Source organism: Macaca fascicularis, chromosome 12 (genome assembly GCF_037993035.2).
Source record: "Macaca fascicularis isolate 582-1 chromosome 12, T2T-MFA8v1.1".
Lineage (NCBI taxonomy): Eukaryota > Metazoa > Chordata > Mammalia > Primates > Cercopithecidae > Macaca > Macaca fascicularis.
Genome location: NC_088386.1, coordinates 35,480,613 through 35,624,791, shown reverse-complemented (window position 1 = coordinate 35,624,791; position 144,179 = coordinate 35,480,613). Strand labels below are relative to the sequence as shown.

Sequence of the window (144,179 nt, the reverse complement as noted above, 5' to 3'; positions counted from 1 at the left end):
TCTTATGTGAATAGGTAGTATGTGGTTGGAGATAGTTAAAAAGGGACAGAGGCGCTAGTCAAAAAGCCGTTCATGCTATATATGGTAGACAAAACAATAGGCTACTAAAGTGCCTGCATTCCAATCTCCAGAACCCTTAAATGTATTAGCTTATGAGGCAAACGCAACTTCACAGATATGACTAAGTTGAGAATCTTGAGTTGGGGATATCATACCGGATTATCTGGTTGGGCCCAATGTAATTAGAAGGGTTTATAAAAGGAAAAGGAAGGCAGGAGAGTCAGAATCAGAGAAGGAGGTGATGAGGGAAGAAGTCAGAGTGGAGAGGGATTTGAAGATGCTTCACCACTGGCTTTTAACATGGAGGAAGGCACTATGACTTTGGAAATGCAGGCAGCCTCGTGCAGCTAGAAAAGGCAAGGAGATGGATTTTCCCCTAGAGCTTCTGAGAGTAACGTAGCCCTGCTGACATCCTGATTTTACATTTTCTGACCTTAAGAAATGTAAGCTAATAAATATTAAGTTTGTTTTATTTTTAAGCTGCTGAGTTTTGGTAATTTGTGAAAGCAGAAATAGAAAATTATAACCCATATAAACATATTATTGATTTATATTTTATCCTAAGGTCAACAGAAAACTATTAGTATTTTATTTTAGTAAAGGAATCACACTATCAAGTATGCAACTTGGAAACAAAATCACAATTGCAATATAAAATGGTTGGATCGGGGATGAGCAACACTGTAGGAAAAGGAAATCAGATGGTAAAACTTCTCCCAGTCTAGACTCCAGGTAAAGAAGGTTGGGTAAAGGAACTTTTAAGCAGCAAAATCGGGTTTTATCAGCTCTGAAGCTTATGTAATCTATATATCTGTAGGAAAAAATATACAAAATTGTTAATGCAAAAGTAAGTGCAAAACTGAATGTTTATTTAGAATGAGAAACAAATCAGAACAAACTGTTTTATGAAGTGATAGATATTAGTACCGGAAACATAACCAAATTTTAGAAAAAGAATATAATGTTTTGATTAACTGCCTAACACAATTTATAATGCTATTTCCCTTACATTTTTGCAGTCTGATCCAAGGCCTTAGAAGAAACTGAGGAAATTAGGAGCCATAACGTTTAAGCTTCATTAGTTTAACAGTAAATCTTTCTCTGAATTGAATATATTGGCCTGGAGACTCACTGAGTAGAGGGGCAAAAACTACTTTAGAGATATGGTTTGAGTAGCTGAATGGATGTTGGTTCCCTGGATATAGCATTCACAGCACAATAATTCCGTTTCAGGTTTACATCTGTCTGGCTTAATAAACTGAATTCCTGGGGGATAGAGACTTGTATCCTACCTGGCACAGATTATCTGCTGTAGAGCAAGTTTTGAATGAATGTTTAAATATTACACAATATGCAGCTCAAACTGAAATTTACATAAACATGTCTGCATTTTAGAGAAATATTGTGTGATATGATTTGGCTGTGTCCCCACCCAAATCTCAATTTGAATTGTATCTCCCAGAATTTCCACATGTTGTGGGAGGGACACAGGGGGAGGTAATTGAATCATGGGGGATGGTCTTTCCTGTGCTATTCTCATGATAGTGAATAAGTCTCACGATATCTGATGGGTTTATCAGGGGTTTCTGTTTTGCTTCTTCCTCATTTTCTCTTGCTGTCACCATGTAAAAAATGCCTTTCACTTTCTGCCATGATTCTGAGGCGTCCCCAGCCATGGGGAACTGTAATTCCAATTAAACCTCTTTTTCTTTCCAGTCTCGCGTATGTCTTTATCAGCAGTGTGAAAATGAACTTATACAGTAAATTGATACCAGTAAGGTTGAGTGTTGCTGAAAAGATATCTGAAAATGTGGAAGCAACTTGGGAACTGGGTAACAGGTGGAGGATGGAATACTTTGGAGGACTCAGAAGAAGAAAGAAAAATGTGAGAAAGTTTGGAACTTCCTAGAGACTTGTTGAATGGCTTTGACCAAAAGCCTGATAGAGATATGGACAATAAGTTCCAGGCTGAGGTGATCTCAGATGGAGATGATGAATTTGTTAGGAACTGGAGCAAAGATGACTCTTGTTATGTTTTAGCAAAGAGACTCGTGGGATTCTGCCCCTGCCTTAGAGATTTGTGGAACTTTGAACTTGAGAGAGATGGTTTAGGGTATCTGGTGGAAGACATTTCTAAGTAGCAAAGCGTTCAAAATGTGATTCGGGTTCTGTTAAAAGCATTCCATTTTAAAAGGGAAACAGAGCATAAAACTTCAGAAAATTTGCAGCCCGATTATACAGTAGAAAAGAAAAGCTCATTTTCTGAGGAGAAATTCAAACTGGCTGCAGAAATTTGCATGAGTAACAAGGAGCCTAATGTTAATCCCCAAAACCATAGGGAATGCCTCCAGGCCATGTCAGAGACCTTCGTGGTAGCCTCTCCCATCACAGGCCTGTAGGCCCAGAAGGAAAAGTGGCTTTGTGGGCTCGTCCCAGGGTACCTGTGCTGTGTGCAGCTTAGAGACTTGGTACCCTGTGTCTCAGATGCTCCAGCTATGGCTGAAAGGGGTCAGCATAGAGCTCAGACTGTGGCTTCAGAGGGTGGACGCCCCAAACCTTTGTGGCTTCTATATGGTGTTGAGCGTGCATGTGTCCAGAAGTCAAGAATTGAGGATTGGGAACCTCTGCCTAGATTTCAGAAGATGTATGGAAATGCCTAGATGCCCAGGTAAAAGTTTTCTGCGGGGGATGGGGCCCTCAAGGAGAACCTCTGCTAGGGCAATGTAGAAGGGAAATGTGGGTTCAGAACCCCCACACAGAGTCCCTACTGTGGCACTGTGTAGTGGAGCTGTGAGAAGAGGGCCACTGTTCTCCAGACCCCAGAATAGTAGATATTGCACCATGCACCTGGAATGGTAGACAGCTTGCACCCTGTTCCTGGAAAAGCCACAGACACTCAACAACAGCCCATGAAAGCAGTCGGGAACGAGGCTGTACCCTGCAAACCACAGGCAACCATGACTCCAAAATCATTAGAACCTACCTCTTGAATTAGTGTGAGCTGGATGTGAGACCTGTAGTTAAAGAAGATCATTATGGAGCTTTAAAATTAGACTGCTCCGCTTGATTTCAGACCTGCATGGGCCCTATAACCCCTCTGTTTTGGCCAATATCTCCCATTTGGAGCAGCTTTATTTACCCAATACCTGTATCCGCATTGTATATAGAAAGTAACTCGCTTGCTTTTGATTTTACAGGCACATAGGCGGAAGGGATTTACCTTGTATAAGATGAGACTTTGGATGGTGGACTTTTGGGTTAATGCTGAAATAAGTTAAGAATTTGAGGAACTGTTGGGAAAGAATGATTGGTTTTGAAATGTGAGAACATGAGATTTAGAGGTCCGGGGGTGGTATGATATTGTTTGGCTGTGTCTCCACCCAAATCTCAACTTAGATTGTATCTCCCAGGAGTCCCATGTGTTGGAGGAGGGACCCAGGGGAGGTAATTGAATCACAGGGGCCAGTCTTTCCTATGCTATTCTCATAACAGTGAATAAGTCTCGAGATCTTCTGGGTTTGTAAGGGATTTCTGCTTTTGCTTCTTCCTCATTTTCTCTTGCTGCTGCTATGTAAGAAGTGCCTTTCACCTCCTACCATGATTCTGAGGCCCCCCTAGCCATGTGAAACTGTAAGTCCAATTAAACCTCTTTTTCTTCCCAGTCTTGTGTATGTCTTTATCAGCAACGTGAAAATGGACTAATACACTATGCACGTTATGTGGTAGCATTATATAAACTGAAACATCAGGGCAATTTTACTTAATGTAAAGAGTCTTTACCACGGTGTGCACTACAGGATATAATAGCTGTATAACTGTTTTAAAATTTCATTACATAAATTTTGTATTTGTTTGTTTTAGAGACAAGCCTCTGAAAATTTTAAAATAATTATTTTGGCCATAGAAAGTTATGGTTAGAAACTGACCACAGTGAGTTATAAAAGTCACCGTTCTTTTCTAAATATGTAAACTATGATATTGTTATGGTATGAAAAATAATTGATAACAAAAAATCAAACTTACTTTTAGCATCATAGATTAGGCAGCAAGCTACTTATAGTATCTACTTTGTCTTTAGTTGCATTGAGAATATATTAATTCCCAGTTTTACTTTGAAGAAATAATACATTTTTGGAGTGTAGAAACAAAGCATCACTCTATTGCAGTAACTTTATTACATCCAATCAAAATGCATTTAATCAATCAATGGTGACAACATGTACCTACAAAATATTTTCCCAAGAAAATAAACATTTGAATTAGGGATACTATCTAGAAAAAGTTCATGTCACAGTAATAATTATAGTTTATAGTATGTAGTATATAGTCAAGTACAAGTATGTAGTGTATAGTCAAGTACATTCTCGTAAGCCTTGAGAGCTAGCATAATGGACAGATATTGGATGTAAATTGGTATTTTCAGTACCATCTTTCTAAAGCAAACTCAGGTGAATAGATAAGAATTCTGATAATATATTTTGACCAAAGCCAGTAAGGCCATCTCGGATGTATGTGGTATATCATTGATGACTTTCATAAGAGGTAACAATGATTTATTTAATAACTTTATGTGTATATGTGTCAGGTATATGTACATAGAAGGAGAGAGGAAAAGGTAGGCACAATTTCAGACAACTGTGAAAAAATCTGTTTCTTCTACACTTACCACTTTACAGGTTCAAAAATCAAACCACACGCCAAATATCAGTTTGACTACTGATGTTTTCAAGCATTTCGTATGTACCCAGTATGTTTTATGACGATTGAGAAAATAAAATCTTGTCTTAAATTTCAACAAACTCTGATGTATAGATCCTATTTATTATACTCAAAATCAAATTAATACCTGGGAAATTACATAATTAAAAGAATGTCATATTTGTGCTTATATTTTTTGCATCAACAGCTTTTAGACCTGAGGCTCAATCCACTGAATATTCTTGTAGTTGGCAGATTTTCATTCTTTGAGAATGAATTTCTTTTTAAAAATAGCCAAAACCCACCTTGAATGACATCCAAATTGGTGAATAATGTGCCTAATCAAACTGTGTAACACTATTTTTGGTCAGAAACAATATAATTCTAAAAAATGAATCTGAATGTTTTTGTGGCTGGAAAATTAGATAAGAAAACTCGAAAATAATGTGATGATAGGCTCGTGAAAAATGTTCAATGCTTTTCAAGCAAATGATTTGAATGAGGTATCAAGATCTTGGATGTGTAAGCTAATTATTTAGAGGTGTTTATTACAATCTGTCATTTTTCTTTAGAATACTAACTCATTTAATTTTAATATAATATGTTATTTATATATAAATATCAAAAGCATGGAAACAATACCAACTTTACATTCTGCAAAGCATCTATTATATGTTATCTTGAGACCAGAATAACTTGATTTAATTCCAATTAGCAATTAAATAATTGAATTTTAATTACATCAAATGAGCTCCAGATACTGAGGAACTGCACAACTGATGTATAATTTATCCACATCAATTAGAGTTACATGATTATATTATGAGCATCACATAAATCCTATTCTAGAAAGAAGGTTAAACCAAAAAATACTAAACAGTAACCCAGGTAACGCTTGAGATGAAATTTAGAAGCGAATTTAAAAGTCAAAAAATTAAAAGATATAACTTAGTGTTCAAATAAAATTCTGCCAAGTTTAAAACTTTAAAATTACTCAGAGACAGAGATTTAATTCAATAAATAGAAAAGCAATTTATCTTCATATGCTATGTTGGTATGTTATATTTCTTGGTGTGGTGGATTAAAAATGGAGTGTGACTGACTTTCTACACTGATAATTGGAACGATTTCTGGTCTTTTGTTATATCTTGCCAAGCAATCACTGAAGTGCATTAAAGAACAATAGATCCAATCTCTCATTAAACACATGAAACAACAAAATCTGCCTAGGATTTTTGGAGAGTTTAGGGGAAGACCATATTAATTGCCACTAAATTGTTTTCAATGAATTGCATTTTAACTTATTTTAACTGAAGACCCACAGTATTTTAATAGTTTTGCAACTTAAAAGAACTCAGAACATAGAGTGCAATTTCTGAGAGGCACCTAAAAAGTTGTATTTTCTTCTGTGATATAAAAATCTTTACATTTATTTTCAGCTCTGTTTTACTATTGTTTTAACGATCAATTTACACTGATTGGAACAATGTAAAAATCTGTGTCATTGAAGAAGAAAATATTTGGAATAAAATATTGATTATCTTTATTCTACCTGGTGCTTTGTTGAGACGATAGCAAGTATCCATTTGCTGTTAAATATCATCTGATTGTTAAATTCCCCATCTACCGGAAAATAGGATCACACAGCAATTATGCCTCCTAGGTAAGACTGGATCAAAAGTGTTTTATTGGAAATTTGGCAACACTGTAATTTAGATTTCCTGTTGATACAAATCAATTGCTATAAAAATTGCCATCAATACTTAGTTCAAAACTCACTTTTTATTGAAAGAATGACTCATTCATGCTAATTGGAAAACACACACACACAAACAGTTCTTAAACTTTATTTTTAAAAGTTTATGATTTTAATTCACTTAAAAGATAATCAAAGCTGGGCACGGTGGCTCACGCCTGAAATCCCAGCACTTTGGGAGGCCGAGGAGGGCGGATCACTTGAGGCCGGGAGTTCAAGACCAGCCTTTTCAACATGGTGAAACTCCATCTCTACTTAAAAAAATAATAATAAAATAAAATAAAAATTAGCCAAGCATGGTGGTAGGTGCCTGTAATTCCAGTTGCTCAGGGGGTTCAGGGAGGAGAATCACTTGAACCTGGGAGGAGGAGGTTGCAGTGAGCTGAGATCATACCATTACACTCCAGCCTGGGGGACAGAGCAACACTCCATCTGAAAAATAAAATAAAATAAAATAAAACAAAACAAAATAAAATAAAATAAAAATAAAGATAATCAAGAAAGCTTTACCAACATTGAGTCCTCTTAATGCATAACACGCCAGTGGATTGGAGAAGGGAGTTAGCTCCGTGCCTCAGCATATCAATCTCTCTCTTTTCTACAGTGGGAGCTGCGTATTTCAGTAACCTTGACCAATGTATAGCTGCTAAATGTTAGTTATTTTTCTTCTATCCATAGATTCTCTCTTTCTGCCCTAGTTTTTGTTTGCTTATCACTTTTATCTCTCATTTTCAATATATATTTTCTGCTGCTGACCTTCTCTCTGAACTTTCAAGCTTTGTCTCTTTTTAAAAAAATTTTGAACTTTAAAGTAGGTAGTTCCAGATCAAAAGATTTCCAGAAGTTCCCTCTTTTTATTAATTGAAGAAAATCGGATGTGAATTGCTTGAATTGCCTGAACTTAAAATGGCATGTTTTAGGGACAGAAATGCTACATTTCTTCAAAATGTTTTGCAGAATCTAGGACACTCCAGGTGCTACGTTATCCACCTAAAGGACTCCTTTCTTAACTCATAAAAGGAACAGGCAAGTATTTATGAAGCTAATGCTGAAAGGCAGAATAAATCCTTAAATCCTTCTCAACTTAAGACTGTTGAGAAAATAGCTTACCGAGGACTTACAATCTTGTTTCTGAAACACAGCTCAATTTTCCCCAATGTATCGCTTTATTCATAATGTAAAATTTTAGTATCAAAATGTCAGATAAAGGGGAGAAAATTATTTCTAGAAAAGTAAGCACACAAGAGGGAATACAAATTTAAATTAAAGTACCAAGGGCTGAATTCTGCTTTTTTGCTTTCTAACAGACTAATTAAAAAATATGACAGGTATTTGCAACTTCAAATATGTATATACATGTACCCACAAAAACAGTTCAAAGTTACAATATAGTACCTACTGAAAATGAGTAGAGATGTAGATAGATAGATAGATAGATAGATAGATAGATAGATAGATAGATAGATAGCTGTGGGCAGAAAGAAAGAAATCTCAATCAGTCTTCTCTGTTTGACCCTATACATAATTCTCTTATTTGTTTATATTATAGAAAAGAAGGAAAAATGTAAACAAACTGCCTAAACTCATTGCATAACTTCAACAACTATCAATAATATCCCATTCTGGTTTCATCTAGTTCACCAGTTTATTCAGCTGTAATACTTTAAAGCAAACTCCATGTTTCACTTGGATCTATATATAAACATTCTGGTCTCTGTATGTTCTTGATGAGTAGACCTCTGGTAAAGGTGAAAACTGTCAAGACTAGACATATCTGATCATGATGTAAGAATCATGTAATCAATCATTGATAATAATCTTTTTATTAGGTTTATTGGTTTATGAAAACCCTAAGAAGTGAGGAGATAGTCTGTAAAATGACTATTAGCTTTGTTGAAATCAGGATGCAAAAGGTCAGGCTGGGGCCTGCAGGCCTACTCTGACCTTAACTGGTTCTCCTGAGTTTTCCATCCGTAAATCTCGTTTTCAGTGATTTCTCCATCAGATGGCACTTCAGAAAAATTGCACTGCCAGAAAGAAGACGTTATGAATATTGGTCAACTTTTTAAGCATACCAGTACTTTGAAGATAAGCAAAATACTTGTTTTTCCTATTATCTTTCAGTTCATATAAAACTTGCTTCAAATGAGCAACAGATCTGCAGCTCTTTAGTCCCTCTTCTTCATTTCCCTAATCTCATTCACTCCACCCCAGTTCCTTTCAGCTGTTTTTCCCTTCTGAATTTTCTCATTCACATCTCTATCCCAGGATTATGTCTAGGCCCAAGGCCTAGAAGTCATTATGTGATGCCTTACTCTTCCCTAGAAAGACACTTGAATTTTAGGAGAATGCTTGCATTTAAAAGATTATTTTTGTTGTGCTAATACTGACAAACTCATTGAAAAAATAAATATACCAATAGTCAGAGAAATGGATATTAAGCTTACAACTAGACTTTGCATTCAGCTATTGACCCAACAAATATTATATGAAGATCTAATAAAGACCTGTTATAAACGTGAAAATAATAACATCTTTTTGGCATTCTGGGTAGATATAGTAAAATTTCAAAATACTCATAACCTTTTACTGAAAAATTCTAAACACAGAAATCTAATTCATATGCATATTACCAATCCACAAGACCTACACATAGAACGTTTGCAGGAGTATTATCTACAGTAGCCAAAGCTAAAACACATGAATGTTTTACTGTTTTATTCAAATTTTTATTTTAGGTTCAGGGATACATATGTAGGTTTGCAATTTAGGTAAACGATGTGTCATGGATGTTTGGTGTACAGATTTTTTCATCCCTTTGGTAATAAACATAGTACCTGATAGGTAGTTTATTGATTATCTCCTTCCTCCCACCCTCCACCCTTAAATAGGCCTCCTCATCTTTTGTTCCCTTATTTGTATCGATGCATTCTCATTGTTCAGCTCCCATTTATAAGTATGAATATGCAGTATTTGATTTTGTTTATCTTTTCCTGCATTAGTTTGCTTAGGATAATGGCTTCCAACTCCATCCACGTTGCTGCAAAGGACATGATCTCATTCTTTTTTATGGCTGCATAGTATTCCATGTTGTATATATGTACCATATTTTCTTTATTCAGTCTACCATTGATTGGCATTTAGGTTGATTCAATGGGTCTTTGCTATTCACGCATGAATGTTTATTATTGGAGAATGGCTAAATAAATTGTGCTACTAGACTATTATATGAATTTGAATATATTAACAATATGCCAGTGGACTTAGAATAATTTCTAGGATGCATGGTAAAGTATAAAAAAGCAAGGTTTATAAAGTTATATATAATATAATTTCATTATGTAAAGCAACATAGAACTGTTTGTGTATACACACATGTAGCAGAAAATATAGAGGCGAGCAACAGGAATATTACAGTTTCAGTGCTGATGCAAGAGAAAGAATGAGGAAGAAGAGGGAAAGTCACCTTAAATTAATATAACATAAATAGTATAATTCTGTTTATGGAAAAGTATATATTTATAATTGCATAAATAGATGAATGAAAGGGTGACAATCAAAATGATAATAATGACTGTCTCAGCCTGTTGAGATTCCAGAAGTTTTTACTTCCTTATTTATAATTTTCTGCATTGTTATAGTGCATTATAGTGAAGATGTAGTAATCATTTAATTGGGAGACAAAAGGGGAAAGCAAAGGAAAGAAAAAGAGAGTGTGGAAGGCTGCCTGGAAGCATTGGTTGCCCATTTATGATTCATAGTTCTGTCCCTAAAGTGAGAGTAGTCAGCGTGTCCATGTGATTTGTTTTAACAAGATTTGAGCAAAAGGGTGTGGGTGAAAAGAAATTAAATGTTTAGGTTTCACACAGGCTCAGATTTTGCCAGACTTACATATGGAAGATGAGAAGTGCAAAGGAGTTAAGGACATTTGTAAGAAAGTGATCATAATGACGCACGTGAAATCTATTCTAGGCCAAGAATGAAATGTAGATGAATAATGATAGATAGTAAAAGAAAATAATCAACAATCAATGGTTTAGACATTTTTATGAGCAAAATGATAAGTTGACATGAGAATCTAGATTAAGTTGAAGGAATTATAAGAAATGTAAAAAATTGAAAAATATCTGTTAGTCAATGTATACCGAAGATTTAGAAAAGTTTTAAGACTAGAGATTTGTAGAATTGTTGACATTTTTGAAAGGTAAAATCTCATTCTAGTATCGTATGAATTTTGGAGAAAAAAGTCTCAACCTCTAGTGGATGTAAGAATCATCTAGTGTTCTTGTTAAAGTGCAGATTCTAATTCATGGGTTAGGAGTAGACTTCCCAGCGATGTAGTCAGTTGCTTGACCACACTTTGAATAGTAAGGACAGAAAATTGTTAGTAACTGAGATTGTACTTAATCTTCAGCAGGTGATTATTCAAAATGTTTTTAGAAAAATAGTAAAAAAAAAAAAAAAAACTTTTGAAGAGTTTTTAAAAAGTATTAGGTCTCAAGTTTTTTATAACAAATGCAAAATGTAATATTAATTTGGGGGAGATATTTTTGAAAAGAAGTTAGATAAGAAAAATTTTTCCACTTACTATTGGAGAAAATGAGGTCACAATGAAATATGAGAGGTGAATTGTTGCCTGTGAAAGTATACTGAAGAAAACTCCAAAAATGTGACACTTCAACTTTTGAGACCTCCTTACTCAAATATCACTAAAGTACATCCTGGTAATTATGTTATACTTATTTTATGACAAACTGTTTGTGCAAAACAATGCTGTATAATCAGATCAAGTAGAAATCATAACAGCTCTGGTGCCCCCTGGTTGTTCACCACTCATCCATTTAATGTTTCTCCTGCCATTTAAAAATGTGCATATACATTCAGAAATGTGAACATATATTGTCATATTGTATTCACTACTCTTCTAACTATTACACTTAACTATTTTTGTCTCTTACCTTATCTTTAAAATATATATAATGAGTGATGGTATTTCCTATTTGTAGATAAAAATCTTGTGAATTTAATGTTTACTTTTAGGTAACAGATTGTCATATCACTTTATTAAAAATAAATTAAAACTTTCTATTTATAAATTAAATGTGTAGAACAATCTTAACTAACACTTGGATATTCCACTGGTCAGGAGTTCGAGACTAGCCTGGCCAGCATGGTGAAACCCTGTCTCTACTAAAAATACAAAGAAAATTAGCTGAGCATGATGGTGGGTGCCTGTAATCCCAGCTACTTAGGAGGCTGAGGCAGGAGAATCACTTGAACCCAGGAGGCTGAGGTTACAGTGAGCTGAGATGGCATCACTGTACTCCAGCCTGGGTGGCAGAGTGAGATAGAAAGAAAGAAAGAAAGAGAGAGAGAGAGAGAAAGAAAGAAAGAAAGAAAGAAAGAAAGAAAGAAAGAAAGAAAGAAAGAAGGAAGGAAGGAAGGAAGGAAGGAAGGAAGGAAGGAAGGAAGGAAGGAAGGAAGGAGGGAAGGAAGGAAGGAAGGAAGGAAGGAAGGAAGGAAGGGAAGGAAGAGAAAGAAAGAAAGAAAGAAAGAAAGAAAGAAAGAAAGAAAGAAAGAAAGAAAGAAAGAAAGAAAGAAAGAAAGAAAGAAAGAAAGAAAGAAAGAAAGAAAGAAAGAAAGAAAGAAAGAAAGAAAGAAAGAAAGAAAGAAAGAAAGAAAGAAAGAAAGAAAGAAAGAAAGAAAGAGAGAAAGAAGGAAGGAAGGAAGGAAGGAAGGAAGGAAGGAAGGAAGGAAGGAAAGAAAGAAAGAAAGAAAGAAAGAAAGAAAGAAAGAAAGAAAGAAAGAGAAAGAAAGAAAGAAAAGAGAGAGAGAGAAAGAAAGAGGGAGGGAGGGAGGAGGGAAGGGAAGGGAAGGGAAGGGAGAAAGAAAGGAAGGAAGGAAAGAAGGAAGGAAGGAAGGAAGGAAGGAAGGAAGGAAGGAAGGAAGGAAGGAAGGAAGGATTATTTCCCCACTCTCTTCTCCAGCTAAAAGGCCTAGAGCTGGTGACTGCCTACTTCCAGAGAAGACATTAACTCCTGCTATTTCTCCACAACCTACTGTTCTCCCAATTGTGAGCTGCTTTTTCAGAATACTCATGACTGAAGAAAGGAAAAGAGAGAATCTATGTGGCTCTGACTCCTCAGCTATCACGTGGTTGAAGATGACTCTTTCTCTTTTGAGGTATGTTACTGAGATTTTTTGATAGCCTTCTTATATTATCTTACTTACTAGTTCTGGTTAGTGGATTACGGACAGAGACCTATGTGTTACCTCTCAGCCTGAGGAAAGCTCATTGCCTGCGTGAGGCATTCTAGGACTCTCTTCTGACTTGAAATATTCTATGGTAGAAATCCAGGTAGCCTGAATCACAAATGAGAACATGAGAAATTAAACCCACTTTTGGTCTCTCCAGTTCACTAACCACTCCTGCCATACCAACATAGATAGAATTGAGGTAAAAAATAAACATTGGTTGTTTTTAAGTTATTCAGATATTTTTGTTTTGTTTTATATTTAGTAACCACAATATAGATTCAGCGTTCTGCCTGATACAGGATACTTTGGAAGGCTCTTTGTGGGTTTCCATTGCTTCAGATCTCCTGGCTACAACCAGCTTGATGTGGACAATGCCTTCTATTTTTCTGCTGGTTTCTCAGCCTCTGGGCTCACCAATGATCTATCCTACATAGAATGTTTATTGGGGACTTCTCCTCCTTCAGGAAGGACTGAAAATGGCATTGGATTATTTCTCTCCCTCCAATGTGGCCCAACTCTAGTCTGTAGAAAACATTCATGTATTTTTTAGTCATCAAATCTCTGAGAAAATATGTGGGTCACCCTCAAAGTGACAGCCCTTTCCCAACTTCTTAATACCTTAGGCAGATCTGCCACTTTCGATGTTCCTGGAGGACTCCACAGTATCCCACCTGCAGATAATACATTTAAAGCTCTTAGAGTGGCTAGCTCAAAGCCTTTCATATAGTAGGCTCTGGATTAACAGATAGCTCCTCCCTAGCCCCTGTCTTTTGAAAGATATCATTTCTACAGCAGCCTGTCAATAGCAGCTCTCAACAATTCAACCTTTTTTTTACACACTCTAAACACATTTATCAACACAGATTCTGAGCAATTTATTAATTATCTTATTAGTAGGTATTGTATATTGGTGGGGGGAATTTTCACGTTCCCATTGTAGTATATGAATACAATTTAATTGATGTGTCAGTAGAAACTAAGACAGGATAAGTCCCATTTTAACATCTAGGCACATTCAAAATCTTGTGTTTACAACTAAGCAATATGTTGCGGATAGTTTTCCAGGTAAATACACATGTATTTACATCATTTGTATTAAGTATCACGTGGAATTCCATAGCATATATGCAAATGTTTTCCCTTTGAGTATAAAAATAATTTGGAAAAACTATATGCTCCCCACAAATATTTTAGGGTAGAAATCTAAAAATTTATTTTAATTTGGAGTATCTGCAAAAGAGATAGTCTCCACCATGATGTAATTATTGACATTTAAAAATAAAACTTGCTCTTTACTCTTTTAAATGTAGCTAATGAAATCTAAATACCATAATAATTTCACATTCAATCTAACCTATTTAAATACAAACAAATTAGGTCTTCGAGTGTGTGCCATTTTAGAATACTGTTTGTTTCCCCTTAAACTCCTACTTCTTTTTTTATGCTGTACATAGAATATCATTGCTATTAACCATAATTTTTAATGTTTGAAATTGTTTATTGGCTAATTTCTAACTTTACATATGTGTACACGTGTGTGACATAAGAGTATACATGTATGAAAATTATTTTTTCTTGTGATCCTAATAATTAAAATATTTCACTGCATTGAGTCATAACTATTATTATACAAATGGTAGTGTGTATATTTTAAATTTTGATTGTCAAGCAAAAGCAGTAGAATTTATGTCTTAATGACATTTCAGTGGCTTTTTTTTTTCAACTGATTTATGTACTAATGGATGAATTTAACTTTTTGCTAGCATGAGAGGTATCAAGAGCTATGTTATTTTTTTTTTCATAGATGTAAGCACTAAGAAATCTTGTTTACCTAAATAATTTGGTGAACACAGAAGGCATTTTGATGTAGAAGTGTTTGCTCCATTTTAAAAATTCCTTTGTAGGTTTTTGTCAAAACACAAGTCAGCAATAGATCACCAAAATTATTTTTAATGATCTATTAAGAGTCAACTCATTTAAATCCTCAAAAGATAGAAACTCTCTGATCTGCAAAAGAATTTACCTACTTATTAGCATCATTCACATTAGTTTTGGGAAGTAGCATGAAAAGTCTTTACAAAGACTTTATGACTGCTAATCATATTTGTTATTTAGAGATGAATCCATGTTTTCCGGGGAATAAAACTTATGCAAAATGGGGATTATATTTTTGAAAAAACACAAAGTCGTAAACACAAAATTATGTGTGAACATTATAATTTATTGAAGAAAAAATGAATAATAAATTATATGTTAAAGATGTTGACAAATGCTTCAAGTTTTACACAATACAAAAAAGTAGCATAATATTCAAATTAATTTACTGACACACATCTATAGTTCTTTTTTCTCTACATCTTTTGGCTATAAAACTTTTGATACCTGTTTATATCATAATAATTTTCTAAGAATACTTTCTATAAAGAGTTAAGAAGAATAATTTAATTATTACTCTAGCAGAGTTGATGAAAATTTCTTTGCCATTACTGATGATTTTGTGAAATTCTTCGCAGCATCTCAATGGTTATTTGGTAAAGTCATTAATTATTTAAGATTGGGGTCATAATGTGTGTAAATAACTAACCGACTTTGTTTCCTATTAAGTCTGTAAGATTTCAGCACAAGTGAATTTGTTTTTGAGGGTTGGGGGATTAGTGATTAATCTGATTATTCTTTGAATTAATTATACCTATTAACCATACCTTAGAGTTTTATCACTGTCACATTTGTTTTTTACATTGTTTTTGTGAAGAGAGCAATTTTGTAACTAGTTGCTTTGGATCTACTAGATTTAATCAGAACAGAATACATTTAGATACATTAAAATGTTATTCTGTATTTTGAGGTATATTTTAGTCCATTTGGGCTGCTATAAAATATCATAAATTCTGTAGTTTATAAACAACAGAGGAATCTTTCTCACAGTTCTGGAGGCTGAGAAATTTAAGATCAAGGCGCCAGCAGATTTAGTGTCTGGTGAGGGCTTGCTTTCTGATTCATAGATGGCATCTTCTCACTGTGTCCTCACATGGGGCAAATGTTGAACAATCTCTCTTTGACCTATTTATAAGGACACTAATCACATTTACGAGGGCTCCACCCTCATGACCTAATCACCTCCTAAATGTCTCACCTCATAATATTATCATGTGGAAGGTCAGGACTTCAACATACAAATTTTGGAGGGACAAACACATTTAGGGCATAGCATTTCACCTCCTAGTCTCCCCAAACTTACGTCCTTTTCACATGGAAAATCCATTAGTTTCATCCCAATAATCTTAAAACTCTTGACTCATTCCAGCATTGACTCAAAAGTCTAAATCCAAAGTATCATCTATATTAGACGTGGGTGAGACTCAAAATACAATTCATCCTGAGGCAAATTCCCCTCTAGCCATGAACCTGTAAAATCCAACATAATGTGCTCCCAAAATAAAATGGTGAGAAAGTATAGGATAGACAGTCTCATGTTTAAACTGAGAAATAAGAAAGAAAAAAAGGATACCTATGTCCTGAGCTAATTCACAACCTTAAGGCTTGACTTGAGGATCTGCCTTCAAGGACTAGTGGGGCAGAGTTCCCACCTTTTGGACACACTGGATCAGAGGGTGAGTCCCCAAGGCCTCAGAGATTCCTGCCTCCATGGCTTTGGGCAACTCCGTTCCCATGGCTTTGCTGGATACAGGTCACACTGCATGATATCAAACAAAGTGCAGGGAGTGGAGCCTGCAATGTGAGGCAGCACCTGGCAGTAGAAGCACATCCTTGCACTCTCAGCCTTTAATGGAAGGGTCAGCCCTGATAATCTCCAAAATGCCATTGGGGTTATTCTCTCATTGTTGTTCTTTTGCATTTTCCTAGTTGGGTAATAGGTCCTGGTTTCTGTTGAGATGGCTGATTAATACCAGTCTTCTTAACAAATGGCCACCCTCTTGTTCTCCTCTGAACATGGTTTCACTGTTTTTTCATTATGGATAGGCTGAGAATTTGAAAAAATTTTATATCTGCTTCCTGTTTTATTAACAATTCTGCATTTAAATTATTTATCTCTTCTCACTTTTTCTTTTCCAATAAGTACTCAAGAGAAACCAAGTTGTACCTTCAACTCTTTGCTTAGAAATTTCCTCAGCCAAATATCCAATTTCATTTCTCATAAGTTCTACCTTTCACAAAACACTAGAACATACACATAAGTCAGCGAGTTTCTTTGTTATTTTATAATAAGCATGGCTTTTACTCCATTGTCCAATAGTATTTTCCTCATTTCCATGTGAGCTCTCAAAAGAATGGCTTTTAGTGTCTATATTTCTACCATTCTGTTTATGACCACTTACCTATGCTCTAAGAAGATTGAAACTTTCTCTTTAGCTCTCCTCTTTTCTTTCTGGTCCCCTACCAGAATAGCCCTTAATGGTCTGTTCATGACATTGTAGACATTTTCTAGCATGGACCTCAAAACTCTAGCTTTTATCTATTACCCAGTTCCAAACCCTTTCTACGTTTTTAGTTATTTATTACAACAGCATCCCCACTTCTAGGCACTATCTTTCTGTCTTGGTATGTACAGGTTGCTGTAACAAAGTACCACAAAATGGGTGTCTTATAAGCAATGGAAATTTATTTCTCAGAGTTCTGGAGGCTGTGAAGTCAAGACTAAAGTGCTAGCAAATTCAGTGTTTAGCAAAGGGCTTACATTCTGGTTCCTACACGGCACTTTCTCGCTGTGTCCTCCCATTGTAGAAGGGACAAATGAGTTCCCTTTACCTCTTTTATAAGAAAACTAATCTCAATCATGATACTGTGCTTGCAAACATACTCTAATTTCAGTTTTTATCTACTAGAAACCTTATTCTAATTAAAATTTTTAAACATATTTATTGGTAGGCTGTGATTATTTATGCCATAATATTTGAACATTATTGATTATTTTGGAACTTGGGATATTTAAAATCAGGTATCATTTTCTACAAAGAGTTTTTCAGCATTCTTTCTGGACAAAATTGATTGTTCTTGTTTTTGTGACTCCTTTGTACCCAATGCACCTGTAATGCTTTCTTGAACTTATGTCTTATCACCTCTCTCTTTGGAGATCAAAGTTATTTTTTCTTTGAGTAAGTAAATGTTAATGTGATAGAGCATTTTTTTCTTTACTTTAAATAAATGATTGTATAGTTAATAATTTTTTAAAATTAAACTTTTATATATTTTTAGCTAACTCAATAAAATAATAGTAACACTTAACATTTATTGAATACTCACCATGGGCCTTGCACACTGTTAAACATTTAACTCTCAAATTATCCTCATTTTACATATAGGAACTCTGATGCACAGAATGAAAACCTTGCCCAAGACTGCAAGGTTAAAGATTGAGCTTGAATTTTGATCTCAAGAAATTGGATTGCAGATGTCTTGGTTTACCCTGCAAGGAAACAATAAAGCTATAATAGAAAGTTTTAAACTTGACAGGAAATGCATGTTCTGTAGAAATGATATTATGCAGTAGCAAAGAGCACAGGAGTGAATTCTAATAGTATTGTATTAGCATCCTGCTTCCAATATTTAATACTCATGAGAATTTGGGAAATGTGCTTAACCTCTCCAAGATTCATTTTCCTCATTTGTTAAAGAGCTAAGAAAAAAACTTGACACATTTATTGTGGATGTTTAATTAAATAAAGAATATGATATGCTTAACACAGCATATGCCACATAGCAAATGTTCTCTAAATAGCAGTTATATTTTGCTTCTTCTTACTTTGGTGACATAAAAGCACCCATAGCTGTGTGTCCATCAGTCACGTACCATGACTGAAAATTGATTGCAAAGAAAAGGAAAATAAATGACAATTTTGTAGCAATCCTAATTATAGTTTAAAGTGAACTTGATATTCTTTAAGTATAAATGGCATGTATTTTCTACTATATTTTATGTCTCTACAATATGAAGTACAATACTATATGCACAGTAGAAATTTACAAAATAATTACTGGGTTTGCATAATATCATTGCCAATATCCATTCCTTAGGATGCTGTGAAAGGAAAATAAATCTTGGGGCCCCGAAATCACTAAGCTAGAGGGAAAAGTGAAACTGGGAACTGCTATGAGGCAAACTTGCCTCTCATTCTACTCAAAACCACCACTGTGCTCACTGAGATAAATGCCTATCTTCTTGTCTCCTTTGAAGAGGAGATCAGAAACTCAAAAGAATGCAACCATTTGTCTCTTATTTACCTATGACCTGGAAGCGCCCTCCCAGCTTTGAGTTGTTCCACCTTTCCAGACCAAACCCATGTTTATCTTACTTATGTTGATTAATGTCTCATATCTCCCTGAAATGTATGAAGTCAAACTGTGTTCTGCCCACCTTGGAGGCCTGTCATCAGGACCTCCTGAGGCTGTGTCATGTGTGTGTGTCCTCAACCATGGCAAAAAATAAAAATATAAATAAATAAATAAATAAATAAATAAATAAATAAAACCATGGCAGAAACAAACAAAAAAAAGAAATCTCAGTTTCTAAATTAACTGTGATCTGTCTCATATTTTCGTTCACAATATCATGGACTTTATCAGATCTGAAATATTATTTTCATTGGTAAACAACACATTCAAGTCTTTAATTCACTCCTAACCCTTATTCGCTCCTGCATCAACTCTTTTTCTTTATTTTTCTATCTTTATTTTTCAGTTTTTATACAAAGACATACACATTTTTACATAGTCTTCACCACTGATAAATAGAAGATTTAAAAATGAGATAAATTTTTCAGTAAAAAGTTATACTGTGTTACATTAGTACTATGATAATACTACACTATCACTGGTTCTTTTGTCTTTCATTGTCCTTCCTCATTTAAGTGACTCAGACTTTAGAGACAATACTGAGCATATATCACATCTATGCTTCCTCTCTATTATTCTATTACTCCATTTTAATTTTATTATTATTATTATTATTCTCCCGACCCTTAAGAGAAAAAAATATTCAGTAGTTCTGGTAAAAATAAATGCATTTACTTTGCATTTCTTAAAAAAAAAATTAAAATTTCACAATTTCTACAAAGAGTTGATCAACTCTGGATAATGAAAACATGTCCTATATAGATAGAATTTATAGAATTCAGGGTTTTATGACATAGGATAAATAAAATTTATTTCTTAAACTTCTCTATGTAAAAACTTAATTAATAATTTTTCAATTATAAGCTACCCTGAATAGATAGATCTTAAAGAAAATAAACTACGTGTGACACGAGGAGTATATAATATGGTATTTTCATGCTCCAACACCTCCTTGCTCAGAATTATGTAGCTTTGGAAGTATATATATGCTTAAATCCTGCTGCTTTTGAAATTAACCACATTAAGTACTCATTGATGTGATTAATGCAACTCATCAGACTTTGGGGCTGCTGAATTAATGGATTTATCTGTTTCTGTTTTCTTTTGTGACAGTGATTTAGATTATTATGTTATTTAGGTATTCTTGAAAATTTTATCAAAATCGAACTGTCAACAGGTGGAGGAGAAAAATAATAAGTACAGGCACATATTATCTGAAAATACTGCCAATGCCTCACTCTCAGTTGGAGAAATTCACTGATATTTCCAGTGCACTGAATAGAAAAGCTGCAATCACAGTGGTATTCTGCCAAGAGCAATAGAACTGTTAGTTCTTTCAAATGAGTGAACCTAAAAAACAAGTTAAGTAAAATGATTACTTTCTTCTCTAGCTTGTCAAGAGTACCAAAGTGCTCATTTCCAATGACACTTGGTGGAATCTCATCCCACCCCCTTCAGAGGGGTCCAAATTCTATTGAAATGCTAATGAAACTAATTAGTTTATTTCTTTTTTGAACTTCTTTTTTCTTTGAGCTTAAACTCCTCCTATCTGAGATGCTGATTTCTTTTGCTTATTTATTGTTTGTCAAGTTTATATAGTGCTACATCCCCAGGGGAGAAATTAAGATAGAAAAAACATGTGAAATAATGTGCCTAGTTTCTTCAAAGTGATGAATCCCTTTCAGATTTTGATTCCACCTGGATGGCTGTGAATTTGTGTGCATCAGTATGTAAAGTCTAAACAAGTAACAGAAGGGCTGTCAAAGGATTATCATTTCAAAGTTAGATGTGGCAGAAGGCAACTCCTGCAGATTCTGGGAAATAGCGAGGCTGGGGCTATATTTAGGCAGTAGAACTAGCAAGTAAGCAGAAAGAGGCTTTGGATAAAGGTTAATTTTTCTATTTAGGAGAAATAATGTCATTTGAGACAGGTGAGATGTTTTTGTGTGATCATATTCAGTTCATTTCCCACTTTTTTTCTTTAATACAATTTAGTTTTTATACAGGCATAAACCCTACAAAGGACAGTAAAAAGTGTTAAAAGAAAAACTTCAGACAAGATAAATTTAACAGTTTATTTGAGCATTAAACAATTCATGATGCAGGCAGCATTTGAAACCAAAAGAGGTTCAGAGTACCCCATTTTAGCAGTGTGGACACAGGGCTTGCATAGGCTGGATGTAGAAGTGACGTAATTACTTGATTAGCTAGAGCTAGGCCTTTGCCTTATTTGAGTATGATCCAATTAAAAGTTCCCACTTAAAGGTGAATTAGCAGTTTCTGATTGGTTAAATTTATGTCTTTACACCCAGGCTTCAGTTTATTTGTAGGAATCCAAAGTGCCAGAGGCATCTCAGCCTGGGCTGAGTTAAAATTTTTAACAGGAAGACTAACTTGCAAGTAAGATTTCAGTCATCAGCAATCCAGGAGGTCTCTGTTATCACAGGTCTGTGCCTAGTTCCACACCAATCCTAGGTTTAGAATACTCAGGAGTGGAAGAAAATGATATTGCTTATTGGGAAGGTGACTTCTAGATCCAGGATCTTAGAACCCTAGGTTCTCTGTTGTAGGATATCAGCTCAGTATTTAATTCCGTCAGAAGCATATGAACCAGAGCAACTCCATCTTTAATGGGGGCTAGGTAAAATAAGGCTGAGACCTCTGGACCACATTTCCAGATGGTTAAGGCATTCTAATTTATAGGATGAGATAGGAGCTCAGCACAAGATACAGATCATAAAGATCTTGCTGATAAAACAGGTTGCAGTAAAGAAGCCTCTCAAATCCCACCAAAACCAAGACGGTGACGAGAATGACCTCTGGTCGTCCTCACTGATAAACTCCCACCAGTGTCATGACAGTTTAAGAATGCCATGGCAACATCAGGAAGTTACCCAATATGGTCTAGAAAGGGGAGGCATGAATAATCCACCCCTTGTTTAGCATATAATCAAGAAATAACCATAAAATAAAGGACAACCAGCAGCCCTCGGGACTACTCTGTCTCTGGAGTAGCCATTATTTTATTCCTTTTCTTTCCTTAAAAAACTTGCTTTCGCTTTACTCCAGACTCACCCTGAATTATTTCTTATGCCAGATCCGAGAACCCTCTCTTGGTGTCTGGATTTGGACCCCTTTCTTCTAACAATTCCAGGACATGTTTATAATATCATTAAATGTCATAATGTCATCAAAAAAGAGATCAAAGAAGAAACTATTAAAATTGAGATAATCTCATAAGCAGAGTGGATATGAGATAATTTTTTTTAAAAGCTGTGCTTTCACATGCCATATGCTGAAATATATATATGGAGAGAGAAAGAGAGAGGAGGAGTTTTTAAAGTATAGAATCTATTTAAAGAAAATAAAATATTTCTAATAAAATATTTTTTAAGTAGGTTAAATACAACATTTTATTTAAGAACCTACAACAATAAATGGAAAGAAGTCCTATGATGCTCCTGGATAGAAATCCACAAAGTTACTCATATTCTAGGACTTCTAAGAATTCTACTTAGACTGAAAAAAAATAAAATGTTGATAAACAGCACGGGTCATGGTATGGATAGATTGCTTCATATGTGTCTGATAGAGTTTAACTCATCTCAAGGTTTTTGAAAACGTGTTCAATAATAGTTGCTAAGAAAAATTTCATGATTGTTCATTCAAAAATTTTAGAGAAATCTGACCTAGAGAAATGAAAGCATCAAGTAGAATAATACTGAATATTATATGAATTGTGGTGGTAGTTTTTGTAACAACAGAAGCAATAAATTAATGTACATCACTAGGAATGTTTGAATAGATTATATCTACTTTAGTGAATGTGGGATAGCAAAAGGAACGCTCTACATGTTGCATCCTGGAAAAATGTGTGTATGCACATGTAGGTGTATATGTAAAATGTATATAAAAAAAGTTACAAACCATAAAGGAACATTTCTCCTTTTTACCATGCATAACCTCTTATGAGTTGGCTCAACGAGATTTAGCTGATATATGTAATAAAGATATAAAATTTCCATTTGTTTTGTGGGGAGGAATTTCTGCATTAGTGGAAAATTAAGCATTGTCTAGAACACGCATGGAATTGGTCATCCAATTCTAGCTTTATATTGCTTTTGAGCTGGTTATAGAACTCTAAATTATAGAGATTGGTAACAATACAAAATCCTATGTATAAATATGCAAATTCTGTGCTGTAAAAGTTCAGCTTAATTCTCCCTCCCAATGTAGAAGAAGCCACTTTGCCTCCTTTTGCACATTCACTTCCATATTCCTGATCTATGAATATTTGTATGTTTGGAACTCTCCTCTGAATGGGTTAACAAATCTTAACAGTTTTCTCATTAATAATGAGTTAAATAAGCTCTTTAGCATGTGTTACCATTATGAGAGTCAACTTTGTTTAAAAATTATTCTTTAATAGACTTTTTTCAGATTTTTAAAATGTGGGTAATAGAAGACATATACTTAATAATATGCACATATTTAATATATATAATTTATAGCATCCTAGAGAAAGGTCAATAATTTTATATGCCAAGTTGTCATGAGACAGGAGAAAGAAAAGTTTTGAAGTTTTCATTTTCACTTTTCGTGGTATTAATTTTTATATTGGACTTCTTGAATCTTTTTACATGTGGTATTTTTATATTGAAAAAATATAATAAATAATAATGAATCATACCATGGATAATACCTACTCAAGGAAGAGGTTTTATTTTATTTTATTTTATTTTATTTTATTTTATTTTATTTTATTTTATTTTATTTTTTTGAGACGAAGTCTCACTCTGTTGCCCGGACTGGAGTGTGGTGACGCAATCTTAGCTCACTGATGAGGTAGCTCACACCTGTAATCCCAGCACTTTGGGAGACCCAGGAAGGCAGATCACCTGAGGTCAGGAGTTCAAGACCAACCTGGCCAACATGGAGAAAGCCCATCTCCACTAAAAATACAAAAAATTAGCCAGGCATGGTGGCATGCACCTGTAATCCCAGATACTCGTGAGGCTGAGGCAGGAGAATCACTTGAACCTGGGAGGTGGAGGTTGCAGTGAACTGAGATCATGCCCCTGCACTCTAGCCTGGGTGACAGAGCAAGACTCCATCTCAAATTTTTTTTTTTATTCTTCTCAAAATCTAGTGAATAAAATGCATTGAACACTGTATTAAGTTTCTTAATAATAATGAAAACGTAAGAAGACAATGCACCAATGTTTAGCATCACTCACAGATAAGACGAACATAGTCTCAGTTTATATGAAACATTGCTTATCCACAATTCCCAGCTTGCTCAAAGCGAAGGCTGTAACAAGTACCCAAGTTTTGGTCTTATCTCTATAGCACAATCTCAAGCATTGGAAGGCAATGCATGCCTGTCAATATTTTCCAAATATCTTTATCTCTGCTATATTTTTGTGGTTCACAGTTACTCTGGAATGTTCAAATACAAAACTACGTTAATATTTTATTTCTTATATTGCAATTTTAGTTATAATAGGAAGTTGTCCTTTGCTTGGTACTTGTAAGGGCAATCTGAGAGTAAAGGTTGACAATTTATTTTGTTATTTGTAATACTACACCAAAGTTATACAAGTAGTGGTATCTCTGTTTGCAGGAAGGACGTTCCCATCCACTGAAATCCATACCCACATTTCTCCCCAACAATTTGCTCATTTATTCCTTTAATAATTCACATATTTATTTCTTAAACAAATTCATATTGAGCACTAGCTATGTATCAGGCATTAGTTGAGCCATTGGGATTCTGAGACAGACAACACAAGAGTCTTGTTCTTCTATTCCCATTGCAAAGCATAAGATTCAAGTTTCTTTCTAACCTATTACTTCTCCAATCTCAGTAACATTCTAGGGCCTTGAACTTTCTGGTTCTCTTGCTTGGAACACTTCCCCTCCGTATTATTAATGAGAATTTTCTTAGTTTCTTTTCTGTTCTCAATTTAAATGTGATCCCCTTAAAAAGTTAGCCCTTACCCGCCATCCTTGATACACCAACCCGTGGGCACTTTGTACAATGCCATTTTATTTTATCTTCTTGAATGCCTTATTATATCTTAATTATTTCATGGACATATTTCGTTTTCCATTTTACTTATTGACTTGTGGAGATTACATTTTGGTGGGGAAGATGGTTGAACTATCTCTATCTGTATATCTATTTTATCTAGCTAATGTATCTCTATCTTGATCATCCTTTCCATGGCTATAACTTTTAAGAAAGTAGTCAACTAAGGATGGCACTATAGCAGTGATTTGTAAAATGTTGTCCTGAACTAACTATGCCTAGGAACTCATACAAAATCAAAATTAGAACTCTGGAGCTGGGTCTCAGCCATTTGTGTGTTACAGTGCCTTCTAGGTGATTCTGGGGCATAATAAAGTTTGAGGACTACTGAAATAAAATCCTGCAAGTTGCAACAAATGAGCTGCACCTCATTGCTTGTGATGCATGTAATCCAGTTTTTTAGATTAACATTAGATGATTTAAGATTTTTTTTGTCCTCCCTGTGCTTTTTTCTACACCATAGTCCCTTCAGCCTGCATTAGCTGACAAGTCAGCAGTTTCTACCACAGAAGGCAGAAAAAGTAAGAGAAGAGATCTGAGAAGTCAAAAGACTTGCAGATTATCTGACTAGGACATTCTGTGGAGGACTTTGATACAAGTGGATTGATTTTTCAGTCTAGTGAGCTCTGTTCAGGTAAACCGGTTATTTTTACTTAGACCTTGAGGCCATTGTGTCAGAGATAAAAATAATCCTAGATACTTGACATTTTTATGTTTGAGTGATTTTGAGTATTTTTACACTTTATTTTATAAATGATCTTTTTAAGAGCTTAATGCCTAGTTGAAAATGATTTGATTAAAACTAACATTGAAACATCTTTTTCAGCACAGAAGCAACACATTTATAATAGAAAGCAAAAAAATAAAAAGTGCATAATACAATAAAGAAAAAATCTGCCATTAGCTGTATCACTAACTTTGAATAGATTACTTAAACTTTTGTCAGGGTGTCAGGGAAGTTTATTTATTTTCTTCTCTCTCTCTTTTTTTTTTTTTTTTTTTGAAAATAAAAGTGTTTTAGTTAGAGTAAAATGATCCCAAAACCTCTTTAGCCTTTCAGACAGATAGATATTTATCTAACTATATACATCTATGTAATTTTGCATATTAAGTATATTTTACATGTCTAGCACTGCACATAAAAGATAAATCTGAGCCGCGTACAGTGGCTCACGCCTATAATCCAAGCACTTTGTGAGGCCGAAATGAGTGGATCATTTGAGGTCAGGAGTTCAAGACCAGCTTGACCAACATGATGAAATCCCATCTCTACTAAATACAAAAAATATTAGCCAGATGTGGTAGCACATGTCTGTAATCCCAGCTACTTGGGAGGCTGAGTCAGGACAACTGTTCGAACCAAGGAGGCAGAGGTTGCAGTGAGCTGAGATTGCACCACTGCACCCCAGCCTGGGCAACAGAGTGAAACTCCATCTCAAAAAAAAAAAAAAAAAGAAAGAAAGAAAAGATAAATCTATATCACCATTTTAATTTTAAATTATAAAATTAAATAATTTTAAAATAAAATAATTCATTTGAAGTGAATAAATTATATAGCATTTTATGAATTTAACATACTTAATTAAACAAAAATTTGTTTCCAATTTTCTATAGAACAATAATTAGATGATGTCCAGTCAGTTCCGAACTGTTGAACTTACAGATTAAAATAATTTTTGATATTGATTACCTCATTTCTATTCAGAAATGTTACATCAATTTACCTTCCTACTGACTGTGTATAAGAAGCTTTTTTTAGCAATATTGAGTAGCATCATTGTTTTTACTGCATCAACAGAAAGATAAAAACAAAATGGCACTTCACTGGCTTAATGTTTACTACTCTAATAGAAAAATATAGTAAACTATTTTATTAGCATGACCCATTGCATCTCTTCTAAAATATTTCTTTTAATATTTTCTGCCCATTTACAAAATTAGGATGTCTGTCTTTATCTTAAAAATCTGTATATTCATGGCCTGGCATGGTGACTCATGCCAGCACTTTGGGAGGCTGAGGTGGGTGGATCACAAGGTCAAGAGATCGAGACTATCCTGGCCAACATGGTGAAACCTTGTCTCTACTAAAAAAACAAAAATCAGCTGGGCGTGGTGGCATGCATCTGTAGTCCCAGCTATTTGGGAGGCTGAGGCAGGAGAATTAGCTCGAATCCAGGAGGCAGAGGTTGCAGTAAGCCAAGATCGTGCCACTGCACTCCAGCCTGGCAACAGAGTGAGACTCTGTCAAAAAGAAAAACAAAACAAAAATCTGTATATTCGATTTATATATAATTATTTTTAAATCATATCTATTTTTAAAGTTTGGAGATTGTCTTTTAAAAAAAAACATTTTAATGATGTTTTCTAGTTTCTAGAAATTTTATAATGCAGTCAAATCTTTCGCTCTTATTCTTTATGACTCTTGAATTTGGCATCATTCTTAGATATGCTTCCTCAATCCACAAAGTTTAATATATTTGTGCATACACATATATGTGCATATGCACTTTATATATCTTTGCTTTATTTATATATTTACATTTCACCTGATATCTCAGCTGCATTTTATTATGGTGTTCCATTATAAGGTAGACATAAAAATATGTTTTTTCCCTGAATGTGTGACTTTATTTATTTATTTATTTATTTATTTATTTATTTATTATTATTATACTTTAAGTTCTAGGGTACATGTGCATAACGTGCAGGTTTGTTACATATGTATACTTGTGCCATGTTGCTGTGCTGCACCCATCAACTCGTCAGCACCCATCAACTCGTCATTTACATCAGGTATAATTCCCAATGCAATCCCTCCCCCCTCCCCCCTCCCCATGATAGGCCCCGGTGTGTGATGTCCCCCTTCCCGAGTCCAAGTGATCTCATTGTTCAGTTCCCACCTATGAGTGAAAACATGCGGTGTTTGGTTTTCTGTTCTTGTGATAGTTTGCTAATGATGATGGTTTCCAGCTGCATCCATGTCCCTACAAAGGAAACACACTCATCCTTTTTTATGGCTGCATTGTATTCCATGGTGTATATGTCCCACATTTTCTTCATCCAGTCTGTCACTGATGGACATTTGGGTTGATTCCAATTCTTTGCTATTGTGAATAGTGCTGCAATAAACATACGTGTGCATGTGTCTTTAGAGCAGCATGATTTATAACCCTTTGGGTATATACCCAGTAATGGGATGGCTGGATCATAAGGTACATCTAGTTCTAGATCCCTGAGGAATCGCCATACTGTTTTCCATAATGGTTGAACTAGTTTACAATCCCACCAACAGTGTAAAAGTGTTTCTATTTCTCCACATCCTCTCCAGCACCTGTTGTTTCCTGACTTTTTAATGATCGCCATTCTAACTGGTGTGAGATGGTATCTCATTGTGGTTTTGATTTGCATTTCTCTGATGGCCAGTGATGATGAGCATTTTTTCGTGTGTCTGTTGGCTGTATGAATGTCTTCTTTTGAGAAATGTCTGTTCATATCCTTTGCCCACTTTTTGATGGGGTTGTTTGTTTTTTTCTTGTAAATTTGTTTGAGTTCTTTGTAGGTTCTGGATATTAGCCCTTTGTCAGATGAGTAGATTGCAAAAATTTTCTCCCATTCTGTAGGTTGCCTGTTCACTCTGATGGTAGTTTCCTTTGCTATGCAGAAGCTCTTTAGTTTAATGAGATCCCATTTGTCAATTTTGGCTTTTGCTGCCGTTGCTTTTGGTGTTTTAGACATGAAGTCTTTGCCCATGCCTATGTCCTGAATGGTATTACCTAGGTTTTCCTCTAGGGTTTTTATGGTATTAGGTCTAACATTTAAGTCTCTAATCCATCTTGAATTAATTTTCGTATAAGGAGTAAGGAAAGGATCCAGTTTCAGCTTTCTACTTATGGCTAGCCAATTTTCCCAGCACCATTTATTAAATAGGGAATCCTTTCCCCATTTCTTGTTTCTCTCAGGTTTGTCAAAGATCAGATGGCTGTAGATGTGTGGTATTATTTCTGAGGACTCTATTCTGTTCCATTGGTCTATATCTCTGTTTTGGTACCAGTACCATGCTGTTTTGGTTACTGTAGCCTTGTAGTATAGTTTGAAGTCAGGTAGCGTGATGCCTCCAGCTTTGTTCTTTTGACTTAGGATTGTCTTGAAGATGCGGGCTCTTTTTTGGTTCCATATGAACTTTAAAGCAGTTTTTTCCAATTCTGTGAAGAAACTCATTGGTAGCTTGATGGGGATGGCATTGAATCTATAAATAACCTTGGGCAGTATGGCCATTTTCATGATATTGATTCTTCCTATCCATGAGCATGGTATGTTCTTCCATTTGTTTGTGTCCTCTTTTATTTCACTGAGCAGTGGTTTGTAGTTCTCCTTGAAGAGGTCCTTTACATCCCTTGTAAGTTGGATTCCTAGGTATTTTATTCTCTTTGAAGCAATTGTGAATGAAAGTTCATTCATAATTTGGCTCTCTGTTTGTCTGTTAGTGGTGTATAAGAATGCTTGTGATTTTTGCACATTAATTTTGTATCCTTAGATTTTGTTGAAGTTGCTTATCAGCTTAAGGAGATTTTGGGCTGAGACAATGGGGTTTTCTAAATATACAATCATGTCATCTGCAAACAGGGACAATTTGACTTCTTCTTTTCCTAACTGAATACCCTTGATTTCTTTCTCTTGCCTGATTGCTCTAGCCAGAACTTGCAACACTATGTTGAATAGGAGGGGTGAAAGAGGGCATCCCTGTCTTGTGCCAGTTTTCAAAGGGAATGTTTCCAGTTTTTGCCCATTCAGTATGATATTGGCTGTGGGTTTGTCATAAATAGCTCTTATTATTTTGAGGTACGTTCCATCAATACCGAATTTATTGAGCGTTTTTAGCATGAAGGGCTGTTGAATTTTGTCAAAGGTCTTTTCTGCATCTATTGAGATAATCATGCGGTTCTTGTCTTTGGTTCTGTTTATATGCTGGATTACCTTTATTGATTTGCGAATGTTGAACCAGCCTTGCATCCCAGGGATGAAGCCCACTTGATCATAGTGGATAAGCTTTTTGATGTGCTGCTGGATCCAGTTTGCCAGTATTTTATTGAGGATTTTTGCATCGATGTTCATCAGGGATATTGGTCTAAAATTCTCTTTTTTGTGTGTGTCTCTGCCAGGCTTTGGTATCAGGATGATGCTGGCCTCATAAAATGAGTTAGGGAGGATTCTCTCTCTTTCTATTGATTGGAATAGTTTCAGAAGGAATGGTAGCAGCTCATCCTTGTACCTCTGGTAGAATTCAGCTGTGAATCCATCTGGTCCTGGACTTTTTTTGGTTGGTAGGCTATTAATTATTGCCTCAATTTCAGAGCCTGCTATTGGTCTATTCAGGGATTCAACTTCTTCCTGGTTTAGTCTTGGAAGAGTGTACATGTCCAGGAAATTATCCATTTCTTCTAGATTTTCTAGTTTATTTACGTAGAGGTGTTTATAGTATTCTCTGATGGTAGTTTGTATTTCTGTGGGGTCGGTGGTGATATCCCCTTTATCATTTTTTATTGTTTCTCTTTGGTTATTCTGTCTTTTCTTCTTTATTAGTCTTGCTAGTGGTCTGTTAATTTTGTTGATCTTTTCAAAAAACCAACTCCTGGATTCATTGATTTTAGGAGGGTTTTTTGTGTCTCTATCTCCTTCAGTTCTGCCCTGATCTTAGTTATTTGTTGCCTTCTGCTAGCTTTTGAATGTGTTTGCTCTTGCTTCTCTAGTTCTTTTAATTGCGATGTTAGAGTGTCAATTTTAGATCTTTCCTGCTTTCTCTTGTGGGCATTTAGTGCTATAAGTTTCCCTCTACACACTGTTTTAATTGTGTCCCAGAGATTCTGGTATGTTGTATCTTTGTTCTCATTGGTTTCAAAGAACATCTTTATTTCTGCCTTCATTTCGTTATGTACCCAGTAGTCATTCAGAGCAGGTTGTTCAGTTTCCGTGTATTAGAGCGGTTTTGATTGAGTTTCTTAGTCCTGAGTTCTAGTTTGATTGCACTGTGGTCTGAGAGACAGTTTGTTATAATTTCTGTTCTTTTACATTTGCTGAGGAGTGCTTTACTTCCAATTATGTGGTCAATTTTGGAATAAGTGCGATGTGGTGCTGGGAAGAATGTATATTCTGTTGATTTGGGGTGGAGAGTTCTATAGATGTCTATTAGGTCTGCTTGCTGCAGAGATGAGTTCAATTCCTGGATATCCTTGTTAACTTTCTGTCTCGTTGATCTGTCTAATGTTGACAGTGGGGTGTTGAAGTCTCCCATTATTATTGTATGGGAGTTTAAGTCTCTTTGTAAGTGTCTAAGGACTTACTTTATGATTCTGGGTGCTTCTGTATTGGATGCATATATATTTAGGATAGTTAGCTCTTCCTGTTGAATTGATCCCTTTACCATTATGTAATGGCCTTCTTTGTCTCTTTTGATCTTTGATGGTTTAAAGTCTGTTTTATCAGAGACTAGTATTGCAACTCCTGCTTTTTTTGTTGCTGTTCTCCATTTGCTTAGTAGATCTTCCTCCATCCCTTTATTTTGAGCCTATGTATGTCTCTGCATGTGAGATGGGTTTCCTGAATACAGCAGACTGCTGGTTCTTGACTCTTTATCCAGTTTGCCACTCTGTGTCTTTTAATTGGAGCATTTATCCATTTACATTTAAGGTTAATATTGTTATGTGTGAACTTGATGCTGCCATTATGATATTAACTGGTTATTTTGCTCGTTAGTTGATGCAGTTTCTTCCTAGCCTCGATGGTCTTTACATTTTGGCATGTTTTTGCAATGGCTGGTACCGGTTGTTCCTTTCCATGTTTAGTGCTTCCTTCAGGGTCTCTTGTAAGGCAGGCCTAGTGGTGACAAAATCTCTAAGCATACGCTTATCTGTAAAGGATTTTATTTCTCCTTCACTTATGAAACTTAGTTTGGCTGGATATGAAATTCTGGGTTTAAAATTCTTTTCTTTAAGAATGTTGAATATTGGCCCCCACTCTCTTCTGGCTTATAGAGTTTCTGCCGAGAGATTAACTGTTAGTCTGATGGGCTTCCCTTTGTGGGTAACCCGACCTTTCTCTCTGGCTGCCCTTAAGATTTTTTCCTTCATTTCAACTTTGGTGAATCTGACAATTATGTGTCTTGGAGTTGCTCTTCTCGAGGAGTACCTTTGTGGCGTTCTCTGTATTTCCTGGATTTGAATGTTGGCCTGCCCTACCAGGTTGGGGAAGTTCTCCTGGATGATATCCTGAAGAGTGTTTTCCAACTTGGTTCCATTTTCCCCCTCACTTTCAGGCACCCCAATCAGACGTAGATTTGGTCTTTTTACATAATCCCATTCTTCTTGCAGGCTTTGTTCATTTCTTTTTTTTTTTTTTTTGAGACGGAGTCTCGCTCTGTCACCCGGGCTGGAGTGCAGTGGCCGGATCTCAGCTCACTGCAAGCTCCACCTCCCGGGTTCACGCCATTCTCCTGCCTCAGCCTCCCGAGTAGCTGGGACTACAGGCGCCTGCCACCTCGCCCGGCTAGTTTTTTGTATTTTTTAGTAGAGACGGGGTTTCACCGTGTTAGCCAGGATGGTCTCGATCTCCTGACCTTGTGATCCGCCCGTCTCAGCCTCCCAAAGTGCTGGGATTACAGGCTTGAGCCACCGCGCCCGGCTCATTTCTTTTTCTTCTTTTCTCTTTAGGTTTCTCTTCTGGCTTCATTTCATTCATTTGATCCTCAATCGCTGATACTCTTTCTTCCAGTTGATCGAGTCGGTTACTGAAGCTTGTGCATTTGTCACGTATTTCTCGTGTCATGGTTTTCATCTCTTTCATTTCGTTTAGGACCTTCTCTGCATTAATTACTCTAGCTATCAATTCTTCCACTATTTTTTCAAGATTTTTAGTTTCTTTGCGCTGGGTACGTAATTCCTCCTTTAGCTCTGAGAAGTTTGATTGACTGTAGCCTTCTTCTCTCATCTCATCAAAGTCATTCTCTGTCCAGCTTTGATCCGTTGCTAGCGATGAGCTGTGCTCCTTTGCTGGGGGAGATGTGCTCTTATTTTTTGAATGTCCAGCTTTTCTGCCCTGCTTTTTCCCCATCTTTGTGGTTTTATCTGCCTCTGGTCTTTGATAATGGTGACGTACTGATGGGGTTTTGGTGTAGGTGTCCTTCCTATTTGATAGTTTTCCTTCTAACAGTCGGAGCCCTCAGCTGTAGGTCTGTTGGAGATTGCTTGAGGTCCACTCCAGACCCTGTTTGCCTGGGTATCAGCAGCAGAGGATGCAGAAGATAGAATATTTCTGAACAGCGAGTGTACCTGTCTGATTCTTGCTTTGGAGGCTTCCTCCCAGGGGTGTATCCACCCTGTGAGGTGTGGGGTGTCAGACTGCCCCTAGTGGGGGATGTCTCCCAGTTAGGCTACTCAGGGGTCAGGGACCCACTTAAGCAGGCAGTCTGTCCCTTCTCAGATCTCAACCTTCGTGTTGGGAGATCCACTGCTCTCTTCTAAGCTGTCAGACAGAGTCGTTTGCGTCTGCAGAGGTTTCTGCTGCTTTTGTTGTTGTTTAGCTGTGCCCTGTCCCCAGAGGTGGAGTCTACAGAGACAGGCAGGTTTCCTTGAGTTGCTGTGAGCTCCACCCAGTTCGAGCTTCCCAGCGGCTTTGTTTACCTACTTAAGCCTCAGCAATGGCGGGCGCCCCTCCCCCAGCCTCGCTGCTGCCTTGCCGGTAGATCACAGACTGCTGTGCTAGCAATGAGGGAGGCTCCGTGGGCGTGGGACCCTCCCGGCCAGGTGTGGGATATAATCTCCTGGTGTGCCCGTTTGCTTTAAGTGCAGTATTGGGGTGGGAGTTACCCGATTTTCCAGGTGTTTTGTGTCTCATTTCCCCTGGCTAGGAAAAGTGATTCCCTTCCCCCTTGCGCTTCCCAGGTGAGGTGATGCCTCGCCCTGCTTCAGCTCTCACTGTTCGGGCTGCAGCAGCTGACCAGCTCCGATTGTCCGGCACTCCCTAGTGAGATTAACCCAGTACCTCAGTTGAAAATGCAGAAATCACTGGTCTCTGTGTCGCTCGTGCTGGGAGTTGGAGACTGGAGCTGTTCCTATTTGTCCATCTTGCTCCGCCCCTGAATGTGTGACTTTTTTAAAGAAATCATGAAATCATGTATTTATGTATGCAGCACTATTGAATATTTTCCCTGTTTCAAGGTCCAATCCAAGTATTGAAAAAGAGCAGTGGGAATGTCAGAGTAGGTGTCTAATCTAATGATAACTAGATTCTAAACAGGAATAAGAGAAAATAAATAGATTAATCAATCAAATTTTGAAAGATATGGCATGAAAGCTATTTTAAGTTAAGAATTTAACAGTGATTTTACTTCTGCAAAGCCAAAGAAACTATCAACAGAGTAAATAGAATAGACAACCTGCAGAATAGGAGAATATATTTGCAAACTATGTATCTAATCTTTAAGGAATTCAATCAAACAAATCAACAAGCAAAAAACAAACAACCCCATTAAAAGATGAGCAAACAACATGAACAGACACTTCTCAAAAGAAGACTTACGTGTGACCAACAAATGTACAAAACAATGCTCAATATCACTAATCATTAGGGAAATGCAAATCAAAACCACAATGAAATATCATCTCTCCTCAGTCAGAATGGCTATTATTAAAAAGTCAAAAGCTGACAGGTGCTGACAAGGTTGCAGAGAAAGAGGAATGTCTATACACTGCTGATAGAAACACAAATTAGTACAGCCATAGTGAAAAGCAGTCTGTCGGTTTCTCAAATAACTTAAAACAGAACTACCATTCAACTGATCAATACCATTATTAGGCATATACCCAAAAGAATGTAAACCGTTCTACCATAAAGACACAAGCACGCATATGTAACTCTCAGCACTATTCACAATAACAAAGACATGGAACTAAACTAGATGTCCATCAATGCTGGATTGGATAAAGAAAATATGGTACATATGCCCTATGGAACACTACACAACTATAAAGAAATGAAATAATGGCCTTGCAGCAACACAAATTGAGCTGGAGGCCATTTTCCAAAGTGAATTAATGCAGAAACAGAAAAATAAATACCACATGTTCTCATCACTTATAAGTAGGAGCTAAACATTAAGTACACAAGGACAAAGAAGATAAAATAGACAATGGGGCCTATTTGAGGATGGGAGGTGGGAGCAAGGTGAGGATGGAAAAACTATCCATTGAGTACTATGCTTATTACCTGGGTGACAAAAGAATCTGTATATTAAACCCCTGTGACATGTAATTTAACTATATAACAACTGCACAGTTATTCCTCAACCTAAAATAAAAGTCAGAAAGAAAATTTATAAATAAATACATAAAATAGATAGGGTATAAAATGAAATTCTAAGATGATCCCAAAAACTCCCACCCTCTGGTGCACAGGCATCTATAATTGCAAAGCTTTGAGTGTGGGCAAAGTTTTGAGTGTGAATGTGATTGGATACTTGCTTCCTCAGTTACATTTGGTTTTATAAGCCTCCATCTTAGCCAGCTGGAGAGATAGACTCCTAATGCCTTTGAAGAAGAATGCTTTCCTGTTGTAGGAGAGGCACATGGCTAGTGTCAGAGGGCAGTCTTTGGTTGCTGAGAGAACCATCTAGCCTGTCAGCAAAAACGAACCTCGGTACTTTAACAGCAACTGAGAAGATGATCTCAGCCGGGCGCAGTGATTCACGCCTGTAATCCCACCACTTTGGGAGGCCAAGGTGGATAAATCACTTGAAGTCAGGAGTTGGAGACCAGCCTGACCAACATGGTGAAACCCTGTCTCTACTAAAAATGCAAAAATTAGCCAGGTGTGATGGCGGGTGCCTGTAATCTCAGCTACTCAGGAGGCTGAGGCAAGAGAATTGCTAGAACCCGGGAGGTAGAGGCTGCAGTAAGCCAAGATCATGCCATTGCACTCCAGACAGGGCAACAAGAGCTAGACTATCTCCAAAAAAAAAAAAAAAAAAAAAAAGGTGGGGTGGGCAGTCCAAGATGGCCAAATAGTGACAGCTCCAGTCTACAGCTCCCAGTGTGAGTAAGGCAGAAGATGGGTGATTTCTGCATTTCCAACTGAGGTACTGGGTTCATTTCACTGGGGCTTGTTGGATAATGGGTGCAGGACAGTGAGTGCAGTGCACCAAGCATGAGTCAAAGCAGAACGAGGCATCACATCACCCAGGAAGTGCAAGGGGTCAGGGATTCCCTTTCCTAGCCAAGTAAAGCTGTGACAGATGGCACCTGGAAAATCAGGTCACTCCCACCCTAATACTGTGCTTTTCCAATGCCTTTAGCAAATGGCACACCAGGAGATTATATCCTGCACCTGGCTCGGAGGGTCCCACGCTCATGGAGCCTCGCTTATTGCTATCACAGCAGTCTGAGATCAAACTGCAAGGTGGCAGCAAGGCTGGGGGAGGGGCACCCGCCATTGCTGAGGCTTGAGGAGGTAAACAAAGCTGCCAGGAAGCTCGAACTGGGTGGAGCCCACCGCAGCTCAAGGAGGCCTGCCTGCCTCTGTAGACTTCACCTCTGGGGGCAGGGCATAGCCTAACAAAAGGCAGCAGAAACCTCTGCAGACTTAAATGTCCCTGTCTGACAGCTTTGAAGAGAGTAGTGGTTCTCCCAGTATGGAGTTTGAGATCTGAGAACTGACAAACTGCCTCCTCAAGTGGGTCCCTGACCCCTGAGTAGTCTAACTGGGAGGCACCTTCCAGTAGGGGCAGACTGACACCTCACACAGCCAGGTACCCCTCTGGGACACAACTTCCAGAGGAACAATCGGCAGCAACATTTGCTATTCAGCAATATTCGCTGTTCTGCAGCCTCCATTGCTGATACCCAGGCAAACAGGGTCTGGAGTGGACCTCCAGCAAACTCCAACAGAACTGCAGCTGAGGGTCCTGACTGTTAGAAGGAAAACTAACAAACAGAAAGGAACATCCACGCCAAAACCCCATCTATATGTTACCATCATCAAAGACCAAAGGTAGATAAAACCACAAAGATGGGGAAAAAACAAAGCAAAAAAGCTGAAAATTCTAAAAATCAGAGCACCTCTTCCCCTCCAAAGGAATGCAGCTCCTCAACAGCAACAGAACAAAGCTGGACAGAGAATGACTTTGACGAGTTGAGAGAAGGCTTTAGAGGATCATACTTCTCCGAGCTAAAGGCGAAAGTTTGAACCCATCACAAAGAAGCTAAAAACCTTGAAAAAAGATTAGACAAATGGTTAACTAGAATAACCAGTGTAGAGAAGTCTTTAAATGACCTGTTGGAACTGAAAACCATGGCATGAGAACTATGCGACAAATGCACAAGCTTCAGTAGCTGATTCAATCAACTGGAAGAAAAGGTGTCAGTGATTGAAGATCAGATGAATGAAATGAAGTGGGAAGAGAAGTTTAGAGAAAAAAGAGTAAAAAGAAATTAACAAAGCCTCTGAGAAATATGGAACTATGTGAAAAGACCAAATCTACATCTGTTTGGTCTACCTGAAAGTGATGGGGAGAATAGAACCAAGTTGGAAAACACTCTGCAAGATATTATCCTGGAGAACTTCCCCAACCTAGCAAGACAGACCAACATGCAAATTCAGGAAATACAGAGAATGCCACAAAGATACTCCTTGAGAAGAGCAACTTCAAGAAACATAATTGTCAGATTCACCAAAGTTGAAATAAAGGAAAAGATGTTAAGGGCATCCAGAGAGAAAGGTCAGGTTACCCACAAAGGGAAGCCCAACAGACTAACAGTGGATCTCTTGGCAGAAACTCTACAAGCCAGAAGAGACTGGCAGCCAATATTCAACATTCTTAAAGAAAATAATTTTCAACCCAGAATTTCATATCCAGCCAAACTAAACTTCATAAGTGAAGGAGAAATAGAATCCTTTACAGACAAGCAAATGTGGAGAGATTTTTTCACCACCATGCCTGCCCTACAAGAGATCCCGAAGGAAGCACTAAACATGGAAAGGAACAACCAGTACAAACCACTACAAAAACATACCAAATTGTAAAGACCATCCATGCTAGGAGGAAACTTCATCAACTAATGAGCAAAATAACCAGCTAACATCATAATGATAAGATCAAATTCACACATAACAATATTAACTTTAAATGTAAATGGGCTAAATGCTCCAATTAAAAGACACAGACTGGCAAATTGGATAGAGTCCAAACCCATCAGTTTGTTGTATTCAGGAGACCCATCTCACATGCAGAGACACACATAGGCTCAAAATAAAGGGATGGAGGAAGATCTCTGAACAAATGGAAAACCAAGCGAATGGAAAACAAAAAAAAAAGGCGGGGATTCCAATCTAGTCTCTGATAAAACAGACTTTAAACCAACAAAGATCAAAAGAGACAAGACCATGACATAATGGTAAAGGGATCAATTCAACAAGAAGAGTTTACTATCCTAAATATATATGCACCCAAAACAGGAGCACTCAGATTCATAAAGCAAGTCCTCAGAGACCTACAAAGAGACTTAGACTCCCACACAATAATAATGGGAGACTTTAACACCCCACTGTCAACATTAGACAGATCAACAAGACAGAAAGTTAAAAAGGATATCCAGGAATTGAACCCAGCTCTGCATCAAGAAGACCTAATAGACACCTAGAGAACTCTCCACTCCAAATCAACAGAATATACATTCTTCTCAGCACCACATTGCACTGATTCCAAAATTGACCACATAGTTCGAAGTAAAGCACTCCTCAGAAAATGTAAAAGAACAGACGTTATAAAAAACTGTCTCTCAGACCACAGTGCAATCAAATTAGAACTCAGGATTAAAAAACTCACTCAAAACCGCTCTAATACAAGGAAACTGAACAACCTGCTCCTGAATGACTACTGGGTACATAACGAAATAAAGACAGAAATAAAGATGTTCTTTGAAACCAATGAGAACAAAGACACAACATATCAGAATCTCTGGGACACATTTAAAGCAGTGTGTAGAGGGAAACTTATAGCACTAAATGCCCACAAGACAAAGCAGGAAATATCTAAAATTGACACCCTAACATCACAATTAAAAGAACTAGAGAAGCAAGAGCAAACACATTCAAAAGCTAGCAGAAGGTAAAAAGTAACTAAGATCAGAACAGAACTGAAGGAGACAGAGACACAAAAACTCTCCAAAAAAATCACTGAATCCAGGAACTGGTTTTTTGAAAAGATCAACAAAATTGATAGACTGCTAGCAAGACTAATAAAGAAGAAAAGACAGAAGAATCAAATAGATGCAATAAAAATGATAAAGGGGATATCACCACCAATCCCACAGAAATACAAACTACCATCAGACAATACTATAAACACCTCTATGCAAATAACCTAGAAAATCTAGAATAAATGGATAAATTCCTGGACACATACACTCTCCCAAGACTAAACCAGGAAGAAGTTGAATCACCAAATAGACCAATAACAGGCTCTGAAATTGAGGCAATAATTAATAACTTACCAACCAAAAAGAGTCCAGGGCCAGTTGTATTCACAGCTGAATTCTACCAGAGGTACAAGGAGGAGCTGATACCATTCCTTCTGAAACTATTCCAATCAATAGAAAGAGAGGGAATCCTCCTTAGCTCATTTTTGAGACCACCATCATCCTGATACTAAGGCCTGGCAGAGACACAACAAAAGAAGATAATTTCAGACCAATACCCCTGAACATCAATGCAAAAATCCTCGATAAAATCATTGCAAACAGAATCCAGCAGCACATCAAAAAGCTTATCCACCATGATCAAGTGGGCTTCATCCCTGGGATGCAAGGCTGGTTCAACATACACAAATCAGTAAACATAATCCAGTATATAAACAGAACCAAAGACAAAAACCACATGATTATCTCAATAGATGCAGAAAAGGCCTTTGACAAAATTCGACAGTGCTTCATGCTATAAACTCTCAATAAATTAGATATTGATGGGATGTATTTCAAAATAATAGGAGCTATTTATGACAAACCCACAGCCAATATCATACTGAATGGGCAAAAACTGGAAGCATTCCCTTTGAAAACTGGCACAAGACAGGAATGCTCTCTCTCACCACTCCTATTCAACGTAGTGTTGGAAGTTCTGGCCAGGGTAATCAGGCATGAATAGAAATAAAGGTTATTCAGTTAGGAAAAGAGGAAGTCAAATTGTCCCTGTTTGCAGATGACATGATTGTATATTTAGAAAACCCCATCGTCTCAGCCTAAAATCTCCTTAAGCTGATAAGCAACCTCAGCAAAGTCAATGGATAAAAAAATCAATGTGCAAAAATCACAAACATTCTTCTACACCAATAACATACAGAGAGATAAATCATGAGTGAACTCCCATTCACAATTGCTTCAAAGAGAATAAAATACCTAGGAATCCAACTTACAAAGGATGTGAAGGACCTCTTCAAGGAGAACTACAAACCACTGCTCAGTGAAATAAAAGAGGACACAAACAAATGGAAGAACATTCCATGCTCATGGATAGGAAGAATCAATATCATGAAAATGGCCACATGGCCCAAGGAAATTTATAGATTCAATGCCATCCCCATCAAACTACCAATGACTTTCCTCACAGAACTGGAAAAGGCTACTTTAAAGTTCATATGGAACCAAAAAAGTGCCCGTATTGCCAAGTCAATCCTAAGCCAAAAGAACAAAGCTGGAGGCATCACACTACCTGGCTTCAAACTATATTACAAAGCTACAGTAACCAAAACAGCATGGTACTGCTACCAAAACAGAGATATAGACCAATGTAACAGAACAGAGCCCTCAGAAAAAATACCACATATCTACAACCATCTGATATTTGACAAACCTGACAAAAACAAGAAATGTAGAAAGGATTCCCTATTTAATAAATGGTGCTGCGAAAACTGGTTAGCCACATGTAGAAAACTGAAACTGGATCCCTTCCTTATACCTTATACAAAAATTAATTCAGGATGGATTAAAGAGTTAAATGTTAGGCCTAAAACCATAAAAACCCTAGAAGAAAACCTAGGCAATACCATTCAGGACATAGGCATGGGCAGGGACTTCATGTCTAAAACACCAAAAGCAATGGCAACAAAGCCAAAATTGACAAATGGGATCTAATTAAACTAAAGAGCTTCTGCACAGCAAAAGAAACTACCATCAGAGTGAATGGGCAACCTACAGAATGGGGAAAAAATTTTGCAGTCTACTTATCTGACAAAGGGCTAATATCCAGAATCTATAAAGAACTTAAACTTATAAGAAAAAAACAAACAACCTCATCAAAAAGGGGGCAAAGGATATGAACAGACATTTCTCAAAAGAAGACATTTATACAGCCAACAGACACATGAAAAAATGCTCATCATCACTGGCCATCAGAGAAATGCAAATCACAACCACCATGAGATACCATCTCACACCAGTTAGAATGGCGATCATTAAAAAGTCAGGAAACAACAGATGCTCTAGAGGATGTGGAGAAATAGGAACACTTTTACACCATTGGTGGAATTGTAAACTAGTTCAACCATTGTGGAAGACAGTGTGGTGATTCCTCAAGGATCTAGAACTAGAAATACCATTTGACCCAGCCATCCCATTACTAGGTATATACCCAAAGGATTATAAATCATGCTGCTATAAAGACACATGCACACGTATGTTTATTGCAGCACTATTCACAATAGCAAAGACTTGGAACCAAACCAAATGTCCATCAATGATAGACTGGATTAAGAAAATGTGGCACATATACACCATGGAATACTATGCAGCTGTAAAAAAGGATGACTTCATGTCCTTTGTAGGGGCATGGATGCAGCTGGAAACCATCATTCTCAGCAAACTACCTCAAGGACAAAAAACCAAACACCGCATGTTCTCACTCATAGGTGGGAATTGAACAATGGGAACACTTGGACACAGTGTGGGGAACATCACACACCGGGGCCTGTTGGGTGGGGGGAGGGGGGGATAGCATTAGGAGATATACCTAATGTAAATGATGAGTTAATGGGCGCAGCACACCACCATGGCACATGTATAAATATGTAACAAACCTGCATGTTGTGCACATGTACCCTGAACTTAAAGTATAATAAAAAATAAAGAATAAAAAAATAAAAAAGATGATCTTAATTATTCCATCAAATAAATGGAAGTCCTATAACTCCTATAAGTTATTGATTTAAGCTAATAGATTTTATTCCCAAAGTAGGAAATATGTTGGACTTGGAAACAAAGTACATTAGTATTTAGTCTATTCTTTTTTTCTAAAGTTATTGATTTAAGCTAATATATCGTTTCAAGTATTGCTTTAGTTATATTACCTGAGATTTGATATGCAAGATTTTTATCATCACTAATTCCTAAATAAAATTGTATGTCTATTATGAGTTTTCCTTTTTCTGTCCTGAGTTGAGTTGTGTCTTAAAACCTATAAAACTTCCACGTTTTTTTAGTGTTCTTTTTGCTCTTGATTTCTAACAGTCAGAATGTAGTTAGGGAATTTGTCTTTCATGAGGAAAATTATTTGAAATTTCTTGGAGCTGGCTTTATAGCTTTATATCTGGCAGGAGAGTAAATGGTTCATACTATTCTTTCGTTGGGTGAACTATTAGATAAATGGCCATTAAATTAAACTTGCTAGTGTCTTAATCAAATCTTACAGATGCTTCCAGACTTTTTGCCTGTCAGATGTCTCAATTACTAAATAGATGTGTTAATAATCTCTAACCATGATAATGAATTTATTAGTTTCTACTTTAACTTTGTCAATATTTGCTTTATGTATTTTAAGTGTGTTTCTTGGAACATAAATTGAGAAACATTACTTTATTGCTGAAGTAAACTTTAACCTTATTTCTGGTAAGGTGCTTTATATTTAGTCTATTATATCTAATATAGCAATATGAGCTTTCTGTTGGTAAATATTTACCTAGTATACGTTGTTCTAGAATTTTATTGCAAAAACTTTTGTGTCCCCTTATTTTGTATTTTATGACTTTGCAAATTGGACATAGCTAGAATTGTTTTTAATTGATTCAGGTTATTATTGCTTTTTGAATTGGAGAGATTACTCTTTATACATTAGTTGTGATTACTGATATATTTGGTGTTTTTTGTTGTAATAACTCCAAACTGTACAATGATAGGTTAGTAAAATGAACTTACCTACTGGGATCCAATTCTTCATGAGTCTTTTGTGTTTCTGCCAATCGTCCAAGCAAAGGCACTAAACAAAGAGGTCTTTGTTCTGGAACATCTTTTAAAAGTCATTTCTATAGTAAACAGCTTTGGAAGCTAGAGATAGTGTCTCCCTCTGGAGCAAAGAGAAAATGTATTTACTGTTTACTATAATAAAGTTTTCTCCTTCTCAGGCAAAGGTAAGGTAAGCAAACAGTTGATCATAAAAGATTCATTTCCCTAAGCTCAAGATTCTTCTTCTGTAACACAATCTATTTCACTGGTGTAACCTGGCCCTTTTCATGTTGCCCTATGGAAATTGTGGATCAGGGAATTAGCACTGATACTCTGTTGCAATGACTGTGAATTATATAGTCTCATCTCTAATCATGAAATTTTGTCATCTTTTGTCAGTGTTCATGAAACTATGGCAAGCTAAGTTGTTAGTTTGGAAGTAGGATAAAATCTGAGGAACTTTGTGTTCTTTGCCTCTGCTACCCCTATAACAAGGCTTCAATAGTGATCACCTGATGACACAGTGTTTCCTATATACATCTATCTCCATCTACCTCCTATCCCAAGGTCATAACATATATCATTTCACACATAAGCATTTCAGTATGGGTCTTTAACGACTAAGCACTCTCTAAAGATTAAATAGCATGATTTCATCTAAAACAATTTATTTTTATTATCAAATATTCAGTCAGAGTCTACATTTCACAAATAGTTTAATATTTGTTATTTCTTATATTTGATATTTGAAACAGGATCTGATCAAAGTCCACACACTGCAACACTGTTTGGTAGTTCTCTTAAGTCTCTTTTAATCTATACATCATTGTTACCCTACCCTCCTACTTTGCTGCCCTTTGAAATCACCTGAGAATCTTCAAAACATACAAATGCCTGGTTTTCATCCTCATAAATTTAAATTCATTTAGTATGGGCTGTGATCTGGGTGTCAATCTTTTTAATAGAAAACCACTGCTATTGATAATGCTTCTCTCTTTCACACACCCACCCCTGCATCGCCCCCCACTTCTACTCTCTCCTTGTCCCTCTTTATTTCTGTCTTGTCTGGCAAGTTAGTTTTTGTCTGTAGAATTTTATCATTTTCTAGATTCTACTGATTGCATCCCTACTTGTCATATAGCATGTTCCCCCAACATCAGAATTTAATGTAAATCGGTAGTTAAATCTAGGAGTTTTATTAGAGTTAGATTTGACTGTTTGGTAAAGCATTTTTAAACATGGCATTCTGTATTATTATTATTAGGATTTCTGTACTATTTGATTATCTCTATTTGTGTGATACTAGTAACCATTGGTGAATATTGTCTACATCTTATTTTATCACTTTCTTCATTTATTATCTGAAATGCATGTATAAAGAAGTTGAATTTTTTCTCTATATCTCAGTTTTCAAAATAATAAGTTCCCTACCATCCTCCAAAAATTATAGATAGATTCCAAAGATGTAGATGCACACACATAAGCACACCTAAATATATTTCATTTTTAAGTAGTGTTAACTCATGGCTATAACAAAGTTTTGTCTTCCAGGAAACTATCCAATTTGGCTCATGTATGTATTTTATATGATCTTTTTTGTCTGTGGTAGCTTTTCTGCTTTACATAGTACAAGTTGATGCCGACTCACCATGTGCATTTCCTACCCTAAATTTGGAATCAGCCATTTCACTAGAAGCTTTGGTTTCTTTTTACAGCCTTTTAAAGAAAATAGTAAGGTATTAGAGAGAGCACAGCATGGTGTCCCATTTGCTTGATTCTGGACTTTTCAGTGGCTATGAGAGGCTCCTTCTAATTTTGTTTTTAGGGCCAAAGGATTGTATGCAACCTCATCAAAAAGGAGCATATTTCTCCTTTTTTCTATATTAAAAATACTGACCTTTAACATTACCAATACAATTTTGGATTTGTTCCATCCTGAAATACACATATAAAGTAGTCATGGACAGCAATACCAAGACTCCTTCAAAAGTGTGGTTATTAAAAACATGACCGGGTGGGGTGGCTCACCCCTGTAATCCCAGTACTTTGGGAGGCTGAGGTGGGTGGATCTCTTGAGGCCAGGAGTTCAAGAACAGCCTGGCCAACATAAAGAAACCCCATCTCTACCAAAAATACAAAGATTAGCCAAGCTTGGTGGCACATGCTTGTAATCCCAGCAACTCTGGTGGCTGAGGCAGGAGAATAGCTTGAACCCAGGAGGGAGCTTGCGATGAACCAAGATTGGGCCACTGCACTCTAGTCTGGGTGACAGAACAAGGCTCTGTCTCAAAAAAAACCTACCAACAAGCCAAACAAACAAACAACAAAAAAAGGAAAAAAAAAAAAAAAAAAAAAAGCAGTTTCAGCTTTGTTTTTTCAGTTCTTTTTACCCTTAGACTATATCCCACTAAATATATACAGACAAATTGCAGTATTTTGAGGTAACTTAAAGTAGTTCCTCCTGTGCAGTTATACTTAATAACTGGATAGACATTTATTCATTTGCTTATTTGTCTCATTTTGAATCAAATTTTCTAGGGGTTTCAACTGAGTTAATTTTGTTTTGTAATTATGCAAAATAATTTCATGGTTTCAAAATTATGAATTAAACAGGTATCTGCGGAAAATCCATCTTCTATCTTTCTCGTTTTCAATTTGTTTTCATCCTCACTTATACATATCTGTCTTAGACCACGTTCCATAGAAGCAGCTCCTAAGATAGAAATTTATGTGCTTGTAATTTAAGGAAGTATTTTAGGAGAAAGTGAGTGTGACATACAGAACAAGGGAAAGGAAGGCAAAAATATGGTTTCGCCTAGAATATACGTGTTGTCTTGGTGTAGGGAGCTCTCGAGAGAGAAATGCATCGTAATTAGCAGCACCTTGAAAGAAGGGTGGTAGCTCTTATACTCCAGAATCATTTATGGTGAGGTGCTTACTAAGGGGACAAAATTCCCCAGGCAGCAGGCTGCCATTTCACTTGGGTTTACTCTGTGGAAAAGAGAACTGTGAACTCTTAGCAGTCACAATTATAGCATCTGGATGCACCAGCCTTATACATGGAATCTGGTGCATCACAACAGAATTCACTGCAGTAATTTATTGAAGTGTGTCATTTGATTGTAAAGGCAAACCTTTTACTCACTTTACTTTTTTTTTTCTTTTTCACAAATTGAAGATTTGTGGTAACCCTGAGTCTAACAAGTCTATTAGGGCCATTTCTGCAAAAACACATGCTTACTTCATCTCTGTGTGACATTTGGCAATTCTCACAACATTTCAAACTTTTTCATTATTACAATATGTGTTATGGTGTGGTCTTTGATGTTGTTATTGTAATTGTTCAGGGGCACCATGAACCACGCTCATGTATGAACTGGCTACTCCCTGTCTGTCTCTTTTTGTTGGGACCACTCTATTTGTTGAGGCATAGCAATATTAAAATTAGGCCAATTAAGTGTTCTAGACAAAAATAGGGTCACACTTTGCCATTTTAAGTCAAAAGCTAGAAATGATAAGGCTTAATGAGGAAGGCATAGTCAAAGCTGAGATAAGTCAAAAGGTAGAGCTCTTGAACTAAAGAGTTTGCCAAGCTGTGAAGGCAAAGGAAAAGTTCTTGAAGAAAATTAAAAGTGCCACTCCAGTGAACATATGAATGATAAGAAAGTGAAACAGGCTTCTTGCCAATATAGAGAAAGTTCGACTGGCATAGATGGAAAATCAAACCAGCTACGATATTCTTTTAAGCCAAAGCCTAATGCAGACTAAGGAACTAATTCTCTTCAAATCTATGAAGTCTGAAAAGGGTAAGAAAACTGCAGTAGAAACGTTAATAGCTAGCAGAGGTTGTTCGTACGGTTTAAGAAAAGAAGTCATCGCCATAATATAAAAATGCATGGCAAAACAGTAAATGCTGATGGAGACGCTGTAGCGAGTTATCCAGGCGGTCTAGCTGAGACAACTGCGGAAAGTGGCTACACTAAACAACAACTTTTCAATGTAGTCAAAACAGCCTTATCTTGGAAGAGTGTAACAGGTAGAACTTTCATAGCTAGATTGTTGAAATGACAACAAAAGATTTAGAATATTCCATAAACTTAACTGATCAAGCGGTGGCAGGGCTTGAGGGTATTGACTCCAATTTTAAAAAGACTTCTGTGAGTTAAATACTATCAAATAGCATAGCATGCTACAGGAAAATCTTTTGTGAAAGAATCAACTGATGCAGCAAACTTGACCCTTGTTTTATTATAAGAAATTGCCACAGCCACCCAACTTCAGTCGTCACCACTCTGATCAGTCACATCAAGATGAAGGTAAGACCCTCTACCGGTAAAAATAGTATGATTTGTTAAAGGCTCAGATGATAGCATTTTTTAGCAATACAATATTTTAACTAATGTAAGTATATTTTTAGACAAAATGCTATTGCATACTTAATACACTACAGCCTTTTGTGTAAGTGAAACGGGGATAGTTGCCTTGACCCCTTTGCAGGACTCATGAAGGGGTGACTCCCTTACTCAGCCCATAGCTCTCAACCCCTTGCTGGAGGGAGAGCATGCAGATGAGCGGGTGCAGAGGGCAGGATGGGTGCTTCTGGGCAACTGGCAGGAACAGAACTCGACAGGCCTGAAGCAGCATCTACAGGTTGCCAGTTACTCCCAGAGCCCCAGAGGGCATGTGTTAGAGTGCTTCTTCTCTTCTCTCCTTCTCTGCTGCTCCACTGCTCTGCCGCTTTGCCGCCTGTGGAGCCTGGGGTTTTTATGGATACAGGTTGGGGGACTTGGCAGGCCAAGGTGGTTTTGGAAAAGGCAACATTCGGTGGGAAAACAGAAATGCTCTTTGGGCTGGGGGTCTAGGCTTGAGTGTGAGGCTTCACCAGGGACCCTCTCTTTTCTGCCTAGTATTTCCCTGCCTCCTATACAAATTATTTGCAAAACTTTTAAATGTACTAGGAAACAAAAATATGTGTGTCACTTTCTATTGCAATATTCATTTTATTGCAATAGTCTGGGATTGAACCAGCAGTATCTTCAAGGTATTCCTGTAACTTTCAATGTAAATGTTTTATAGTCACTCTATGGAGGATGGGAAGGACACACTCCCAATGGAATAGTTCGAATGTCACGAAGACTGATGACACCACATCCACTAACAGCATAGGGAAATATTTGTAACTCATGCCATAGGGTTTTCTAGAGTGAGCAGAGTTGGTACAGGCTGGTCCAGGTGGCAAGAGTAAATAAAGCAAGACTGGAAATAAGAATGTGGTTGAAAGGTGGGCCAGGGTGCACATTTCCACTTGACGGATGGGGTCTGCATGGTTAAAACTTCCCACTGACCTTAAGGTAAGGTCATGCCTGTTTATTTTATTTTAAATCAGATTCCCAAATGTGATGAAAAAGGGGGAGAGGTATTAGTTTGAAAGCTATCTTTACTCAAACACTGAAACTGAAGTCTTCCTCTTTAATACAAGGATTTGTGGCCAATACAGGTGATTTTAATTTAGTCTTGTGAAAGTTGTCAGAATTAAAATGGAGTCACTTGAGTTAAAAACCCTGACAAATCAAGCCTACGAATGCCATGAAGAGAAGGGTCTCATGCACAAATTCTTGATAACAAAAACTATCACAAAAGACTGCAAAAACCACAGCCTTGTACAAAGACCATCACAACCTTACACAAAATAATACTTCTGCAAGGACATCTGCTCAGCAGCTGTCTGTCCAGCTTCACACTGGCATCACCCTTGTTATTGATCCTTGTAGCCAAGGATAGTTATCTCAAAACAATTATGTAATCCTCTCTATATTTCCTCTAAAAACCTTTGTCTTCCTTTACCTTCTTGAATATGCACGTAGTTTATTACGGCACACATATTTCCCTTGCAATACCTCTTCCCTAATAAGTGTTATTTTCTTTTAGAGAGTCTTCCTCTCTGTTGTTTAAGTTGAAAGCCTGTAAACCTACTTGAAGACTGGCTTATAATTATAAATTCCCAGGATAGATATTTTTGCTCTTAATTCAGTACCAAAGTTGAAGGAAGTGAGTTTCTTTGGTGTCCCCTCTACATGACCTATTTATTTCTTTCTGCCTTACACAGATGGTATGACCTTTTGGGATTCCATCTTTATACATAAATCTTATGTATAAAGATATATGTATACACTGTTTTCCTAATGTGGGCCCTAAACTTTAACCCCAATGGCCCATTGGTACTCTGGGAAGCCAACCAAATATAAGCTCCAAGCCATCACTGGCCTATAGATACCTTCACTTCTACCCTAGGATTCCTACTTTAAGTTTATTTTGGCCTCTAAAAGTTCTGTATTTCCTTGTAGCTCTACTATGTATACATAATGTGTATGTCTGTGTGCATGTGTGTTTGTGTGAGTTTTAACACTTTTAATGTTTTCATTTTGTTCGTTTTGTTTTGTTTTTAGCAAAAGGACTATTCAGGGTGTCTTGATGGTCATTCTCAAAAAACAAAGTTTTGTTATCTTTTTGTACACTCTAAACTAATTTAAATAAAATGAAAATACATAAGTTCTTAATAACAGTAGAAGTCACCAATTAAACCATATGAACAATGTGGTTTTTGGTAATAGTTCCTAACTTAGTTCAATTTCTTCTTTCTCCAATTTGGTAGTTAGCATTTTTCTAAGACATTTTTTATTTAATTTTTGTTTTTCAGTTTTAAATATTATATAGTATTAAAATGTTAATATTCTGTATTTCTATGTAATTTATTTTAATTCCTGAAATTATGTGTACCTGTATATTTTTGTCCTGATTATATTTGCAAAAGCATTTTTGCTTTATTATTTTTATTTCATTACATTCTCCTTATATATTTTTCATATTTTAATGTAAAATGAAAAATCCCTATGAAATAACCTTGTTTTTTTTAATATCTAGTACTAAATTTCTATTGCTTTTATACCAAAAGTATTTTTTGGCTGGATATAGAAGATTTAAGACACAATCTTTACTATCACTCTCAAAACTGTAAAATTCTCAATCATCTTTTTTTTTTAGCATTTTGCATATTTGAGGAAGAAGAAATTTTGGAGACATTCTATCCTAAAACGGTAAAGAAGTAATTGACCTGTTGTAGTTTGTTAATTTCTTTTTTACTCAACATAAACTAGGTGAAATGTGTTATCGTAACAATAGACATATAGATTGAAAAGAAAGCAAAAGATCAGCACAGTTCCCAACAGGAGTTGAGTAGACCACCTACGGTAACACTGCAATGTCTATTGCCTTCCAAACTGCTGGATCACCCACTATTTTTCAAACGTAATACTATATTCGGTAAAGATCAAAATGAGATATGATATTTGCCCTTAATCAACTTGTATTTTAATTGCAATGTCAATTGCAATATGAAGACATGAGTGACTGAGAATGTAAAATAAACTGTCAAATTATTTGCTAATGAATGTGAAAGGATGTCAATTCATGGCTGAAAATATTTAAGTTTAGGATAAATCACAGTTTCTCCTTAAGTTGACAGAAAGGTTGCTAACACCTAGTAAAGTTGATTCTAATCTCATTCAGGGCTGTGTTCATTTTTCTGCTCTGTTCCTCTATTGAGGTCTGCATTTCTTGTCCATATGTGACTCTTAGAAAATTCATTTAAAAACTATTTCCAGGCCCACTTGGAAAGTCAAGAGAGTTTTGTCTGTTTTATAAATGTGTGATTAAATTTACTTCACATTAATAAAATACCATTTTCAGAGCTGGGATGTTCCCTGAGCTTCACAGAGTCAATGAATATACTTATAAGAGGAGATATCATCTTTATGAATTAAATTAAGTGATGAAAGATAGTTGCCTGTCCTGTTTTATTTCTAAATTATTTTCCTACTATTCAATTTCTTTTCTTGAATTATATTTATACTAGTAGCTTGGAAAATCATCATCCACTCACTACATACATTTCCGTGTAACTGTTATTATTACAAATCATTTATTTACTTTTTGATTCACTTTTCTTCCACGAAATGTATTAAAAACCAAATGAAGAGGAACTGTTAATAAGTAAGATAAATGAATTGAAAGGCCTTTGACTAAATTGAATAGAAAATCTTTTTTTCTGTCATTCTTGCCAAGATAATTTTTATATGCTGCTATCGAAACCAAAGACTGAAGTATGACTTTTTTTTTTAGAGAGTATTTTACCAAAGCCAAGTTACGTTTACAAGATTATTGCACATTGCATAGTACCTTCCTTGTCAGAGGAAATTCAATCTGTTGAAATCTAATGACATAAAAAACCAAGATGATTAATTTCTACCACCTCACTTTACTCAATTCGTAGAAGAATTAAAAAATTCAAGTTTTACCCTCTACCCAATCTGAGTAAATGCTTTGCCATTTGTAAGTCTTCTGATAAATCCAGCAAACTATCAAAGATGAACATCATCATTCAGTACTTTTTCAATCTTTTTTTTTCACTAGTACATGTAGATTACTATTTTTCTATTTTGAAATAAGAAATTGATGTGATGAAAATTTCATTTTTAAGTACTGGATGTTCTGTTAAGAGGTTTGGACCATATTTATATAAGTGTGTAAAACATTACTTAATGAGGAGTGAAATAACAGATTTTACTGTGCAAGTAGAACTCAATGACAAAGAGGGACAATAAAAGGTCTCTGGGATAGAATTCTTCTATATGTTCTATTCTGAGGTTACTGTAGTTCTCCAGTCATTACTTTAGGTGAAATAGATCAACCTGGGGAAGTTCTCAGCTTGTCAAATGATTTCGGAGAGTATAGCAAGGTTAAACTGAAGATCTGCTTAACCGATTCCCTGGCTTAGTTCCAGCATGTGCAATGATGCAGTTCTGAAGTGCAAAGTGCTTAATCATTAAGCTTACTCTGGAAGGAAAACACTTTACAAGTTTCACTACACAAGTATGATGTTGAATTCTCTTTGAATGCAAGGCTTTTCAACTCAAGGTGAATTTCCACTCTGTATTAATTTCTGGATGCTGGCTTTTGTAATTTTGCTGCCCATGTTATTAAATGTCCTTGAAGGATTTTGATGCACTTCTGAGCACCCACTATAGGCACTAAGAAACATACAAATAAGTAAGAGATTTCCAAAAGTCAAGGAGGAATGAGAGACTGCCAAAATCACATAAACAGCATATGAAAAATTCCATGTAAATTGTACAAAGAAAAAAAAAAACACAAAAAGTTTTAACAGAGAAATTTTATTATCAAGAGGCACCAAGAATTTCTTTATAGATGATATGAAATTTAAGATAATGACAGGAAATGGGGATAAGGAAGCAGAAAAGGTGAAAAGTAGGATATGTTCCTTGGAGAGATAAGACTGAGCAAAAATCAGGTAGGCAGAAAGCTTTAGAGCGCAAGTGACAAACTACAAGCAGTTCAATATGGTTAGATCATAGAGGACTTGTGGAATTACATTTGAAAAATAGTTATAGATAATTCATAAGTGATGTTGGATATTAGTTTTGGTTGATATGTGTTAACCACTGAAGCTTTTTAAACAGGGAGTATCAAGCCAGAATGTGGGTAAGCATTTACTTAGCTGAGTAGTAAGGATGAATTGAGTTGGGAAGAGTTAGAAACCAGATTTATTTGTGGTTTATAGAAATAGTAGTAGCCCAAATTTGTCTAATAGTAAAAAATGAATTGAAGTTTGTGGCTTTCTAAGACAATGCAGAAATTGAAATTGTACAAATATGGGAGACAGAAAAACAAAGAAGAGAAGATTTGTAGGATGCCGTGGTTTGAATGTTTGTTTCCTCAAAAACTCATGTGGAAATTTAATCATCATTGTAGCACTATTAAAAGGTGTGACATTTAAGGGGTTATTAGGTCATGAGGACTCCAGCCTCATGGGTGCATTCAATGCCTTAATAAGAGAGTTTTTAGTTATGGGCTCCCTTTCTTTTTTCCCTCTTTTGTTCTGTCATGTTTTGACATAACAAGAAGATCCTTGCAAGACACCAGCACCTTGATATTTGACTTCCAGTCTCCAGAACTGTGAGTTAATAAGTTTCTTTTTATTATAAACTACCAGTCTGTATCCTATTATAGCAGTAACATAAGGACTAAAATATATGGGAAGGTGGTAAGACTTTTGAACATGTTAAATTTTAAATAAAAGCAGGTGAACATACCCAGGAAATAAGAGAGAGAAAAAGTTTAGTTCATGAGGAAGTTGTCAGAGCAAGTAATAAATATTGAGGAGCAATTGACTGAGGACTAGCCGTTGAAGCCTTTGATTTTACATCAAAATGTGTTCTGCCCCTCCCATAACCTAAAGTAGATCCCCTTGTTAGTTTTTTTTTAGTTATTTTCTTTTCTGTTTTATTTTTTAAAATGCATGATTACATTTATTTTGGTGTCTATTTGTTTGACATCGGTCTCCACAAGGAGACTATGTAACAGTTAAAAAAACATGAACCTTTCAGGTGCAGTGGCTCATGTCTTTAATTCCAGTGCTTTGGGAGGCCAAGGCGGGCAGTTCACTTGTGGTCAAGAGTTCGAGACCAGACTGGCCAACATGGTATAACCCTCCCTCTACTAAAAATACAAAACAAAACAAAAAATAGCATGGCATGGTGGCAGACACCTGTAATCCCAGCTACTCAGGAGGCTGAGGAAGGAGAATTGGTTGAACCTGGGAGGCAGTAGTTTCAATGAGCTGAGATCGTGACACTGCACACCAGCCTGGGTAACAGAGTGAGACTCTGTCTCAAAACAAACAAACAAACAAACAAACAAACAAAAATGAACCACAGTTGATGTCTCAAATGAAAAAGATTTAATACAATAGTTTGTATTTGGGGGTGGGGTAAACAATAATGAAGTGACAACTTTATTTTAGCTGTCTTGATCCCTCTCATAACACCAGGAGACCATTGTCTCAGGTTCATTTTTTTTTTTAGAGACGCTCAGTGAACACTCCATAGATTTTTTCAATGTCTCCAAAAAACTTGCCTGCTTTGTCTTATTTTTTCACTCTCTCCTCATCTCTCACATCCCAATGCCCTTCAACTAAACTTGACTCTCCAGAGTGCCCAACGCGTGCCCTTCCTCACAGTCAGTTACTTTTCCCTAATGAAGTAATTTAATTAGTCTCCATCAACTTTTTCCAGTGAATTGCAAATTTAACATAAAGGACTAATCAAAGGGGTGTGTGTTGACATCCGGAACATATTGGTCTTCATCAACTTTTTCCAGTGAATTGCAAATTTAACATAAAGGACTAATCAAAGGGGTGTGTGTTGACATCCGGAACATATTGGTGTGTAGAGGTGAATGACCAGATAGTGGACATGGCTTACGTCATCTTTTGAGCTTGGGGAAAAAGATCCATTAACCAAGCCTCAGTTTTTATAAAAGCAACAAAGTATTAGAAAAAGTTCCAAGAGAAGAAGTGTTCCCAGGCTGGTGGGACTGAGAAGTAAGGCAGTTTTTCCTTGCCCAGCTATGCCTCTTGATTTCCATGTGGCAGAGAAGGGCTCCAGCTCCTTTTCTGCTGCTCCTGACTCCAGCAATCTCTGTGACTATCTGTGAATGATCCAGGGAAGAAAGATGAGCCCTTCTGCTCTTGGTGCTCTCCCTCTCTGAGTATTTAAATCTGTAATATTGTATTGTATTTTATGCTGAAATTTATTAGAGAATAGATATTACCACACATGAAAATGGTGACTATGGGCTGAGCACAATGACTCAGGCCTGTAATTCCAGCACTTTGGGAGGCTAAAGTGGGAGGATAGCATAAGGCCAGGAGTTCAAGGCCAGCCTGGACAATAAAGTGAGATCCATCTCTACAAAGAATAAATTGAAAAATTAGCCAGGCATGGTGGCATGTGCCTGTAGTCTTAGTTACTTGGGAGGCTGAGGCTGGAGGATCTCTTGAGCTTAGGAGTTTGAGATGGTAGCAAGCTATGATCACACCACCGCACTCCAGCCTAGGCAACAGAGAAACTCTGCCTCTAAAACAAAAAATGGTAAATATGGAAAGTGATGGTTCTGTTAATTTGTTTGACTGTAGTAATTATTTGTACTATCTATATGTCTACTGAAACAGCATTTTGTACACCTTAAATCTAGACAATTAAAAAATCTGAATCAGGTTTTTTACTCTTTAAAGACTAATTGTATTTATGGAAAATCTGCCCCCCTCGGTTTTTGACCTCAATGAGGAACTCATGTTTCTCTTTAAAAAACTTAGTTCTGTCTTGGGTTTTTATGTACCAATCTCTTACCTTAACATGCTAAGAGAGCAGCATTTCCTCTACCCTATCCACATGGACTTATATTATAAATCATTTTACTTTGATTCCTCAAGGTCAAGTTGCTGTCAAAATATAAGAGTGGTCAAAAGCCTCAGTTTTTTCTCTTTCTTTTTTTTTTTTTTTTTTTTGACAAGAGGAACCTGAACAGTCTGCTGAAGCACCTGATGTTTGGCCTTTCTGAATGTCATGGAACATGTGTGAGTATATTTCTTTTTTGTTTGTTTGTTTGAGAGTTTTGCTCTTGTTACCCAGGCTGGAGTGCAATGGCACAATCTTGGTTCATTGCAACTTCTGCCTCCCAGGTTCAAGCAATTCTCCCGCCTCAGCCTCCCAAGTAGCTGGGATTATAAACATGTGCCACCATGCCCAGCTATTTTTTTGGATTTAATAGTGATGGGGTTTTACCATGTTGGTCAGGCTGGTCTCGAACTCCTGATCTCAGGTGATTCATCTACCTTGGCCTCCCAAAGTTCTGGGATTACAGGCATAAGCCACCCTGACTGACCCTTGTTAGTGCATTTTTAAACAATTGTTACATTAGAGAAAAACACACTTGCAAAGTCTATGTGATATAAAATGATCTTAATTTTTGTAATTTGATGCAATATTTGAATAGGATTACTGCAGGTTAAGGAATATGGGTTTAAAAAAAAAAGGAGAATGAAGTGTGAAGTGAAGAAATATGTAAGAAAAAAAAGTTAGAAGAAAGAAGAGAGGTTTCAAAGGGAAGGCAACCACAAAGTCAGGGGAGAAGAGTAAAGCAAAAAAAAAAAAAGAGTAAAAAATTTTATTCAAAACCTATATGAGCTCAGCTTTTGTCAGGCTTTTGGGGCTCATTTACAAATTCTAACTGTAGACAAACCTTGCCTGATTCTCATGCCCCTCAAAACTCTGAATACCATTTCTCAAGAATATATCAATCCTCAAAGCCAAACAGAGTAGACAAGGAGGTAAACACAAGAAACTGGCACATAACATGTCTCCCAGGAGGTACAAGGCAGAATGGTGAGCCTGATTGAAAAGAAAATTGGCATCACATAAAGAAGAAAATAAAAATAGCAGCATCCCAGCATGTACAAATAATTCATGCAAAACTTTGGATGTCTGTGTAAATCAAAGCTGTACATTTTTGTCATAAATTAAATCATACTATGCCTGCTATTTGTCACTAATATTTATACTTAAAATATATTATGAGAAAAAATGAATGAAAAAGAAAAACGTACATATTAGATAGATAGATAGATAGATAGATAGATAGATAGATAGATAGATAGAGGTATATGAGTATCTTTCCATGCCAATAGATGTAGGATAGCATTAATTTATTAGTATCTTGTCTGGTTTAGGAAAATTTCAATAGATATTTGTTGAATACATTGATTTTAATAACCACTAAGAATTCCTCAAACAATATTATTTAACAAATTAATCATTGTTCGATATTTCAGTTTCATTTTTATTACTCATATCCCCTCTTATCTTCTTCCCCACCCTCCTTCCTTCTTCCATTTTTTCTTTCTTTCTTTCTTTTCTTTCTTTCTTTCTTTCTTTATTTTCTTTCTTTCTTTTTTCTTTCTTTCTTTCTTTCTTCTTTCTCTCTCTTTTCTTTCTTTTTCTTCCTTCCTTCCTTCCTTTCTCTCTCTTTTTCTTTCTTTCCTTCCAGTTTTTAAATAATTCCATTTTAATTCTGTACTAGAAATAAAATTGTTGAATAAGATGATATGCACATTTAAGTTTACTAGATTGGGCTTTAAAAAGTTTTTAATATTTTATATTCCATGTAAATTTATGAGACAACCCATTTGTCACCCTGGGCAGTATTTTTAATAATTTCTATATGTTACAATTTCAAGTATCAAAAATATTGTGTTGAAATTCTGTATTTCTTTGAGCCCAGTACTGGAACATTTTTTTGTTACTTTATTGGCTACTTGCATTTATTCCTTTATGAAATGCTGGTTTGTGTCCTTTGCAGAAAATGTGTAACTTTTGGTTGCCTGGCATTAATTTCTGTTTTCTGTAATCTTCCTGATTAACCTCTGTAGATTAGTCCTTTCTCTTATCAGGTAATAGTTTAATCAGCTGCTGAGCCCATTCCTATTCAAGGCTTAGACAAGTGAGTCAATCATAAACTCCTTGACTAAAATGTGAACCTGGAGCACACTAAAAAAGAGACCAATAAAATCATTGCAATTCATTCATTCTAGTCATGTCCTGCCCTCACTCTGCTTCTCTACCTCTTTCTCTTATTTCCACATCTGTGTAGATCCCAGGTATCTCCATTTCAAACCTAGGTGCCTGGCATTCCCTTAGATTACATGACTACTCACAGTTTCTAGCGGTTGCCATCAGAGATTAATGGTTCAAATTTCTATCTTTTTTTTTTTTTTTTTTTTTGACGGAGTCTGTCTCTGTCACCCAGACTGGAGTGCAGTGGCATATCTCTGCTCAATGCAAGCTCCGCCTCCTGGGTTCACGCCATTCTCCTGCCTCAGTCTCCCAAGCAGCTGGGACTACAGGGGCCTGCCACCACACCCGACTGATTTTTTTTTGTATTTTTAGTAGAGATGGGGTTTCACCATGTTGGCCGGGATGGTCTCAAACTCCTGACCTAGTGATCCACATGCCTCAGGCTCTCAAAGTGCTGGGATTACAGGTGTGAGCCACCGCACACAGCCAAAATTCTCTCTTTTATCCTATTAGGTTGTAGACCTTTAAAAATTATTGACTTATAAAGCTTATTTTATATTTAGACTTTTAAAGCTGTGGCACACATATTATTGAATATTGCTTTGCAATTTTTAATTTGTCCTTTATATTTTTAAGATTTCTGTCAAAAGAAAGTTATACAGTTTATATGTTTAAATATGCTAATCTCTTAAATTAGGAAACATTCCCTCCCAAAGATTACAAAATGTGTTAAAATAAATCTTTAAAGTATATTTTCGTGATTGCTCTAGAGTACTTATTGTTAGATATCCGAAGTGAAAAGACAGAAGTAATCTCTTGAAATATGGGTGATCCTGTGGAGCTTAAAATATAAACTTTTAGGGACATTGATCGATGCTATTATGCTATTTTCTTTAGTGTGTAAACATAGAAATGGAATTACTAATATTTTCTGAAATCCATTATAATGATCCCTCTGAGTGATTTTTTACGTAATCCAAATTGGGCCTGAAATAAGCCTTGTCTACTGGATGTTATCTTATTTTTCATATTTAAAAGTCAGTTTTTAAAATCTCATGTCTAGAGTAGAATATTCCAAATGGAAGAAAATAATCATCTGAATTTCTTATTAAATAAAAAGACTAGCCTGCCTCTTTTCTGAATATTATAATAATGTAATTCTGAGCTGTTGTCCTGGAATCAGCATATTTTTAAAAACTCTTTAGGAAAGTATTGGTTTCGTTATTCATCTGTCATCACTACCACAGCCCCTGTCGTAGGAGTCAGGTAGTGAAGAGGAGGAATGTGGCTTTCAAGACATTTTTTTACTTTCCAGAGCACAACCCAGTATTGGCCCTTTTTCTAGCATTTTTAGGTTGAAAACTGCAAATAACAGTCTCTAGTTTTTTGTTTTTGTTTTGTTTTCATCTTTTAGTAGCTTTGAGGATATACACAAACACAGTCTTAAAGGGCAGCAAGGGGAAAAGTGTTCTATTGCTCATTATAGAGATTCTTTAAGTGTGAAGCAAGATATTAAAATATTACCTGTTGGAATTTTTCTCTTTATTCTGCAATGGACCCTCCTTCCTGCCAGTGGCAACTCTGAAAGACATTATTCTTTGCCAAACAGAAAGACTTAGAAAAACATAATAACATCCTTGACTTTTGCTTTTCTTGACCTTTACAAGTTACAAGTTGATGGCGAACAGGCTGTAATCTCTCAGACGTGGAGCTTCGTCTCCCACTACCTTAACTAGTTGAAATTAACATAGCCTGGGGGAAGCTAAAAAGTATTAATAGAACCCAGAGTATTACATGTTAGTTGATGACTCTGAAAATAAACCTGTGTTCTCCTCCCAACTAGCATTCTGCTGGGAAGTGGTGGAAAACAGATTTCCTCAATGTGTCTGGATTTTCTAAGCATTAGAAAGATAGCTACTCATCATATGTGTGAAGCCCTTGGAAATCACTGAATGGGAAAGGTGGCAATGATGGCAGGTGGGCTTGGCATAACCTCAGAATTCCAGTGTAGTTATATGCTTCCTGTGGCATAAGAGCAGCAATGAGGAGCTAAAAGATACTGAAATCTGGTGATATATAGTTTTTATTTGTTGAAATAATATATATATTTTATTTGTTCTGACCTCTCTCTCTCTCTCTCTCTCCTCTCTCTCTCTCTCTCTCTCTCTCTCTCTCTCTCTCTATATATATATATATATATATATAGTCACTGTATATACAGGTAAATACACTGTAATTACCTACAAGGAACCACAATGATAGGATGGATGAAATTGAGTCTGTTCCAATGTGCACATCTTTGAGGAAGATCATGAATAAAATCAGGAACTTCCTCCCTCCAAAACCCACCAGACCAATACTTAAACCAATACATCCCAGGAAATATAGTCACATCCTCAAGCAGGAGGAAGAAGAGCCTTTAAATGAATGAAATTTCCCTGAACAGTTTCGAGTGAATTTTTCCTAATGGGTGGAATGAGAGACTTAAATAGATTTTTTTTTTCCAATTATAGAGCCATCAGAGAAAGTTATATTTCACCAAACTGCTAAAACTATAGTTAATTATAATATTAAATTTTCTTGGGTGGAAAACAGATGTCCTTATATGCTAAAGAAATTTGAAAGGAGAGGATTGCATATTAGAATAAATATGTTATGCTTTGAATCTAGCGAAGATTTTCTGTGGAGCTTGCCACTCCACATTTTAAAATTCAAAAAAGGAAAAGTTTTGGTGGCATGTGACATCCAGGTAATTCCGGTCCTCTAGGAAATCTTCCTCAAGTAGCCATTCTGCCAACTCCTGGAGCTAAAGCGGTACTTAAATAAGCATCAGAGAATAAATAAATGCAGGGCATTATATGCACTACATTTTGCTGGATGCATATTAGTTATTTTGCTTTACTTATTTGCTTACTTTGAGTAAGAACTTACTAAACACAATGCAGTCAACCAATATAGAATCCTATCAGCACAAAAGAGTCTGATGCAAGTTTAGCTTCCCCTAATGCTGCCTCTGCACTTGCCTCTGGATGATGGGTTAAGGATGAAAAGGATCTTTACAATGAAAATATGGTCTCAGAAAGGGAATCTTCTTGTGCTATAATTAGTTCAAGTTGAACTGATTCTAAATAATTACTAGGTAATTCTCTAGAAATGCCTTACATTGCTTGTTTACATTAGAAAAAAAAGCAATTTTTTAGAGCACTTGATATTTTCAGGTGGAACGAGTCCAGGTTAAATAACATGGTGAAAGATTCTGCCAAATTGGTAAATTCTCCTGGGATTCCTTGGTGGGTGGGGATGGGGAGAGGACAGATGAATACACAGTGTGGTCCAGACAGAAGGAGGGCATGAGACAGCAAAGGTGAAGAAGTAAAGACAAGCAAGAAGAGGTTCAATCTAGCTAAATTAGAAATGAATGCTTTATGTGTCTATCAAAATTATATCTGTATGAACTTGTGAATATTTTCCTATCATAATACGTTTTCAGTTTGATGCTTTCATATCTATCTACGTATCTACCTACAGTTTTGTTTGCAGCTGTCATTGTTTGTAGTTATTCTATTTCTATTTCTATGTATATCTATGTTTATATTATTGTTTATAGTTATTCCATTTCTATTTCTATGTACATCTTTACTGCCTTTCTCTATCACTATCTTAATGGGTGTTTATAGTCAATTAATGTATGTATGTATGTAGGTGAATGTGTGTGTGCGTGTATGTGTATACATACAGAACCTCATACCTCAGAAATATTGCAGGTTTGTTTCTAGAGCATGCAATAAAGTAAATATCTCAGTAAAATAGTCACACAAATTTTTGTTTTATAGTATATATAAAAGTTGTATTTATACTATTTAGTATTGTAATGCCCAGACCGTTTGTTCCCCAAAGAAGACCACTAGAGTCCAGTGTCAAAGCCAAGCAGCAAGGATCTTTACTACAAGTTCGAACTTGGTCCCTCCATTCCACAGTATACAAGAGGGCCCCGAACAATGCGAGCGTTTGCTTTTTATAGCCCGAAAGTTGCAGGGAGCAAAGAAATTCTTTTGGCTCCCGCGCTTTCAGTAACCTTGAACGGCTGTCTCCTTATCGGAGACTTTTCAGGTGGTGTTTGTACTGGGCTCAGGGAGTTTTGAGCCCGGGGCTGAGGAATGTGCCCAGCTCCTTTCATTCCCCCTTTCTTTTCAGGTATCTTTAGAGCCAATCTTGGGTCTTATAAGTCTGATTCTGTTTCAGCGTTTACAGGTTGGTATTGGGCTCTGAGGACCATGAGTTGTACGGTGTCAAATCTCTCCCTAACAAATTGTAAAATTCTGTTAACAACACAAGGTCCTATGGTAAGCAGAAATAGTAAACTTAGCAGGGGTCCAAGGAAGGGGGCTAACAGAGAAAACATAGAGGAATTTCACCATTGGTCTGCAGCTGAAGCAAACTGCCGTGTTTTTACTTCAGTGCTTAACTTGCGTAACTGTTGGACCCGGTCCTCTACAAGTCCTGATTCATTTATGTAGAAACAACAGTCTTCTTTTAGAAATATACATGTACCACCTTTTTCTGCAGTGAGTAGGTCTAGGGCCCTCCGGTTCTGCAAGGTTACCTGAGCTAGGGACGTGAGCTGTCGCTGAAGGGAGGCAAGGGACTCAGCCGACTCCTCCATAGTAACAGCAAATTGTTGGTATAACTTGTTACTTTCTATGAGGGTGTGACCTAGGGCTCCCCCCGCCAGTCCGGCCGCAATGAAGGATGCGGTGAGGGAGATTCCTGCAATGAGGGGGAGGAATATGGCTCGTGCAGGTCTCAGTCTAGGGTCTGGGTGAATAACAGCACTAGTCCAGTTACCGGTATACGCTAGGAACTCGCCAGCAGTTAGTAGAGTCAACCGGGGAACTAATGTGACAGGGAGACACAGTAGGTTGTTAACAGAGGGACTAGGTAGGTTTTTAGATAAGGTTCCATTACACCAGAAGAATATGCCTGATGGAGCCCTTAAGGTGATATTAGGGGGCGTTGTAGTGATGCTACAGAGGCTGGAATTGGTTTCTGAGAAACAGTAGGGAAGCTTCTCCTGACTGGGGTTTAGGTATAGGGGCACGTTTAGGATAGGAGCATATGAGAGGTTTTGGAGGTTGTTAGCTTGGGCAAAGGTAGAGGATCCCCATGACAGAGGGACAGCGGTTAGCGGTGGATGCCCTAGAGTGGCACACAGAAAGCAGCCAGACAGGCTGTGAAGTCCTGTAAGGTTAGCAAGTTCTAGTCCTTCCTGTAATAACTTTAACCAGGAGAAAGGACGTAAGTCTTGTTAGTCTGTTTTCTTGTCGTTGGATATTCCCGTGGACTGGGGCAGTACTTGCACTAGGCCTCGCCACATATAGAGGTGACTGCTAGGCCATGTGGGGGAGGGGGAGTAGTATACAGCCCCATGTTGAGGCGTGGTCCAGCGGGAGTTCTAGGGGTCTCTAACTATTCATGTATATGAAAAGTCTCTATCCCGTCTATGATGGAAGGGCCACTTAGGGTCTAACTGTTTTCTCTCTCCCCAATAACGGGGTCTATGGATGTTATAATAGTTATAAGGACAGCCGGCATTTTGGTGCCACCAATAGTGTTTACAATTGTATTTAGTCTGATCAAACTCAAAGCATATTATTGGTGTCATAGGTTTGGCTATTTGGAAACCAGTAAAATTTAGTAGAATTGGGCTGTTGCACCCTGAGGAGGGGCAATCAGCACTGGCCAATAATTTCCCAGGCTTATGAGGTTGTCCAGGGTGGGTTCGGTTTTCATAAAGCCAGAATCTCCAGACAAAGGGATTAAGAGCTGGTTTTGTGATTTCTCCAGCGGCCACTAGGGCGACTAACGTTAGGGTTAGACTACCTAACTGCATGTTTGCAGTGAGCTATGCTGCCGGCGCAGGGTGAGTTTTAAGGGGTTGTTTTTAGTTCTGTCCACAGTCCACGTGTCTGGTGCTTCAGCCGCAGCCGTGATTGGTCCCAGGAGGTCGGAGGTTGGGTCCACCGGCTTGACGTGGGTATAGTGGATCCACGACGCGATGCCTTCTACCTTTAGGGCGGTGGGTGTGGTTAGGAGTACCTGGAGTGGTCCTTTCCACCTGGGTTCTAGGGTCTTTTGTCGGTGTTGCTTGACCAGGACCCAGTCTCCCGGCTGGTATGGATGGGGTGTCAGCGGGGGACCGGTCTCATATAGTTCCTTCAGCTTGGGCCAGATTTCTTGATGAATTTTCTGCAAGGCTTGTAGGGAAAATAAGAGTTCAGAGACATTTTCTGTTTCAGACTTGAGCAGATCATCTTTTAGGCTGGGAACTAAGGGTGGGGGTCTGCCATACATAATTTCATAAGGGGTAAGGCCCAGTCTGTAAGGGGTATTACGGGCCCGGAACAGAGCATAGGGGAGAAGGACCACCCAATTAGCGCCAGTCTCCATAGTTAATTTAGTTAAGGTCTCCTTTAAGGTCCGATTCATTCTCTCTACCTGTCCTGAACTCTGGGGCCTGTAGCGCAATGTAGTTTCCACTTTGCCCCAAGGATGGAAGCCAAATCCTGACTTACCTTAGCGACGAAGGCCGGCCCATTATCTGACCCTATCTGGACGGGGAAGTCATACCTGGGGAGGATATCTTCCAGGATTTTCTTTGCTACAACCTGAGCAGTTTCTTTCTTGGTGGGGAATGCTTCAGTCTACCCTGAAAAAGTATCTACAAAGACAAGTAAGTACCGATACCCATATTTTCCTGGCTTTATCTCAGTAAAATCTATTTCCCAGTAGATACCGGGCCTGGTTCCCCTGAGTCTTGTTCCTGTTGCAGCCTGGGATTGGGGGTAGGCATTGTTAAGCTGGCAGACTTTGCAACTTGTCACAATGTTGCTGGCCATCTCGGCTGTATGTCTGAATTTGAGCTTAGAGCGTCTGATCAGGTCTATCATCCGCTGAGCACCCAGGTGGGTGGTTCGGTGGATGTGTTCTAACACTTGTTGTCCTAATTTTTCTGGTAGGATGGTTTGGTCATTAGTGTCAGTCCACCACCCATTCTGGATCTATTTCAGGGGAAGCTTGTCAATCCATTGGAGATCTTGTTCTGAATAATCAGGGAAATATGGCAAGTCCCGGGGGCCCGGGTCAGGGAGCTGGAGTGCAAGGAGTTGGCTGGGAGCCTTCGCCACTTTTCTTGTAGTTTGGTCCACCAGAAAGTTGCCTTGAGTAGTTGGAGTAGTTAGTTTCTGATGCCCTGGGCAATGCACAATGGCTAACTTTTCTGGCCTCCATAGGGCTGTTAGCAGGGCTAGGATTTTTTGCTTGTTTTTAATTTCTTTTTCTTTAGCCGTCAGTAACCCCCACTCCCTGTAAATGGCCCCATGTATATGCGCCATTGCAAAAGCATATCGGCCCTCTGTATATACCGTCAGCTTTTTCCCCGCCCCTAAGGTAAGAGCTTGGGTGAGCGCTATCAGTTCGGCCTTCTGGGCCAATGTCCCCGGGGGCAGGGGTTCCGCCCAGATTACCTCAGTCTCTGAAGTCACTGCCGCTCCAGCGTACCTCTGGCCCTGATGCATGAAGCTGCTCCCATCAGTGAACCAGACGAGGTCGGCATCAGGAAGTGGGCGGTCTTGCAGGTCTTCTCGAACTCTGTGCACCTGAGCTAGTATCTCGGTGCAGTCATGGAGTGGGGTGTCCAGGTCTGGGTTGGGCAGCAGCGAGGCAGGGTTTAAGGTCGTTGGGGGCAGGAAAGTTATCCCAGGTCTTCATGGAGGGCTCCATTGAACAGGGTAGGAGAGTTTTTGAATCTTTGCGACAGTCTGGTCCATGTTAGTTGGCCACTTATGCCCCTATCAGGGTCATTCCACTCGAAGGTGAAGAGCTTTTGGCTCTAAGGGGCTAAAGGCAAACTGAAGAAAGCATCTTTTAAATCTAAAACAGTGTATCATTGATGTTTAGGGTTTAGGGTACTCAGGAGGGTATATCGGTTAGGCACAGTTGGATGTATGTCTACAATCCTCTTATTGATTTTTTTTTAAGTCTTGTACAGGTCTGTATTCACCACTATTAGGTTTTCGTACCGGCAACAATGGAGTATTCCAGGGTGAGTGACATGAGTGAAGGACCCCTTGGTCAAGGAGCCGGCGGATATGCGGGGCAATTCCTTTTTTGGCCTCTAGAGGCATCGGGTATTGGCGTACCCACACGGGGTCTGCCCCAGGTTTAAGTTCAACAAATAAAGCAGGATGGTTTTGCTAGTCCTAAGCCTCCCGTATCGACCAAGAACTGGACCGGGGACCCCTCTATTTGCAAAGTTATCCTAGGTTCGGGGAGGGGATCCGAACCCCATCTTTCCTAGTCTTTATCTTGAGTGACTAGTACGGGTATAGACCTAGGGGGTCCCTGTCCTCGTTGTTTCTTTTTGGGGCAGTCTCTTACCCAATGGTCAGCCTCCTTGCAGTAGGCACATTGGTCTTTTCTCAGATTATCATGCCTAGGGGGCTGCCTGGGTTGGGTGTACTCTGGCTGTAGATGCTCTTTCTGTACCACTGCTGCCAGGACCTTGGTCATTTTTTCAGTGGCCTTAAATTGCCTTTCCTCTGGAGTATCTCTGTTATTGTAAACCTGCTGGGCTATCTGAAGGAGGTCCTGAATCCGCTTTCCTTCCAAGTCTTCTAATTTCTGGAGTTTTTTTTTTTTTAATATCTGGGGCTGGCTGATTTACGAAAGACATTACAACAGCTGCCTGACTTCCTGGAGCCTCTGGATCTATGGGGGTGTACTGTCTAAAAGCTTCCATTAATCTCTCTAAGTAGGTAGCTGGGCTCTCTGTCTTTCCCTGTAGAATAGAATATACTTTGGCCAAATTAGTGGTCTTGCGAGCAGCTGCCCGGAGACCTGCCATTAGAGTCTGGCAATAAAGGTGTAGCCGTCCCCTACCTTCTGCCGTGTTGTAGTCCCACGCCGGCCTGGTCAGAGGAAAGGTCGCGTTTATGAGGTCAGGGTTGGCAGTCGGTTGACCGTTGTCCCCCGGGACCAGCTTTCTAGCTTCTACCTGTATTCTTTTTTTTTTTTTTTTTTTTTGCTCTTCCATGGTAAACAAGATTCGGAGGAGCTGCTGACAATCATCCCAAGTGGGCTGGTGGGTGAACATGACACTATCTAGTAAAGCCAGTAAATTTTGGGGGTTGTCTGAAAACCGAGCACTCTGAGTCGTCCAGTTATACAGATCACTGGTGGAGAATGGCCAGTACTGGAGCTTGGGGATTCCTGTGTCATCTGGGGGTCCTATTTCCCGAAGGGGTAAAGCCACCATGGAGTCAGGCGGCTGGGGGGGGGGCTAGTCCGCGAAGTGCGCCCTCGCGTCCGCCCCGCAGGCCCTTCAAAGTTACTTTCCCTTTCAGCGGGCTCATGAGTGCCGGCCGCCTCCCCTCCGCCTGCTCCCTCCTGCGACTCAGCCCGGGGGCGGGTCTGGGTGCGGCGGCCGCCTCCCGTCCGCCTGCTCTCTCCCTCTATCTGTCATCCCGTGTCCTCTCTCCTTTACACTCAGTCTCTTTCTCTTTCTGATTTCCCTCTCTGACTCTCCACGTCTGCCGTTTCCTCCCCTTTCTCTTTCCGATTTCCCTTCTCACTTTCTCCCTTTCTCCCTCTCCTATCTCTTATGGTCTCTCTCTCTCACTCATTCTCACTTTCTGTGTCTCTTCCTGTAAAGGAATGTGGGTTAGAATCCCTGTAAAGGAAATCTGATCTGACTTATTAATGATATCTAGTCGCAGGTGTGCTTTGGAAGTCCGGGAACCGGGGCCACATGCGCGCCGGAAGCCGGAAGCCCGGGAACCAAGGCGGTTCAGATCGCGCGTGCCTGCCCGGAAGCCGGAAGCCCAGGGACCCGGGCAATTCAGATCGCACGCGCGCGTGCCCGGGAACAGGGGCAATTCAGACCGCACGCGCGCGCCCGGGAACCGGGGCAATTCAGACCGCATGCGCGTGCCCGGGAACCGGGGTCAGAGACAGCTAGATCAGACGAGAGCCAGGGGACGTCTCCCACTGGCCTCCACAGGCCGTCCTATAGCACGTCCGCCAGGACTGTGCCAGCTCCAGTTTCAGACCTCGCGAGTCACAGATTCAGATTCAGAACAGACATACAGACACAGACAGACAAACGGAGACAAGCCAGCTCACCTATCAGTAGATCGATCCTAGCAGATCTGTTGACCAGGGGTCTGGTGGGCTTGGGGAATCCCGTACGGGCCCCCAGATGTGATGCCCAGACCGTTTGTTCCCCAAAGAAGACCACCAGAATCCAGTGTCAAAGCCAAGCGGCAAGGATCTTTACTACAAGTTCGAACTTGGTCCCTCCATTCCACAGTATACAAGAGGGCCCCGAACAATGCGAGCGTTTGCTTTTTATAGCCCGAAAGTTGCAGGGGAACAAAGAAATTCTTTTGGCTCCCGCGCTTTCAGTAACCTTGAATGGCTGTCTCCTTATCGGAGACTTTCCAGGTGGTGTTTGTACTGGGCTCAGGGAGTTTTGAGCCAGGGGCTGAGGAATGTGCCCAGCTCCTTTCAGTATACGATAGCATTGTGTCTAAAAACACTGTACATATCTTAATTAAAAACAATTTATTGCTAAAAGATGCTAACAATCTGAGCCTTCAGAGAGTTGCAATGTTCTTCTTGGTGGAGGGTCTTGCTTCCATGCTGATGGCTGCTGACTGATCAGGGTGGTAATTGCTGAAGTTAATGGTACCTGTAACAATTTCTTAAAACACAACAACAGTGGAGTTTTGTTACATCGATTGATTCTTCCTTTCACAGAAAATTTTTCTGTAGGATGCAATGATGTTTGTTTTCATGCCAGTATTTAATCCATGGTAGAACTTCTTTCTAAATTGGAGGCAATCTTCTCACACCATGCAGCTGCTTGAGTAACTACATTAATAGAATATTCTAAATGTTTTGTTGTCATTTCAACTATGTTTACAGCATCTTCACTTGGAGTGGATTCCATCTCAGAAGCACTCCCCGCCCCACCTTTTTTTTTTTTTTTTGAGATAGAGTCTCACTGTATCGTCCAGGCTGGAGTGCAGTGGCATAATCTCGGCTCATTGCAACCTCCGCCTCTCGTGTTCAAGCAATGCTCCTGCCTCAGCCTCTCGAGTGGCTGGGATTACAGGTGTGTGCCACCATGCCCAGCTAAGTTTTGTATTTTTAGTAGACACAAGATTTCGCCATGTTGACCAAGCTGCTCTTGAACTGCTGGCCTCAAGTGATCTGCTCACCTTGGCCTCCCAAAGTGCTGGGATTACAGGCCTGAGCCACTGCACCTGGCCGTGAAACCACTTTCCATGCTCATACATAAGAAGCAACTCCTTATCTCTTCAAATGTTATCGTGAGATTGCAAAAATTCGGTCCCATATTCAAGTCCCACTTGTAATTCTAGTTGTCTTGCTATTTCTACCACATCTTCAGTTATTTCCTCCACTGAGGTTTTTTACCCTTTATGAGAGTTGGAATCAATCTCTTCCAAATTCCTGTTAATGTTGGTATTTCGACTCCCTCCCACGAGTCATGAATGTTCCTAATGGCATCTAGAATGGTGTCCTTTCCAGGTTTTTAACTTACTTAACCAAGGTCTATCAGAAGTTTCACTATCTATGGCAACTCTAGCCTTACAAAATGTATTTCTTAAATAATGAGACTTCAAAGTTACAATAATTCCTTGATCCATGAGCTGCAGAATGAATGTTGGGTTAGCAGGCAGAAAACATTAATCTCCTTGTACATATTCATCAGATCTCTTGGGTGACTAGATGCATTATCAGTGACCAGTAATATTTTGAAAGACATCATTGTTCTGAGAAGTAGGTCTCAAGAGTGGGCTTAAATACTCAATAGGTTTACTGCAAAGTGATGTGCTGTGATCCAGGATTTGTTATTCCATTTATATAACACACGCAGCATAAATTTAACATAATTCTTAAGGGCTCTAGAGTCTTTGGAATGGTACAGGAGCATTGGCTTCAATTTCAAGTCACCAGATGCATTAGCCTCTAGCAGGAGAGTCAGTCTGTTTTTTTTTTTGTTGTTGTTGTTGTTTGTTTGTTTGTTTGTTTTTTGTATCCTTGAAGACAGGTATTGACTTTTTCTCTCTTGCTATGAAAGTTCTACATGGTATCTTCTTCCAACATAAGGCTGTTTGTCTATATTGCAAGTCTGCTGTTGAGTGTAGCCACTTTCCTCAATGATCTTAGCTAGATCTTCTGGATAACTTGCTGCAGTTTCTGCATCAGCACTTGCTGCTTCACTTTACACCTTTATGTTATGGAAATAACTTCTTTCCTTAAAACTCATGAACCAAACTCTGCAAGCTATCATTTTTTCCTTCTGCAGCTTTCTTACCTTTCTCAGAGTTCACAGCATTAAAAGAGTTAGTGTCTTGGTCTGGATTATGTTTTGATTCAAGAAAGTGTTACAGCTGGTTTTATCTTCCATTCAGGCCACTCAAACTTTCCCCATATCAGCAAGAAGACTGTTTTGTTTTCTTATCATTCTGTGTGCACTGGAGTAGCACGTTTAATTTCCTTCAAGAACTTTGCCTTTGCATTCAGTTTGGCTATCTGTTTGATGCAAGAGGCCTATCATGATTTTAGACACAACTTCCTCATGAAGCTCAATCATTCCTAGCTTTCGATTTAAAACAAGAGACATGTGAATCTTTCTTTCACTTGAATATTCAGAGGCCATTTTAAGGTTATTAATTGGCCTAATTTCAATATTGTTGTGTCTCAGAGAACACAGAGAGGCTATAGGAGAGGGAGGTAAGTGGGAAAACAGCCAGTTAATGCATTGGCACAGTTCATGGAACCCAAAAACAATTACAATAGTAACACCAAAGATCACTGATCACAGGTCACCATAACAGATACAATATTGTGAGAATTACCTAAATGTGACAGAGACCTGAAGTGAGCACATACTGTTGGAAAAATTACATCGACAGATTTGCTTCATGCAGTGTGGCCAGAAACCTTCACTTAGTAAAAAATATGTTGCTTCTCAGCCTTTTGACTAAGATCAAGTGTAAAAAATGCAATATCTGCAAAGCACAATGAAGAAGGTGCAAGAAAATGAGATATGCTTTTATCTACATATGTGCATTACATATATATGTATGTGTAGGGGTGTTTTTATGTGTAGCTTTCCACTTTCCATACTGAGGGCTTTTTGCAGTTTGTACTTTTTATCTGTAAAAAAATTATTTTACATACATCTTGTGTACAAGTGAGAATATTTATTTAGGCTAAATTCCTAACACAAGAAAGATTTCCAAGGGAAGATACAGTCTGTATGCTTATAGATATGCCAGATTATGGCCATAAACATTTTATACACTTACCAAAACTTCACACCACATAAAGGTGCAAATTGTCATGAGATTCCAGAAAACAAGCAGGGTGAGAAGGACTTTCAAACAGTTTAGGGGCTTAAAATAAGGCATGAGGGCTTGATCAAAGAGATATGGTGCCTACCCCAGAAAAAGGATAGCAGGGTAGATGCACATTCATTACATACAAAGAAGTTAAAGTTAATAAAGTAAATATTACATTTCCATATAAAGGAGTTACTTACAGTAAATAAGGTAAATATTAAAGATATGTTTCTCACTGCCAAAGTTGTTAGTTATAAATATGAAAAGGAAGAAAATTAGAATAAACCTTTAGTGTTGGATTGAGATTTGAAGTATTGGTGTTGACGTATGGTTTTTAATGTAGAGAGAGGGATGGTTGGATAGATAGACAGATGGTTGGATAGAATGGACACATAGAAAGATAGAAGGATGATAGATAGATGATAGATAGATAGATAGACAGATAGATAATAAACTAATATATATGTAAATAAATACATTTATTCCTATGTTATCTTCACTCATGGTCTTTGGAAACAATTGCTTACCCAATAGCAATGAACCCACCCAGTATTTGAATATTGTTTCTAAATACTCTTTTTTCATTAAGAAATGATCAAAAGGAATTGCAGAAATGGCTGGTTTCAAGGCTTGTGAAGGTAAAGCATAAAATGAAACTAGAATTCTTGTGACATTAGGCAAGAAAGTGCTCAAAGGATGTATACAAAAGAACACAAAAGCATAAGAAAGTGCTCAAAGGAAATATACAAAGAATACAAAAGCCAGTTTAAATGAGCTCCCACTGGCCAAATCTGACATACCTTGAGAATTAAATAAATAATTATAATAACACATTATAATCCAATGAGTGAAATAGGAAACCATAGCATAATGGAGATTAAAAATTAAATTAATTTGAAATTCTGATGGAGAATAAGATATTTACAGCATTTCAAAATACCTTCTCACAAAATACCCATAATTAAATGGGGGAAAGAGTTACCTTATAATAGAGAAGACTAGAATACAACATTTTAAACAAGTGATAAATATCATTAATAATGAGAGAACTGGAAAGAGTAAGCCATTGGATAGGACGTAATAAGAGGAATATAGCATCATTTTTGTGATGTTTCTGCAAAAAATGCAGCTCTGAAACTAATCATAAGGCAACATCAGACAAATATTCTAAAGAAAAAGCTGTCCTGTAGTCTGAAAACGTGTCAAACTCATGGAATTTAAGGAACTGTTCCAGATTAAAAGAGATTAGAGAGACATTACAGCTAAATGTAACAGGAAATTCTGAATTGGATTAGACATTATTGGGGCAACAGGAAACACCTGAATAGACCCTGCTAATTAGATAATGGTAATATATCAAAGATAATATTCTGATTTTGACGGTTGTCTTGTTTATGTAGGAGAATAGCCTTGCCTGTAGAAAATACACAGTAAAATATCGGGGAATAATGGATCAGGTAGTGCCAAAAAGTGTTATTTGCTCTGTATTTCCAACAAGAGAGAGAGAGAGAGAAACTATTTATTATGTATTTTGAAATTTAACCATACTTGTTAAAAGAATACCAACAAAAACATATTATGCAATAGAAGAAATTAAAAATTGATGATTTTTGATAGTCTCACATTATTTCTATACATTTCTGCAGTATTCAATATTCACTGCAAATTATTTTTTCTGTTCTCACCTTAATCCAGAAAAGGCATGATGATATCATGGTTATTTTCTCACAGCTTTCTGAAATCTTGTTCTCATCTTCTTTCCCAGACTCATTTTTTTTTCCAGCTAAAAATAAAGAGAATTGGAGTAAAAAGAAATTTTCTAACATGAGAGGGAAAAGCCTTTGAAGTGATCTCTTCTGGAAGTTTTATGTTCATTGCTGCCCTTAAGTTTTCCCAAAATGCTCAGAAGCCAAATATTTCCTGTGTTATGTCTGTAATTTGGTAGTTTTCATTTAAATTATGCATTACAAATGAATATCCATCCTAAAACAATTGGAATGATTAATTCTATACTAAATTTTTCATCTGACAGAAGGCAGTGTTTTATGCCAACACTTACATAGTTAAGAGGCTTTTGAGTTTCTTAGATTTTAAAGTTCTTGACTTTTAAGTCAGAAAGACACATTTATGTTGTCAGGAATCAAGCTAAAAACCAAGTTAAAATTCCTTTAGTCCAGGTTTCTAGTTTAGATTTTCTACTTCTTTCTAGATTTTATTTTAAAATCTGCATTTCAGAAACCATATTTTCAAGAAATTAATTATTGAAAACTAGTACAATTTACAATGAGAAATATATGTGGAAAAATTAATGGCATAAAAGTTAAGACTTGCTTTGGTTAACAGGTACAAAATTCTAGTTAGAAGAAATCATTTCTAATATTTGATAGTACTGTGGAGGAACTATAGTTAACAATGATTTCTTGTATATTTTAAAATGGCTACAGGAGAAGAATTCTAGTATTCTGAACACTAAGAAAAAAATGAATGTGTGAGGTGATGACTATCCCACTTATTCTGATTTGATATTACACATTGTATACAGGTATCAAAATATCACATGTAGCCCAAAATATGTACAACTATTATATATCAATTTTAAAAGCTATACACAAATAAAGAGAATTAATGGCACCAAAAATTAAGACCTGCTTATTAAATCTAAATGCATATTTTTAAGTACAAATCACTTTACTATTTTCAGGAAATTTTAAAATAACTGTTAAAATCTTATGAACTGAAATTTATGATGACTATATTACTGCACCTTTTAATTATATAAGCTGATTTTTAAAATATTTTATAGAAAAATAATAAATACAGTAACAATGCAGACTTTTCTATCATAAAAAGGCAGTATTTTTATTTTTAGATTATTATGCAAATGTTTATATATTTATATATAATTATAGAAATAATACATATATACACATATATTAATCTCTCTACATGTATAAGTTATCATTAGATGGTCTATTTGTTTTCTGGAGTTGCTGTAACAAAGTACCACCAATTAAATGACTTAAAACAACAGAAATGTATTCTCTGAAAGCTCTGCAGCCTAGAAGTCTGAAATACAGGTGCTGGCAGGACTATGCTGTCTCTGAAATCTCTAGCGGGCATCCTCCCTGACCTCTTTCTATCTTCTGGTGCATGCCAACAATCGTTGGTGTTCTTTGTCTTGCAGATACATCACCCCAATTTCTGCTTCTGCTGTGACGTGGCATCTCCCATGTATATCTGTCTTCCCTCTGTGCCTGTCTCTGTATTCAAGCTTTCCTCCTCTCATAAAGACACCAGTCATTGGATTAGATTCCATTCTAAAGCAGAACTCATGTTAACTTGATTATGTCTTTCTAAATAAGGTCTGATTTACAAATAACCTCGTGTTTTGAGGGTCCAGGTTCCTGACATGGGACAGGAATTTTGGGAAACACGAATCCAATACTGATGATAACCATTTCTTCCACACTTTAGTCATGATTATTGTGTAATGAAAATCTTCTATGGGAAGGATATATACACATAATGAAAAAAATTATAAAATTGCATTGTAAGGTCCTATTTTCTGAATCCCTCTGTAAGAGTGGAATAGAATTTGTGATGAGGGTATAGGCTTTGTGATGATACCTAAAGTCTCCAAATTCCTAGCTCTGTGATCTCAGGAAAGTAACTAAACATCTCCCACTGTTTATCTGTTTATATGGTATACAAAGCAACTGGACAAAATAATAAATAAACTTCTGGGCCTGTAATCCCAACACCTTAGGACACTGATGCAGGAGGATCCCTCAAGCCCAGGAATTCAAGACTGTAGTGAGCAGTGATTGTACTACTGCACTCCAGCCTGGGCGACAGAGTGAGACCCTGTCTCAACAAAATTAAAAAATAACAAAAACAAATAAGTAAACCTAAGTAGGCCATCAATCTTTTAATTGTCAGTTTGAGTTTTCTATTTTTTTTTTTCTTTTTTTGAGATTGAATCTCACTTCATCGCTCTGTCACCCAGGCTGGAGTACAGTGGTGTGATCTTGGCTTACTACAATCTCCGCCTCCTGGGTTCAAGCGATTCTCCTGTCTCAGCCTCCTGAGTAGCTGGGACTACAGGCGCCCGTACCAGGCCCAGCTAATTTTTGCATTTTTAGTAGAGATGAGGTTTCACTGTGTTGACCAGGCTGGTCTTGAACTCCTAACCTCAGATCATCCACCCACCTGGGCCTCCCAAAGTGCTGGAATTACAGGTTTGAGCCACTGCACCCGGTGAAGTTTATTTATTTATTTATTTAAATTTATTTATTATTATTATTATACTTTAAGTTGTAGGGTACATGTGCATAACGTGCAGGTTTGTTACATATGTATACTTGTGCCATGTTGCTGTGCTGCACCCATCAACTCGTCATTTACATCAGGTATAACTCCCAATGCAATCCCTCCCCCCTCCCCCCTCCCCATGATAGGCCCCGGTGTGTGATGTTCCCCTTCCTGAGTCCAAGTGATCTCATTGTTCAGTTCCCACCTATGAGTGAGAACATGCGGTGTTTGGTTTTCTGTTCTTGTGATAGTTTGCTAAGAATGATGGTTTCCAGCTGCATCCATGTCCCTACAAAGGACACAAACTCATCCTTTTTTATGGCTGCATAGTATTCCATGGTGTGTACGTGCCACAGTTTCTTAATCCAATCTGTCACTGATGGACATTTGGGTTGATTCCAAGTCTTTGCTATTGTGAATAGTGCCGCAATAAACATACGTGTGCATGTGTCTTTATAGCAGCATAATTTATAATCCTTTGAGTATATACCCAGTAATGGGATGGCTGGGTCATATGGTACATCTAGTTCTAGATCCTTGAGGAATCGCCATACTGTTTTCCATAATGGTTGAACTAGTTTACAATCCCACCAACAGTGTAAAAGCGTTCCTATTTCTCCACATCCTCTCCAGTACCTGTTGTTTCCTGACTTTTTAATGATCGCCATTCTAACTGGTGTGAGATGGTATCTCATTGTGGTTTTGATTTGCATTTCTCTGATGGCCAGTGATGATGAGCATTTTTTCATGTGTCTGTTGGCTGTATGAATGTCTTCTTTTGAGAAATGTCTGTTCATATCCTTTGCCCACTTTTGGATGGGGTTGTTTGTTTTTTTCTTGTAAATTTGTTTGAGTTCTTTGTAGGTTCTGGATATTAGCCCTTTGTCAGATGAGTAGATGGCAAAAATTTTCTCCCATTCTGTAGGTTGCCTGTTCACTCTGATGGTAGTTTCTTTTGCTGTGCAGAAGCTCTTTAGTTTAATGAGATCCCATTTGTCAATTTTGGCTTTTGCTGCCGTTGCTTTTGGTGTTTTAGACATGAAGTCTTTGCCCATGCCTATGTCCTGAATGGTACTACCTAGGTTTTCCTCTAGGATTTTTATGGTATTAGGTGTAACATTTAAGTCTCTAATCCATCTTGAATTAATTTTCGTATAAGGAGTAAGGAAAGGATCCAGTTTCAGCTTTCTACTTATGGCTAGGAATTTTCCCAGCACCATTTATTAAATAGGGAATCCTTTCCCCATTTCTTGTTTCTCTCAGGTTTGTCAAAGATCAGATGGCTGTAGATGTGTGGTATTATTTCTGAGGACTCTGTTCTGTTCCATTGGTCTATATCTCTTTTTTGGTACCAGTACCATGCTGTTTTGGTTACTGTAGCCTTGTAGTATAGTTTGAAGTCAGGTAGCGTGGGAAGTTTCTATTTGTTACCAATTTTGTGAATTAGATACACAATATATACCTCTCCTGTGCTTGTTACTGCTTTCCCCCTACCTCCCTCTCCCTGTAAAAATATGAGAATATTTATTTCACATACTAATTGATGACGGTGCTCATTATAAAAACTACATTTTTATGAATGACCCTACTAGTCCTACTAGTCTGCCACAATATACAAAACAGTTTAATTCAGGATTTATTTAGAAACAAGAACCACAAATTTAATATAGAGTTCAGATATAATATGCTCTGAAGAGCATTAGGAATTGACTAAGTAAGCTTTGCTAGCTTTATGATCTTAGCAAGTCATTTCCCCTATATGAGTCCTAGTTTCTTCCTGTATAAATGATAATAATTGTCTTTCAGGCTTGTGAGATTCCAGGAATTAGACAGGTGCATAAGGTAGATAGAACTACCTCCAGTGTAACAAACATGGGGGATTGCTGCTCAGTGTCATCAGGGACTCCTTCAAGTGTGTCTTCCTGTACAGAAAAGGTAAAAATAATAACATCACTTACATTTGTTATACACAATATTTTGCAAGATAATAACATCTCAGATTTCCATACAGCTAGAGTTCCACTTGTTTTTTAAATTCAGTCAACCAGGGACATTTATTTGTAATTTGAAAGATACATTTGAGGAGAGTATCATACTTTTATGATTTCTTCTGACAAGTGTGGTATTAACATTGTGTGCGTGTTTGTGTGGTTGCATTATTAGGATCACTATCTTTGTTCTTTGAGTGCTGTGTTAGTCTATTTTATGTTGCTTGTAACAGAATTTCTGAACCTGGGTAATTTATAAGAAAATGGATTTATTTCTTAAGTTCTAGAAACTGAGAAGGTTGAGAAGCCATATCTGGTGAGTGCCTTCTTGCTGGTGGAGACTCTCTGAAGAGTTTTGAAATGGCACAGCACATCACACAGCAAGGGGCTGAGCATGCTAGCTTGGATGTCTCTTTCTTTTCTTGTAAAGCTACCTACCCCACTCCCATGATAATCCACTTATCCATTAGCCCATGAATCCCTTAATCCATGAATGGATTAATTCAGGCTCTGCTCTAGTGACCAGATCACCTCTTAAAGGTGATTAATATCACCTCTCAATAACACCACATTGGGGATTACACTGGGAATCAACATGAGTTTTGGAGGGTACAAATATTCAAACCATAGCAAGTTCTTATTGTGAGCTATTTCCCTGGCTTTAGTGCTAGGTGTTAGACGTTGGCTCATATCTCTTGTACACTGGCAAGTAACTTAAAACTTAGGGTGATAACAGAAGTATACAGAGTTTTTTTGTGAACACAGAGGAAAAATCGCACATTTTAAAAATTCCAATAAAAATAGAGAAAAAAAACCCATATCCTTCAAATCAAATAAACTAATTTTGGGACAATAACAAAAATGAAGTAACATATAGGTGTTAGAATTTTAAACTAAATTAAATACACTAAACAGATTAAAAATTAATTCTAAAATCTTGTGAAGCAAATAAAATAATGTTCTGATTCATTTCCATGACTTCCAAATCCTGTAATTAAGGTTTTCTCTGATTTATTCTGGTGATATCAGTCATTTTGGGGCAGTTCTACTTACTGTCTCATACTCAGTCAAAAATCTAATTCTCCCTTGTCTCATATATTTGTGGTAAGATATTTAAATCTTAGTTCAGAATTTTATTCATATTAATTTTGTTCCAAAATTATAATAATAATTTACTAAAATTACTTAAATATGTGAGTCTCCAAATGGACTCTCAAATTTATTTTCAAAGCATGATCTGCTAAGGCCTATCAGCTGGCACAAGCTATAAAGGTTATCCTCAGCAAATAATTTAAAAAGGCAAGTCTTTTCTTCAACTCTTAGGTGTTAATGCCACACAATCTTTTATATGCCTGTGTTAATTTCTAGTAATCTACCAAGTGGAATTTTTTGTTTCTATACTGTGGTGTTTATAAATTGCTTTTTAAAACTCTGTAGCTTATAGAAAAGGCTGATTGCTGTACAATATTTAGCAACTTTATAAACATTTAACACAACACAAAGAATCAGTTTGTCCAGTCAGTCATGTGAGAGATCTTAGTCATTTTAAACTTTCACTAACAATTTCAAAGTTTGGGATAATTTTGAGGAATAAATAAGAGCACATGGAGCCATTTTGGAATTCCAGCCTACCTCATCAGCTCTTCTGCTGCTCTCATGACTTGTTCTGGCCCCGCATTTAAGACAGAAAGTTTGTAAATGAGAAGTGTAGCCTTATCGCATAGGTGAAATGTGCTACTTACATCATGAACACCTTAATTTTATCCTCTAATTGCGTCTTGGAGTATGGGGCATTTTCCAGAGAACCATACCCGATAAATTCATAGATTTAGATTGTTTTAACACAAGCAATCCTAAACAACCCAGATATGTTGTGCTAAAAACATTCCATAGATTAATAGATTAATATTCCACTTGTTACTGTTGGCTTTTTTTTTTCTTTCTTTCTTTCTTTCTTTTTTTAATTCCAGAAGGTTTTTCACTAGCATATTACAAAGAAATTAGACTGAGGCTCCTACCTTCTTTTTTTCCTGGGAGAATCTTTTACCTGCATTTGGGTTAACTTTTCAATGTTTAGAGATGTATATGTTTAAAGTTTTGTCCAATAATTGCTGAGTACCTGAATTTTAACATATATGCATCACATAAGCCACCCTTTAAACACAGATGATTTATATAACTCTTGCTAAAACAGTTATAAACTTGATTTCCCAAAATTTACTTATAGGAATCCTTTCTTATGAGGCCTACATTTTTAAAAGTATTTAAATTGCTTTGTATGTTCTATCAAAATTGGTAAAATTAAAATATCTATTGTGCTTTTTAGCGTAAGTCATGTAATTTCCTATGAAATGATCAGTACATGTTTTATGTCTGGTCCTTCCCAATTCTTTGTTATTACATCTTATTTTTTCCACTTGTTTGTAAGAGAAGGTGAATAAACCTTATTTTAAAAGATTTAAGAATTATTGGACTAAAGTGTCATTTTCATTGTAACTTAAATTAGCCAAAGCTAATTCTTAGCATTGTCATCTTTTGATATGTCACAGAAAAATAAAAAATTAGAAATAAGGCATTCTAGTTCAGCTTTCTTGAGGGTATGATTTTTCTATAAAAATCCGCTGAAAGATGCTGCTTTGGCAGGAAAGCAGTGCTCAAGTACTACTTTCAAAGAAATAAATCTAGGATATAGTAATGCTATTTTCTCAAGCAATAATTGATTGCTGGCAAAGATAACCTGAGACTCTCATTAAGTTTAACTGGCTTTATTTATTTATTTATTATTTAAAAATGCATTCTTTTTTAATGAGGTCAGTGTGAATTCATACCAAATGAACTCCCTTAACTCTGGACTTCAAAAAACTGCCTAAATTCCTTTTAGCCAGATCTGATGGCGTATTAGTAAATAAAAAATGCCAACAGATTTGGACAACTGTCAACTTTTAATCTGCTTTTTAAAAGTAAAAATAAACAAATCAACACACACATAGATTCAACTAAATGATAGGTGGACCTTTAGTGTGTTTTGCCTTCTTTTTGTTTTCGGTTGCAAATGGTTGACCTGTAGCATTTCATTTGAGAGTTAAGTTTTTTTCTAGTTTTGTTCTGTATGTTGTTTTCAAAAATGGGTAAGAGCTTCATCTATTTGACTATCTTCCTTTTTAAACACTGCAGAAGGAAAATCAATCACAGGGGAAGTTGATTCAGGACTTAGAGGTCACTTCTGTGTCTTGCAGGCGCCACCTTTTACACCACGGGTTTCCTTTGGTTTTTAAAACATTGTAACTAACAAGCCTCTAACCAAGACTAATTAGATGAGTTAGAAACCTCAAATTGTAAGCAATTTACTCAGCTAATTTGAGTCTCTAAATATTCACAAGTATTCATGCTTTTATTAATTGTGTTAACATTTTTAAAAAGCATTGACAAAATCAGGCTCCAGCAGTATTAGGTTTTGACCTTGCATTCTCCATTTCTCTAAAGATAATCTATTATTCTCCTCCTTTGATCCTTTCATTTGAAATGTTACATTAATTTGCACCCTAATTTTAAATATATATTCACTATTATAATATCTTTGCTCATGCTTATTTTCTTATTAACTTGATATATAGCTCAATTTGATTTGCATTTTCTTTTTTTCTTTCTTTGTTATGTGAGAAAGAACTGTATTTTTCTTCTGCAATATCTAAATCATGCTTCAATTTATGGTTATACTAGTTTCATAAAAGTAACTGGAAATATTTCATTTCGTTTTATATTTTAGTTTTCCTCATATAATTTATACTATGAACAATCAGGTCACCCAGGTGGAATATCTTAACTAATGGACTAATAATATCTGAATATTTACTATTTTTTTACAGAATTTTTAAACCAAAACTAAGATGTTTGAAAAAAATATTTCTGTTTTGTATTGTATTTTCAATGATGCAAAATGAAAGCTATGGCATTTGGGTATATACATTACCAAATATCAGAATACAGCTCACATCTAATATATGATAACCCCTGAGTGACATTTTTCAAAGAAAACAGTAATCTTGAAGAATTTTGCTGACATAATTATCATTTTAACTTTACTATTTGAAAAAAAAAATTGTTTTATAAGATGCTTTCATATATGGGTGAAAATGTCAGATAAATGTCATTTTAGGCAGCTGCCTAAGAAGTAATGAAGAGTTTTTATTTTGAACTCTAGGTAAACTAAAAAGAGCCTGTCTTTCTTCCTGATTATAAAAAGTTAAATCAGCCTTACCAGGAAGTTTAAGTATTACATTCATTATTTTTAGTGAGAATGTTGAATATGTTCTTTCCAGCAATGATTCCAAGCAATTATATCATGACTCTTTAATTGTGTTCCTGACTTAACACCTAACATATGTAGTTGTAAAAGGAGTATTTTGTGTTCATAGTGACTATTCATATCAGCCAAGCTACCAACATTCTCTCTCTGCCTTACAACATAAGTCCTTGGATTTAAGTAGAAATTACTATGAATATGGTTTGACTATGAATTTTATCATGATATTAATTTTAAATGGTTACATTTGAGAGTGAATATTAATGCTCTTACTTAAGCTTTATAGACAAAATCAGATCGCAATAGTATGGATGTAATCAGCTTCTTTAAAAAGTCAGTAGGTTTTATATTAACATTTTTCTGAGGACCCATAGTCTGGAGGATGGAGAGTTTTGTTCAAAATACACTAGGCATTCTTTTCTTGAGTGATATATTGGGAAATATATTTTAATTGGGAAATAAGAACAATTAGAAGTGTAAATACTATGCAAGGTATATCTCACTTGAAACAAATTATCATGTTAATTCATTAATAAAAATGAATTCAAACTAATGTAAAGAAACCAAAAGCACAGGAATTGGGGCCATTTAGTGAAGGAATACGCACACACAGGTGTTTTATAGTAAAAGTACATTGATATTTAAGGTGCAGTTACTGGAAAGCTTAAAAGATAGGCACAAGAAGCTGTATAAGAAGGAAGGAAAACTCACAAACTTAAGACATATTTTGTCCCCAAATATGCAAAAAATTGCATTGGCAAATACAGTGTAATACCACAAACATGTGGAAAATATGAATACACAGTGAAGAGCACATTCATTTATTAAATTATCATATGCTTGGACATCAGTGTAAAGCACTTGCTTGTCTATTTTTCCCATTTTATTCCCAAATGAAATGATCTGTTGTCTTAATCTCTTTTAATATAAAAGAAACTTAGACTCACAGAGGTAAATAACTTCCTTAAGGACATATGACAGTAAGCGACAAATTGGGGCTTTTTGAATCTATGGTTGTCCAACTATATAATGTTACTTTGCTTCCTGGAGGGTTCTGAGCTGCTGAGCTTTTCCTGTAAAACAAAATCTCAGATTGTGTTCCTTATGATATCAGATTTGCTTTCCTCTCATGCTTAATCCCTTGATTTTGGTTTGGTATTCTATTTATTATGTTGTATCTACTTTTCACTATGTAAAAACTTCCTTCCAATGAGAAAGAAAATCAGAGTTTTGGCTTTACAATTAGCATCCCAAAGTTTTCTAGAGATCAGAGTTGCATGACATAAGTTGCTGCCATTCTGAATCACCATGGATCATGGATATTTAGCAAGACTAAAGGTGCTAATCTCATTTTGTCACTTACATGTTAGATTTTTCGGTGGTTAAAGACCAGTGGTTGAAACAGTGTCAAAATTAATCTTATGCTAATTGTTGTATTTATCAGCTTAAGTGATTAGATTTAGATTATTTGTGTGTGAGTGAGCATGCAACCATCCCTGTGAATTCTTAATAACAAAATGCTCTTTTTGGCCCTATCATTGTTAATGACTATTGTACTTTCTTATCTTCTATACAGCCTCGTTTACATCACTCACTGTTACCCCTATTATGATCTCAATTAGAATCCTACCTTTATGCTCATATCAACCTCAGACTATTGACTTTAAAACTTCCCCTTGTTTATATTTGGATGCTTGCTATTTCAACTTACTCTTTCTTGATCCAAAGCACTTCTTTCAATTCTCAGATTTTCTTTAATCATAAACTTTATTTCGGCCTAGCTCTGACCTGGGGTACCTTCCTATTGCATTACTGAATTACAAAACCTGATTTCCCAGAAACTCACTTATGAAGAGGAGAAGACATTTCTGCACTTTTATGATAATTATTTCCAATTATGAAATCACTTAGTTCATATCATTGCCTCTAGGAAAACTCCTCACAAACCTGGGATCATAAGAATTTACGCATTTTCTTGGATCCTAATTGAATTTTTAGTCTCTTTTTCATATTGTTTAATAGGTAAAAATTTAGTTTCCCCAGAAAATCAACACTTTCAGATCCAAATTATTCCTTTATGCTTTACTTTTATTGCATTTTCTGTTATTTTATATTTGTTCAAAATAAGTAGTGAATTATAATTAAGCCAGCTGAGTTTATTCATGTTAAGAATTAATATAGATTTTCATTCTGTTTTTCTTTCCCTTGGGTATTAAGTAGCATTAGCTGCATGCACTAAGAGAAAAGCCACATATGCAGATAAAGCAAGAGGTACTCTGCTATAATGATGCAAATTATCTCTTCTGCTGCATTAGCCTCTGAGAGTCCAGTTGAGGGGTTAGAAAACAGACCTTTTTACCTCTGTGTATCTCTTATAAGCACTTTTAATCATGGCACAAAGAGAACACTCAATAATTTTTGTTGGATGAATAAGAATCTGTGCTCCTTAGTTTATCTGAAATAGAGTAGCAATGAAGTAAATATCTCTAGCAAAGTACAAAATGGAATAATTACAGCAAAAGTCAATATGTTGTACTAAAAATGGAAAGTATCAGGCATTTGAATCCCTGCAATTAAAAGAATGTTATCTTGTGGTCTACTGAGAAAAATGAAGGAAGTTTTAAATTGCTTTTCTAAAACTAATTTGCAACAAAAGGCATTTAAGGATTGATAATTATTAGTTTGTTGTATTATGGTAAAATATTGCAGCCTGAAAGAACTGAAAAGAGAGCAAATTCCTTTTTCCTTTAAACTTAATATTTAAAGTAAATTACGCAAACTGAATAGTAGTCTATTGAGGAAAAGCCTATTGTTTTATTACCCAGCTAAGCTCATAATTGAAATGATAGTGATTGCAACCAAATGCTCTGTAAAGAGCTATCACATTTTTGAATTAGGAAAAAGTATATGAATCAACATATGGTTAATCTGCATAGCAATTGTCCATTTTCTTGTCAGAGAATTTAGCACTGTATTTAGTGTAAAATTATATCTAGTGGACATAGATTTTTAGAAAGAGAAAAGGCTGCTTCAAAAAATTTCATTGTCAAGGTTGTATTCGTTATCTTTTTTCCTCTGAGGTAATTGCATGATTAAATTATGTGTGAAAAGAGAATTTTCAACTACTACCTTGAATAAAGGTTAGAAAAAGGTTATGTTTAGCATAACTCCATTTCCAACACTTTGTTGCTCTGTAGGCAGAATAATCTAATTTCATTTCTTTTCTGATTCCAATGGAGTACTGTATCCTCAGTTTTTTTTTTGTGTGTGTGTATATATATATCTTTTCCCTTATCCATATTTGCATTCCTTCCACTGATTGTGTGGACAAATAGGATGATAGAAATGCAATGATTTGGGAATCACGGTATTTTTTAGAATGTCATTTATTTTCCCATACTTCCATTTCTACTACCATGAGATACCTCCCAATGATAGTTTTTCTCTTTAAAATCCTAAATTAGTTTCTTTCTAAGATGTTGCTCAATTTGACTCAGAAAGAAAAAAAAAAAACCAAATATTTCAGTTTTGTTTTTGTAACACTGGAATAACGTAGTGTCAATACGGTATTGGCATCCAGACCAAAGAAATGCTTTATGCCTATTATGAATATATTATTTCCTACAAATAAATGAAATATCTAGTTTTTCATTCATTCATGTACTACTAATTACTTGCTATGTGCCAAGCATTATTTTACAAAGATAGCCTATAAAGAATTATTTTTAAAACATAGGTGTATGAGTTGAGAATTGTTGCACAAAATGAGCAATACTCCTCAAAACTAACAAGGTCATCAAAAACAATGAAAGTTTGAGAAACTCACAAGCAAAAGGAGTCTAAAGAGACATGACAACCAAGGCAATGTGGTATCTTGGATGGGATCTGGTAGCACACAAAGATATTAGGCATACAGTTAGACAATGTGAATAAAGTACAGACTTCAGCTAATCATAATGTATCAGTGTTGGCTCATTAATTGTGACAAATATGCCATCTCAGTGTAAGTTGTTAATAATAGGGGAAATGGGTGTGAAGTATATAAGATTTCTCTGTACTATCTTGACAATTTTTCCATAAGTCGAAACTTTATTTTAAAAAAGCTGGGAAGAATCTTAGCTATAATAGATTTAGCCCTAAACTCCTCATTTTATAGAGGAAAAAACTAAAAGTCATAAAGCCTGTATAGCTTTTCTAGGGTAAGATACAGCTTATGAATTAAGGAACTGAAACCAGACAATGGCACCTAACTGAAATGAATTTATTCTTTAGCATAACTAAAAACAAAAACTGTAATATTTTATTACACTATGAAAATAAATGTATCAATCTTTACAGAAAAAAATACCCTTAGTACATGTTTTTTGTTCACTAACCTCATTGGTGCATTATATTAATGAGGTCCAATAGCCTCTCTAACCAATGGTATCCTGCAGTGGCTTAAAATATTTGTGTGTGTGTGTGTGTGTGTGTGTGTGTGTGTGTGTGTGTGTGTGTGTTCTGTGCCCTCTAAGTACTTTCTGGATGTTCTTTCTCATCTTGACACTTATCAATGATCCATTTATACACTTTCTTTGTCTCTGCACAACTGATATCTGTTACACTTAATCTCCTTTATTTCTACTATTTTGAAAAATTTTAATTTCTTGCTTTATGAATAACTTTAGGATACAGATTTTATTACAAAGTTAGAAAGAATGATCTTTTATGCTATATTGGGCTATGTTTGAGCTCTGCTGAAATAAAGCCAAGATAGTGATTAACAAAGCTAAATGTAAAACATATATATGTGTGTGTGTATATAGATATAGATATAGATATAGATATAGATATATACACACACAAATTATTTGATCCATATGCCCAGTTACCAACAAGGTTTGAAAAACATAAAAGGATAATCCCCTCATATTCACTTTCTGATGTCCAACTACAGTTGACCCTTGAACAATGCAGGGGTTAGAGGTGCCAACACTGTGCATAGTTAAAAATCTGTGTATAACTTTTGACTCCCTAAAAGCTTTACTACTAATAACCTGCTATTGACCAGAAACCTTACTGACAACATAAACAGTTGTAAAACATGTGTTTTTGTGTTATATGCATCATATATTGTATTCTTACAATTAAGTAAGCTAGAAAAAACAAATTGTTCTTAAGAAAACCATAAGGAAGAGAAAATATATCTACTATTCTTTAAGTAGAGATGGGATCTTCATATAGGTCTTCATCCTCATCATCTTCACATTAAGTAGGGTGAGGAGGAGGAAGAAGAGGGGTTGGTTTTGCTATCGCAGGGGTGGCAGAGGTGAAGAAGGTAAAAGGAGAAGCAGAAGAGGCAGGCATACTCAACATAACTTTTATCATGCATAAGTGGACCTGTGCTGTTCAAACCCATGTTGTTGTTCAACGGTCAGCTGTAGTTTATGTTGATCTATAGAAATACCCTCTGGCACCTATGAGAGATGTGGAAGGATCCTGTCAGCTATATTGAGGCTATTGTTCATAGGTGATTATGATACTTGTTGGGGGCTCCCTGACTTCCTACTTTATATCATTTATTTTAATGCAAAGAAATGCTTGACGTGCTTGAGTAAATGCAAAAAACTAGAGTTCAATGTGAATAAGAAAAAAGAGATAACCACAGTCTGATAAAGTAAAATCTCTAAGTGAGTATTTAAAAGACACTAGAGTAAATGGGGGGAATGAGGTATAGTTACAGAATTTACTGTTTTGGCACAGATAATAAAGTTCCTTGACTCTGTCAGTTCAAGATGTACCATAAAATAGTAGAAATTGTACTATATCTGGATATAATTGAATCTTACTTTATTGAACAAAACAAGATCCCAACATAGTTGAAAACCAAGGCATAGGTAAAATAAACAATTTTTTTTTTTTTTGAGACGGAGTCTCTCTCTGTCACCCAGGCTGGAGTGCAGTGGCACAATCTTGACTCACTGCAAGCTCTGCCTCCTGGGTTCCCACCATTCCCACCTAAGCAGCTGGGACCAGAGGCACCCACCACCATGCCTGGCTAATTTTTTGTATTTTTAGTAGAGACAGGGTTTCACCGTGTTTGCCAGGATGGTCTCAACCTCCTGACCTTGTGATCCACCCACCTCAGCATCCCAAAGTGCTGGGATTACAGGCGTGAGCCACCGCGACTGGCCAAAATAAATAATTTCAAACAGGTGAAGAAGAGAAATACAGAGAGAATCACAGTACAGTATCAGGTAGAGTTACTAATGTGTCTGTGGAGACACACTGCATGTTAAGTCTATACCTATATTAAGTGTTTTTGTATGTTAGAACAAAAACTTTTGTATGTTAGAACAAACTTTGTATGTTAGAACAACGTGTGGATAGGTTGCATTGCACATACTGACCATATGAGGATTACAGCTTTTGATATTTTGCAGGGAGTATAATTAGAAAAATATTACCATATGTTATTAGGACCATGGACAGACAATGAGAATCGTGAAAGAGTCTGTGCCGAAGTTTCAGTAATGTGATCAAATTAACAAATGGAGACAGAATAAAATTTGAAATGAGCACAAAGGAAACGCTACATGTCATCCCAACAGCTGTTTTTAACAGACTTAGGAAACTAGTCGAGGGTAAGTGGGTTGCTGACAAGCCACTGTCTTGAGGAAAATGAGGGAGAGAGAACTGGTAACTGCACAAAAGATATGTCCACTTACTTTTTCACCCACCCTGGATTTTCAATACTCTTCACTTGACAAGCAAAAAAATAATAAGGATGTGTGTAAAGCTTTTTATCCCACTGAAAATTGTTGGGCAGAACTTTTCAGGGACATCTGGTCTCACTTTTAGAGCAGAATGACAGAAATGTTCAACATTCATAAGCACCTTGGAAAATGGGGTATGTGACAATTTATGCCCTGTTTCTCCTCTTTATGTGTGGGTAGCTTAGAATTTGTTGATTGGGCATAGATAAGTTCAACAGGTTTAAAGCTAAAACACGTTTAGGTTCAAGCCTGTCTATACAATTTCCTTGATAATGAGAGAAAAAAAAATTTAAAAAGGAAAGGTGTGGCCATTAAATATATTAGACTACCCCATTCCATGTACATTATTTGGGGACTGTTATGAAGTAAACACTTCATAATGGTTATTCCTTATTACTTAAATCATTGTGGAAATTTGCTCCTTCAAAAACGGGCGTACAATTCTCTAGTAATGACAACTTCAGCACTCAGGAGACAAAAAAACCTAGGATAGCAGGGATTTTCCATACTGAGCTTTGCTCCAATTTTAGAGCCAATAAGCTAATTTCTCTCCTTCATGCTAATAGGTTTTCAAGTCACTTAGGTATTTAAAATACTACTTTTAGATTACAGAACTGGAAGAGATAATAGATTTGACATTTTTCAAACTACCTTTTCTAGATGTGCCCCCAAACTCATCCTGCCAAATGCAGATTGAAATAAAAATCTGAAGCACTTTTTCAGAAGAATCGCTGATGCTAGTACTGCGTGGGTATAGTTGGAAGGATAAATTTGCAATAGATTCTCATCAAACTCCATATTCCAATCAATGAGAGGGGAAAATATGTAGGGGCAAGAAAGAGATATTGTATAGTATTCAGCGCTCCCCTGGCAGCCTAATTCTGTAGTAAGTCAGGTGAACCAAGAGCCTCACCTCGCCTAGCCTAACTTACTCCTCAGCCTCTCAATACCTGGCAGGCTGGACGTACACCAGCCCTTGTTCTGGAAGAACCATATCCTTTCCCTCATATTCACTCTCTTAGGTAAGTTTTCCCAGTGAAGTCATATGGTTACATTTTAAAAATCTGCTGCTACATTTTTAGTGCATGCAGTCCCGGGGAGCAGGAGTGAGGGAGGAATGGAGCAGGGAGGAAAGGAGAACACATGCCAGAACACAATATTCAAAGGCCACCGTTTGGTACAGAGCATGACTGATTGCTCAACCTCGTAGGGTCAGCATCTGAGATGCTTTAGAAAAGGCTGCTTACGAATGCCATCTCAAGACCATAGTGGATCTTGGGTTAGGTAGCAGGTACCACCAGCTTTCACAACAGAAGTCCGGGAATTTAAAACATCTGTTGTTCTGTATTGCAGACACAGAACTAGCAATTTTACAACTGTCTGTTCTCCTGGAAATTAATTTCTCCCAGTTCTCATTTCCCAATTTTAAAAACTTTGGCTTTATTTTCTCAACCCATTTTCTGATTTCCTACATGAATTACCACTAGTTCATATATCCACTTTGCTTTCTATTTTGATTCACACAGATTGACTTTGTAATCCATTTTTCATGCTGCCCAGCCACCCCAGGTTTGTGCACAGGTTCTTATGACCAGAATGCATGAGATTTGATGTTCTCTACTTTAATTTGCTGGCTGTAGGTAAGGGATATTCTCCCAGTTCCTGTTGTGTTCCAAGATAAAATCTTAAAGATCTCTCTAGATAAGTGACATACTCATACAGTATTTTTTTTATCTACTTGAATTGCATATATATATGTGTGTGTGTGTGTATATATATATATATATATATATGTCACTTAGCATTTTATAAATTACTTTCATATATTTTCTTTTTAGACTTCACCATCAATTCATACAGCAGATATCATCATACACAGTCTGGGTGTTGATGATTTGGGCCCAGAGAGACCAAGTAAGCGAATTGCCTGAAGACACATTGTTGGTGAGTAACAAAATACGGGGACCTGGAGCAATACTAATTTCACAACCCTATTTACTCTCTTCTGGAAAGTAAGAAAAAAAAATGGTATGACTCTGGAAAAAATTGATGAAGTTCCCAGGTCTCAGATTAAAGCATAATATTGGAGAAGCAGAAACTCCGTTTATCACCCAGTGAAGTGAATTTGAGGATTAGATCTTTCTCTGTTAGTTATAGTGCATTATTCAGGGCAGATACATGTGCCTGACCATGTTGATCAGATAAAGCAGATGACCATTAAAGTCCCCTATCACAGTATGAAATATGACTGTATGTTCTGCTATTCCTATTTAATGGAGAAATGTGAGAAAGCTGTTCCTTGTTGAAAATCAACTCACAATATAAACAAATAACATTGTATCTATTAACACTAGCAAATGAGAACAGAAAATAGATGACTGAAAATCATACTTTTAGCATAACATATGAATGATGCAAATTCCTCGGGGGTAAAAAAAAATTAGCAATCTGTTCATACTGGTTGCCAGAAAGTTCTTGAATTTAAATATGAATACTTCTATTGTGACTATGAAGGCTGACAGAGCTGTATGTCTGAAATTTAATCTGACCAGTGATGTTAGGATATAACAGCAGATATTCGGGACTGAAAGTGGGTACTCATCAATACAAATACTACACTGAGATGTAATAAATATCTCCTTGCCAACTTTTTTCTATGATGTCACTGTGAGCTTTATGCAAGAATATTTGTTACTTTATATTTTAAAAACCTTTAAAATAAATGATATATGGAATGAAAGATTAGCAGTAGCAGATAAATCATCACCATTTGATCGTTTATATTTGACGATGGTAAAGTGATAGCCTTAATGTCATTCCATGCATGTGAAGCACATTGAAATTGTTAGAAACATATCAAGAATTCTGAATGAAACAACACACCTAAATCTGAAGTCTTCTCTCTACTCTCCTTATCCTCTAATGCTATGTATATCTGGGCTGTCTAATTATAACACATCTAGGTAGGTGAGAAACTGTTATTTCAAGATGATGCTGTGCAAAATTCTTGGTTAGATTTGTGTTTAAGGTCTAAATGAATGCTATTAGTATATTATGGAGAGTGTCTGGCTTGGAACAAAGTATTGACACACTTTCTAGAAACAGAATTAGTAGGAGCAAAACTCATTTCTGTAGGAGATCTGGACTCTTTGAGCAGTGAGAAATGTCAGGGTCACATGTGCAGTCGGAGAATGTGAAGGAGACAAGGACCATAGAGACAGAAAGGCTGATTCTTTCCTCTGCTCAAACTTGTCCAAGGTACTTCCTAACAACAAGAAAATGGCAGAACCTGAAAAAATGAATGTTCGTAAGTCTGAATAGCAGGAATGGAATCAAATTAAACATCAAAATGCAGGGTTCACAAAAGTATTTTAAATATATATATATATATATATGTGTATTTTTTTTCTTTTAAGCAAGCAACATTTGTCTGCACTGTTCTATGTTTACGTTTACGTGTGTGTTTTGCAGTAGACTGGTAATAAGAAAGAATAAAATCACTTGCTTGACTGAAAGAGTCTGTTAATAAGTAGGGGAGAGAGACATGTTCACTTCATGGATAAACATAATATGATGAAAAGAGACCCTATGCAAAAGGAAGGATTAGAAGGGTGTCTGTGAGAAAGAATGATAGTCTGATACTAATAAAAAGCATTGATTAAGGAGAGCAATGTCTTTTCTTCAACTTGAGCTACTGAGTTTAATATTTGCTCTTTCTGACTATGCTGAGATCAGAGCACAAAACTTTTCCCTAGCCAGGTAGTTATTAGAGAAACCCTGAGCTCTACTGGTGAATCTACAATCACCACTTGATGATGGCAAATGGGATTTATGATTAGACTATGAAATAGATAAGAGTATCTTTAACTATCTTTGAGAAGTGCATGGTTGTGCAGACAGGTAATGCTGTGGTCCTTACCTGTCTTAGATGGGACCCTGCCTGAGGAAGACTGAGTTATAGCCAGGATTCCTGTCTAGAACAACTGTTTAGAAGCAAGAGGTGGGAGGAGTGGACAGAGGTGTTGTGTGAGGTTACAACATGAAAAATGTTTGTTTGTTTGTGATACTCACTGGTCAACCAGAGCAGGCCTTTTCGGTGCTGTTCTGAGTTGTTTTTTATTTCATTTTTAAAACTTAAAATCCTGTAAGGGACTGCCTAACCATCCTGATTTATATGTACATGAATAAGTAAGCTCTTGTTAACATGTGTGATACATAGTATTTGACAGTGCTTCCAGGAATTCAGGACACTACTCAAAAGCTTATTAGATATGCTATACTTCATGAAAACACCCAAATTATTTATCATTAACTCTCATTTTACTGGAGAGGAATATTACTGGAAGAAATTAGATTTTCCAGGGTAAGCTGAAAATAATTTATTTCATTCTGAAATATCATTCTTTTTATTTCCTTCTTTTCTTCCTTTCTTTCCTTTCCTTTTCTTTTAGTTAACCTTGGAGCAAATTTTTTTTCTATAAAAAATGACTCTAAACAGTAACCTTTGGCTACCATTTCTTAGTACCAGATGATTTACCCACAGTAAATACATTCAGCCAAAGATGTGACCAATTTTTTTTTTGAAATGTGATTTTTAGAAGGGAAGGCATTCTCCAGACTGATTGACGGAGATGGACTACCCCTGGTCCAAAATAAGCCACTGGCATCTTCTGCCAGCCCATGGTGCAGCTTCCTGAGTTTCCTTTCTTTCTTTTGTAGAGCTCTGTGGCTTCTTGACTAACACATGAGGCCACCTCCCAGAGCTGTTTGAACTGTTCCTGCTGATAGGGGAGGGCATTTCTCCAGCCCTGCTTCTAGACTCCCTCTTACTCTTCAGATGGCCTCTCACACAGTTGCATATTGAGTTATCGTTTCAAAAGGTAATTTCACAAAAATATACAAATATTATCTTCTGTAAGTTATTTGCAATGGATACGTGGGCCAAAAGCTAAGGTGAGAGACACAGACTTTGAATGCTAAATCTTGTTGAGTTTTAAAGATATATTTTTATATTGTATGGATTCCTGCTGAGCAGAGATGGTCTCATGGCGAAAGATTAATGTTCCAGACATGGAGGTTGCTGGACCCAAACGATCTCAGGAAGAAGCTATTCTTCACACACAGCTATCCAGGTTGCCAATTTAGAATGCATTTTTATCTAAGCAGAGTATATGTGTGGACATATTTCCTGTAACTTCTGCAGTCACAGATATAAATATTTTCTGATTAGTATTTCTATGGCCAACTTAGTTTCTGACCCTACCTTGTCAAGGAATAAGGTTTACGTCTCAGTCTGTGACCTACTTTTTTGCCAGGATTGTCACCTGTGATCTCAATCCTGCTTTCAACCTGCTATAAACATAATTCTAGGCCAGAGGTCAGAGATCATAGGCCAGTTTACAAATATTGCATTTATTGTTCTAATTCTTAAACAGTGTATATAGTTCTCTGTGGCTAGGCAGAGAGAGAAGAGTAGACATGACAAGCCAGCTGGGGCAGACAAACTCACCTTGTCAATTACTTGAAAATTTCATGCAGAATAGTTCTTACATCTGATTTTACCTATATCTTATTTGGAAAACTTCTAACCCAAATTACTAAAAACGTTTTCCCTTATTGTAATCAAAATGTAATCTACATATGTCAAAGTGCAAACATTAATATATACAGCTTACCAAATAGAAATAGAACAAGAAATATCAGCAACATTTCTTTTTTAATCACATTCTTATCACTAGAAAAAGTTTTAGTAACTTTCATATTTGCATATTTCTTTATAAATTATATATAGAAACTTGGGTGTAATATTCATCATAAAACATTCTTAAAAATATAAATTAAAAATGTGAGAAGCTAGCAAATGAAAAGGAAGCTACAATATTTTTTTCTTATACTGATATAGTTTGGATATTGGTTCCTATCCAAATCACATGTTGAATTTAATCGGTAATGCTGGAGGTGGGGTCTGGTGGGAAATGTTTGGGTCATGGGAGCAGATCCCTCATGGCTTCATGCTGCCTTCCTGATAATGAGTTCTCTTGTGAGATCTGGTCATTTAAAACTGTGTGGCACCTCCCCTACCCCCAACTCTCATTCCTGTTCTCACCATATGAGAAACCTATTCTCCTGCTTTGCCTCCAAAAGTGATTGTAAGCTTCCTCAGGCCTCTTCAGAAACAGATGCGGCTATGCTTCTTGTATAGCCTGCAGAACCATGAGCCAATTAAACTTATTTTCTTTGTGAGTTACACAGTGTCAAATATTTCCTTGTAGCAATGCAGGAACAGCCTAATCCATAAATCACAAAACATTCTGTCCTGGGAAGCACGTTCCTTCCCTTTGGAGTTGCTTGTATGGCTCATGATGCATAGTTGCTTCTTTCTGTCTTACTGATCTCAAGTTGAGGACATTCATTGTCTTCTTGGTTTCTCTCTGTTAACTCGCTTCATTATCTCTTCCTGATTTCTGAACTCTGGTATGTAGATATTCAGAATTGATATGCACTTCATACATTTTTACAGTTGTGTAGATCTGGAATATTTGGTTTAAATTCTCAGACTTAGTTCAGCTCTGGTAGCCAACTTCTCCGAGTCTGCCTTGTCCAGTGGTTGCCAACAAATGGACACAGTGTGTGTAACTACATATTTACAACTTGTTATGTAACAAGTGAAAATATCAGGTCCTCTATCTCAGTGTAAGCTATTACATTATGTAGTGTGGATCTTTTTGGTACTAACTTATTATTATCCTTTGCATTTAAGTGATGTCAAGTTTTATAAGTATCTGTGTAAGAGAAACAAATATGGTTTATATCTGTATCCAATCCTGACATGGAAATATAGTCTTTTAAAATATAAAATTACAGTGTCTGCTGGTCTTTTAAAATATAAAATTACTGTGTCTGCTGTTTGATACTATTTGTCATATTCAAACATGTTATGCTGAGAATTTTTCTCTCTGTGATGATGGACTGCGAGGTTGGCCAGTCTTCTGCTGTGCTGTCTTAGTATCACTCCATTATGCTTTGTGATCTAGAGATTAGAACCACTGGTTTGTCTTCATGTCTTACAGATAATTGCTCCATTGCATGTGTCTGTGTGTGTGTATTTGTGTGTGTGTGTTTAACATTAATACTTCTAAATTTTTTATTTTGAAATAATTTTAAGCTTGGAAAGTTGCGTAGATAATACTTAGGATTTTCTTGGAAACTTTACCCAGCTTTCCCAAATGTTGACATTTTAGATAACCACAACCAATGATCAAACCCAGAAATTATCATTGACAAATACTACTACCTAAATGAATTAACTTGTTTAAGTTATATTAATTATCTCAGTAAAGCCTTTATAAAGTGTATAATCTCTTTTCATCTGGAACACTTCCTCAAATCTTTCTTTATCTTTCTTGAGTCCTTGCCAATTGCTTTGTAAGCTATCCTTCAAATTGTGTTTGACGTGTTTTCTCATGATTAAATTCAGTTTAGAAATTTCTGGCAGAAATAACACATAAATAATGGGGTTTTTTCCTTACTCAGTGTATTACATCAGAAGTTACATATATAGTAATTTTTTACCTCTGGCAATACGAACTATGTGATCATCTATTTAGGGTGATGTTTAGGTCTTTCCTAGAAAGTTATTTTTCCCTTTACTTTTATCTTCAGAGACAGCTTTCTCTCTTCCTCTGTTTATTTCTTTGTTTAATTGTTTACTTACTAGTATGGACTCGTGGATATATGCTTGATTTTAGGTTATAATTAATTAATCAATCAGAGTATAGGTTATCATGTATTACTATGATCTTCTATTTTCTTGCTCTGATTGTCCTAAAATTGGACATGGGAGCCTCCTCATGTTGACTTTTATTTTCTTTGACATTCCACCACTTTTTAAGACTTCCTTACTTTCTGAGACCACAAAATGTTCCAGTCTTACCTTATCCATTCAATGTACCAGTCCAGTAACATAGCTTGCTCTAAAAAGCATTATTTCTTTCTGTTGGATAATGGTGTTTAGAAATCATTATCTGGATAACAGGTGTTCTCCTTGCACTGGTATGCCATTGTTTCTAGGTCTTCTCAATAAAAAGAGCTAGTAAACATATGTAAGGAAACACATGCATATTTACATTTTATATTTATCTATTTAAAAAACAATTAGTTTATCCTAATACCTTTAGTTCTGATCCTATACCACAAGTTTCATTTTAGATTATTTAAAACTCTTTTATTTAATAGTAAGAAATCTGGCTCTCACTATCCACGTTATATTCATGTATTTGCTCAATTCTGGAATACACATAGTCTCAACATTAGTCGTTTATATTTATGTAAAAAACAATTTACTAATAAGAGTGTAACAGTTGTGTACAGTTTTTTTGTTTGTTTTTGTTTGTTTGTTTGTTTGTTTGTTTTTTTGTTTTGAGACGGAGTCTCACTCTGTCTCCCAGGCTGGAGTTCAGTGGTGCAATCTTGGCTTACTACAACCTCTGCCTCCTGGGTTCAAGCGATTCTCCTGCCTCAGCCTCCTGAGTAGCTGAGATTACAGGTGCCCACCACCACACCCAGCTAATTTTTTGTATTTTTCTTTTTTTCAGTAGAGATGGGGTTTCACTGTGTTAGCCTGGGTGGTCTCGATCTCCTGACCATGTGATCTTCCCACCTTGGCCTCCCAAAGTTCTGGGATTACAGGCATGAGCCACCATGCTCATCCAGTTGTGTACAGTTTTAATTCACTTAGAGTACATAGTCAAAATACTGTTGTCTAAAATTAATTAGGTTAGTTATTTTCTCCTGCAACTCCTTCAATGTGTTTATGATATTTATTTGAAATAAGGAACATTTCTTTTTTGGCCTCATTTTTGATTCCTTCATATGACCTGTTGATTTAAATTAATTGTTTTAATGTTTTGAGAATATGAAATATTAGCTTGGTTCTAAAAATGACACCCCAAAAGGCGAATTTATAGAAGTTTCACTCTCTCATTGTCCCTTCTACTGTGCTCCCATTTCTCATTCTTTCCATCCCATTCTCACTCATCACCTACAGGCAAACAAGCTCATTCATTCCGGTTAGTTTTTTCTATTGTTCTTTTTGTTTTTCACAAAAGGGATATATGTATATATGGAATATATATATATATATATGGAATATATATATATGAAAAAAGACAGATAGATATTACATGACAGATAACTTACTGCAGAGTCTCTCTCTCTTATTTATTTATTTATTTATTTATTTATTTATTTTCACTTAATGGTTATGCCCTGGAAATTACTCCATATCAGTTCACAGGGTTCTTCCTCATTCACCTTACAACTATATTTACATTGTGTATATTGTTTACTAAACTATTCTCCAATGTTTGGGAATTAAGATTGATTCTAAGATGTTTGCACTGACAAACGATGTGGGAATAAATAATTTTCATTTTTTTTAACTGCTGGATACATATCTTCAGTTTCCCATTTTCAATGTGTCATGTACTGATTCTTCTGTATCTTTCTAGAGTACATGCTTTCTCTGTTAAAGCTGTGGCAAATTTCTAGACTTGGCATCAGGTGGCTTTTGATGATTCTCAAAGATAATATTCATCTAACATGAATACGTTTTATTGCTCCTGGGGACAGCTATAAGAATGCCCTACTGCTGCCAGGCACAGTGGTTCATACCTGTAATCCCAGAACTTTGGGAGGCCTAGCGGGGCAGATCACCTGAAGTCGGAAGTGTGAGACCAGCCTGACCAGCATGGAGAAATCTCATCCGTACTGAAAATACAAAATCAGCCGGGGCATAGTGGCACATGCCTGTAATCACAGCTACTTGGGAGGCTGAGGCAGGAGAATTGCTTGAACCCAGGAGGTGGAGGTTGTGGTAAGTTGAGATTGAACCATTACACTTCAGCCTGGGCAACAAGAGCAAAACTCTGTCTCAAAACAATAACAACAACAACAACAAAATACCCCACTGCCTAAAAATGTATCCTAAACAATGAAGTTCAGAAATGTTTTAATCAATGAAAGCAAAAATAAAATGTGCGTGGAGCTTCCCAAAGGTAAAACATTGCTTAGCAAGTGTTAGTTTTCTCATTAAGACAAATTTTAAGTCATTGCTATTTATTTTCTTTGCTATATACCAACTGTTTCGTAAAAGTATCTTTTGTAATTTTTTTTAAAAAGTATGCAAATCCCCCCACACATATAAAGCTCAATGTATTTTCACAAAGTTATATGTATTCAGAAACTGGGGCAGAGTAAGAAATATACTGCTCACATTTGACATCTATCATTTCAGTTCACTTACCAAAAAAGTACACAAAAACATGTTGTGTCTCCTTTTACACTTTGCCAATGAAATTTACAGTCCTGTCCATGTTTTGGTAAATGGAGCCAGATTGTCTCAGCTTTATTCCTAATTCATGTTCACTGAACTACAGCAAAACTCTACATCAAAATAGACCATAAATATGTTTCTTCAAATGTAAAACTGAAGTAATTATTCTGCACAGTAAGAAAAGATTAATGAGATGGTGCCCATAAAGTATTCATTTAAAAGGCTCTGGGAAAAAAACAAATTCAAAAATACATTTTCATGACCCCTTAAAAATAAAATTAGGGAGCTCTCCAATGAAGTTGAATTTTGTGTTTGTTTCTTCTTAACTACATATTTGCTGAATGAAATTTCTTTCTTTTCTTTTCTTTTTTTTCTTTCAAGACAAGGTCTCACTTTGTTACCCAGGCTGGAGTGCAGTGATGTGATCTTGGCTCCTTTGCAGCCTCAACCTCCCAGTTTCAAACTAACCTCCTGCCTCAGTCCCTCATTAGCCAGAACTGCAGGAGTGTACCACTACACCCAGCTAATTTTTGTAATTTTTGTACACACTGGGTTTCTCCATGTTGCCCAGGTGGGCCTCAAACTCCTAAGCCCAAGCCAATCACCCGCCTTGGCCTCCCAGAGTGCTAGGATTACAGGCATGAGCCACCACACCCAGCTGGGAATGGTATCTTACTATTATCTTTCTTTCACATTTAGTGTCTTATTTTCATTATCTCCCTAGGTTTTTTTGGGTTTTTTTCCCATATCTTTTCTACTAAACTCTCTGTTCAGTGCCTTTCCTCAAACCTTCTTATCTTTGTCTTGTTTTCTTTCTCATGACCTCTCTCTGCTCCAACAAGCAAGGCAAAACATTTCCCGATTCCCATTAGTAAACAATTTATTTATGTTAAATTTGAATTTGATATTTCATGGAGCAAAGTACCTTGCTTTGTATTTCATGCTTTTAAATATTCTATCTCTGATTATAATGTATAACAATAAGTAAGAATTTTTGAGGTACATGAATGTTCAGTATTCATTTGTTTTAAATTATCCAATCAAATAGCAGCACTGAAAACCTGCACATTTTTATAACTATTTACTATCAGATGCATGTAATCTACTTATTATTGTGATAAAACATCTTTGGTTATTGTCAGGAAGACAGCATTTTTGATATGATAATCAAAGAGCAGTCGCTTGCATAAAATTATGTCACAAATCACATTATTTTATTCTGGCAACATTTATTATATTCTGCCGATGATTCTCCAGAAAATCTTAAAACACATTCAAAAATGCGATTTTAGGTGTTTTATAAACAGAAGTTGTGTGTGTATCAATTAAAAGCCTGCAAAAAGACAGTTTCTATAGTGCTTTCAAGATCTTCCTTCCCCAAGGGTTAATCAGTTCTAAGAAACTGAATCCTATTTTTGTTGCCAGTTTAATAAAAACAGGCATACCTGTTGCCCAGGGCAGTATTATTCCTTCAGACAGCCACAGTCGGGGAAGAGATTTCTTTCCTTTTCTTACCTAATTAAAATGAAACAAATGAGCTATAATAGAAATCATAAAGTCACCATAGGATATTTCCTTGGGCTATCAGCTTTCCCAGATGGTCATTAATACCCAGATTATAACACATAACAATTCTCATTATTTTTTGCTATGCAGTACATCTTGAAAACAGGCTTATTAAATATTTGGAAAGTAGCTAATATTATTGGAAAAAATAATCATATTCAGTGATGACTCTTAATTGGTTTAAAGATTGATTACTTAGAATTGAGGAACGCTTGGGAATAAAAAATCAACAAAACAAACAAAAAATACAGAGAACTATTATTATATGAGACAACAGGCAAAATGTTGCAGTGTTTTGGAAAGAATATGAGTAGAGTTAGTCAACTGAGTATGAATTGACTGCTTCCCGTATACCCTTTACTTGCTTTGTGCTTTTGGAGATATAAGGAAAAGAGGACCACAAATTTTCTGTGTTTAAAATTTGAGAAGAGATTACTGTTGTGTAGCTGTGTACAATTAAGTAGGGTGTTGAGGAAACTCAATTGTGTAGCTAACATTTTCTCTAGAAGCTTTTGTTCATTCTCTACCTTCAAACAAATGACGAACCAAAAGTCAAAAAACAGTATGTCAATATTAGATTACAAAAATAGTGAAAGTTTTGTAAATTCACCTGCGTGGATAGTACAATTGATTGTTCAGAAATTCGTTATGATGCTAGAAAACACAATTTAATTTAAAAGTTAATCAAAGGTCTGTATATAGAAATTGCTACCATAAAAATAGAGGAGGAAGGTGTCTTCAAATCTAGGAATCTTTATTTACATTTTTAGAAGTACATATGTCTATCTGAAGAATTCAGTAGCATCCGTCATACTTAAATTGCTTGACATTAGCTATTAACACTTGGAAACCATTTCCCACTATTGTGGTTCTTAAATGCTTTCAATATTTCACACACTGAATTCAGAAATGCAATTAGCAAGCTGAATAGCATATCAACATTTGATAATTGCACCTAAAATATACAGCAGATTATGCAGTTTTACTCTGAAAAGGCTATTCCCTTATTCACTCCTAGAAACTGTCCATTCTTTTGGCATGTTTTATTTTCCTTCTTTATGCAAAAGTGATGGTGCTGAATGCTAATTAATTGATTCTTGATCAAATCTCAAGCAGTTATGTTCAAGTAATTAGTTCAGGCTCTTGCGTTTCTGACATTCTGCAAACATTTTGTTTGAATTTCTAATTTATCTTTCCTTAATAAATCAACAGCTGACCTTTAGTAGATGCTTGTACTAGAGAATATAGAGAACAGGACAAATGTGTCTTTTCCGAATGGGCTAGTCATAAGTTCTGCCAGGTTTTTAGTCTTGAATATTTTCTGCGGATATCCTTGAAAGTTAGCCATTTGGCCAAACAACATGACTGCTAGCTCTAATAGACATGACTCACATTTCCACATTTACCCACCTGAAGGGGTGGCCTGCCCCTCCACACCTGTGGGCATTTCTCGTTAGGTGGAATGAGAGACTTGAGAAAAGAAATGAGACACAGAGACAAAGTATAGAGAAAGAAAAAGTGGGCCCAGGGGACCAGCGCTCAGCATACGGAGGACTCACACCGGCATCGGTCTCTGAGTTCCCTCAGTATTTATTGATCATTATCTCTACCATCTTAGAAAAAGGAAAGTGGCAGGATAATAGGATCCTCCTCGTAGGGAGAAGGTCAGCAGTAAGACACATGAATAAAGATCTCTGTGACATGAATAAGTTTAAGGAAAAGTGCTGTGCCTTGATATGCATATGCAAACATCTCCATAAACCTTTTTAGTGCATAGAGAGCAGCATTGCTGCTAGCAAGGCACAGCCCTAAGGCAGTTTTCTCCTTTCTCAGTAAACAGAACATACACCCAGATGTTCCATTGCCCAGGGACGGGCAGGAGACACATGCTTTTCTCTATCTCAACTGCCAAGGGGCCTTCTTTCCTCTTATACTAGTCTTCCTCAGCACAGACCCTTCACACGTGTCAGGCTGGGGGACGATCAGGTCTTTCCCTTCCCACGAGGCCATATTTCAGACTATCACATGGGGAGAAACCTTGGACAATACCTAGCTTTCCTAGGCAGAGGTCCCTGCGACCTCTGGCAGTGTACGTGTCCCTGGGTACTTGAGATTAAGAGAATGGTGATGACTTTTCACAAGCATACTGCCTTCAGGCACTTGTTTAACAAAGCACACCCTGCACAGCCCAAAATCCGTTAAACCCTGAGTCACCACAGCACATGTCTCTTGCAAGGACAAGGTTGGGGGTAGGGTCACAAATGAACAGCATCTCAAATACAGAACAAAATGGAGTCTCTTATGTCTACTTCTTTCCATATAGACACAGTAACAGTCTGATCTCTTTTTCTTTTCCCCATACCCACCCAATACTGCTCTTTCTGGTGGGTAAAGTGGTTGGGAAATTTACCAAGAATCCAGTTGTCTTAGTCCATGAAACTCTTTTTGTTTCTCCCGGATATGTTTGAACTAATTGTGCTCCAGTGCTGTGACAACTTCTGATTTTGGGGTCCCACAGGCTGCTGCCCACATAATTCTTTCCATAGTTATTGCTCAAAGCCAGACCTATAGGACTTCTTACAGGAACCTGTGGTAGTCTTTTCCCTGTTGAGATTCTGAAGATTGTCTTCAGAAAAATGACGGTAATCCTTGCAAGCAGCAGAAAGAATATTCCTTTACTGGTATTTTAGTAACTTCAAAACTCATGAACAATAGACACCTTTGGGAAAACATACTATTTCAGATGTTTTCTTCAAAGCTGAGGGAACAAAATGGATATCTAAGTTTAGTGAGAGTCATTAGTCTCAGAAGAACTGGTATTTTTACCCCTATCTCCCAGAGACCTAAAAACAAGATTTTCTATTATAATAAAACAGACATATTTAAACCCACCATATTTCTCATTTTTAAAGTTTCTCTTATTTGAGCATCAACATTGCAGGGTGCCTTCATTCCTCATTAATTCATTCAACAAATTATTCAAAGACTTATTAATATGCCAGGCACTATATTAGGTGTTGGAGTACAGATATCAAGAAGATATGTTTTTTTTTTTTTTTTTTTTTGCCAAAATTTTACTAAACTCATGGTCTGATTGACACACAGTTAAAGCAGCCATCACAGGACGCTGGTGATTGGAAGGATGGAAAGCAGCAGGGAGCATGGCAAGATCACAAAAAAAGAAACATGTGAAATTGGGCAACAGGGGAAAAGGGAGATAGGTGATAAAGAAGATACCTTTCTTTTAGAGGAGGTGGATTTGTGCATTTAATTTTAAATGACAAGGAAAAGAAAATCAGCGAAAGAATATTCTACCCAGAGGTGAAAACATCTGACACCAAGATATGGAGGCACTATGAATCATGGAGATGTTTGCAACGTAGTCAAATAATTGAAAACATGAACTCCAAATTAAAGGTATTGAAAGGACACAAAGATAGATGTGTACCCGCCCCCCACCCGCTACACCCTTGTTCTGCTCTCTAATCTTTGCACATACCAGAGATTTCGTAAGTTCTGTGAGTACCTGGTTTTCTGCACGTACCAGAGATTTTGTTTTGCACATACCAGAGATTTTGTAAGTTCTGAGGCAAGGTCACAAGACGTGTTTAAGTAAGATAAACTCTTGCTGCCATAAACCTGCTCTCCCGCCTCAAAGTTTGAACCAAAATATCAGAAATGGCGGGAACCAATCATAGTTAGCCAAATCGCCTTGTTCAAACACTAGCCAATCATATATCTGATTTGTATAATAACTCTATGCCCACTTTTCTTAGACTATATAACACTGCTCGGAGCTCAGTGGGGGAGCTCTCTTGCCCGTCTCGTTTCACAAGCGAGCGAGAGTTCCAGGTTCGAACCTGTAATAAAGATCCTTGCTGCTTAGCTTTGACTCTGGACTCTGGTGGTCTTCTTCGGGGAATAAACGGTCTGGGCATAACAAATGGGGGCTCATCCGGGATTTCCCCCAAGCCCACCAGACCCCCAAGTCAATGGATCTTAATCTGTAGGTAAGCCGGCTTTGTCACCGTCTCTGTCTTTGTCTCTGTCTGTTTCCCTGAAATTTCGTGAAATCCGTAATCTGTAATCTGTATTGGTCTGTTCTGTAAGTGGCACGGTCTTGGCGGACGCGCTAAAAGACAGCCACTCGGGACTGGTGGGAGACGTCCCCCAGTACCCATCTGGGGGCCTCCATCCTTGGTTGCCCTGTCTGACTCAGGTCGGAAGTCCGACACGCGCTCGCGAAGGCTCATCGTTTCTCACTGTCTGTCTGTTATTGTTAAGTGTTAAGTGTAAGTCCAAAACGAAACATAAAACCTTTTCTTCCCCTTCCAGGACCGGACCTGTTGGATACTCCCCTCTGCTTCACACTCATTTTCGTCCCTCCTTCTCTTTGTAGGAGCAGTCCAAAGATGGGCAACAACCAGAGCACGCCGCTCTCACTCCTTGTTACCAATTTTAAGGATGTGAGGGCTCGGGGGCGTAACTTAAGCGTAGAACTAAAGAAGGGAAAGCTAGTTACTTTCTGCCATTCGGAGTGGCCCTCTTTCAGCGTAGGGTGGCCCTCCAAAGGAACTTTCTGTCTCTCTATTATTACTAAGGTAAAAACTAAGATTTTCCTGCCAGGGCACTCAGGACATCCTGATCAAATTCCTTATATTCTAGTGTGGCAAAATCTTGTGGAAGACCCACCGCCCTGGATAACTCCATTCATCCTTGAGCCTTGCAAGGTCCTAGTAATGCGACCTACAAGACAAAGGACTCCCTCTGCTCCCTCGGCCCCTGTGCTGCCAGACAGCCAGGACCCCCTAACGTTAGAACCCACACTTCCCCCACCATATCCGCACCTTATCCCGCAGGACCCAGTCCCCCAGGGTGGTGCTTCCGTAGAGGGAAACCGAAAAGCGGAAGCAGCCGAGAGCGAAAGTAACCCGGGGGGGCCGGCCGGCCGAACGCGAGGCCGCGTACTGCGGGACCAAGCTTCCCGACTCCCTGACTCCACCGTAGCCCTGCCTCTCAGAGAAATAGGATCGCTCGATGATACCGGGCTCTCCCGTCTCATGTATTGGCCTTTTTCCACTAGTGATTTATACAATTGGAAGTCCCAAAATGCTCGGTTCTCCGATAATCCCAAAGATCTAACCTCGTTGTTAGACAGTGTCATGTTTACTCACCAGCCAACCTGGGATGACTGTCAACAGCTCCTCCGAATCCTGTTCACAACGGAGGAGCGGGAAAGAATCCAAGTTGAGGCCAGAAAGCTGGTTCCAGGAGATGACGGCCAGCCAACTGCAAATCCTGACCTCATTAACGCGGCTTTTCCTTTGACCCGGCCCAGATGGGACTACAACACGGCAGAAGGTAGGGGACGACTGCTCATTTATCGCCAGACTCTAATGGCGGGTCTCCGGGCTGCAGCTCGCAAGCCCACCAATTTGGCTAAAGTATATTCTGTGTTACAAGGTAAGACAGAAAGCCCCGCTGTGTATTTAGAGAGATTAATGGAAGCTTTCAGACAGTATAGCCCTATGGACCCGGAAGCACCGGAAAATCAGGCTGCGGTAGTAATGTCCTTTGTAAACCAGGCAGCATCAGATATTAGAAGAAAACTCCAGAAATTAGGTTTGGAGGGAAAGCAGATTCAGGACCTCCTTCAGATGGCCCAGCGAGTTTATAATAATAGGGATACTCCAGAAGAAAAACAGTTCAAGGCAACCAAAGAAATGACCAAAGTTTTAGTAGCAGCTTTCCCCCAGGCAGGGAATGGCCAAAGCAGAAAGCAGACAAAGCAAGGCTCTAGGCAAGGATTAGAAAAGGATCAGTGTGCTTATTGCAAGGAACGTGGTCACTGGATTAAAGACTGCCCAAAGAAACGGAGACCAGCTAACCCTACCTCCGTACTCGTTACCCAGGACTCTGGCTAGGGAAGACGGGGTTCGGACCCCTTCCCCGAACCCAGGGTAACTTTGCAAGTGGAGGGGTCCCCAGTTCGCTTCTTGGTCGATACTGGGGTGGAACGCTCAGTCCTAACCAAACCAATTGGAAAAATGTCTAAGAAAACATCCTGGGTGCACGGGGCCACAGGCATCAAAAAATACCCCTGGACAACCCAGAGGACTGTAGACTTAGGAACGGGAAAAGTCTCCCATTCCTTCCTAGTCATCCCAGAGAGCCCCTGCCCTCTACTAGGGAGGGACTTGCTGACAAAAATGGGGGCCCAAATCCACTTTGAGCCAGAAGGGCCGAAGATAACTGATTCCCAAAACAGGCCAATATCTATCCTGACTGTCACCTTAGAAGATGAGTACAGACTCCATCAAGAGCAAAAGCCCCCTGATCAGGAAATTGACTCTTGGCTCCAGCGTTTCCCTGAAGCGTGGGCAGAAACTGGGGGCTTAGGGCTAGCTAAACATCGACCTGCCATATTTGTGGAAGTTAAGCCAGGGACGGACCCGGTTCGGGTTCGGCAATATCCTATGCCCCTGGAGGCAAGAGAAGGAATTACGCCCCATATCCGCCGACTCCTAGACCAGGGAGTCCTACGGGCTTGCCACTCATCCTGGAATACTCCACTGTTACCTGTTCGTGAACCCAACAGTACGGGCTACAGGCCAGTACAGGATTTAAGAGAAGTTAATAAAAGGGTCATGGACATACATCCCACTGTGCCCAATCCATACACCCTTCTGAGTGCTTTACATCCCGAAAAACAGTGGTATACCGTTCTTGATCTAAAAGATGCTTTCTTCAGCCTTCCTCTGGCTCCCAAAAGTCAAGGACTCTTTGCATTTCAATGGACGGATCCTGAGAGGGGCATCAACGGTCAGCTAACATGGACCAGGCTGCGACAAGGGTTCAACAACTCGCCAACCCTGTTCGATGAAGCCCTTCATGAAAATCTGGGTGAGTACCGGCAGCAACACCCTGAAATAACTCTTTTGCAATATGTTGATGATCTCTTAATAGCAGCCAGATCCCCGGAAACTTGTGTTCAAGGGACTGAGGACCTCTTGAAGACTCTGGGGGAGCTAGGCTACCGAGCCTCAGCAACAAAGGCTCAGATCTGCAAGTCGGAGGTAACTTATCTGGGGTACCTATTAAAAGGGGGGCAACGCTGGCTAACCAAAGCCCGAAAGGAAACAGTCCTACGCATCCCTAGACCCCAGTCGACATGGCAAGTGAGAGAATTCCTGGGGTCGGCAGGGTTCTGTAGGTTATGGATACCCAGATTTGCTGAGTTAACCAAGCCCCTATATCAGGCAACAAAGGAACGGCAGCCCTTCAATTGGACGGAAGAGGCTGAGCTGGCCTTTCAACAAATCAAAACTGCCTTGTTATCAGCCCCCGCGCTGGGGATCCCTGATGTCTCCAAGCCCTTCCACTTATACGTAGATGAAAGTAAGGGTGTTGCAAAAGCCGTGTTAACACAGTACCTAGGCCCCTGGCAGAGGCCAGTTGCCTATTTGTCAAAAAAATTAGATTCAGTGGCTGCTGGCTGGCCACCCTGCCTGCGGATAATCGCGGCGACCGCCCTAATGGTCCGAGACGCTGATAAACTTATCATGGGGCAAGAGTTGCGCGTTATAACCCCGCATGCCATTGAAGGCATCCTCCGGCAGCCGCCGGTCCGATGGATGAGTAACGCCCGGCTCACCCACTATCAAGGATTGCTGTTAAACCCCCTCAGAATAACTTTTCTGCCCCCAACCTCTTTAAACCCTGCTTCACTGCTGCCAAATCCAGACTTGGACGCCCCGTCCCATGAGTGCACTGAGATACTGGCTCAGGTGCATGGGGTGTGGGAGGACCTGCAAGATCGTCCGCTCCCTGACACAGAACTCACCTGGTTCACTGATGGCAGCAGCTACGTCCACCAAGGCCAGCGGTATGCAGGAGCAGCTGTAACGTCAGAGACTGAGGTAATCTGGGCGGAACCCTTGCCTCCAGGGACATCGGCCCAAAGAGCCGAACTGATAGCCCTCACACAGGCCCTCACCCTAGGGGCAGAGAAAAAACTAACAGTATACACGGATAGCCGCTATGCTTTCGCTACTGCGCACATACATGGGGCCATCTACAGAGAAAGGGGACTATTAACAGCCGAAGGCAAAGAAATAAAAAACAAGCAAGAGATCCTAGCTCTATTAACTGCTTTGTGGAAACCAAAGAAATTGGCTATCGTACATTGCCCTGGGCATCAGAAACCAACTACGCCAATTGCTCGAGGCAACTTCTTAGCCGACCAAACCGCAAAGAGCATAGCAAAAGCTCCCAGTCAGCTCCTCGCGCTCCAGCTCCCCGATCCTGGCCCGCGAAATTTGCCATGTTTTCCCGACTATACCAATCAGGATCGCGAATGGATGAACACGCTTCCCCTAAAACAGGTTAAAAATGGGTGGTGGACTGATATAAATGACCAAATCATCCTACCAGAAAAATTAGGACGGCAGGTGTTGGAACACATCCACCGGACAACCCACCTGGGTGCCCGGCGAATGATGGACTTAATCAGGCACGCCAAGTTTAGAATCAGGCGCATAGCTGAACTGGCCAGCGATGTCACAACAAATTGCAAAGCCTGCCAACTAAACAACGCTTGCCCCCAAACCCAGACCACCGCAGGAATTAGGTGTAGAGGAACTAGGCCTGGTATCTATTGGGAAATAGACTTTACTGAGATAAAGCCTGGAAAATATGGGTATCAGTACTTACTTGTCTTTGTAGATACTTTTTCAGGATGGACAGAAGCGTTCCCAACTAAGAGAGAAACTGCTCAGGTTGTAGCAAAGAAAATTTTGGAAGAAATCCTCCCCAGGTATGGCTTTCCCTTCCAAATAGGGTCAGACAATGGACCAGCCTTCATTGCTAAGGTAAGTCAGGATTTGGCTTCCATTCTTGGGGCAAATTGGAAATTACATTGTGCTTATAGGCCCCAAAGCTCAGGACAGGTAGAAAGGATGAATCGGACTCTGAAGGAGACCTTAACTAAATTGACCATGGAGACTGGCGCTAATTGGGTAGTACTTCTCCCCTACGCTCTGTTCCGGGCCCGAAATACCCCTTACAGACTGGGCCTCACACCATATGAAATCATGTATGGCAGACCCCCACCCCTGGTCCCCAGTCTAAAAGATGACTTACTCAAACCTGAAACTGAAAATGTCTCTGAGCTCCTGTTCTCCTTACAAGCCTTATAGAAAATTCACCAGGAAATTTGGCCCAGACTACGAGAACTGTACAAGGCAGGACCTCCGCCGACGCCTCATCCATTCCAGCAGGGAGACTGGGTCCTAGTCAAGCGCCACCGGCAAGAAACTCTTCAACCCAGGTGGAAAGGACCACTGCAAGTACTCCTGACTACTCCCACCACTCTCAAAGTAGAAGGCATCGCTTCGTGGATCCACTACACACACGTCAAACCAGTGGACCCAACATCCGACCTTCTCGAGCCGTCTGGAGCACCGGTTACATGGACTGTAGACAAAGCTAAGAACAATCCCTTAAAGCTAACCCTGCGCCGTCACCCACATAGCCGTAACCATGTCTAGCTTGCCTATGCTTTTATGCCTTATACATCTGACTCTCCTAACTGCTGCGCCGTCTAATCCCTATGTCTGGAGGTTCTGGCTCTATGAGAACAAAACTCACCCCGGGGAAACCCCCCAAGCGGGTAAACTGCTAGCTAGTGCAGACTGCCCCCGCTCCGGGTGCAATACTCCAATTTACCTCAATTTCACTAATTTCCAAATTGCCCAACCGGGGATACCCATGATTTGTTTTGAATATGATCAGACTGAATATAATTGTAAGAATTATTGGTGGCACCAGAATGCAGGTTGCCCATACCACTATTGTAAAATGCACTCAGCCAGGGTATGGGACGAATACCCGAGAAAGTCTAACCTCCTCAGGACTCGCTACCCGACAGGGACTCCCAACATATTCACTTGGATAATAACAGATCCAGGGCACTCCCGGTGGACATCGCCCCAACATGGGGCAGTCTACTACGATGCCAGTAGTAGCTGGCCTAGTAGCCACCTGTACTTGTGGCGGAGTCTAGTCCAGATTCGACCCTTAATCCATACACAAATCCACAGACAGGAAACCAATCTATCACAAGACTTGCAGCCCTTCTCCTGGCTAACCCTATTACAAGAAGGGCTAGCATTCGCCAACCTCACCGGTTTAGGCGACCTGTCCTCTTGCTTTATGTGTGCAACCTTAGGAAGACCACCATTAACCGCTGTTCCCCTTTCCTCCCCACCCACAAACTATATGCCAGATTCTAATTCATCAACAGTTGCAATACCTGATGTAGCCCTGTACTGTGACCCATACCAAGAGAAATACCCCTACTGTTATTCAGCATTTAGTAGCAGCCTCTGCAACCAGACGGCTACATACCCTAATAGCCCCATACGTGCTCCCCCTGGTGTGTTCTTCTGGTGTAATATGACTCTGTTAAAAACTCTGTCCAAAAGCATCTCTGACAGACAGTTGTGCATCCCTGTTACACTAGTTCCCCGACTGACCCTGCTGACCCCGGCAGAGTTCATAGGCTGGGCAGGGACTGCCCCAACTGAAACTGTGCGACATAGACGAGCAGTTTTTCTACCACTAATTGCCGGAATATCCTTAACCTCCTCTGTCGTCGCAGCGGGGTTAGCAGGAGGGGCCCTACAACACTCCATGATAGAAAACGACAATCTGTTACAACAGTTCTCTGTTGCTATAGAAGACTCCGCTTATTCCCTAGCCTCCCTTCAGCGGCAGCTCACCTCCCTAGCACAGGTCACCCTTCAAAACCGCAGAGCCTTAGACTTACTCACGGCTGAGAAAGGAGGTACCTGTATGTTCCTCAAAGAAGAATGCTGTTTCTATATAAATGAGTCAGGGTTAGTTGAGGAAAGAGTCCAACGCCTACACGAACTAAGCTTAGAAATGAAAAAGCAACAATTCACTACAGCCACTAACAATTGGTGGAGCTCTTCAATGTTTTCCCTTCTGGCACCCCTTTTAGGCCCCCTAATGTCTTTACTACTTCTATTCACTATAGGCCCCTGTGTGGTAAATAAAATTTTACAATTTGTCAGAGAAAGGTTTGATACCATCCAACTAATGGTCCTCCGTAGCCATCACCAGCCTCTCCTGCACCCAGAAAGTGAGGCTATATTATAAGACTCTGGAAATCCAAGATTGGACATCCAGTTACTTATGAGAAGGGGGAAATGAAAGGACACAAAGATAGATGTGTACCCGCCCCCCACCCGCTACACCCTTGTTCTGCTCTCTAATCTTTGCACATACCAGAGATTTCGTAAGTTCTGTGAGTACCTGGTTTTCTGCACGTACCAGAGATTTTGTTTTGCACATACCAGAGATTTTGTAAGTTCTGAGGCAAGGTCACAAGACATGTTTAAGTAAGATAAACTCTTGCTGCCATAAACCTGCTCTCCCGCCTCAAAGTTTGAACCAAAATATCAGAAATGGCGGGAACCAATCATAGTTAGCCAAATCGCCTTGTTCAAACACTAGCCAATCATATATCTGATTTGTATAATAACTCTATGCCCACTTTTCTTAGACTATATAACACTGCTCGGAGCTCAGTGGGGGAGCTCTCCTGCCCGTCTCGTTTCACGAGCGAGGGAGAGTTCCAGGTTCGAACCTGTAATAAAGATCCTTGCTGCTTAGCTTTGACTCTGGACTCTGGTGGTCTTCTTCGGGGAATAAACGGTCTGGGCATAACAGTATCTGGGTAAGATTAAAATAATGGGCAAAGGACCTGAGCAGACGTTTCTCCAAAGATGATATAAAAATGCCCAACAGATATATAAAACAGTGCTCAACATCACTCATCATTAGGGAAATGCAAATTAAAACTAATATGAGATATGATGTCACATTGTTAGGATGACTATTATAAAAAAGACAAGTGATAAGACATGTTGGCAAGGATGTGAAGAAAAGGGAACTCTAATACACTACTGATGGGAATGTAGATTGATACAGCCATTATGGAACACAGTATGGAAATTTGTAAAGAAATTAAAAATAGAATTGCCATGTGACCCAGTCATCCCTCTTCTGGGTATATAGCCAAAGAAGATGAAATCGCCACCACCTTGTAAAGATATTTACACTTCCAAGTTCGCTGTATCACGATTCATAATAGCCAAAATATAGAAACAAACGAAGTGTCCATTGATGGACGGATAGATAAAGAAATTGTGGTATATATGATGTATATCATATATACCACAACACAGATGGGCCTGAAGAACATCATGCTAAGTAAAATAAGCCAGACTCAAAAGAAAAATATTTCACGATCACACTTATGTGCACAATAATTTTTTTTTAAAGAAAGGTCAAATACATGGAGATAGAGAATAAACCAGTGGTTCTAGTTTGGGGGAGTGGGAGAAAGAAACAGGAGTGATGTAGGTCAAAGGAAACAAAATAGCAGATACGTGGTATGAACAAGTTTAGATATCTAATGTACGACATGGGGGTCATAGTTAATAAAATTATATGATACTAGGGATTCTTGTTAAATAAGTGGATTTTAGCTGCTCATGTCACAAAAAACTGTAACTATGTGAGATGACAGGTTAATCTGCTTCACTGTAGTAACCATTTTACTATGTATATCTCATAACATCATCTTGCAAACTTCAAATATAAACAATGAAATTTGTTTAAAAAATAAAAATTAGGAGAGAAAATAAATGTGGGCCAAAAAGAAGAATACACAGCAAGAACAACAATAGAAATGTCTCTGGACTAGAATTTTTTCTTACCATATATTGTACAATTGTAAACAGATTACTTATTTTTTCATATTTGTGTTTCCCCATTGATAAAAATTAGTAGTTATACCTTCCTCAGATATTGTTGTAAGAATCAAATGAAATAATGAAATAAAGTGCTTGGCAAAATATTATTATGCTTGGCAAAATAAAATAAATGCTGCCACGACCTTTAACTCCAACTGGCCAGGTTTCTGTGAAAGTCTCTACATAACCGTAAATCCCAGAGTTAAGTTTTTAACTTGGGAGAATAAAAGGGATAAAGACAAATTTGTCATTTATAAATTTAGCAAAGTCATCATCCAAAGATAAAATACAGGATGTAAGTGAGCATAGCTCATTTTTTTCTTCCATACTTGATCCTATAATTCCTATATGCTTTGAAGAAAAATTGCAGTCATGTTATAGCATAGAGTGTTTAGCAAGTTCTGAGAAATATGGGGAACTCACAGAATAGAATTCCCCCCTTGAGGACTTCAACTTTGGGGAATTTGAAAAAAGGAAAAATCAGTGTTTCAATGAAACTGCGTGTGGCTCTTACAGTCAAATGCCTGATGAAAGCTTTTAGGGACACAGTGGCAGCCCATTGGTAATCCCCAGTTTCTAAAAGGTATGTCATATGGCCGTTCCCATAGGTTCCAAATGAGGCTTTGTATTTAAGGGGGAAAGTGGGAGGCAGATAGAAGAGAGAGGAACAGACAGAAACAGGAAGACCGAGAAGATACAGGGCACGGTTGCTGGAGTGCTGGCTTGGAATATTAATGTAGCAACACAGAGGTCACTCATCAGAAGGCTTTGATGTAGACAATTACCTCTGGAAACTGTAGGCGTGCATGACTGTCCTCTCTGTAGACCACCATCACTGAAAAGCTAATACAGCTACATCAGCATCCCTGGACTGTCCAAGTCCCCTCAAATAGATTAGCTCACCTCCAGTGGAGATTCAGAGAGCATATCCGGAATTAGAAGGCCAATATGAACCTGCAGCAGATGGAGCACAAGAAATTGAAACCCTTTTTCCTAAAGTGTTGTGTTTGCAATTGCATAAGGTCCTTCTGTCATCCTCCCTTATTCTCCCAAAGATTAGACTCAACTCCTATAGGAGAAGCAGTGCAAAAAATGAGAATATGAGGGTTATAGTCCTTGATGTGACTGAAATACAAATCTTAATTGACTGATAAATCACTAAGTTGGACTGAGTTTACATTAAAATGATTAAATTGATTCTGAGTCAGACAGATGTAGTTTGGAATCTGAAAATCAAATCGAGTTGTAAGAAAATAAAGTTAAAAACTTGTACAATGGCATTTGTGACCATGAATGTGTGTACCCCCTACATAATAAGGAGTTTAAACATCTTCCTAAGGGCAATTAGATGCCATTGAAAGATACTAAGCTGAGAGGTGGCATGATCAGATTTTTGCTTTAGTAAAAAATCACTTAGGGAAAAAATAAATTTGATTCAGTGGGAGGAAAATCAGCGGAGCATAGATAAGGAGCCAGTTAGAAGAATATTGCTGAAATTCATACAAGAAGATTTAAGTTCCCTACATAATGCAGTGGAGTGGGTGAACCTGAGGGATATTAAATAGAAAGAGTTTATAGGACTTAATGGCTGCATATGCTTGAAGTGATGTGGGAGGAAATGGAGGACACATTCATTAATTTAAAATTTCATCGGCATCTGTTGTGGGCCAGGCACTGTGTTAGATGCAGGGAACACAGGTGTGAGCCAAAAGGGTGAATCATGACTTTCAGCAACTTTACAGGCTAAAAAGACATGCAGCTATTAATCAAACAATCACATAAACAATGTGACTCTGATAACTGTACAATTTAGGGTTTCACATTGTGAGAAATGTTTTAATCAAGAGAGTGAGGTAAAGGGAGGTTGACCAAAAAAGGGACACCTGAGCTTTAAATTGAAGGGTAGGGAAGGGTCAACTTAATTACTAGTAAAGAAATGTCTGTCTGGAATTGCAAAGAATTCTTACCATGACCATTAGTAGGAAATGCATTTTACCTAATGACTTAGTATTCATACACAGACATAACACTGTTACACACACATACACAGACACACGGAAACACACAAGCATGCATGCACGCAAACAAAACGAAAGTTTTGGATATTAAATTTAACTACTTGAGTGTACTCTGTTGAGCTGTTAAGTATGCTGTTAGTCATGCTGTTAATAAAATAATGTTATTATTTTAAGGTTTTGGACAGCTCATTCAATTGACTTCATGATTCACTCAGTTGTCATCTGTAGTTTATAAAATACTGACTTGCTTACAGTATTTATTGAACGCACACCATACTGAATGTTCCTAGCAATTACGACAACCGTACCAGTACATAGTATTATTAGTTCCATTTTACAAATGCGTCAACTGAGGTTACCAGGCTAAAACTTCACAGTTTTGAACGGCAGAAGTTGAATTACGTATAAAGCTAAACCCACACGCTTAATTTTCTTACGACTTACCTGATGGATGGGAATGTCACTTAATAAAGATAATAAGCCTGGAAGTAGAAGCAAAGAATGTGTTTCCTCTCACAAATTGATTGTACCTTTCCATATCCATAACAGCAGACCACAGAAAAGACAAACTGGCCAGTATAACATGCCGCTGCCCTTATCAATGATGCTGAATGTTTCCAAATAAATGAAAAAAATGGAACTGAAATTATTTTATTTGCCAAATTAGGATTTGGCCTAGAAATCTTCCAGATTTCTAATATCTTCTTTATGCTTATATACAATTATGAAAAAAAATAGCCTCGTAAACATGTGAACTGTAATGTGATGAACATAATGACTTGGTACATATATATACCCGCCCAAATTCCCCAAAACAATGTTTATTCTAATTTTGTTTGATGTATTATAATATTTTCCATATTCTTTTAATTTTTCAAGATTCTAGATCAGAACTCATTGCATTGAGGTTTACTTCCTTGCATATATATCTTCCTGAGCATCTGCTACCTTTTGTTGTCATTTATTTGAGGCATGGCTGTGTTTTCAGATATTTTCTACCAAAAATTCAATTGTCCTATGTGAAGAGTGACACTTTCATTCATTATTGGTTGTTGACAATTTCATGGGAATTAGAGTATCAGATTTAATTCAATGTATCAAACACTTATTTAAAATCAACTGTAAGATTCTGTCCAAGTTTTAAATCACTAATTATCTTAGGAAGCTGATTGCAAGGGCAGTGAAGTAACTGGACACAGGTAGAGAACTTTTCATGTGGGGAAGGGGAAAATATGGTTCTGTCCTGCTATCCTATGGCTAGCTTTTGCAGAGCTTCTGGAGTGTGGGGACCTGGGCATTTTGAGGTCCGTGGGATCCTAGAGAATTATGAGGAAGTGCAGTTGATAAAAAGTCTGGTATTGGGCCAGGCACGGTGGCTCAAGTCTGTAATCCCAGCGCTTTGGGAGGCCGAGGCGGGCGGATCACGAGGTCAGGAGATCGAGACCATCCTGGATAACAGGGTGAAACCCTGTCTCTACTAAAAATACAAAAAAAAAAAAAAAAAAAAAATTTCCCGGGCGTGGTGGCGGGCGCCTGTAGTCCCAGCTGCTCAGGAGGCTGAGGCAGGAAAATGGCGTGAACCCGGGAGGCGGAGCTTGCAGTGAGCCGAGATCGCGCCACTGCACTCCAGCCTGAGAGACAGAGCAAGACTCCGTCTCAAAAAAACAAATAAAATTAAATAAAAAATGAAAAATAAAAAAAGACTAGTATCGGTAGCAATGACACTCCAAGAGCTGTGAGCAGACCCAATAGTCAGATCTCACCATCTAAGGCTATTCTCTCAATAGTCAGATCTCACTATCTAAGACTATTCTCTCATAAGTAGAACAAGTGCCTCTTGGAGAAATGGCCAATTATGGGACTGGGGTAAGATGATTGTAGAGTATCTTGTATTTGCAGAAAGTAAGAAAGTGTTTCAAAAATTTCTGAAAATCAAACAACCCACAATGATGAGAGATTGTAAAAGGGGTATAAGAGCCAACTCAATGAAACCCAGTGGCCAAAGCTAAAATAATTTAAGCTGTAAAATAAATAGCATATCATTGGATTATAACACAAAGTATAAAATAAATACCTTTAAATCCATATTGGTGTAAATAATTGAATAAATAAGTAAATAGGGAGAGGCTGACAAATACCAAGCATAAAAGAATTCCAAATAATTTGTGTAGATACTCCACCCTCAAGGAGATGGAGCAGAAATCCATACCAGTTAACTGACTTCCTTCCAGAGAATGCAGTATGGAAAAGAGGAAGAAAAGAGAAACTTTACAATGTAGAAACCTGACAAACGCTCTTTTAACCAGGTAATCAGGGTTGACATGCTAAGTCTTGTTGACAGCATGCACACTTGATATGATATGATGGTGAGCATAGAATGTTAACTCTATAGTCCTCCTCACAAATCCCCAAATTTTCAGTCTCATCATGAGAAAAAATACTTTAAAAATAGGAAAATTCTATTAAATGCCTGACCAGTACTTCAGCCTGCCAAGGTCATTAAAAACAAGGAAAGTGTAAAAAACCGTCTCAGCCAAAAGGAGTATGAAGAGACATGATCACTAAACGTAATGTGTATCCTGTGTCAGAGGGTAGAACAGAAAAAGAACATCAGGAAAAATCTAAGGAAATCTGAAAATGTATGGACTTTAGTTAATAGCAATGCATCGATATTAGTTCATTAGTTGCTGTAAATGTATCGTACACAATATAAGGTGCTAAAATAGGGGAAACTGTTAGATGTATAGGAACTCTCTGAACTATCTTCACAACTTTTTGATAAATCTAAAACTTTTCTAAAATAAAAAGCTTATTCTTTAAAAAGCTGGCATTAACAAATGGTAAAAATCTGTTATCACAAATGGTAAAAATCTGGTATAACAAACTCCAACAAAGTACGTTCTTTTACCTTACACCTCAACTTCCAGCTGGCTTTACTTATGTTCAAAAGTAGATTTTCTACACTTACTTCAGAGCTAACTTGCCAAATTAATTCAAGTTTAAAAAGCTGGCAGCAAAAACATTAGCAGTAGAGGTGAGTGACTGAAGTGATACATTTTCAACATCATCAGAGCCCTCTGGCACACACCACCACCTTATATAAAACAAATAAAGTGTTATGAGATAGTAAATTGAATATGATATAATGCCAAATGATCAATTCAACGTGCCTTGTCAACAGAAAAGTAGCAACTCTTTATAGAAAATCATCCAAGTAATTGCCATGTATGACATAGATAGTGTTGTCCTTGGAGCAGCTGCTGATACCTCAGGAGAAGCCAGGGCAGGTGGTGAGAATGTCACTGCCTCTTTTTAGTCATTGTTTCATATGTCCTGTAGTTCTGTTTTTTTTTTTTCCCTCTTCTTTGGTTGCTGTCACTAGTTGGTCTCTGTAGAGAGAGTTGAACAGATTTGTGAAGTACCTCAGCACAGCCAATGTTGAATAGCTTCCAGATTGTTAATATTCCACAACAGCATTCCTATTGTAATAGGCAACTTTTATTCAGTCTCTTTGTCCAATTTTTTTACCCTTGTAGAAAAAATCTTACTATTTCTAAGAGCTCCCAATGTGCCTGGAACAATGCTAATGCTTTATGTTGAAATTAACTTGTAGGACCCTCAAAATGGCCTCATGACTGGGGACTTAGTGACCAGTGAGAATACTGAAGTTTAGAAGTTTAAGTAATTTGCTCAATATTAGAGGTTTGCAAATGGCTGAACCAGGATTTGAACCTATATAATGTGACTTCAGAGCCTGAACATGTTTCCAATGTGTCATTCAGCCTGCCCTGTATATCCTGTGCATGGACGGTAGTCATCTGTATATGTGCTTGCTTCTTCTGCTAGACTGAAAACGCATTAAGGAAATAGATTATAATATTTCCAGTTTGTCTCTTTTATGGTCCCTAGGAATAATAAAAACACTTTATAATTATTTGTTACATAAAGTACATACATTTTTTTGAAAACATTATTTATTCCTATTTTGAAAAGTGTATTATACATTTAAAACTGCATTGACCTGAAAAATGAAGTGAGGTTTCTCTAATGTTTTTGTGCCTTTTTCTTGTTCATTATTGTTCCTGACATAAAAGGGCAAAGTAACCAAGAAAACTTTGCAAGCTGAGATGTTAAAAGAAGGAAATAGTCAATGACAAGTGCTCCTTTTTAGTTGCACAAAGTCAGGTCTTAAAATAACATTTCCTTGAACAAAGGTTTTCAAGAAGGATGTTCTACACTAGATTATTTGCATAGCCAGCAGGGCAGTGTGATTATCTGGAGTGAAAAATTGCTTCCTGAAGTGGCCCAGTGCTTCTATGAGAGGCAAAATATGATTAGTTGTGACACTGAGTACCAAGGAAAAATGCCCTATCTACCTGGAACTGGTAAGCATCCACATGTTCACATGTCCTGGGACCTGCTAATTGTTTGCAGTGCACTGTAACAACTCTCGTAAGGAAGAAGATTGCATGTCTTTGAAGACATAAAGATGCCAGAGGACCAATGAAACAGATGCTTCAGCATCTCCAAATGGAGCAGCAACATTGCTCCAAGACTTTGCCAGCAATTCATGTATTTTGTAATATCATAGACTGAGGGGAGAGGTTCTGAACCTTTTAAGCATTCATTGGCATTCATGGATTAAAGGGGATCTTTATCAAATAATTCAGACAGTGGATTTTGCAAGGTAACAGCTAAGACTATGTCAGACCTGGGAAATCAATTAAGTTGGAAGACATGGTGACTTAAGTGATTTCTTTTTAAAATTCTTGCCACTGGTTAGTGAGAGATGACAGAAAAGGACAGGAAGGAGTAGAAGAATAGGAAGAGTAGAAAGGAGGAAAAAAAGGAGAAAGAGAAAATAGAGTGAGGAAAAGAAAAAGAAGTATAAAGGTGTATTCATTTTCAAAGACCAAGTAACAAATTACTTAAAACTGGGTGGCTTAAAACAACAGAAATTTATCGTCTCACAATACTGGAGGCTAGAAGCCAGAGATCCAAATGTTAGTAGGGTTATGTTCCCTCTAAAACTTGTAGGAGAGAATCCCTCCTCATCTATTCTAGATTCCTGTATTTGAAGTCCTTTGTAATCCTTAGCTTGTAGATGCATCACTCCAATCTCTGCCTCCATCACCACATGACATTCTTCTCCTTGTGGTTCTTCCATCATCTCCCTTGTGTGCATCTCTGTGTCCAAGTTTTTCCTGTTCTTTTAAGGACACCAATCCTACAGGTTTAGGGGCCCACCCTACTATAGTACGACCTCATCTTAACTAATTACATCTGCATCAGTAATTCTTTCCAATTAAGATCACCTTCTGAGGTGCTGGGGGGTAGGATTTCAACATATCTTTTGGGTAGGACATAATTCAACTCATAAAAGAGGGTTTTTCTAATTAAAATTAATTTCAATATGTAATCTGGAAATAATAACATTTGTTATTGAAACGCATTGAATCTTCTGAAAAAAAATTATCTACCATATCTGGGTCTGTTGGATGTGTATTTCCTTTTACTGACTTTAGGGAAAGTCTACTTCTTTACCCTGGGAAGGAAACTTTTTGATGTGTCAGAAGCTCATGGCTGTATAAGGAAAGCTGAAGAGACTGGACACTTAATATTGTATATGCAGCATAGCAACCTTGCACATTGGATTTTACATATTCAAGATGAGGGTGAAGAAATGAATAGAGATAACTGATTTGGGGACAATCCCTGAACCATAAAGGTCAAGACTCATAGTAGGAGTTCCAGAATGGCTGGGAGTCTCATTTTTGTTGCTGTTCAGCACTGCATCCCTAGTTTCTAGGCCAGTGCCTGGCATGGAGCCATATTTAGCACATCTGTGTTGTATGAATGAATGGATGAATTGATAGGAGCTAGTGTTGAGTGATGAAAATATCAGTGGCTGCTAAATCAGAGATGCTGGTTTCAAATTCTAGCTGTGCTATTAATACATCCAAATCGTGGTGCAGCATATCACTCATCATTCTGAGACACCATGCTCTCATGTGTAAAAATATGAAATTAATAAGGTTTTTATGAACATTAAACCAAATGCCAAGTAGTATAAAGCACCCAGTACTTTGCCTGTAACGTGATGGTACTCAGTAAAATGTAAACCTGTTGAATTTTGTCAGTGAATTTTCCAAAGACACTGCTATAAGTTAAGGAAAGCACACTAAAGAATTTTTACATCAAGGTACTTCTGTCCTAGCTAGCCAGAAATACAAAGATGAAGTATCTTAAACAATTAAAATAAAGATTAAATCTCACAATGCTGATCATAAATAACTGTCCTAGGATATCAAAAAATAAGATATATGTAGGAAAATCCATCTGCTTGCTCTCTTATCTTAGAAGCATATGTTTATTTCACAACCATGTATACATCTAAATACTAACTGAATGACTTGATAGAACTGAACATCATTAATTTTAGTATTATTTTAAATTATTTCCCCCAAACATTTCTGTTCTCAGTTGTCAGCACTAACTCTGTCAGCTACTGATGTCAGTGCTTTCTGATATCACTTATTTGAAGTCTTTTGATGATAAAACACCAATAATATTCAAGAAACCTCAAATATTGAGAGCTGGTAGGGGCATTGGCAAGATACGTACACCCAAGTAGCCGGAAACATGTCAACCATGCATATTCAGGAAAAAGCACAAGGCAAGGGAGTATGGGTAGCCTGCTTTTAGGAAGAATGGGAATCATAAGAAACCTTCCCCAAGGAGAGTTCCCCTGAAGACTTTCAGAATCAAAGCTATGAGCAGAATCTTAGGAGCAAAAGATCTCTGATCCTCTTAGTGTTCCATGTTTAACTTGCACTGCTGCATTATTCAATTTGCCTGTTCTTTTTTTTTTCCTCTCTCTCTCTCCCTCTCCTACTCTCAGTGTTACTTCTTGCTATTCAACTACCATCTGCTTTCTCACTCTCTAATCAGTGATTCTTTATCTGTTGCGTATCTTATTCTGAATATCCATAGCTTCTCCTTCCTCTTGACTTTAGGTTGTCATGTCTCCTAAGCTTTCCAACAGAATCTGCAGCTGTTTTATTTTCTCATACTTCTAGCCTCAAGTTCCTGAGAAGAGTTTCTAGAGGGGTCTGGGGGTATGACAAGCACTGTGATTGGCTTTTTCAGTCAAGTCCGTTGGTACTCTCCCAAGGAAATTTAGAGCTGAACGTCATCGCATGAGTGAGAGAGCACGAGGAAGCTTCTGGGGGAAGATCATTAGATTGAGCAAGAGGAGGCCCATGTCGATATAGTATTATTCCAGGATCTACTAACACCCACTGGGCCAAGTGCCCCATCTTTCATGGACCCAGTTCTCTGTTCTGTAAAATGGGAATAAAAGAACACGTGAGATAATATAGGTCAAAAATTATTGAAAAGCCTAAGTTCCTGTGTATGCATCAACTATTTCTACTCCAATTGCTGCCCTATTTAGGAGTCAAAATTATTTAACCAAAGTACCTTTTTTCCCATCAAATCAAGGAGGTTGGGAAGACTTTCTATTTGTTAGAACATAATTCCAAATTGTTTAAAAAATCTATAAAATGTTCTTTATATTCTTTACTGTATATAAAAGGTTTACATTACATGTTAAGTTGAATACAGTATTATGACAGTTGAGTATTAAGGGGTCTGTGTTCCAACTGGGGGTGGAGAAACCACATATCAATAGTGAAATCAGTATTCCTTAATTCCCTCCTGCAATCAGTTGTCACTTTCCTCAGGCTAATAGGCAAAGGGCCATTTGCAGAGCTGCCAAACCTACATGCCCCATGCTGCAATTTGAGCCTATTTCCTTTTATTTTATCCACCATGGAAAAGAACAACAGCTGGACACATCAATTTGCATAATAACCTCTCCTGCTCATAGATTGTTGGAAGGTCAGGTCTCTATTGCTAATACATTTCAGGCAGAACGTCTCTCTTTTTCTCTTTTGTTCTTTTTCACAGCAAAACTATCTTTTGACTAAAGCTATACTTTAAAAACATTTGATTCCCTGACAATATAAGACTCCTTTCACAATTCTTTCACATGTTTCCTTAGTTAGGGAAGATGTTGAAAGAAAAAAACAAAAACAAAAAACACTTATGCATAAATAACTCTGCTAGTATTCTGGAGAGGTTTAGATACATTTCTACTTAGGCACTGCTGACACTTCTGTAGCATATCAAATTCAATTGAGACAAAATCCATGGCTAGAAGGGAAATTTGGGAATTAATTTTGTGCTTATTATATTATGAAAAATTTTAGAATCTCAGTGACAAAATGTACATAAATAGCTTTGTACAACATTTTTATATGAATAAGCCTAATGGAACCAGGGAAATAAATTTATACTCATGTAATACAAATGATATGCAACACAGGATAGAATCCCTTCTCATTTCTCCTTGAGGACCCTCAAGATTATTGATTTGTAGTTTACTTATGGAGAGTTAGAGGAGACAAAATATACATATTTTATATTAAAGAAGTTTAGGATAGAGTACTGAACTTTAGAATTGAAGACATAGACTTGTAAATCATTTTAAATTAGAAAAATAACATAAATTTCCTACTTTGAATTATTTATATAAAAGTCATTTAAGGAGATAAGAATACATAGCAACAATATGAATTTTCATATATTTTAAAGAAAATTGAAATTGATGAAAGATGGTGAGCCAAGAATTGAAAACAAATTCAATTAAGCAGACTTTCACTTCTGGTCCCAATGAAGTAATAACATAACTGACACTGGACTAGTCTTCTTACAAAAGAAAAAAGCCATGAAACTGAGAGAAAGAATTTAAGACAGCAATTATCTGGTGTTAGACAATAGGTAAAGCAAAACTGTGACCAATTAGAGAAGGAGAATTCATGAGATGGAACCCATGCCCTCCCTTCCTTTTTTTTGCATGGAGACAATTTCATGGCTGCAGACAGAGAGCTAGAATAGAATAAAATATGGTGGGTCCACTGAACTGGGGACCTCAGAGTTCGTAATGGCTGAAGTGGTTGGAATCAAATGGGCAAAGCAGTGGAGAGCAGGGAACTACATGGGAAGTGTGTGTGAAACCATAGGAGAAGGACTGTCATGAATTCTTCACCAAAGGTACAGTTGTGCATGCAAAGAATGAGATGATGTCAGGTTTACCAGGAAGTGGTTGCTATAGGGCCAGAAACACAAGAGACACTAGAATTTGAGCAACTCGTGGAATGGTGGAATTCTGGTTTAGTCAGAGTCAAGAGAACATTTTAGCACTCTGAGCATGCAACTAAGATGATAGAATATACATGCCTAAGGAGTTAACAACCATATTCTAGAGGAACATCTATTTTAGACCTGCCCTGTAAAAATTTAAAACCACACCTCAATAAAATCCACAGGAGAAACAGAGTTTAGATTGGAGTCTTGCCAACATAGAAATTGGGTAACATCTTGGGCTTGCCACAGATCTCCTCAATAAAATAGAATATATATTTTATATTATATGTACAGAAATCATATATTGTTTGATTCTGGCCATCGGGGTTAAAGGAATTCAATAACAAAAATAATAATTGGAAAATCCTCAAATATTTGCATTTAAACTGTGCTTGTCTAAATAGCACATGGATCAAAGAAGAAATTACAAGCAAACACAGTATTTTCAATTAAGTGACAGTGCAAACACAACATATGAAACTTTACAGTATAAATCTAGAAGAGTCCTTGGAGGAAAAAAAAGTCAATGATGTAAGTTTACACTTTAATACATTAAAGATAGAAGAACAAATTATGAACAAGAAAACAAACATTAAAAGAGAAAAATTATCCAAGCCAACAATTTACTATTTGAAATTATTGATACAATTGAGATACCTTATCAACAAAACTCCTCACTAAGATTTTAGCACAGCAATCTAAAAAAAAAAAAAAAAAAAAAAAAAAAAAAAAAAAAAAAACAAACAAACAAAAAAACATAATGTGTCATTACCAAGAGGAGGAGGGAGGTTCAGGAAGGCAAAAGTGGTTTCAATATTTAAACATCAATCAACGCAGTTCACCCCATAAATATAATAAATGAGACAAATCATTTGATCAATTCAGTGAAAACAGGAAAAGTATTTAACAAAACTCAATTTCATCAGTGATGAAAACTGTCAGCAAACTAGGAATAGTATGGAATCTCCTCAACTTGATAAAGGATTTATATAAAAAACCTACTGCTGATATTATACTTAACGGTTAATATTAAATGTTTTTCCTATAAAATGGGAAGAGTCAAGGATGTTCATTCCCTACCTTTACTCAAAGTTGTGCTGTTGGTAGTAGGTAGTACAATAAGGTAATAATAAGAATGAACTACGTAAAAAATGGAGGAAAAGAATTAAAATTGTTGCTATTTGTAAATGGTACGATTGTTTATGTAGGAAATCCTAAGTAATCTACAAAGAGGCAACAAGAGCTATTAGGTGAATTTAGCAATTTCATTTACAAAAGTATATAATATAATAATTTAGGAATAACTGTAAAGAAAATTATTCAAGACTTTCACACTTTAAATGACAAAACATTGCTGAGAAAAATTAAAGACTATATAAACAAATGATGTTATATCATGTTCATAAATTGGAATATTTAATATATAAGATATCTAGTCTCTTCAAACTGATCCATATATATTCAACACAATGCCAATTAAAATCATCTAAAGTAATTTTATGGAATTTTAAAGTAATTAGTTTTTAAATTTATCTGGAAATGCAAACGTAGAAGAATAGCCAAAAAGTTTTGAAAAAATACACAGAACTATGTGAATTCAAGGATTCAGAAAGCTGCACTGATCAACACTGTGTGATAATTGTGTGAGAATAAACAGGAGTTCAATGAAATAGAATAAAGCTCATAAATACACTAACACATATATGTTCATTGTTTCTTTGTAAAAAGACACCAAAGTAGTCCAATGACAATAGATCTATAGTTTATAAATGCTGTTATAACAATCAGAAGAATTTCTAAAAGGAAAAATAATGAATATTGATCTCTACCTCACACCATAGAGAAAATTAATTTGTATTGGACAGTAAACCTAAATATAAAAGGAAAAATTGCAAAAACTTTTAGAAGAAAAAGGTATGAGAAACATCTTCTGACCTTGCAGTTAAAAACTTGCACATGAATAGCAGATTTATTCATAAGAGCCAAAAAGTAATATAACCCAAATGTCCACTGGAGATGAATGAATAAAAAGTTGTTGCACATTATTACAATGGAATGCTACAGAGCAATAAAAAGTAATGAAACAAACTGGATGAGTATCAAAAACATGAACAAAATGAGTCATATACAAAAGCTTACATACAGTATAATTTTATGTATGTGAGTGTCAGTAAAATATAAAAGTAATTGTAGGATAAAAAAAGTCAGTTCTGATTTTCTGGAAAGAAGTTAGGATATGGATTGACTGCAAAGTGGCATGAGAATACCTTCTGGGTGACATAAATATTTTATATCTTGATTGGTCCTGGACTTCCTGTGTGTAAACATTTGTTAAAACTCATCAAATTGTTGACCTAAAACGTGTGCATTTTATTATATGTAAATTATACTTTATTATATGTAAATTTTAAAAGCTGCTGTTGAGGTATAATTTGTTGTCAATCTTGAGAAAAATATTAACTTTTTCTCCGTCTTGAGTTAGTTCTTTCAAAATACTTTTTTATGGCCAGCCCTGGTGGCTCATGACTGTAATCCTAGCACTTTGGGAGACGGAGGAGGGTGGATCAACTGAAGTCAGGAGTTCAAGACCAGACTGGCTAACATGGTGAAACCCCATCTCTACTAAAAATACAAATTTTAGTTGGATGTGGTGGTGCACACCTGCAATCCCAGCTACTTGGGAGGCTGAGGCATGAGACTTGCTTGAATCTGGAAGGCAGAGGTTGCAGTGAGCCAAGATCATGCCACATCACTCTAGCCTGGCAATAGAGTGAGACTCTGTTTCAAAAAATAAAAGAATAGAATAGAATAGAATAGAATAGAATAGAATAGAATAGAATAGAATAGAATACTTTTTAAATCAGTGTGTGGGTGAACTTTTTTTTTGTCTTTTTTGAGACCGAGTTTCGCTCTTATTGCTCAGGATGGAGTGCAGTAGCGTGATCTCGGCTCACCACAACCTCTGCCTCCTGGGTTCAAGGGATTCTCTTGCCTCAGCCTTCCTGAGTAGCTGCGATTGCAGGCATGCACCACCATGCCTGGATAATTTTGTATTTTTAGTAAAGTCGATGTTTCTCCATGTCGGTCAGGCTGGTCTCAAACTCCCGACCTCAGATGATCTGCCCACCTTGGCCTCCCAAAGTGCTGGGATTACAGGCATGAGCCACCGTGCCTGGAAGGTGAACTTTTTTCCCCACAGAGTTTATCTTCTATTTTATATTAGAAATCAATGAAAATATGTTAGAATACAATGCTATAATAATTTATAAATCACATTCCAGGAATGTGTTCTTCCCATTGTGAAAATATATCTTTTGATACCTTTTCAGTATGTAAAATAAACCTGGGACATTATACAGTTTCTGTCTACTTCAGATCTTTTTATATACCTCCCACTTTTGCCTTGTAAACAGCTGAACTTATTGACAGTGCTGAATATTATACAGTTCTCACTACTATTTATTTTATTTCATGATAAAGCAACATTGATATATTTGTTCTTGAATCTGTGTGACACATTTTCTTTCTTCAGTGAACAGAGTCTGTTATTTAACTTTTAAAAATTCATTCTGGTTATTTTTCACCTGTATTTGAAATGCATTCTGCAGATTCACAGTCTTCTGGTGCATTAATACTATGGCTTCCATTTATGCATATATAATACATGAGATTTTGTGTTCACCCAAACATTGGTTTGTTAAGATTCATGAATTCACATGTATACCAAGAGGGTATAAAAATGATTTTCACTCACATAATGAGGCTTTCTAGGGCAGGGTAGGGCAGGCCTTCAAAGCAGGCCTGAAATGGTTTGAGAGAACTGGGAAAAGAGGCTGGCATAGGGTTACTATGGCAGCTAGGAGTTGGAGTTGAGATGAAGGTTCTTCCATATCAGCAGGGGCTTGTGTATTTTGAACTTCCCACTGGCACCAAGGGAAAGAACACCCAGGCTTTCTTATTGCCTTGCCCAGATGTGGAGCCCAGGACGAGAGACAGGGTGCTGCTTGAAAGCTGTGAGCAGTCAAACATCACAATTGGAGTCAGACTCTTTATTACATAAGAGAAAAGGAAAAATAGATGTCATTGTAGGCAAAGGCTATTAGATGAGTAAAGAAATATGTGTAGAAGTCATCATGTATTTAAAGTACCTTTTGTCAAATATGCCTTGGGAGAAATAATCTGGTTTTGTCCCCTCCTTTCCCTCCCTCCCTCCTTCCCTCGCCTGCCTGCCTGCCTGCCTGCCTGCCTTCCTTCCTTCCTTCCTTCCTTCCTTCCTTCCTTCCTTCCTTCCTTCCTTCCTTCCTTCCTTCCTTCCTTCCTTCCTTCCACCTTCATTCTTTTCTCTCTTCTTTCCTTTCTTTCATCTTCCTTTCTTCCTTTCCTACTTTCTTTTTTTCTTACTATGCTTACTTCAAAGAAAATAGAATTTTATTTCCTAAGTAAAATTTTACTTCATCTCAAGACTGGGAATGCAGTTTTAACCATTAATAGTATTGTCACAGGAAGACCATAGACAGGGTTGTTTGGATGTTCTGAAGTACTTTCTCAAAGTTCTGAAGTACTTTCTCAAACAAGCTCCATTCTGTATAGAAGTCCAACCAGATAATTTCTATAGCCTTTCACAGTTTTCTTTGGGTTTTGAAATTGGGCATGTTTAGCTAGTTTTCCTGACATAATTGGATTTTGTCAAGGAAAGATGCACTTTTGGATGACAGTTATACAGACAATTCTTTCCCTGCAACAAATTCAATTTAATGATGCTCTAATGGCCTCCACTGATGTGTAAGGTATCTTCTGTTTATTGGACCATCTCTTTCAGGGACTTTCAGGTGGTTGTTTGCTTTTGTTCAGAATAATTGGCACTGCTAGCTATACACAGGAGGGAATTTTACCATCTAAAAAGAGTCCCCAACCATAAATTATTTGTTGGTCAGAGGTCCAAGTTGGGTTTGACATCTGCAAAAGTTAAAATAAAGTGACAAATACTCAGGTGGCAAAACATTCCTGTGACATTGAATAGGAAAACAGAAGCCAGAGAATTTGATAAATCATTCCTCTTTCTTAAACTTAACTGTGGCTGGTCAAATATTTCTTGTTTCTATCTCTTTAAGATGGAATTTTGAGAAATAGCCATATAAGTCATTTAATAGCAAGTTCAATATAGAGGAAAAATTACAAGTAAAGCTTAGCATGTAAATTTTAAGAGAACTGGAGATGTGAATATTACAAGTTTAACTTGGAAAAGTACGTTCTGTTGGGAGTGAAAATAAAGAAATTCTGAGTCCTTCAGGAAAGAGAACATTTACAATAATATAGAATTACCTTTGTACTGTTTACAACATATGTTTTCAGGATTTAAACAAAAGATGACTTTGTTTTTCATAACTTGTTCATACGTTGTTTCAACAGTTATTTATTTATTTATTTATTTATTTTTGAGACTGAGTCTTGCTCTGTCGCCCAGGCTGGAGTGCAGTGACGCGATCAGGGCTCACTGCAAGCTCCACCTCCTGGGTTCATGCCATTCTTCTGCCTCAGCCTCCCAAGTAGCTGGGACTACAGGCGCCCACCACCATGCCCGGCTAATTTTTTTTTTTTTTTTGTATTTTTAGTAGAGACAGGGTTTCACCGTGTTAGCCAGGATGGTCTCGATCTCCTGACTTTGTGATCCACCCACCTCTGCCTCCCAAAGTGCTGGGATTACAGTTTCAACAGTTATTTATTGAGAATGTATTATGAGATAGACATTGTGTTAAATACTTTGTACATGATTACCAAAAAAAAGATAACCCACCTTCTTAATAAGAAGGGTTTAGAGAAAAGGTGGAGAGAGATAAGCAAATAGGCAGTTGCAACAGAAAGATGTAACCTGGATAATTACTAAAATACGTATTCTGTGGGAACCTTAGGAGGGGATATCAACTTAATTTTAAAAAGTCAGAGAAATCTTATGAGAAAAGTAAATTAGAATTTGGAAGGCCACACTGTGGTAGAATTGAGTGTGGAAATATCAGACAAAGATGACTGCATGTGTTGAAGATAAAAGAGAACATAACACATATAGAGAGCTGAAGCAGAATGTGAGAAAAGCAGTCCTCAAAAACAATACTGAATCAATATGCATAGGATGGAGGATAAACCTTCAGAAATGACTGGGGACTGTATTCTAATGGAAAAAAGGAGTCAGTGCAGGGTTTTAATGTCAGATTATAATTTAAGCAAATTTACATTTTAGAATGCTCACTCTCTGTTTCAATCAGGAGAATGGATTGTATGGAGATAAGACTGGTTTGTGTAAGAAGGTTTGTGTCTATCAAAACCAAGCTTCAACTTATCCTTTCCTTAAGTCATTAAGTCAAATTGCCTATTTTACAAAGGATGCAAAATCTAGACTCTAAAGTTAGCGCTTCTACTGTAAAATAAATTGGGTGGTAAAATGCTGCTACCAATTACTGTTGGCCAACTGTCCTGCATCAATACAAAATGTTGCTCAAAAACATACCCAATGGAATCTTTATTAAAGTAAACTCATTTGTCCTACATAAGTGTGAATAGAACTCAGGCTTTTTTAAGAAATGAATTTGAAAACTTCAGATATTTATTTTAAAGCACAACTAATAACTAATGTGTCTTTAGTGTTTAATAATCTGATTTTTTTTTCTTATTTTAAAGACTGTAGAAGTATTTTACAACTTAGGATTTCATTTTAGATAATGAAATGATACATTGCTTTTATTAGTTTGATTGTAATTGTGCATACTACATTACTATAATAATTTCATAGCCACCTCTTCTTGCTATCCTGGTGAGCTCCAAAGCTTCAAGTATTCGCTTAAAATGTCCTGTTACATTAATCATCTTTGTGTTACTCAGCTCCTCTCTCCAGTAAATTGGGTATCACAGTTAAAAGTATCTCTCACGGTTCTTATGTATTTTTTGTCGTGTTTAGTGCAATACCATAAACCTTGAATAACACCATGGGACCCATATAAAGCACTTCTAGTGATGCTGGAAGTACTCCCAAGAAGCAGAGTAAAGTCATGACATTACAAAATCAAATTAAATTGCTTGATATGGACTGTAGATTGAGATCTGAAGTGGTCATTGCCCACCATTTCAAACAAAGGGTTCATCTTGTAAACAGATGAAATTAATACATGTTACATTACATGTATTAATGTAACAGTAAATACTGTATGGTATTGTAGGTATATTTTCTCTTCCTATTTTCTTCACATTTTCTTTCACCTAGCTTATTGTAAGAATGCAGTATATAATACATACAACATTCAAACTATGTGTTTGTGATCTATTTATGTTATCAGTGAGACTTCCCGTTAAGGGTAGGCTATCAGTAGTCAAGCTTTTGAGGAACCAAAAGGTATACATGGATTTTCAACTGCAGGAGTGGAGGTAGGTGGTTCGTCTAACTCCTGCATTGTTCAACAATCAACTGTAGTATGGAAATTCATCCGCATTCATCCCTTGGAACTGGCTACTCGCAATATCTGTGTGTGTGTGTGTGTGTGTGTGTGTGTGTGTGCGTGTGTGTGGTCTTCCCTGGAATTGTTTTCTAAATGCTTTTCCTCAAGATTACTTTGAGGATAAAGTCAAGCACTATATTGTTTCTAAATACATTGTTTCTTGGAGAAAGAAGACACGCCTAGGAGCCATTCTCCCTGTTGTTCCCCACTTCACTTTCCTTTTTTTCGAATCTTATAGTTTTTATCATTCCTTTAATTTTAGCTTCCTTGTGTCATTTTCCTTCATCTTTCTCTTTGAAGTGCCATAAAGCCACTCTGGGGTTTTTTGTTTTCATTATTATTTTTTATTATTATGCTTTAAGTTCTGAGATACAATGTGCAGAATGTGCAGATTTGTTACACAGAGATACACGTGCCATGGTGGTTTGCTGCACTCATCAACCCATCATCTAGGTTTAAATAAAACATACTCTTAGCTACCTAGAAGGAAAGGGCTCATGTTTATAATAGAAGGAAGTACAAAGAAATGGGTGGCATGGATGAGATTAGGAGGCAAAGACATTTGCTTCACAGAGAAGACAAACATTGTTACTTTCATACCAAGGATCTTGTTTTGCTTAAGGAAGTGATTTGGGCTTCCAAGAGAAGAAGAGTATAGAGGCAGGATACACTAAAGCCAGATTTTATCTTTTTTGCACTTATACAACACAACCACAATCTCCAAATTTAGAGTTGGAGACTTTTATTATGCCTTATTTCCGCAACGTAATTACCTCAACTATATGGTGAAGAAATCCAAGAACTGTCACTGCAAAATATGGTACCCTAGTATGCACAGTATTTTGAATAAAATGCCCTTGGACACCAACAGATGCTGGAAGAATCTTTTCCTCTGTCTGCAGAAGGGACAGAAGTGCCAATAAAGAAAACAATTACCTTTTGTCCCTTTCCTGAGATTTCAAAACAGAACTCATATCACAGGAAGGGAGATTGAGGAATGTAACCTCATCTGGACAGATTTTGTCATGAGCCATTGTCTATTTCCTCCAGGTCCATTCCGTTCTCAAAGATATTCATTTACTAACCACTGTATGTGTGTGTCCAGAATTGGTGATTTCTTGGTCTCGCTGACTTCAAGAATGAAGCCGTGGACCCTCATGGTGAGTGCTCCAGTTCTTAAAGATGGTGTGTCTGGAGTTTGTTCCTTCAGACATTCAAATGTGTCCATGGTTTCTTCCTTCTGGTGGGTTGGTGGTCTCGCTGACCTCAGGAGTGAAGCTGCAGACCTTAGTAGTGAGTGTTACAGCTCTTAAAGGTGGCTCCCCTGGAGTTGTTCCTCCCTTCTGGTGGGTTCGTGGTCTCGCTGGTCTCAGGAGGGAAGCTGCAGACCTTTGCGGTGAATGTTACAGCTCATAAAGGCTATGCACACCCAAAGAGTGAGCAGCAGCAAGATTTATTGGGAAGAGCAAAAGAACAAGGCTTCCACAGTGTGGAAGGAGACCCAAGACAGTTGCCATTGCCTGCCCTGGTGGCCCTTTTTTCCCTTCTCTGGCCCCACCCACGTCCTGCTGATTGGTCCGTTTTACAGAGAGCTGATTGGTCCATTTTACAAAGATCTGATTGATGTGTTTACAACCCTTTAGCTAGACACAAAAGTTCTCCAAGTCCCCACCGGAGTAGCTAGACACTGATTGGTGCGTTTACAAGCCTTTAGCCAGATAGAAAATTTCTCCAACTCTACACCGGTCCCAGAAGCCCAGCCGGCTTCACCTCTCACTAGCACTCGCCGCGGGACTTTGCAGCACCCAGCCCGGGCATTCAGGCAGCCCAGAGGGAGCTGGTGCACTGATCCAGCCCAGCAGGCGCCGGCATGTCGCCCGCCGCACAGAGTGCGTGCCTGCTGGGCAGGCGCCCAACCGGAACCGGCGCCCTACAGCTAGCGCTGCGCCGCCCCGGCCGCTCCCGCCCGCGTCTCCCGGTCCACACCTCCCCGCCGGCAGAGGGAGCCGGCTGCGGCCTCAGCCAGCCACGGAGAGGGGCCCCGACAGCGCAGCGGCGGGCTGAAGGGCTCGTGGAGCCCGGCTGGAGCAGACGCCGAGTAAGAGGAGGCGCCAAGAGCTAGCGAGGGCTGCTAGCACGTTGTCACCTCTCAAGAGTGCCAGGCCCATTTGTTCCTCCTAAGAATTATTTCCACCTCTCAATGTTACCACATTTCGCCTCTCCCCTTCCCTTACGAAGAAAGGTATATTAGCATCCAGATCTGATTGGTTATAGAATAATCACTCTCCTGTGATTTTCCCCTGTACACATTGCATAAATTTTGGTTGCCTTTTTCTCCTGTTAATCTGCCTTTCATCGGTTCATTTTTAGGAAACCTTCGGAGGGAAAAAAATGAAGCTTTTCCTCTTCAACTCTAGAGCGGCCTTCCAGGTTCAATCATTATTTCATTTAGCAAATGCTTATTGTGTGCCTACTATAGGCTGTGCACTGTTCTAGGCACTTTAGATATATCGTTGAACATCATGATCAAATACTTTAACTTTTTCAGAGGTTATTTCATGGTGGTATTAATCTCAGATCTAGAGATATATCTGCAGGTAAGAAGTTCTTTCATTTTTACTTTTTACTTATGTTTTACCTTTTTTATTATGAAAAGATTTCATTTTCCACAAAAGTAGGAAGAACAGTAGAATGAACTCTTAGTTACCCAACATACATTTCAACAATTATGAATACAAAATGAAATTTATTTCATCATTAACTGTGTCCTCCTCTTTCTACCCTTGCTAAATCGTTATATTTTAAACTTGTTATTAAAGTATCATAAACATAATGAAAATTATACATAAAATGTCCATGAATTTTTATACGTTGAAAACATTTGTGAAACCAGCACCCAAATTAACAACTAGAAAATCCTCCAAAGAGCCCCTATCTCCACCCAAGAATGTTCTTCATCTAATAGCATAGATGAATTTTGCCTATTAACATAATTTTTACAGTTTATATGAACAATATATTCACAGAATTACATCAAACACAGATTTTTGTGTTTGTGTTCTTTTTTCAGTGTCATATTTGTTAGATTCTTTCATATTTTTGCATGTAATTTTAGGTTATCTCTTTTCATTGCTGCATATTAATGTATCCTGTGAATATACCATACTTAAAAAAATCCATTCTATCGTAGAATGTTTGAATTATCTCAGGTTGGGGCTGTTAAGAGTGGTGCTTCCATGAACATTCAATACATACCTTTTGATTTTAATAAAATGATTTTAGGTATATACCCGGGAATGGAATTGCTGGGTTTTACAATGTGCATATGTTTAACTTTAGTAGAGACATAGCCAACGCTTTTCCAAAGTGGTTTACAGCTTATTCTCCCACCAGCAGAGTGTGCATTTCCTTTTTCTCCATGTCCTTATCAAAATTTGCGTATTTCAATTTTGGATTCGAATTAGTGAGCAATGTATCTCATTATGGTATTAATTTGTACCTTCTAGAGTTTAATGAGTTAATCTGATTTTCTTTTTCTTTTTCTCCTCTTCCTCCTTTCCTTCCTACTCTCTTCTTCTTCTCCTCCTTCTTCTTCTCCTTCTTCTCCTTCTTCTCCTTCTTCTCCTTCTCCTCCTCCTCCTCCTCCTCCTCCTCCTATATGGATGGCATATTTTGTAAGAATTTGTTCAAATATTTTAGCCCACTTTTCTTTTTGTCATGATTTGTATTTCTTTAATCTGTATGCACTCTAAGTATTTATTTCCATGATGTGGGTTGTCTTTCAACTCTCTTAACAGTGTTATGATTAACAACATTTACAGAGTCTATATAGGTTAAATTATCTTTTTTATGATTGACACTTTTAGTTTTGGATTAAGAAATATTTAACCATTTCAATGTCACAACGATGTTTCCTTTACTTTATTCTAAAAATTAAATTGTTTGCCTTATGCACCAGATCTGTAATACATCAGAATCTACAATCCACAGGGCCTGACACCTTTTAGAAACTTGATTTTTAATACAGCTTGACTTTTACAAGAAAAAATATTACAAAATAGAAATAAATTTCTGCCTAGTAAATTTAACAAAATGACTATTAAAACTATTTAAAAAAATTCAGCGTAGCAAATAGAGAACACGTTTATTTCTCTGCCCTCTTTATACCTCACACCTCACTGAAATAAATGTTTAGAGGCTAACAAAAAGTAATAATTCAATAGCAGCAAACAAACAAAATTAGTAATTTTTTAAATCAAATGGAAATCATATGTGTCATGAATGGCAAATGAGACAGGCTGAAGTTTAGAGTAGGATATGCGTGTGCAGAGGAGAGGTGGACATTTTTGCTATGCCATGGAGCACCAAACTCAGCAGGTATAACAGAGAGTAGGAATGAGAATTTGTTCTGACCAGAGAAAAAAATATATTGAGGAAGACAACTGAAACAGTCAATTCCCATAGCTGTTGTGTCACCCTGTTTACCAAGGTAATTTTATCCTGAAATTTTCATTTACTGAAAAAGAGTGAATATACTGAACTTATGGGACTAAGAGAAAAAGGTGCTGGTCTGTTTCACAAACTTTTTGGGTAGCTAAATGTTTACCAAATTTCTATTTAGAGTATCAAAGTTTCTCTGAATTACAGCAAAACACTTATTTGAAAGCCATTTCCTAGAACTAATATTTTAGGTGTACACACTAGCTGCTTACAGTTTTTTTGTGTGTCAAAATACTTACAAATAAACTGATTCTGATTTAAACTAAATGAAACTGCTGTTGTACAAATTAGAGAAGTGCTCAAAATTCCAAATTAGAAGATGCTCAAAAATATACTCTTCAATGTCCTTTAATAGAATGCTGCTTATTCAAATAATTGTATACTTTAAACAATTTTTTTGTTATTTTTGACCTTTTGGAAAAATGACATGCAACATAAAGACTGATTCAATGTAGTAGATATACCATTAACAAAATCTATATTATAAATGTTTATATCCAACATTTAACTTTTAAAAACAAATATAATGTAAATTAAAATATTAACAATATTTGTTAAAAGCCTACTTGGGCTTCTGGTTGAATTTGGAATCAAGCAGTATTTTATAGCCCGTATTTATATTAATATATTTGGGACAGCTTTGAGATGATGAAATATTACAACAATATAGTAATTCCCCCCTTATCAGGAGTTTTGATATCTGTGGTGCCAGTTACCTAAAATCAATTGTGGTCTGAAATTTTAAGTGGAAAATTCTAGAAATATAAAATTCATAAGTTTTTGAGTAGCATGATGAAATCTCACATCATCCTACTCCATCCCACTGGATCCATGATGTAGATGCTCCCCACCTGTTGGTCACTTAATAGGCTTCTTGGTGATCAGAGAGACTGTCCTGGAATTACCATGATGCTTGTGTTCCAGTAACCCATATATTACTTAACAATGTCTCCAAACCCGAAGAGTAGTGACACTGGCAGTTCAGATATGCCAAAGAGAAGCTGTAAAATGCTTCCCTTAAGAGAAAAGGTGAAAGTTCTTAATTTAACCAGAAAAGATAAATAATCATATGCTGAAGTTGCTAAGAACTATGGTAAGAACAAATCTTCTATTAGTGAAAATTTGAACAGTGTATTGTTAAACTTGTTGTATTTTATTACTGATTGTTTTAATCTCTTACTGTGTCTAATTTATAAATTAAACTTTATCATAGGTAAATATGTATAGAAAAAAATAATGTATATAGGGTTCAGTCCTATCTCTGGTTTCAGGCATCCACTGAGGATCACTGAACATATCCCCCAAAGATAAAGAGGAACTACTGTAATACAATTAAAGCAAAATATTCATTTCAGAAACCTGGAGGATTTTTTTTTTAACTGTAAGACCCATGGAGCTGAAATGGATATTATAATGATCTGTGGTTAGAAGGAGATAAAATCCTTACTGTTAAGAAAGTTTGAAGAAGCACGATATTCATCAGTCTTGACCTTCTTCCATCTATGACATGATGACCCTAAGAAAGTAATAATTATTCACCATTATCATCATTTAAATCATTTTCTGCATTCATCTTAAAACTACAGTTTCTAATCACATAAGTTATTTGGCAAATAAAATACAGTAGAAGAAATAGTTAATATGACCATGAAAGAAATTTTAAAACTGTAATTGTAAACCTTTCCACAAAGAAAGCTCTAGGACAAATGTTTTATGTATGTGAACTCTGTTGAAAGAAGAAATAGTATCAATCTTGCACAAGTTTTTTTCAAATAATTTAAAAAACATGGAATATACTTTGTATCACAGTCATGTGTCGTTTAAGGTTGGGCATATGTTCTGAGAAATGCCTTATGAAGTGATTTCATCATTGCATGAACATCATAGGGTGTCCTTACACAAACTTGATGGTACAGCCTATTATACACCTAAGCTATATGTTACAGCTTAATGGTCCTAGGCTACAAATCTATATAGTATGTTGCAGTACTGAATGCTGCAGGTAATTGTAATACAATGGTAAGCATTTGTATTGCAACATATCTAAATACAGAACAGGTACAGTAAAAGTGTGGGTTAAAAGATAAAAAAAAAAGGATACACCTGTACACTTACCATGAATGTAGCTCAGAGGACTGAAAGTATTTCTGGGTGAGTCAGTGAGTGAATGGTATGTGAATGTGATGGCCTAGACCATTACAGGACACGACTATAGACTTTACAAACACTGTATACATAGGCTACACAGATTTATAAAAATTTTCTTAATTGTAAATTACTTAAGCTACTGTAACTCTTTTACTTTATAAACTATTAATTTTTAAAAACCTGTGGACTATTTTTAATAACATCTTAAAACACAAACACATTTTACAGCTGTACAAAACTATTTTCTTATGTCCCTTTTCTATAAGCTTTTTTCTGTTTTTAAAATTTCCCACTTTTTCATTTTTACCATTTAATCATCTTTATTAAAAACTAAGATGCAAACACACATTAGCCCAGGCCTACACAGAGTCAGAATCATCAATATCACTATTTTCAATATCACTATCATTAGTGATGTGCCCACCTCAGCCTCCCAAAGTGCTGGGATTACAAGCATGAGCCACCACGCCAGACCAACTTTTTTTTTTTTTAATAAGTAGGAGGGGTACATTCTAAAGTAGAAGGAGTACACTTTAAAATAAAAACAAAAAGTATAGTAGAGTAAATGCCTATACCTGTAACTTCATCAATTATTATTATCATCAAGTATAATTTTATGTCTAAAAACTTTTCTACAACTGGCAGTGCAGTGGATGTGTTTACGCCAGCATCACCACAATCATGTAAGTAGTGCATTGCGCTAAAATACTATAACTTTGTAGGCAATATGAATTTTTCAACTCCATTATAATCTTATGGAACCATCGTTGTATACGCAGTCCATCACTAAGCAGATACTGCTATGTCGTACATGACTGTAGTATTTATTGGTGTAGAAAACATACCAGAATTTAGAAGCATGAAACATCAACATTAATCATCCCGTGGTGTCTGTGGGTCAGGAATTTAGGCAAGGTTTAGCTGAGTTCTTTGGCTCAACGTTTCTCCCAAGACTGCAATCAAGGAAGAGTTGCCGTTAATTATGAGAGAGGACTAGAATAACAGTAATTGAGTGGGTAAAACTAGCACACAAGTTTGGACATTTTAAATCTGTGATGCCTATTGAATATTTAGGTAGACAAATGAAGTAGCCACTTGGATATATGAGTCTGGGATATAAGGAAGAGGTCAGAGCTGCAGATATGAAAACATGAGGCTGGATGATACCACCAGTTAATGAGTGTAAAAAAAAAAAAAAATGAGTGCGGACTGAAGAGACACCAGGGTTGACTACAGGGTAACTCCAGGTAAATAAAAGTGAGATGAATGAGGAGGACCTGAGTGGAAGCTACACAGAATGAAGAAGTCTCAGGGCAAATAGCACAGAGGAGCCTGTAGTCTGGGAAAGGAACTTATGAATTGTATCATATACTGCTGAAAGGACAGGAAAGATAAAGATGAAGACGTTATGCTTCTTAATTATGCATGTTATGAATACATTGTGTATCGATTCAAAATTTAATGGAAACAATACTTTTAAATGTAACAAAAACTAGAAGAACGTAAAATTATCAAAAAATGGAGGAAGTGCTTCATAATTTCCCCACTCCTTCATCCTCAAAAATAGCCACCAGATGCAGGAAATTATATGAAACCTTCAAGAAACATATAATCTTTTTCTATAGTAGAACACTTCCTAGACACCTTCAAAATGCGAATATAATTCTAATTCAAAACCAGAAACAAAAATCCAGGTAACCAAAATTATGTCCCAGTTTCAGGTATAAACATGAATACTAAATAAAATAGTAATACTAAATAAAATAGTAGAAAATTCAATTTAGAAATGTATTAAAAATCTAAAAAGTATTTATCTCACACTACAAGGATGATTTGATTTTGAAAATTTATTAAAGCAATTTACATGGGAAGACACCAAATGGTAAATATGCATATTAAAAGATTCTCCATCTCACTCTTCATCAATGAAATGTAAATTAAAACCATGATATACAATTTCTCACCTATCAGACTGGACAAAAAATTAATTCAATAATGTCAGTTGCTGGTAAGGGTGCAGGGAAATAAGCATATTTACATATTACTCATGAGCAACATGAGATTGTGAGTTGTAACCATTGTATGATAGTAGTGGTATTTATGACTACTGGTAGTAGTTATAATTTGCAGTAATTGTACTTGCAACTTTGTAGTAATTACTAAGTTATAACTACTACGAAACACAATTTGGCAAAACAATAATATTGAAGATACTTGTATCTCATATTCTAATATGCAATAAATGAGATATCTCAAACATGGACAAACATGAAAACCATAAGGCATATAGTATGAAAAACAAATTTCAAATACAGTTCACCCTTGAACAAACCCACTGAGCTGCCTAGGTCCACTTATACTTGAATTTCCTTCTATTTCGCCCACTCCTGAGACACCAAGACTAACCCTTCTTTTTTCACCTCCTCCTCAGCATACTCAATGTGAAGATGCTGAGGATGATGAGTTCTATCATGATACACTTCTGCTTAACAAATAGTACATGCATTTTCTCTTCCTTATGATTTTCTTAATAACGTTTTCTTTTCTGCAGATTATTGTAAAAATATGGTATATAATACATATATTATTCAAAATATGTGTTAACTGACTTTTTTAGGTTAAGCCTTCCTCCAGTAACAATATACTATAAGTTATTAAATTATTGGGAAGTCAAAATATATATGGATTTTCAACTGTGTAGGAGATTGACACTGCTAACTCCCATGTAGCTCAAGGATCAACTGTATATATTTAATAATATTATATAGATATTGTAAATCTTCAAAGCACAGAAAAGTTGCTTTTCTAGTCAGAGTACGAAAGTCCAAATGTTCTAGAATACATACCCTAATGTATGTGAGGAGACATTTCATTGTGGTGTTAACTTGCATTGTCCTAGTAATTAGTGTTGTTGTACATCTTTTCATCTGCTATGATTGGGGGAAAATAGAGACTGGGAAAAGGAGGAAAATAGTGAAGCTTCTGTTCCCAGTCCAATACCATGAATCAGGAAAGAATCTCATGGAGAAGAGGCCATTCTCCCCATTTCTGCAGAGATCATTTTCCGTTAGGATCAACAAGAAGTAGCAGGATGTTGGTTGGGCTTTGGGAGAGAGCAGGCTAAGTTAAACAATTATTTTTTAAAGAAGAATTAGCTAAACACACACATGAGGTGGTGTTTGACTCAGTGAACCTGGGACAAGCCAGTACAGCCTGGCAGAGGAGCTCCTAGGAAAGGCAATTACAGGTTTGTCTGTAAGCACATCCTGAAGACTTTCTGGGGACAACCGTAAGTAATAGTGGAGATGTTTAAGAGATGAGAATTAACACGTGCTTTGAATTTCTAATTTAATTTATGTTTCATCATAGGGATGACTCCGTATGTATACCGTGCAGCATACTGACATAAAAAATACAGGGCTGAAAGTCAAGGTATCCAGGTGTATTCCCTAACATACAATTACTTCAAAGTTTGACCTTACAGAAATCATTTGACCATTTTGGGTTTTAGTTTCTTTCTATGTAACATTTGGGGAATAACATGCATCATGTTTTCAACAGGACAATTATACAGTTACATAAAGATAAAAAGTGGGAAATCCTTTGAAGCCGTAGAATGCATGTAAGGTATGATTAATGCTTAAATTGACAACTAAAGGAAGACGTGGCAAACTCTACTTTGCAGTCCAACAATGCCTTATTATTTGTTTGAGGAGGTTTGGAGAGCAACTTTTCATGCTGTAAATCTACTGCCCGTCAGAATTAGACAAAAAATGACTCTCTGCTTTCTAGAGAATAAAGGTAGGGTGCTTTTTATCAGGAGGTGAAATCTAGGATTGATAGGTGAAGAGTAGCTAAGATTTATACTTCTTAATGTGAAATGTTATTTCAACTACATGTGACATAGAGGGTGAATCGGCCATGCAACATCACCCGGACATTCAAGGAAGATTTATTTCAATATTTTTAGATCTTCAAATGAGTAATGTGTAAGATTTTAATTTTCTGCACATCGTACCAATGACAACATCTTCAATGTGCATATAAATGAAAATCAGGCAAGCAGCTATATATGAAAATAAAACTGACATACCAAAAGGAAGCAAAAGGATAGCAGTCTGTCTTCCAGTGTTCCAAAACTGTCAGTGTCCGACAATTGATTTCAGTGAAGACTGATACCTTGTGCAGGACAAAATGACTCAATGTCACAATTCTTTCAGAATCAAAGAAATGTCAATATTTTAGTATAAATAGAAATGTTAACTATTTTGTAGGGAAAATTGTGCCAATACCATTCTATTTGATTCATGTTTTACAAAGGCCCAGTTTCTTAGCCTCAACTGATGATAGATTTTGCTATTTAAAAATGTTGTTGATCTCTGGTCCTTATCAGAAGAAATGGAGTGGGTAGAAATATAAAATATGAGTTTTCATATTAGTTTACTGTTTTGTTGCTCATTTGGAAAAAGTTTTAAATACACTGCTTGCATCATCTATTATTGTGGCCTTCAACCAGAAAGTTATAATTTATTAAAAATATAGCAATAGGAATTAAAAGGATTTCTTTTTTATTACCTGTAAGGCTGTGTGCATGGTAAAGGATCAAATGTACAGCAAATAATTGAGTGCTGGGGAGCAGACTAGTGGAGAAGGTGTCAAGAAATTCAGCAATTTGATTCAACAAATATTTTCCGTGACTAAAATTTGTTGGGTTGTATTCTAGGTGCTGGGAATATCAGGTAACAAAGATCCAAGCTTCCTAATCTTGTGGTTCTTAAATTGTAGCTGGGGAAAAAGCAACAACAACAGCAAAAAGGAATATACAAAGACAATTAAAACGGAGTAGGAGGACCCAAAATGTAAGTATATGGGTTGAGTGTCTTCTGTTAGTTCTTGCATTGCTATAGAGATATACCAGAGGCTGGGTAATTTACAAAGAGGTGTTTATTTTGACTCACTGTTATACAAGCTGTGCAGAAAGTCTGGTACTGGCATCCGTTTCTGGTGAGGCCTCAGGGAGCTTACAATCATGGCAGAAGGTGAAGGGGGTGCAGGTGGCTACATGGTGACAACAGGAGCAAGAGGGGGTGAGGAAGTCCTAGGCTCTTTTAAACAAGCAGATGCCACCTGAACTCATAGAGGGAGAAATAACTCATTACTGTGATAATGGCACCAGGCCGTTTATGAAGGATTGGCCCCATGATGTAAACACCTCCCACCAGGTCCACTTCCAACATTGGGGATTACATTTGAATATGAGATTTACAGGAGAAAAAACATCCAAACTATATCACTACTTTAAGCATTCAAGGTAGCATCCTAGGGATGGTGATG

At 37.3% G+C, this 144,179-nt stretch overlaps 1 protein-coding gene and 1 long non-coding RNA gene across 3 annotated transcripts; both read left to right on the top strand.

Moving 5' to 3' along the window:
• The first annotated feature begins 52,186 nt into the window (after positions 1 to 52,186).
• Positions 52,187 to 98,805, top strand: LOC135966424 (uncharacterized). Of its 2 annotated transcripts, none has more exons than XR_010579747.1 (6): positions 52,187 to 52,396; positions 53,447 to 53,500; positions 55,899 to 55,961; positions 90,583 to 90,688; positions 93,464 to 93,624; positions 98,254 to 98,805. It is a non-coding gene; the product is annotated as an uncharacterized lncRNA (long non-coding RNA). The 2 variants fall into 2 exon arrangements; XR_010579746.1 differs by having other exon boundaries at positions 52,187 to 52,441.
• Positions 98,806 to 104,600: 5,795 nt separating this feature from the next.
• LOC141408127 (uncharacterized) lies at positions 104,601 to 121,204 on the top strand. The gene is made up of 4 exons (XM_074008559.1): positions 104,601 to 106,004; positions 107,610 to 108,041; positions 119,718 to 119,888; positions 121,029 to 121,204. Exons 1-4 carry the CDS (start codon positions 105,056 to 105,058, stop codon positions 121,202 to 121,204), a joined length of 1,728 nt encoding a protein of 575 aa, XP_073864660.1. The 5' UTR covers positions 104,601 to 105,055.
• Positions 121,205 to 144,179: the final 22,975 nt, after the last annotated feature.

Bases quoted from the DNA above. Each gene is read 5' to 3' on its own strand.
- LOC141408127 (XM_074008559.1), top strand. From the start codon at position 105,056: ATGGGCAACAACCAGAGCACGCCGCTCTCACTCCTTGTTACCAATTTT. The intron at 106,005-107,609 runs GTAGGGGACGAC...ATCTCTTAATAG, and splicing joins GGACTACAACACGGCAGAAG to CAGCCAGATCCCCGGAAACT. The intron at 119,889-121,028 runs GTAAGCATCCAC...TACTGACTTTAG, and splicing joins GCCCTATCTACCTGGAACTG to GGAAAGTCTACTTCTTTACC.